The sequence below is a fragment of the Brachypodium distachyon genome, chromosome 1, assembly GCF_000005505.3.
Source record: "Brachypodium distachyon strain Bd21 chromosome 1, Brachypodium_distachyon_v3.0, whole genome shotgun sequence".
NCBI lineage: Eukaryota > Viridiplantae > Streptophyta > Magnoliopsida > Poales > Poaceae > Brachypodium > Brachypodium distachyon.
In genome coordinates, this window is record NC_016131.3 from 59,184,520 (window position 1) to 59,328,698 (window position 144,179).

Here is a 144,179-nt window from a genome sequence, read left to right on the forward strand (position 1 = left end):
GAATCGCCCCAACTAGACGAATCTCCGGCTCGTTCGTATGACCAGACTGAGGTCTCGAACCCGGCCCAATCAGACCACGGACCACATGGCACGGGAACGAGATCGATCCACCATCGTAGTGAAACCTGTCAATAACCGGTCGACGACGTGACCAGTCACCTCACGAAGGATGAGATGCCTCTCAGCGGGGAGAAACTCGAGGGATCTGCCGTGGATCAGTGGCCGCGAAGTGGAGATGGTGGTGGAGTAGGTCACCGGCCAATGCGACATCCTTCTTAGCGTTGGAGCTTTCAAAGAGAAGATGCGCACGATCTGGAGTTGTGCGCAGGAGCCAGAGAGCTGTGAGGCGGGTGATAATCTCTTTCTTGTCAAGTTTACTTGTCTTGGAGATTGGAAGAAGGTCATGTATCAAGGCCCATGGTTGTTCAGGGGATACATGGTCGTGATGGCTGACTATGATGGGAAAGCGGACAAGGCCTCGATCCCTATGAACCGGGTGGCAGTATGGGTGCAGATCCATGAGATTCCAGAATTATACAGGAGGCAGTCGGTGGTTGATCAGCTTGCTCGAAGGATTGGAAAAGTACTTAACATTGAGACGAAGCCTCCAAAGTATTATGAAGGCGACTATGTTCGGGTTCGAGCAAGTATCGATGTGAGGGAGCCGCTGATACGGGTTGTCCCTCTAAACTTACCTACTGAGCGGTTGCTATTGGAGGTTAAATATGAGAAGCTTGGCTTTTTTTGTGATGTGTGTGGTCTCTTTGGCCATAACCGGGAAGAGTGTGGGGATGGAGTGCATGATGAGAAGGAGTTGCAGTATGGCAAATGGCTTCTAGCCACGCGACGTGTTGCGGCCACAACATTTTCTTTTGGTGACCGAGCCCCCTTTGGGGGCCGTCGGGGAGGTCGCACAGGAGGCCGTGGAAGGGAGACTGTGTCGCTGAAGCGTTCATCGCAAGAGGCGGATTTGCCTATGGAGGAAGATCTGAAGGATACGGCATCGAGTCCGGCAAAAACCCCAGGTGTCAGGACGAACGGGGAGGTGGAACATGTGTCTGCGTCTAAGAAGCTGGACATGGACAGAGATACGGTCTTTGGGCCTAGCAATGAAGTTGCTGACATGGGGGATGGCAAGTCTGGTGATAGCCGGGAGGAGCTTCCCGAAATTCCCTCTCCACCTCCTAAATACACCAAACCGAAAGATCACAAACGGGTGAAGCAGGGTTTGCATGGCTCAATGGCGCAAGATGACAAAACAGGACGGCCTCCTCGGGGGGGGGGGGGGGGACGCCGGGAGCAATGAGTACATATTATGAGCTGGAACTGCCGTGGCAACAACGCGACAGTTTGAGAGCTGCGCCGGTTTGCCCCCTCGGTGTTGTGTCTTCAGGAAACTCAAGTCACAAGTATGAGGGCCATGAATCTTGCTTTTACTTTGGGTTTTAATAATAGTTTTGCAGTTAGTAGTGGTGGTAGAAGTGGTGGTTTGGCAATGTACTGGAATAACGAATGGACTTGATTCACTATTCTTAGTATCATATTGATATGAAAGTTCAGGTGGCAGAAGATGATCCTTGGAGACTCACATGTATTTATGGCGAGGCAAACGTCCGTGAAAGACATATGACCTGGGAGCTCCTCCGGTTTCTCCGAAGTGAGTCGGATCTCCCGTGGGTTTGCATTGGTGATTTCAATGAAGTTCTAGATCAAGGAGAACACTTTGGCGTGGGGGAACGGAGCTCTGAGAAGATGCGAGGCTTCCATGATACTGTTGACTTATGTGGCCTTTGTGATCTCGGTTTCAATGGGAATGTTTGGACTTTTGAGAAGCGAGTCCGAGGAGGATCTTTCACCCGCGTCCGTCTGGATAGGGCGTTGGCATCGACTACATGGTGGTCTAGATTTCCCTTTGCTGCCTTGTTTCATCTCACTGCAGCTAAATCGGATCACTGCCCCTATTCTCCTCAAAACTACAGAGCCTCCCCGGTGCAGCAGGGAGCAGACAGCCCGTGGTTTCCGCTATGAAAAGATGTGGGAGTCTCCTGAGGATTTTGCTTCGTTTGTAGCCAGTAGATGGAAGGATGCTGGCCGAAGTCGGACGATGGGGGACCTGCATGTCAAACTAAGTATCTTTGGGGGGCTTCTCCAAAAGTGGAACGATGAAGTCTTTGGGAGGGTCCGCAAAAAAACAAAGGAGCTGCTGGACGAGCAAGAAAGATAGCGTGGGCTTCCTGACCGTGTTGGGCCATCTGATGAGGAGATAGCTGTTATTGCAAAGCTCACGGAATGGAACCAGAGGGAAGAAGTGATGTGGCGTCAGAGATCCCGGGTTCAGTGGCTTGCGGAAGGTGATCAAAACATGCGTTTTTTTCACCAGAAGGCGAGTAGGTGCCGGAAGAAGAATAGAATCGAGCGTCTTTGCCTACCTGATGGCACCATGTTGGACGATTATCAAGCTATGGCTTCACACACGGAGAATTTCTACCGAGAATTATATTCCACTGAAGGTGTTGCCAGCATGAACGCTGTGCTTGATTGTGTTCTGACGAAGGTCACTGGTGCATTGCGGGAGCGTCTGGACAGACAATATAAGGCAGATGAAGTTAAATCAGCTCTTTTCCAGATGTTTCCCACTAAGGCACCTGGCCCGGACGGTTTTTCGGCGCATTTTTTTCTGCGACACTGGGATTTATGTGGTGACGAGGTGACTGAGGTGGTTCTTAATATTCTGAATGGTGTGGAGGATCCTGCTGACATGAACCAGACTCTAATTGTGTTAATTCCTAAAGTCCCAGGTGCATCATCTCTTTCCCAATTTCGTCCAATAAGCTTATGTAACATTGTGTTTAAAATTGTGTCAAAAGTGCAAGCGAATCGGCTTAAGGAGATTTTATCGGAAATCATCTCGGAGGAACAATCGGCCTCTGTCCCAGGTCGGTTGATTACTGACAACATCATCACGGCTTATGAGTTCCTACATTTTATGAAGAAGAAGAGAGCATGGGGGTCTCAATTTTGTGCACTTAAATTGGACATGACGAAAGCTTATGACCGTGTCAAGTGGTCTTATCTGCAAGCTATCATGTTGAAACTGGGTTTTTCGGATCGCTGGGTCTCATCTGTTATGAGGATGGTGTCTTCTGTATCGTTTTCAGTGCTTTTTAATGGTGACCGCACACATGTGTTTCAACCTACTAGGGGCATCCGTCAAGGTAATCCAATCTCTCCATATTTGTTTTTGCTAGCGGCTGAAGGTCTGTCTTGCCTGTTAAGGAGCAGGGGGAATTCTGAAAATTTGTCGGGCATCGTCGTGGCGCCCACAGCTCCCCCGGTCAATCATCTCTTATTTGCATATGACAGCTTGCTTTTTGTCAAGGCAAGTATGGAAGGTGCGGCTGAGATCACGGATGTTCTGGAGATTTATTGCAATGCTTCGGGCCAACGTATTAACCGTCAGAAGAGTTTGATCCACTTCAGCAAGGGATGCTCTGAGGAGAATCGCCATGCTTCATGGAGGTTCTGCAAGTACCGAATGAAACTTTGAATACCAAGTACCTCGGTATGCCTACTGATGTGGGGAATTCAAAGAACAGGGCTTTCAAATATCTGAAGGACTGGGTGTGGGGTAAAGTGCAAGGCTGGATGGAACAAGTGCTTTCTGCAGGCGGGAAAGAGGTATTGATCAAGTTTGTTTCTCAGGCGGTACCTACTTATTCGATGGCATGTTTTAAACTTCCCCGCGGGCTTTGCATAAAGATTAACTCCATGATTCGGAGCTTCTGGTGGGGGAGTAAGCGTGGCAAAAGGAAGACCCACTGGGTCTCTTGGGATACCATGTGTATGCCGAAGTACATGGGACGCTTGGATTTCGTGACACTGAGCTTCTTAATCTATCTTTGCTTGCCCGGCAAGCTTGGCGAGGTCTGGCCTTTCCTAGCACCTTGAGCGCCCGTGTTTTACGTGCTGTCTACTATCCACAAGCTTCTTTGATGAGTGCTTGCCTTGGTCCCTGTCCCTCTCAAATTTGGCGTTCCATTATTGAAGGACGCGTTGTTCTTAAACTCGGCATCATCCGGCGAATTGGTAATGGTAAAACTACGTGTATATGGAGAGACAATTGGATCCCGTGGGACGAACGCCGTTTACCTTACACTGCTGCTACGGCTGACTCCCCTGACAAAGTTTCAGAACTGATCAATCCTACTGAAGCTTGCTGGGTGTTGCCAAGTTACAACCGTATTTCTTGCCGATGGACTACCAAGCTATTCTTGCTATACCTTTGAGTACAGTTGATTATGGTGACTTCTGGGCCTGGCATTTTGAAAATCCGATGTCTTTTCTGTTCGATCGTGCTATCGATTGTTGGTTTCTACCAAGAAGGTTAGGGAAGATTGGTTGGAGAACAGACCTGCCTCTAGCTCGGTTAAATCTGAAAAATCATGGTCCAAGCTTTGGAAAACTAAGGTGCCCTCGAAGGTCTGTGTATTCGCTCGAAGACTCGCACAACGATCGCTTCCCACAGGTGACACCTTACATCATCGTAATATGGCAGATTCTGGGGTTTGTGTGATTTGCCACTTGGAGAATGATTCTTGGCGACACTCTTTGCTGGACTGTACGATGGCGAGATGCGTTTGGGCATTATGTGATGAGCAGCTTGTGGAACATATTTGTGTATCGACTTGCCCAGATGCGAAGGAGTGGTTGTTTCATCTTATTGATACCACATCGCATGCAGAATTCACTCAGATTTTGCTGACCCTTTGGGCCATCTCGTCTGCGCGGAGGAAGGCAATCCATGAAGCTATATATCAAAGTCCTGCGACGGTCCACGGTTTTGTTCGGAAGCTCTTATCTGAAGATTAACCCTTGTTGGGTTCCTCCACCCCCTGGAATGTTCAAGATTAATGTGGATGGCGGTGTTGCTAAGACCAAGAACAAAGGCGCTGCTGCTGCTGTTTGCCGAGATGAGTCAGGTCGGTATATATCTTTATGGTGAGGAAGGTGAGATGTGATCATAACCTTGCGTATATATCTGCAGGTAAGATTGTGACCATAACTAAAATCAGTTTTCAGGAATATCTTTTGTTTTTATGTTTACTCATCTTTTTTTTCCGAGAAAACGCAAAGCTTGCGTCTCGATGCATTGATGGAAAGAATGTATTTACAAGCACAAGAACAGGCCAACACAACCGATCACTCAAAGAAAGAACACGACCAACGACCGCTAAACTAGCATTACAACCAACGCCACCAAACAACCGCTGGCCTAAATGCCAAAAACACAAAAGTACAGGATAGCGAAGGCGCTGTGGCCCGCCAGCCTCGCAGACTCGAAGACAAGCCCGTGAGGCGTGTCGTCAAATGCAGCAGCCACGGGCCGCCGATCACCGCGCTCGTCCCGAACATTGCGCCACCATATCTCACCGCTCCCTTGTTGGTCATAACAAACGTCCAGCTTCGTCGGTCGATACCTGTCGAGTGCACCCATGCGACCAAGATGCCGCAGCACAGGATCCTCCGCAAACCACTACCCGTGTCGTCCAAGGTAGCGTATTTGCACGATGGTAGTGTGCCCAAGACCTGCTCGCTAGAGCCAAGGCATATGCCACGGGAACAAACTCCAACCAAGGGTTATCCTCGAAGAACAACGCCTCCAACAAGGGAGTGACGTCAACAACGTCGCCGTTGTCCGATTCGGCTCGCCAAATCTGGTTTTCACCCGAAGGATTTGTAACATCCCAAAATTTCAAACCTTTACATGTGCATTGCATCCATGAGCATCATGCCACAATTGCATGTTTGAATTCAAATTTGAATCACAAAAGGCTTTAAAAGATTTTGTTTACACCTATTTGAGCTTTGGATCTTCAAACCATTAAAGTTTATATATAAAAGGGGTTTATTGCACATATGAGCTATCCCATAATTTTTGGATAATTATTTGGAGTTGAAAAAGTATTTTATTTAAATAGATATATGGCCCTAAAGGCATTTATAGGGCAAATGTATTTTTACATATTTTATTTTGAAGAGAAACTACTTCCAAAAGTTGTATCTTGGTAGAACATGATTTTACAAATTTTCTGGAATTTATTTGGACCAATTTGGAGTTCAAACTCAAAAGATATCAAAGAAATGAGAAAAACAGAAAAAAAAGAAAAGGTCTAAAAGAAAAAAAAAAGGGTAAACCGGACCGGCCCGGCCGCTTTGGGCCGAACTGGCCCCGTCCGACCGCGCCTGCCCGGCCCCGCCCGCCCGGCCGCCCGCGCGCGCCCGCACCCGCTGACAGGTGGGGCCCACCTGTCAGGGGCTTCTTCACCGGAAGGAAAGCGGCCGCCGTCCCCGCGCGCCCGCCGCCGCAATCTCCTCCTCCGGCCTTCCTTTTTCACGCCCGAGCACGTATTTATAATCCCCGCGCCCCCCTCTCCTTTCCCCCCCGTTTGCCCTCGCTCGCACGCCGCCAGGCCGCCGGAATCCCTCGCCGAAGCCGCCCCGCGCCGCCGCGTCTTCTTCGACCTAGGCGACGACCCGAGCCCACGCTGACCGCGCCCCCGTCTCCGCCGTGCCGCGCCGCGCCGTCCCCGGCCACCCCCGCGTTGCCGGCCCCGCCGGAGCACCCCGCGCCGCCACGCACGTGCCCGCGCCGCCGTCTCCTCCAACTCCGGCCGCCCGCGCTGCCCGTTAAAACCCTAGAACTCCCCTCGTCCGTCCGATCCGGATCCGAGGGCTAGGATTAGATCCCGTTTTAATTTTTAACCGAACCGGTACGCACCAATTAGATGCTGACACGTGGCACCCGGTTTTGTAAAATAAAAATTTAATTTTAATCCCCGGAATTAATAAAAGGCACTTTTGCAGATAGGCCCCTGTAATTTCAAATGATCCTAACTTTAAATCTGTTTGGCCAAATTTAGTCATCCACACCTTTTTGGAATCCTTAGGAAATGTAGAATCTTTTGGCACTGTCCAATTTCAATTTTGAATATTTGATTCACATTCAAATTTCAGATTAGGGTTTTATGCCTTTTAAATCATAACTAATTATGATTTCAATCCTTAGGGTTTTATGCTTTTTAAATCATAACTAATTATTTAGAAGCCCTTTTTGAATGAAACCAGTGCCCAAAATTTTGTTTTAATGTCCTCTGTCCAATGGGACAGAGAAATAAATGTTTTGAATTAATCTATTTGGCTGATGCTAATAAAACCTCATTTTAGGGTTTAAAGCCTAACCATTGCAATTTATTTAAAAACCCTAATTGCATGTGCTTAATTATCAATGCCTTGGATCAATAGATCACCCAAATAAAAGCAACCCACTCATGTCACATGTTTTGCATCGCATCATGGCATACATATTCTTTTGTCATGTTTGTATTGTGTGTTTATGTGTGTGTGTATGTTTGTTGTTTGTATAGTATTCTCGGAGAGCGAACCTTGCGATTGTGACGAGTGTTTGAACTCCAACTATTATCAAGGCAAGTTCACTTTGAGCATCATCCCATTATTTTATTATGCACTAGATTTTATTAGTTGCATTGTTAGGATTATTATTGTATCTATGCTATGCTATGATTCCCCTAGTAGTATAGGATACCTTTGCCATGATCTTACCACCAATTGCCATCGTAGTAGTAAATTGCTATGCTATGCTAATATACGAGGGTGGTATTATTACAATGTGATACTATTGAATTACAATATGATTTTCCTAGTGTATGGCAAAACAAGTAATTCAATGAATCGTCCTGGGTGGGCTGCTTTGAGTTTTCGGATGTCGTGACGTTAGGTCCATTTCTATGGGGCCCGCTGAGTCGTCTCTCCGTGTGATTCGGGAGCGTCCATGGTCGTCTCCCCGTGCGATTCGGGGAGCGCCTGCGTCACAATGTGGGATGCCACCCGGGGTAACCAGAGACTGGACTAGTTTCCTGTTTAGTAGCTTCAAGTACAACCACATGGTATTATGGGCTCTGCCAGGATGGACGTAAGAAATATAAACCTGGATCCGAGGTGACATCGGTATGTAGCAGTGTAGGTTGGAACGCGTCCCTCAGGTGGTTTGGGGGAACATGTTCTGAAAATTCCTGTAATCGATGCCGTTGCTACTCTACCCTGAGGACAGCAAGGGATTAACACGTCGATTTCTTGTGGGTAGAGTGTACCACCTCTCGAGAGTGTCAAACTAAGTACTTAGCCGTGTCCCCGGTTACGGACAATTATGAGCAACTAGACATCGGAGCTGTAAGGAAAGTCTCACTCATTCAAATTTCCTAATAAAATGAATGGTTTGAACTGGGTAGGAGCATTGATGTTTCTACTCAATGTGCCTAGGTTAATAGGAGCATTGGTGTTTCTACCCCGTGTCCAATAGAATTCAAAACTATTTGTCTAAAAATGATAGGATTTGAATAATAATGTTTTTATGCAAAATAGCCAAACCCCACTTAGCCAAACTATGCATGTACTTGGTAGGTTCTTGTGAGATCGAGATAGGCAATCAGAGGGGGGTTAATGATTGCGCGGAAGCAATTTAAAACTTTTCCCGAAAGTTCAAACCCTAAATCACCTTTCTGTCCGTGATAGTAAAACAGCCGTAACTTTTGATTGGATGAACCAAAAAATACGTATGAGTATGGAAAATAAAGGTATTAAAATTATCTAACCAACGCAACAAGAATCAGCTCAATAGGACTTACCAATCAAAAGATATGATCAAAATAGTAACAGCTGACAGAAAGTTACGAGGATTAATCTAAAACCAATTTCGAGGAATAACAAGAAAGATGAATTAATCGCAATCTTCTCTTGATCTCGTGATAAACCTGCAGAAAAGTATTATGAACTTGTGATGAATCTGCACCAAAGTATTAGAAAGATCTAGCACGAAGATTTCACGAAGATCCGAGAAGAACAGAGATGACACCGCTAACGAATTTCTTTATTGCAACGATGTCGATCGATTACAAAAGATGCAACCATGCATCCAAGAACTCTCCAAGAATTGATCTAGATCCAAAGCTTTGAGTTCTCTCACGTCCTTGCTAAAACCCTAGCTAGGATGCCCTCTATTTATAAGGGAAAATTCGCAACCCTAGACCGAATCCGAATCCAACACGGACTCCTCTGTCCCGGTCAGTATTTTGCCCGTGGGACCCGCATACGACCTCGGATTGAGATGACTCCAAAAGCAAAGTTGTTTGTCTCGACGACGCGCACAACTTTCATGTGGATCACTTTTCCATCCGACGCCATCTTGATGATGCTACTCTTTAATCTTTAAATAGCTCTCATCCAGCCACGGCTGGACCTACATATCTTCACCTCGATGTCACTTCATGCCATCAACTCTTCTTGTGATGTCTTCAAAACTCGACCATCACGTATCGAATATCTCCAATACCGTACATCTCCGGTATAAACAACATACGACAAACCGGTGCCCTCCCGGATCATCGTAGCCTTCACTTCCATTGTTCCTTCGCACGAACGTCCCGCATGACCTTGATCCTCGACCTCAGCTTCTCCCAAGCTTTGTCTCTCGATCCCGTCATCGACCACGTTCTTCTAGCTCCGGCAACACCTGAAAGCGAACACACAAATAACCAGTACGAGCACAAGTCCACGACTTGACTCAGGGTAAGTTTCACACAACTCACGCCATGTTTTCACATAAGAAACTAATGGATCAGCACACCACTAGCAAAGCACTAAGTCCAAACAAGATACATGTCATCACTTAAATATCCATATTATCCAAAGTATCCACATCAATGTTTCATCTAAAACACTTGCCAATGTTACACATCACATATGATTTCACAATCTCCCCCTTGATGAAAACATTGGCAACCTCTCGTTAACAACACTAGACATTGAACATTGATTGGCATACACATTCACTTAACTCTCAGATTTTCAAGGTTTTGAAAAGAAAATGAAAAACATCAAAAAGTTGGAGAAACACCAATAAAAGAACACCAATAAAAGGTAAAATATGGTATGTATATGTGTTGAAATCTCTCCCCCTTTGACAATGAATTTCATCAAAACCACACAAAAATATTTCCCCCGCTTCAATTTTTTTTTAAAACTGAAAGCGATTTTTTTTCTTGTAATGAGCATTGTGAAGCATCATGAACATGATAATTGTGCATCCAAGTCATGTAAAAAGTAGTTGTACTCGACATGTATATAAGTATGATGTAATCTACACATGACTAACAATCAAGTATTGTTACGATTTATTGCAAGACATGGTCTCCCCTTGTCAACTACATCAATACTTGAATACAAAATAGCTTGCAACACATTACATTAAACATAGCACTTTATAAAAGCATAATATTTATTTTCATTGAATTTATATACCAAGTCAATTCAACCTTGTCAAGCCTATATTTAAAACACCATGCCAAGCCTATGTCCAAAGTGCAATGATTAACAATCAGAAGCTTAAGGCAAATGGTAAGCAATCAGAAGCTTAAGACACAGGTTTCAATAACCACATCAACTTCCAAGTTCATACCAAAGTGCAATGGTAAGCAGTCTCGTGAAGATGTAATGCGACATTGACATATTTATTTAGTAAAAATTGCTTGACACCACGTGTCTTTGTATATTTGGAACCTTGATACCATTATATTTTCATCATTGCTAGTAATTAAGTATCCAAGACCAAAATAGCTAACAAAGTTTAACCATGACAAGATTTAGTTCAAGTTATCATTCGTATTAGAAATCATGTGATAGACTATTTCATACGAGGATACATATAAAATGACAATGTCCTCAAAACATAAACGTGGTTGCAAAAATGTCATTTCAGGATGGAATACAATGCTCATTACTTTTTCAGATTTTTTATTTATTAAAGATAAAAGAACGAAAAAGAAGCAAGTATCGTACACGAAGAACAAACTCCCCCTCAAACCATCCCGTATGGTTTGATTACTCCAAGTTCACCTCGAAGAAAAGCAAACCGAGAAGAATCCAATGGTTTAGTAAAAATGTCTGCCAATTGACGTTCGGTATCTATAAAGTTGAGCACAACATTTTCTTTTTCAACATGATCTCTAAGAAAATGATATCTTATATCTATGTGCTTAGTTCTAGAATGTTGCACTGGGTTTTTAGCAATACATATAGCACTAGTGTTAGCACTGGGGCAAAAGTTTCATCAAAATCAAGACCCTCAATTTGAGTAAAACCTTGAGCAACCAATCTAGCCTTGTTGCGAACAATAACACCATCCTCACTTTGTTTGTTTTTAAAAACCCAACGTGTACCAATAAGGGTATGACCTGGAGGTGGTGAAACAAGAGTCCAAACTTGGTTACGCTCAAAATTTTCTAATTCCTCATGCATGGCATTGATCCACGATTCATCAGTAAATGCATGAGATATATCCTTGGGCTCAAAAGAAGCAACAAATGCAGAATGATTGTGAGAGTTAGAATCGATAAACCTTGACCGTGTGACTCTCTCAGTCATGCTTCCAATAATCTGTTCAGGAGGGTGCCTCTTTTGAATGTGTCGGGGTGCTGAAATATTTGACTCAGCAGCTTGCTCAACCCCAGCTTGAGTAGTCGAGGTAGTCTTCTGAGGGTGATCAATTGTAGCAGCAGTAGTAGTAGGTGTAGGAACAGCTACAGATGGTGCATGGACAGCAGGGGGCACGCCATCCTCCTCATCATCTTCATCATCTAAAAATATTCCCTCCCCCTGAGCATGTGTTCCTGCATTAGAAACAAGAGGACTAGAGCCAGAACTAGCCTCATCAAAAGTCACTTCACTGGTTTCCATTAGTCGGTTAGTCTCGTAAACATAAACACGGTAACCACGTGAATGAGCAGGATATCCAAGAAACATGCCATCATATGATCTAGACTCAAACTTATCTAAATTGCCAGATTTAAGAACAAAGCATTTGCATCCAAAAACTCTTAGGTGAGATATAACAGGTTTACGTCCAAATCGTAGTTCATATGGCGTTTTACCAATTTTGGATCTCAAGAACACACGATTTGAAACATAACAAGCAGTAGATATAGCTTCAGCCCAAAACTTTCTAGGAGTAGAAAATTCATCAAGCATAGTACGAGCCATCTCAACTAGAGTTCGATTCTTACGCTCCACTACACCATTTTGTTGCGGTACATAAGGTGCAGAAAATTGATGTTCAATGACAAGTTCATCGCAAAACTGATTAAAATATGAATTCTTAAATTCAGTTCCATTATCACTCCTGATAGTTTTCAAAGATCCTGGGTGCTCAACACTTAATCTATTCACAAGACTCTTAAAATGACTAAAAGCCTCATCCTTAGATGCCATAAAATAAACCCAAGAATATCTTGAATAATCATCAACAATCACCAGAACATACCACTTACCACCAAAAGATTGTACTCTTGATGGACCAACTGTATCAAGGTGTAGAAGCTGTCCTGGGGCATCAGTCATGACACCAGTAATGCGTGCATGAGAACCTGCAACCATCTTACCATGTCTACAAGGAGAGCATACAACATGTTTTTCTCCCTTAAGTTTAGGCAAACCATTTAAGACATTCATACCACTAATGCGAGTAAGATGATCAAAACCAATATGCCCAAGTCTACGATGCCAAAATAATAAATCTGTAGATGTGTTGGCAACTAGACACCTAAATTTTGCATTTGAAGCAGCATGAAAATCAGCCTTAAAAACTTTCCCAAAGCGTGATATATCAAAAACAAGATCACCCGAAGCATCTAAAACTTTGCAAGCACTCTTCTTGAAAGATACTTCAAGATCCTCATCAATCATTTGTGAAACCGACAATAAGTTGTATTTTAGATTTTCAACCAAAGCAACATCTTTGAACACAAAATTGTCGGTTACCTTTACTGTACCTTTCCCAACAACACTAGAGGTAGAAGCATCTCCATAGGTTACACTTTCAGCCCGAGATGCACGTTTCAGGAAGGAGAACCAATTTTTATCACCGGTCATGTGACGAGAACAACCGGAGTCCACTAGCCATATGTTCTCCTTCCTCACGCCAAGTGCCTACAAACAAACACATGCCGAGATCTCAGTACTGGGGTTAGATAAAAAGCTTTTAGGTATCCAGTACTGAGATACACGACGAGTAGGCAGAGCACGAGTTTCTTTATACATTGGGACAGATTGTATGTATCTCGTGCAAGTTGAAACGGAAGGTGAAACATTCACCCTAGGCACATAACGGGGAGTAGTAGTTTTATCATGAGCATAATGTGCCTTGAAGGAATTAGATCTAGCTTGTTTTCTTTCCTTTTTAATTACTCTAGCTAGTCTAAAACAAGAACCTACACCATGTCCAGGTTTATTACAATAAGTGCAAGTGTACCTACTTCCAGGTTTAGCATGTGATATATGACCTACATTTGCAATTGTTGAAGTATCATTAGACATGATGCCGGCAGATTTAAAAATCACATTGGTTGGCTTGTTAGATGTTTCAAAAATTCCATTACCAAGTGACTTAACAATAGTGGGTGGATTAGCCTTAAAATGAGCATGTGTATTAAAACCGAGGCCGGTCTTGTTTTTACTCACTTTAGACTTATCTAAAATCATATTCAGATTTTTGTGCCTACTAGAAAATTTCTGCAAAGATGCGTGTAAATAATTAACTTGATGAGACAAGGCAATACAATTATCACAAACACCATGAATGATTTGTTTTCCACTTTTACAATTAGCGCACAAAGAAACCTCTTGGATATGTAAAGCATTTTCAACATGGGAAACCCTAGCATTTGCATCTTTCAACTTCAATTCAAGAGTATGACAATTATTACAAGAAGTTGAATCTGTCAAATCAGAAGTATCCATGCTAGCATCATTAATATGTTTACGTTTATACACAATAGGTTTCTCATTGTTTTCTAATGCAACTCTAAGCTTATCAAGAGTATCATCATGAATAGAACGCAAAAAGGTAAACTCAGAATATATAGAATCACAAGACTTGCAGGAATCATCATCAGGAATCATAGACTTAAGTGTAGTAATTTCAGAATTCAAGGATGCAATTTTCAAGTCATATTTCTTAATTCTTTTAGTAGCATGATCAAGCAAAGAACTCAATTTACTAGCACTTTTAAGTAATTCATCATAAGAGAGTTCTACCTCATTGTTGTTGTCACTGTCGTAGTCGTCACGGGAGGTAGCACTCTTATTGCTAGCCATAAGACACATCCCATTAATGTCGCGCTTTCCTTTGGATGCATCATCTTCATCAGACTCGATATCCACATCACTCAAGCATGGTTCACCATATTCATTGATTACAGAGAAAATACTGTGAGCCACCGCTCGAGCAAAGTCGCCCCTCTTTTTATTCTTGATGTTGAAGGGGCGCTTCTTCTTCTTGTCCTCCCCATTTTCTTCTTTCGCCATCTTGGATAAGAATTTAGGACAATTTTGGCGAAAGTGATTTGGATCACCACATTTAAAGCACCTTGGAGCATTGTTCCCACCTCTCTTCCTTGAACGAACATTTTGCAGGGCACGTGTAAAACGAGAGGTGAGGAGTGCCAATTCTTCCTCTGGGTATTGCTCTAGCTGTTCATCAGTTAGTTGAGACAAAGAAGACAGAGAATAACAATATGTAGAAGTACCATCATTAGATCTGCCAGGGTTAGTAACAAGTGCAATTGATTTGGAACCGGTTCTCCTAGCAAGAATATCTAATTCATGAGTTTTCAATTTTGAGTACAGAATATCAAGTGTAAGTGTGCTCATGACAGTAGATTCTCTAATAGATGTAACTTTCATCTCCCATCTGGACATATCTAATGCACTCAAAAGTTGCCTAGAAGCCTCAGCATCAGTATAAGTAACACCTAATGCACGTAAGTTGCTGAGAATTTTATTAAAGCGTGCAAAGAATTCATCCAAAGATTCACCTGTATTCATCTCAAATCTCATGTACTCCTTTTTGTACATGTCTTGACGCACCTCCTTAACAGAGTTTGATCCTTCATGATAACTACAAAGTGCGTTCCATACCTCATGAGCGGATGCAAGGTGAGCGACACGGTCGAAGTCACTTCGTTGTAGACCTTGGATGATGTAGTTCCTCGCCTTGTAGTTGTTCTCCACGTGGACCAAGTTTGTTGGTGTGATCGCATTGTCCGCGGGAAGCTCATAGGACTTGGCGATCTTCTCCCATATGGCGTAACTTTGTGCCATGATGTATGCCTTCATCTTCGCCTTCCAAAACTGAAAATCAACACCATCGAACACACAGGGTTTGGTAGAATACCTATCCATATCTAGCAAGTCTAATCAAACGGTTAAGATAGATCAGAGAGACCTTGCTCTGATACCAATTGTGAGATCGAGATAGGCAATCAGAGGGGGGGTGAATGATTGCGCGGAAGCAATTTAAAACTTCTCCCGAAAGTTCAAACCCTAAATCACCTTTCTGTCCGTGATAGTAAAACAGCCGTAACTTTTGATTGGATGAACCAAAAAATACGTATGAGTATGGAAAAGAAAGGTATTAAAATTATCTAACCAACGCAACAAGAATCAGCTCAATAGAACTTACCAATCAAAAGATATGATCAAAATAGTAACAGCTGACAGAAAGTTACGAGGATTAATCTAAAACCAATTTCGAGGAATAACAAGAAAGATGAATTAATCGCAATCTTCTCTTGATCTCGTGATAAACCTGCAGAAAAGTATTATGAACTTGTGATGAATCTGCACCAAAGTATTAGAAAGATCTAGCACGAAGATTTCACGAAGATCCGAGAAGAACAGAGATGACATCGCCAACGAATTTCTTTATTGCAACGATGTTGATCGATTACAAAAGATGCAACCATGCATCCAAGAACTCTCCAAGAATTGATCTAGATCCAAAGCTTTGAGTTCCCTCATGTCCTTGCTAAAACCCTAACTAGGATGCCCTCTATTTATAAGGGAAAATTCGCAACCCTAAACCGAATCCGAATCCAACACGGACTCCTCTGTCCCGGTCAGTATTTTGCCCGTGGGGCCCGCATACGACCTCGGATTGAGATGACTCTAAAAGAAAAGTTGTTCGCCTCGACGACGCGCACAACTTTCATGTGGATCACTTTTCCATCCGACTCCATCTTGATGATGCTACTGTTTAATCTTTAAATAGCTCTCATCCAGCCACGGCTGGACCTACATATCTTCACCTCGATGTCACTTCATGCCATCAACTCTTCTTGTGATGTCTTCAAAACTCGACCATCACGTATCGAATATCTCCAATATCGTACATCTCCGGTATAAACAACATACGACAAACCGGTGCCCTCCCGGATCATCGTAGCCTTCACTTCCATTGTTCCTTCGCACGAACGTCCCGCATGACCTTGATCCTCGACCTCAGCTTCTCCCAAGCTTCGTCTCTCGATCCCGTCATCGACCACATTCTTCTAGCTCCGGCAACACCTGAAAGCGAACACACAAATAACCAGTACGAGCACAAGTCCACGACTTGACTCAGGGTAAGTTTCACACAACTCACGCCATGTTTTCACATAAGAAACTAATGGATCAGCACACCACTAGCAAAGCACTAAGTCCAAACAAGATACATGTCATCACTTAAATATCCATATTATCCAAAGTATCCACATCAATGTTTCATCTAAAACACTTGCCAATGTTACACATCACATATGATTTCACAGTTCTTTATAACTCTAGTGAGCTTGCCAATACATTCAAATGTATTGATCCCGTAGTGGCTGCAATTAACAATGCAGGTGGATCCGACGATGAGTGAGGTCCGTCGTTTTGTCATGGGTCATGTGCTTACATTCCAACATGCTCTCACCTTGGAGTAGTGTGGCCCTTATGTTCTATCCTTTTCCGCTGCAGTATTTTGAAATATTGTTTTATGATGTTGAAACAGTATTTGTTTTATGCTGGCCCCAAAGGTCATGCGAGGTTGTAAGTACTATTAAATTCTGGATGATGCGATGTAATAAAGTACTTTGACCTTTGCTTCTGTATATTTCATCATGAAACTGTGTGTGCTAGTGAGTCGATCCAGGGACTAGCACAGTAAGTACAGAGATCGAACCCTAGTAAAGGGGAGGATCGCTTCAGGATTGGACCATAGGGGATGGAGGTTGGTCGAGGCTCCTCGACGCCACCACCAAGGAGGGAACGACGCCTGAGAGCGCCGCCGTCGTCGGCACCGAAGAAGATCAGGCAAGGCTTTCGCCCGGAGCGCCATGACAAAACAGATGTAGCCGCGGCAACCCGCAAAGGAACAACAACAAAGTCTAAGCAGCACCAACAACTGCACTAGTGCAAGAACCTGTATGGCCCACCGTCCCACCATCAGAGGCCACCACACGTTGTGTCGTACCAGTGGCTCACGGGGTCCCACTGAAGCTAACGAGATCTCGCTAGGATGACTCCCCGGGATGGGCAAACCCGGGAAGCTCACCCCGAGGAAGTAGCTAAGGGGTGTTGTGGAATGACGCTCACTGGCAAGACCATCACACGGGAGGTTAAAAGCTCTGACATCGTTGACAAAGTCAAGGCCAAGATCCAGAACAGAAGAGATACCCGCCTCAGCGGCTACTCGGGAACCTTGGTCCCGGCAAGGTAATAGCACGCTGTCCCCGCAATGGATTGGGCGCCTGTACTAGGGTGCTCCCGGCAACTCGCGCTCGGGCCCACAATTGGGACAGCAGGACAGTGGAACAGTGGAGACAGCAGAGGCAGTGCATTTAATGCACCAGCAGGAGTCACATCGGCAGGGCTAGTCTTGCTCAGCAAGGCTAGAGCGGCTACCCTACGGTTCATTTTATTTACTGAGTACAGTGGCATGGGCACTGCATGAAGCCCAACGTGGATCAACAGTAGTGTAAGCTTTGTGGCGAGGACACGCGGATGGCTAACGTGTCACGCTGCATGCATAGGCATCTGTGGTATCCCCTTAGCTATAAAAGGAGGACCAATGCCACAGGTCAAAGGGTTCCAGTCTTAGTGGAAAATATAACATAGCTTAGCATTCACCCAAGTAGCGAAGTTCCTTAGAGGGACAAGTAGCAAGCCCGGGTACTCCCCAGCAACCTGTACACATCCATATTCGTGAATACAACACTAAGCAGGACGTAGGGTGTTACACCTCCGGGTGGCCCGAACCTGGGTAAATTCACGCATCGACACTTCGTGTCTCTCGTCACGCCGGCGATCGCCGGAGCCATCCCCTCACCCTCCACCAAACCAAAAAGGGGGTGTCCAACATCCTCGGTGCCGGAGTTCCATGCTCCAACATCTGGCGCGCCAGGTAGGGGGGCACGGAAAGAGCTCCGTGTGACCGCCGGCATCATCATCGTCGTCATCGTCGACGTCGTCCTCGTCGGCATCATCTTCATCAGCTTGCTATGCCGCCCAAGAAGGAAGACGAGCCTTGGGTCGACTTCAGCGACACACTTGCCATGTGCACTCGGTCCCATGATGCCGCCTGGGCGTCTCAAGGTCACGGAGACCAGGGGTCCCCCAGCGGCAACAACTCTAGCAACAGCCGCGGCTGCCACCGCCAGCCCCTCGGGTGTCGACGTACAACTGTCCGAGGGGGCCTGCGGCGCCTAGCGCCGGAGCCAGCCGCATGGGCAACGTCAACGCCGCACGTGCCAGCCAGCAAGGTCGTGTTGGGAATATGCCCTAGAGGCAATCATGTATGATGTAATTCGCAATGTATTCATAAATATTATTAAGTTGTGCTTGTTTGAACAATCTGATATGTATCATTGAATATGTGATTTGATTGTGGAACTATGTATTCATGTTGTTCATACTAAATTGTCCTTAGTCATTGAGGTTGTGCTGGACACATAACCTAGACTAATGTGAAAGTTGGCTGATGACTCGGTTCCACTTGTCATGGGCATGGTGATGTCATTCCAGCTTACACGGACTCGGCTAAAGAGTTTAGCGAGTCGGACTGACCCATATTGAGATGCAACGAGTAGGTCGTCATTTGCATGTCTCAATCAATGTAATCCTTAGACCTGAGGTTATCGCTACCAATTGATCGATTGAGAGTCGGACTCCAATCGTGTCCAAGTCGCCATGAGCTTGCGGGGTCACACACTTAAGAGCGGGAGCAAGTATTTGGTCGGCTTGGACCCGAACCGGAAATGGACTGACAATGCGAGTTGGACTCGCAGAGTGGATGGGCCACAAGTGCTGGAGCCCACTTCCACTCGGTATATAAGCAGGGGCGTAGGATGCCCAAGGGGCACGGTTCGCCACTCTCATGCATTGAGAACCCTAGCCCCATTCAGTCCTACCGTCGCACCGGACCTAGCAGTCCGCCGCCGGAGCTCCTCCTCGCACGTGTGGATACCGGCAGAGGTGCTGTACGTTCAGCACTTCGACGATCGCGGGAGTGGATCGGCTGGATCGGATCGAGAGACTACACTGCATCAAGGCGCCGCATCAATAATCCGCAACTGCGCGTCTAGTGGTAATCCTCGTGGCCTTCTACCTCGGCTAGATCTTGGGAGTTCGCGTAGGAAAAGTTTTTTGTTTATCTCTACACGCCCCTTCAGTGGTATCAGAGCGGTAGCTTCTGGTATTAGGCCCTTGATCACGCATATGTGATATGCAGTAGGCATTAGATTGGATCTAGTTGCTATTTTGGTGGTCGGTCTATGAGATAGATCGGTTTTGTACAAGGTTGATTGGATCAATCATACTCGGGGACCGCTGGCTTCGCCCTGTCGTAGCGCCTTAGATGTCGTTGCGAGATTCACAACGCCGATAGATATCGTTTCTATGCATAACTTGTTTTGCAGGATGTTGTGAATGGTATGGCTTATGTGCATGTGATGTGTGTAATCCATACGTGATCTGCGTGTCACGTTTTTTTGTCAGCCGGCTGGAGCCTAGGTGCTGTCATTTATTGTATAACGACCTGCGTGTCGAATTTTCCATGTAATTTCCGTTCACTAGCTAGTGTAGCTACTTGGAGAACCTGGAGGACATGCAATCCGATGTACAAGTCGGCGACATGGAGTAAGGCGGCACGTGACAAGAATTGGCACGAGTCTACTTACAAGCTTTGTGGAGATGGAGATCACCATGAAGAGAGCCATACCATTTCACATTATAATTGCTTTATTTGTGTTATTGTTATGTCTCAGTTTTACCTCTATTAGATAGTTGGCAGTTTAAATCTCTCAAAGAAGGTCTAGTCGGTCGCCCCGCCAAGTGCTGCACCATCACAAGTTGGACATTCTTGGTAGTGGGCTCATGAAATTGAGGTGCTACCAATTCTTTCCAACTAGGTGGGTTTGAGTCGGACTCTTACAGCGGAAGCACTTGGTAAGCTAGACGAGTCCATCACAACGGTTGTGGGGCTCGGGGCGAGGTAGGTCGGGAGCCGGGGCATGTGATGCCACCCGACTAACAGGAGTCGTATGAGATGCGATTGGCAAGGTGTTGCCTACCTAGATCACTTGGCGGCTAGCGGTGATGCTAAAGCTCACTAGTCGTTTTGCTTATTTAGGATCCTGAATCACTTAGTAACCATCGGAGAGATGTTGGTTCTAGTGGGAGCATAAGTATTAAAGCGTTTAATATTCCTGCTCTTTTATGAATACATGTCTCAAGTGTTTTGCATATTTTCTGTTGTAGATCAATGGCACCTAGCAACCTTCCTCATTTGTCCACTTTTGCGTTGAGGTCGATCCTAGAGAAAGATAAACTTAATGGAACTAATTTCACCAACTGGTATCGTAATCTGAGGATAGTCCTCAAGCAAGAAAAGAAGGACCATGTTCTAGACACTCCACTCCCAGATGAGCCTGATGAAGATGCGACAGTCGCTGTCATGAATGCCCACCGTAAGGCTAGAGATGAGTCTACGGAAATTAGCTGTCTTATGCTTGCACACATGGAACCGGACTTGCAGCAGCAGTTCGAGAATGTTGAGGCCTACGATATGATCGAAAGCCTCAAAAGTATGTTCCAGGCTCAGGCAAAGACCGAGAGGTATCAAGTCTCTCAAGCTTTGCTTGGCTGTAAGCTCAAAGACGGCGATCCACTGAGTCCGCACATGATCAAGATGACTGGTTACGTGCAGTCTTTGGATAGGCTGGGTTTTCCCATAAGCGATGAGTTCGCTACAGATATAGTTCTGAACTCTCTTCCTAGTGCATATGCTCCGTTCATCTCGAACTATCACATGCATGGTATGGATAAGAAGCTCACTGAACTACATGGGATGCTCAAGACAGCAGAGGCTGACCTCAAGAAAGGCACCAGTCAAGTGTTGATGGTGCAGAATAAGGCTAAGTTCAAGAAGGGTTCTTGGACTAAGAAGAAGAAGGCTAAGTCAGGAGGCAAAACTCAGGACTCTGTCCCGAGCGCTGCCTCAGGGACTAAGCCATCTCCTGCAGCTGGATCCACTTGCTTCTATTGCAAGACGGATGGGCACTGGAAGAGGAACTGCAGCAAGTTTTTGGCTGACAAAGCCAAGAGTGGAAGTGGGACTTCTAACTCAGGTACGCTTGTTTGTAATGTTATAGACATTTATCTTGCTGATGCACCTAACAGTTCATGGGTATATGATACCGGATCAGTAATTCACATCTGCAACTCGTTGCAGGGGCTGGTAAGAACTAGGAGCGTGGCAAGAGGCGAGGTTGATATGCGAGTCGGCAACAAAGCGAGAGTCGCTGCGTTGGAAGTCGGCACGATGCAACTTCATTTACCTTCAGGATTCTTAATGGAGCTGAATAATTGTTATTATGTTCCAGTGCTTAGTCGAAACATTATTTCTGCCTCATGTTTAATGAGACAAGGTTATGAGTCGAATATTAAGAATAATGGTTGTTCTTTATATTTGAAAGATATGTTTCACGGCTTTGCACCCGTCCTGGACGGGTTATTTATTTTGAATCTTGATAGTGAATCAGTCTATAACATAAATGTGAAAAGGTTAAAACCAAATGATCTGAATATGACTTACTTTTGGCACTGTCGGCTTGGTCATATAAGTTGGAAGCGCATGAAGAAGCTCCATGATGATGGACTTTTAACTTCGTTCGACTTGGAGTCGTTCGAGACATGCGAGTCATGCCTACTCGGCAAAATGACCAAGACGCCTTTTGCAAGGAGTTGTGAAAGGGCGTCCGACTTGTTGGATCTAATACATAGTGATGTATGTGGCCCAATGAGCACGACAGCCAGAGGTGGTTATGAGTACTTCATTACCTTCACTGATGATTTGAGTAGATATGGATATGTCTATTTAATGAAACACAAGTCGGAAGCCTTTGAGAAATTCAAGGAATTCCAGAGTGAGGTACAAAATCAACTCGGCAAGAAAATAAAGTTTCTATGGTCGGACCGTGGAGGCGAGTACATGAGCCATGAGTTTGATGACCATCTAAAGAGTTGTGGAATAGTTCCTCAGCTCACTCCACCGGGTACGCCACAGAGGAACGGTGTATCAGAACGGCGGAATCGGACCTTGTTGGACATGGTACGATCAATGATGAGTCGAACAGATCTACCTTTGTCATTTTGGGGATATTGTCTAGAAACTGCAGCGTTCACACTAAACAGAGTACCATCGAAATCGGTAGAGAAGACACCGCATGAGATGTGGACTGGCAAAAGGCCGAGTTTGTCTTTTCTTAAGATTTGGGGCTGTGAAGCATTCGTCAAGCGACTTCAGTCGGACAAGCTCACGGCCAAGTCGGATAAGTGTATTTTCGTGGGGTATCCAAGGGAAACCTTAGGGTACTACTTCTACAACCGAGAAGAGGGCAAAGTGTTTGTCGCTCGGAACGGTGTCTTCCTTGAGAAAGAGTTTCTCAGTCGGGGAGTCAGTGGGAGCACGGTGCAACTCGAAGAAATTCGGGAGGAACCTGCTAGAGGCGAGTCAGCTACAGTCTTAGAGGCTGAGCCGGTCGTGGTATCTATGCCGGTAAAAGCACCAGAACCACGGAGATCTGCTAGATTGCAAAGTGCTCGTGAAGTATTACTGTTAGATAGTGATGAGCCGACAACTTATTCGGAAGCGATGGTGGGATCTGATTCTGAGTCATGGCTTGGAGCCATGAGATCTGAGTTAAAGTCCATGGATGAAAATCAAGTTTGGACCTTGGTTGATCTGCCAGACGGTGCAAGACCCGTCGAGAGCAAATGGGTCTTTAAGAAGAAAACTGACATGGATGGAAATGTTTCTGTCTATAAAGCACGGCTTGTCGCGAAGGGGTTCCGACAGGTTCAAGGAGTTGACTACGACGAGACCTTCTCGCCCGTAGCGATGCTTAAGTCGGTTCGGATCATGTTAGTTATAGCAGCCTATTTCGACTATGAGATATGGCAGATGGATGTCAAGACGGCTTTCCTCAATGGAAATTTAACTGAGGATGTGTATATGATACGGCCCGAAGGTTTTGTCGATCCGGCTAACGCTGACAAGGTATGCAAACTTCAGAAATCCATTTATGGACTGAAGCAAGCATCTCGGAGTTGGAACATTCGCTTTGATGAGGTAGTCAAATCGTTTGGCTTCATCAAGAGCGATCATGATTCTTGTTTGTACAAGAAGTTTAGTGGGAGCAAAGTAAATTTTCTAATCTTATATGTGGACGACATATTATTGATGGGAAATGATGTCCTGATGTTGCAAGAAACCAAAGAATCATTAGAAAGGAGTTTCGCAATGAAAGATTTGGGTGAGGCAACTTACATACTGGGAATCAGGATCTATAGAGATAGATCTAGGCGGCTCATTGGATTGAGTCAAAGTACATATTTGGACAAAGTGTTGAAGAAATTCAACATGGAATCGTCTAAGAAGGGATTCTTACCGATGTCCCATGGTGTAAAGCTTAGCAAGACTCAGTGTCCTTCGACAACTGATGAGCGAAATCGGATGAGTGCGATCCCATATGCTTCGGCAGTCGGATCCATCATGTATGCCATGATTTGTACTAGGCCTGATGTTTCCTATGCTCTAAGTGCAACAAGCAGATACCAGGCTGACCCTAGCGAAAGCCACTGGGTAGCAGTTAAAAACATCCTTAAGTACTTGAGAAGGACTAAGGACATGTTCCTAGTTTATGGAGGTGAGGATGAACTCAGTGTAAAGGGTTACACGGATGCGAGTTATCTCACCGACTCAGATGATTCTCGTTCGCAATCTGGATATGTGTTCGTGATGAACGGAGGGGCTGTGAGCTGGAAGAGTTCCAAGCAAGATACTGTGTCTGCGTCTACAACAGAGGCTGAGTATATTGCTGCCTCAGAGGCAGCAAAGGAAGCCGTTTGGATCAGGAATCTCCTGATTGATCTTGGTGTGGTTCAGGGCGCGTCCAATTCATTGGACGTATATTGTGACAACAATGGTGCTATCGCACAAGCTAAGGAACCTAGACAACACCAGAAGAACAAACATATACTCATGCGTTACCACCTCATTCGCCAGTTCGTCGAACAAGGTGATATCAAGTTATGCAAGGTACACACGGATGCAAACATTGCAGATCCGTTGACACAGGCGCTACCACAGCCTAAGCATGAGGCGCACATGAGAGGTATGGGCATTAGATGTCTAGACATATGATGTCAAGATGATTGACTCTAGTGCAAGTGGGAGACTGTTGGGAATATGCCCTAGAGGCAATCATGTATGATGTAATTCCCAATGTATTCATAAATATTATTAAGTTGTCCTTGTTTGAACAATCTGATATGTATCATTGAATATGTGATTTGATTGTGGAACTATGTATTCATGTTGTTCATACTAAATTGTCCTTAGTCATTGAGGTTGTGCTGGACACATAACTTAAACTAATGTGAAAGTTGGCTGATGACTCGGTTCCACTTGTCATGTGCATGGTGATGTCATTCCAGCTTACACGGACTCGGCTAAAGAGTTTAGCGAGTCGGACTGACCCATATTAAGATGCAACGAGTAGGTCGTCATTTGCATGTCTCAATCAATGTAATCCTTAGACCTGAGGTTATCGCACAATCCGAGTTGTGGATCACCAACTTAGGTTCTGTCAAACGTTGTTCCGTAACAGGGCAGTTATAAAGGCAGAGTTCGGGTTGACTGAGAATCAAGCTGTGTGATGTGGATAACCAAGATGGGATTTTGCCCCTCCGACTGGAGAGATATTCTCTGGGCCCTCTCGAGTGATATGATTCGGGAAGCATGGCCATGCGCGACTTGGTTAACTGTTAACCGGGTCGATCGACTAAGAGTTAGTCGGATGAATCATATATCACAGATCGAGAAGAGAGTTGAACTATTAAAGGTATGACGATTAATCGCCTATAGTTCGACAAGGTATATCGTGAGGCAAAAGGGACTAAGACGTATGTCACATTGGAAGGTACGTCGTCATGACTCGATGGTACTTGGGAGTCGGCACGTTCTGCTAGGAACCGCTACCGATTGATCGATTGTGAGTCGGACTCCAATCGTGTCCAAGTCGCCATGAGCCTGTGGGGTCACACACTTAAGAGCGGGAGCAAGTATTTGGTCGGGTTTGACCCGAACTGGAATTGGCTAACAATGCGAGTTGGACTCGCAGGGTGGATGGGCCACAAGGCTTGGAGCCCACTTCCACTCGATATATAAGCAGGGGCGTGGGATGCCTAAGGGGCAACGGTTTTTCCACTCTCATGCGTTGAGAACCCTAGCCCGATTCAGTTCAACCGTCGCACCGGACCTAGCAGTCCGCCGCCGGAGCTCCTCCTCGCACGTGTGGATACCGGCAGAGGTGCTGTACGTTCAGCACTTCGACGATCGCAGGATTGGATCGGCTGGATCGGATCGAGGGACTGCACTGCATCAAGGCGCCGCATCAATAATCCGCAACTGCGCGTCTAGTGGTAATCCTCGTGGCCTTCTACCTCGGCTAGATCTTGGGAGTTCGCGTAGGAAAAGTTTTTTGTTTATCTCTACACGCCCCTTCAGGTCGCTCGCGGGCTGCCGCGTCACAACTAGAGTGCGTCGCGTACAACGCCAATGGATTCTCGGCCCTCTCAACCGAGGGCTCTGGGTGAACGAGGGGATGGCAGCAGGTCGGAGAACCGGCAGCCTCCCGCCCAGACCCCGGCAGAGGCTATCATCACTGCGTGTGTCATGGTGGGCTACGAGCCACCGCAGGGCACGCCGGCACGTGACGTGTGGAGTGCGGAGTTGGTCGCGCTCCTCGCGCTCGTCGCCCAACAACCGCAAGGTGAGGGTGGCTCGGCCGGTTCAGGCTGAGGCCAGAACCTAGGACGCAGGGATCCTCCCCGTGCCTCAGGACAAGGACAGCGTCCTCCACCTGCTGAGGGACAAGATGGTGATGATCCCAGGGATTACTAGGATTTGTCATCGACCGTCACGCTAGGTGACGCGTGCGACGTCTTGAACGCCCGCCAGCAGGAAGATCTTCGCCAGCGCGAGATAGAGCGCCGGCGTTCCGAGGGGCAGGAAGAGGCTCCTTTGGGCGCCGATGACAGCTGCGTCGCATTTACCCGTGAGCTGCGTCGGGTGACATGGCCCCGCAAGTTCTGAGCACCGGCGCTCGGGACGTACGACGGGACCGTGAATCCCAAGGATTTCCTCTTGACCTACACGTTGGGCATGCATGCTATTGGTTCCAACGACAAGGTTAGGGCCAACTGGTTCCCGATGGTCCTGAAAGGATCAGCGAGAACTTGGTTGCTAAACCTGCCCGCGGGGTCCATCGCCTCCTGGGCAGACCTGCGCGAGCAGTTCGTGAACGCGTTCCAGGGCGGCTACAAGCGCCCGGGAACCATGGCAGAGCTGCACACGGTGGTGCAGAAGCCGGGGGAGACGTTGCAGGACTTCACCAACAGGTTCTCCAACCTCTCCTACTCCATTCCAGAGGCGGAAGCGGCCGCCATCATCAACACCTACGCCATCAACGTCCGTGATCCGAAGATGCGTGAGAAGCTGAACACGCACCGGATCAGGACCACCAGGAACCTGTACGCCCTCGCGCATAAGTGCGCGATGGCCGAGGAAAGGCGCCTGGCACTTGAACTTGCCACCAAGGCGGCGGCAAACCCACCCGAGGGCTCCGGGAAGAAGGGCTCCCGAAAGTGCGGTGGGAAGCAAGTGCTCGCCGCAAACCGGGGGCTCCCTAGAGGCCCACCAAGAAGGCTGCGTCGGCAAGCGCATCGGGTAGCAAGCCAGTGTCAGCCGCTCGCTGCCCCATCCACGCCAACGCCACCCACGATGCGCAGGACTGCCGCACTCTCCAAACCATCAAGGATAAGCGCGAGCAGCGCCACGAGGAACGCTATTTCGCCGGAGCCTACTTCAACCGTGGGGATATCGGGCACCTCTCCCGCGACTGCCCGAACAACCCCCGCAACGGAGCGGGCCGCAACGCGGCCAACAGCGGTGACAAGGGAGAGCCTGCAGGAGGTCACGGTCAAGGGCGTGGCGGCAAAGACCGGCCTCCCCGGGGACGCGACAAGCCTCGTGCTGATTAGCGCGAGGACGACTGCAGTGACTACGTCGACGAGCCCGGCTTCTAGGATCCTCGCGACGTTGCCTGCATCCACGGGGGAGCATACGCTCTCATGTTTCACGCCGCCATGAAGCGGCTCACCCGTGAAGTGTGCGCCCTCCACCCCAGCGTGGAGGCACAACAGCCGTGGAGGTGGGCACACATGCCGATCACCTTCAACTCGTACGATCACGCAATCCGTCCCTTGGGATCATCAACAACGTGATGGTGACCAAGGTTCTGGTGGAGAACGGAGCAAGCCTTAACCCCCTGTCCGCCAAGTTGGTGGAGAAGCTTTAGCTGTCCCTAGAGCAGATGAAGCCCACCAACCCGTTCTGGGGGATTAACTCCGGAGTGGTGCAGCCCATGGGGCGAATCACGCTCCCGGTGACTTTCGGGTCCTAGGAAGCGTTCCGGACTGAGCATGTTGTCTTTGACGTGGCTCACACCCCGTTGCCATATAACGGGATCATTGGTCGGCCTGCGCTGATCAAGTTCATGGCGGCGACTCATTGCGCCTACGACGTGAGGAAGATGCCGTCAACATATGGGATAGTCTCCATCAAGTGCGACCTGAAGGCGCCGCTTGGTGCGTGCGCGAGGTCATGAAGACCTCTGCAGTGACGGATTCAGGCGACTTCGACATTGTCGAGAACAAGGATCCACTTGCGGGCGAACAGCCTGACGAAGATGTGACTTCGACAATGTCCATATTGATGGACTTGTATCTAGGAAAGATTTCGAGATTGTGTTGGCAAACTCGTCGGCTAACAAGGACACAGGGGGCACGATTTACCCAGGTTCAGGGCCCTCGATGAGGTAATACCCCTACGTCCTGCTTGTCGGATCTGTATTGCTGAGTCGATTACAATGGGGTGCCGCAGAGTCTAGATGCACAGAGTTGATGAGTGCTTCTAGGCGACTTCTATCTAAGTTGGGACTGTCCTCTTGGCCCCCCCTCCTGGTCCTTTATATATACAGGAACCCAGGTCTAAGGTAAAGTCCAAGTCGGTTACAATGAGAAGATTCATTCTAATTAATCTTCCTAATCTTGAGTCGCAAGATTTGGCATGTAGACTCCTGGAGTCGTAGTAGGCTTCCTTGTGGGCCCCCATGAAGCGACCGCCCCCGTACACGGGTTCGATCTCTGTGCTTTAGTGCTAGTCCCTGGATCGACTCACTAGCACACACAGTTTCAAGATGTAATATCATAGAACAAAGGTCTTAATATTACAACGAATCATCTAGAATTTAAAAGATACTTACAACTCGCATAACCCCACGGGTTAGCTACAAATAAAACAACTGTTTAGCAGCGGAAAGCGAAAGATACAAGGGCACATCAACACCACGGTGAGAGCGTGTTGGAATGTAGGCCCGTACCCAAACAAGCAGAACGTACATCTTACTCGACGTCGGAGCTTCCTGCATCATTAAACGATGCAGCCACTAGGGTCAATACATTGAATGTATTGGCAAGATTCACCAAGGGTTATAACAGACCTAACAAGTATATGCAGTATTTGGCAAGGTGGAGTTCAGGCTGTTTGCGTGGAAGCAGAACATAAACTACCCTACTACAAAGGAATGTTATAATAATATTAACTATTGGACACGGGGTAGACACACCCATGCTCCTCTTAACCTAGAGCACATTGAAGTGGGTTCATCAAGTGCTCCTACCCTGTCCAAACCATTCATTTTATTTAAGAAATTGGAATGAGTGAGACTTTCCTTACAGCTCCGCATCTAGTTGCTCAAATTGTCCGTTGCCGGGGACACGGCTAAGTACTTAGTTTTGACGCTCTCGAGAGTTTGTACACATTCCCCACAAGAAACCGATGTGTTAATCCCTTGCTGTCCTCAGGGTAGAGTAGCAACGGCATTGATTACGAGATTTTCAGAGGTAATTCCCTAAACCACGAGAGAATCACGCTCGCCCTACACATTCTACCTCAGTACAATTTCTCAGGTCTAGGTTCATACAACTTACTCTTGTCTCGCCAGAGCCCATATAGCATTGTGGTTGTACTGGAAGCTGCTAAATAGGAAACTAGTCCAGTCTCGGTTATCCTAAGTGGCATTCCACATTTGCAACGTAGGCGCTCTCCGAATCCACAGAAGAGACGTCCATGGACGATCCATTCCCGAATCCACAGGAACTCGACTCAGAGGGACCCATAAAAATGGACCTGACAGCGCTAATCCTCAAAATTCTCAAAGCAGCCCACCCAGGATGGTTCATTGAATTAGTTGTTTTGCCTTACATCTAACAAAACATTTCATATAGCCAACGGCATAACAATATCATAATGTAGTTATTTCCCCCACGATACTACCATAGCCTAGCATTCAACTACAATCGATGGCAATTTGGTGGCAAGGTAATGGCGAGGGTAAACTATACTACCTGGGATATATATCTAGCATAGAGGTACGAGTAATAGTCCTATCAATGCATCTCTACCAATAACACTAATGCATAAGTATTTTAAAACAACAATAATAATGGGATATGATCAAAGTGAACTTGCCTTGTCCAAGGTTGTGATAGTTCTCGCACTCTTCGCAACAACAAGGATTACACTCCACACAATCTAAAATAAAAGAAAGCATACACACAATAAACACAACATTCCACTCAAAATCATGATATGATGCATATGCTATGTTAATGCACACTTGGTTACTTTTAACGTAACAAGTTTTGTTTCTGTTTTGAAAAGTTTTTCAAATGATTTGGACAGATTATACAATACCAAAGAGGTAATTAATATGCATGAAACAAGGATAGGGTTTAAGTTAAAATATTGTGTGGATTTTGCAACATAGAACAAGATTCAAACTTGTATGCCACTATTATTCATAAAATATTTTCTCTTCTGGTCCTAATGGACAGAGAACAAGCTTAAATAATTTTACAGCAGGTTAACATGCTCAAAACTATTTTGAAACAATTCATTTGAAATTTAAACCATATTCAACCATTCTGTAAATAGCTCATGTCTAAGTTGTTCAAAATTGAAATTAAACAGTGCCAAAATATTCTACACGTTGTGACGATTCCAGAAAGGTGTGGATCACAATTTTTGGACAAACGGTTTAAGAGATATGAGGCTTTAAGTTGTAGGGGCCTTTCTGCAAAAATGCATTATCTAATTCGGCCGAAATAAAATAAAAAAATGACTCTGCCACGTGGCAGCGCACGATAGGCCGGGACCTAGGGTGCCGGCCAGCGGCGCGGACGGTGCAGGCAGGCAGCGCGGCGGCGGGCGGCACAGGCTGCGCGGGCGGCGTGGAGGCAGAGCGGCCTGAGGCGGCGCGCAGCGCGGTCGGGTCGCGCGGGCGGCGCGGGCACAACGCGGGCGGCCGGAGGCGGAGCGGCTCGGGGCGGCGCGCGAGCGGAGCACGGCCGGCGGCTGGCGGCGAGGAAGAAGGCCGGCGCGGTCGGCGGAGCTCCAAAAGCTAAAGCGCGCGCGTCACGGGGTTCGCGTTGGGGAGAGGAGGAAGGAGATGGGGTCGGCGCGGAGAGAACCTCACCGGAACGACAGCGAATCGCGAAGAACGGCGACGGCAGCAACGAACTTCGGCGAGCAATTAATCTCTAACCGATGCGAAATTGGACGTGGTGTTTGGGGGAAGGGGAAGAGGAGTTCGGGGGCTTCAATATGACGCGCGGGGTTTCGGATTTGGAGTCGTGTGCGCGGAGGAATCGAAGTGGAGGCATGGGTGACTCGGACTGTGCGTGGCCGGGAAAATCGGACGGAGGTTGAAGAAGACGTGGGGCCCACCGGTCAGTGGCTGCGGGCGGTCCGGGCGGGGCGGAGCCGGTCGGTCCGGTTCGGCCGGGTTTTCTTCGGTTTTTCCTTTTCTTTTATCTATTTTCTGTTTTTGAACCTCAAAATTGATTCGAAGCTCCAAATCACTCCAAATAAAATGCCACAAAATTTGTAAAATCATATTTTCATATGATCTAACTTTTGGAACAAGAATTTCCTCAAAATAAAATATTTAAAAATACATTTGCCTATAAAATGGCTTTTAGGGCCCTTAGGCTATCAAAATAAATTATTTTTCAAAATAGTTTCAAAAGCCAACTTATGGGATAGCTTTATATATGCATTAAATCTCTTTTTATATCAATACCCCCATGGGTTAAAATGCATATACTCAAAAGCAAGATCAAAGCCCAAAATCAAATAAAAGCATTTTTTGCAAAAGGGTTTTCTGGGCAAGTTTTAGGGTTTTCAAATGTGGTTAAATGCAGAGTGACATGATGCTCATGATATGCAATGCATATGAAGGGTTTTGAAATTGCAATGCATATGTGGTTAAAGGCATTTATAGGGAAAATGTAATTTTATATATTTTATTTTGAGGGGAAACTACTCCCAAAAGTTGTATCATGGTAGAACATGATTTTACAAATTTTCTGGAGTTTATTTGGACCAATTTGGTCGTTCAAAATCAAAAGATATCAAAGAAATGAGAAAAGGAGAAAAAAAAAGGCTAAAAGAAAAAAAAAGAATAAACGGACCGGCCCGGCCGAATTGGGCCGAACCGGCCCAACTTCTCGTGCGCGCCCACCGCCCAGCGCCCGCACGCGCGTGCCCGCACCCGCTGACAGGTGGGGCCCACCTGTCAGGGGCTTCGTCCTCGCGGGGACTGCTCCCGCAATCCCCGCGCCGCCTGCCATGTACGCCGCCGCGCGCAATCTCCACCGCCCCGTCTGCTCCGACCTTCCCAGAGCTCCGAGCCCGCGTCCCTATCAAGCTCTCCCCCTCCTCTTGTCTTTCCCCCTTCTCGCCCCCGCTCGCACACGCCCACGCCTCCGCGATTTTAATCTGTTTGGCCAAATTTATTGATCCACACGTTTTTGGAATCCTTACGAAATGTAGAATCGTTTAGCACTGTCCATTTTCAAATTTGAATTTTTGAATCACATTCAAATTGCAGAATAGGGTTTAATGCCATTTAAATCATAACTAATTATTTAGGAGTCCTTTTTGAATGAAACCAGTGCCCAAATTTTTTTTTTATTATCCACTGTCTAATGGGACAGAGAAATAAATATTTTGAATTAATTTATTTGACTGATGCAAATAAAACCTTATTTTAGTGGATTAAACCCTAGCTTTTGCTTTTTGTTTAAAAAAAAACCTAATGCATTTGTCTTAATTATTTATGCTTAGGATCAGTAGATCACCCAAATAAAATAAACCAAGCTCATGTCACATGTATTACACTGCATCATGGCATACATATTCTTTTGTTTGTATGTTGTGTTTATGTATGTATTGTTTGTATTGTTTAGTTTTCTCGGAGAGCGAACTATGTGATTGCGAAGAGTATTTGAATACCAACTACTATCAAGGCAAGTTCACTTTGACCATTGTCCCATTATTTTATTATGCACTAGATTTTATTAGTTGCGTTGTCAGGATTATTATTGTATCTATGCTAGCTATGATCTCTGCTAGTAGTATAGGATACCCTTGTCATGCCCTTACCACCAATTGCCGTCGTAGTAGTAAAATGCTATGCTATGATAAATATACGAGGGTGGTATTATTACAATGTGAGGTTATTGAATTATAGTATGGTTTTCCTAGTGTATGGCAAAACAAGTAATTCAATGAACTGTCCTGGGTGGGCTGCTTTGAGGAAGTGGAGATGTATGCGACGTCAGGTCCATTTCTATGGGTCCATTTCTATGAGTCGTCTCGCCATTTCTATGGGAGCGCCCGCGTTGCAACCTGTAACATCCCAAAATTTCAAACCTTTACATGTGCATTGCATCCATGAGCATCATGCCACAATTGCATGTTTGAATTCAAATTTGAATCACAAAAGGCTTTAAAAGAATTTGTTTACACCTATTTGAACTTTGGATCTTCAAACCATTAAGGTTTATATATAAAAGGGGTTTAATGCATATATAAGCTATCCCATAATTTTTGGACAATTATTTAGAGTTGAAAAAGTATTTTATTTAAATAGATATATGGCCTTGAAGGCATTTATAGGGCAAATGTATTTTTATATATTTTATTTTGAAGAGAAACTACTTCCAAAAGTGTATCATGGTAGAATATGATTTTAGAAATTTTCTGGGATTTATTTGGACCAATTTGGAGTTCAAACTCAAAAGATATCAAATAAATGAGAAAAACAGAAAAAGAAAAGGTCTAAAAGAAAAAAAAAGGTAAACCGGACCGGCCCGGCCACTTTGGGCCGAACCGGCCCAGTCCGACCGCGCCCAATCGGCCCCGCCAGCCCGGCCGCCCGCGCGCGCCCGCACCCGCTGACAGGTGGGGCCCACCTGTCAGGGGCTTCTTCCCCAGAAGGAAACCCTCGCGCCGCCGCCGCGATTTCCGGCCGCCGTCCGCGCGCGCCCGCCGCCGCAATCTCCTCCTTCGGCCTTCCATTTTCACGCCCGAGCACGTCTTTATAACCCCCGCGACCCCCTCTCCTTTTCCCCCCCGTTTGCCCTCGCTCGCACGCCGCCAGGCCGCCGGAATCCTTCGCCGGAGCTGTGCCCGCGCCGCCGCCCGTCTTCGTCCTAGGCGCCGACCGCGCCGTCCCCGAGCGTCGCCGACCGCACCCCCGTCTCCGCCGTGCCGCGCCGTGCCTCCCCGTGTCTTTCCCGTCGCGCCCACGTCGCCGGAGCACCCCCGCGCCGCCACGCCCGTGCCGCGCCGCCGCCGGACGCCGCCCGCCGAAACCCTAACCCGCCGGTGAGCTTTCCCGATCGACCTCGTCCGTCCGATCGTTGATCTACGGTGTAGATTAGATCGTCCTTATATCACTTAAACCGAACCGGTACCAACGAATAGGAATGCGCCACGTGGCACCTGAGTTATAAAATAAAAATGTAATTTTATTTCCCCGGATTAATTAAAAGGCATTTTTGCAGATAGGCCCCTGTAACTTCAAATGATCATAACTTTAAATCTGTTTGCCAAATTTAGTGATCCACACCTTTTTGGAATCCTTAGGAAGTGTAGAATCTTTTGGCACTGTCCAATTTCAAATTTTAATATTTGAATCACATTCAAATTACAGATTAGGGTTTTATACCATTTAAATCATAACTAATTAACTAGAAGTCCTTTTTGAATGAAACCAGTGCCCAAAATTTTGTTTTATTGTCCTCTGTCCAATGGGACAGATAAAACCTCATTTTAGGATTTAAACCCTAGCTTTTGCTTTTGTTTAAAAACCCTAATCGCATGTGCTTAATTATCAATGCCTTGGATCAATAGATCACCCAAATAAAACCAACCCACTCATGTCACATGATTTGCATCGCATCATGGCATACATATTCTTTTGTCATGTTTGTATTGTGTGTTTATGTGTGTGTATATGTTTGTTGATTGTAAAGTATTCTCGGAGAGCGAACCTTGCGATTGTGACGAGTGTTTGAACTCCAACTACTATCAAGGCAAGTTCACTTTGACCATCATCCCATTATTTTATTATGCACTAGATTTTATTAGTTGCATTGTTAGGATTATTATTGTATCTATGCTATGCTATGATTCCCCTAGTAGTATAGGATACCTTTGCCATGATCTTACCACCAATTGCCATCGTAGTAGTAAATTGCTATGCTATGCTAATATACGAGGGTGGTATTATTACAATGTGATACTATTGAATTACAATATGATTTTCCTAGTGTATGGCAAAACAAGTAATACAATGAATCGTCCTGGGTGGGCTGCTTTGAGTTTTCGGATGTCGTGACGTTAGGTCCATTTCTATGGGGCCCGCTGAGTCGTCTCTCCGTGTGATTCGGGAGCGTCCATGGTCGTCTCCCCGTGCGATTCAGGGAGCGCCTGCGTCACAATGTGGGATGCCACCCGGGGTAACCAGAGACTGGACTAATTTCCTGTTTAGTAGCTTCCAGTACAACCACATGGTATTATGGGCTCTGCCAGGACGGACGTAAGAAATATGAACCTGGATCCGAGGTGACATCGGTATGTAGCAGCGTAGGTTGGAACGCGTCCCTCAGGTGGTTTGTTCTGAAAATTCCTGTAATTGATGTCGTTGCTACTCTACCCTGAGGACAGCAAGGGATTAACACGTCGATTTCTTGTGGGTAAAGTGTACCACCTCTCGAGAGTGTCAAACTAAGTACTTAGCCGTGTCCCTGGTTACGGCCAATTATGAGCAACTAGATATGGGAGCTGTAAGGAAAGTCTCACTCATTCAAATTTCCTAATAAAATGAATGGTTTGAACTGGGTAGGTGCATTGATGTTTCTACTCAATGTGCCTAGGTTAATAGGAGCATGGGTGTTTTTACCCCGTGTCCAATAGAATTCAAAACTATTTGTCTAAAAATGATAGAATTTGAATAATGATGCTTTTATGCAAATTAGCCAAACCCACCTAGCCAAACTATGCATGTACTTGGTAGTTCCTTTATAACTCTAGTGAGCTTGCCAATACATTCAAATGTATTGATCCCGTAGTGGCTGCAATTAACAATGCAGGTGGATCCGACGATGAGTGAGGTTCGTCGTTATGTTGTGGGTCATGTGTTTACATTCCAACATGCTCTCACCGTGGAGTAGTTGAGGCCCTTTTGTTCTACCCTTTTTCGCTGCAGTTTTGAAACATTGTTTTATGATGATGAAACAGTATTGGTTTTATGCTGGCCCAAGAGATCATGCGAGGTTGTAAGTACTATTTAAATTCTGGATGATGCGATGCAATAAAGTACTTGACCTTTGTTTCTGTATATTTCATCATGAAACTGTGTGAGCTAGTGAGTCGATCCAGGGACTAGCACAGTAAACACAGAGATCGAACCCTAGTAAGGGGGAGGATCGCTTCAGCTCGAGTCGAGTACGTGGTTAGTCTAACCACGTCAGTAGCCCCCAAGTGCCTGGTTGAGTCGAAGACTTGGCTAGGGACTTTTCCCGTAAAGAATGAACCCAGTTTGCTGTTGAGCCATCTGCATAGTGCTGCAGACTTAAAGTTTCATCGACTTGTACTTCGAATGAGAAGTATTTTCGACTCAAAGAATGTCTGAGCTGATGCTTTAGTGTTTGTATGTTAAGTAACAGTTTCACAATATGATTTTGATAGCGGATCAATGCGATGAGTAGGAGTCATTGGGATATATGCTTAATGTGCCCAGATACTCGAGAAGTCGAGTCCAGTTAATCGCTCTAGAGCGAAGACAACACTAGTTTTCATCAGCATTCGAGTCCCCGGGCTCGAACCTGGCGACTGGCAAATTTCGACTTAGCCTGCTAGGGTCTTATAGAGTCGAATTCTAGTTTTTAAATACTCGACTCGTTTGTCAAGATTATATGTACTGGAAATACGCAGCTGGTACGTTTCCAGGCCCCATAAGAAGCCTACGGATCTTGTCTTCATGTAATGAACATGGTTGTAGGGAGCGACCCTTAAGTAAGAATATTTACTGGAGGGATGCAGTCGATGCATATCCATGCCTAATTTTTAGGACTTACCTTCATACAGTGAGTATGGATTGGACTGGAATAACGTAGCTGGTACGATTCCAGGCCCGATAAAGAACTTTCGGGTCTTATCTTCATGCAATGAGCATGGGTTTGCTGAAATAACGCAGCTGGTACGATTTCAGGCTCGATGGAATGATCCATGAGGCTTATCTTCATGCAATGAGCATGGGTTTATTAGAGCAGCACAGTTGGTGCGGCTCCAGGCTCTTTGGACGAAATCCAAGAGGCTTACTGTTATGCGAATGAGCATAAACAACCGAGTTGACACAGCTGGTGCGACTCAATTGATTCGACTATATGAAATCGACTGTTTTGTGTTAGGGTCATTACCCTGTTTTTACCATTGTAAGTAAAGAATAAACAATAGCTGACTGTATGAAGTTTTTAGCCAGTATAAAGCAACAGCTGGTTAGTTAGCGACTTGAATGAGAGTCCTAGTATTCATAATCGAGACTCAAGACGAGTCTCAACATTTTTATGGTGAACTGCACCACCCTGTATGAAAGATAGTTTCGAGTCATGATATTTGAGTCAGACTTCGTCATTGATGACGTACCTGTTGGAGGTGAAGAGCCGTTTGGTAGCCGATGTGACTGGGTGCACAGCCTAGCCTGACAGCTAGGCACACTGTAGGCGTGCGTCAGTGGAGAAACGATCACACTTCGTGCAGTAAACGAGACACAATGATGATCTCATTGGTTCTCGCGCCCACGAAGTAAGAAGTTATTTTCATCCTTGCCGATTCATATTCCGGGTGATGCGGAACACGTGGCCATGAACGAGATCATGCGTCCCGGATTTTTTGCCAAAGTAAACATAAAAACGGAGGTAGGGTAAATTAGTTTAACCCTTCTTCCTCCCCGCAACCAGAGCTCAGACGCCCCAGGTTTTAGCTTCCATAGCCAAAAACCCTTCGTGTTCCCTGACAAGAACATCTTTCGACCCAGTAAAATGGGGAAGAGCAAGAAGAGCGCAGAAGCTTGGTTGTTGTCCTCCGTGGATCGCGAGAGGGTTGCCGGCATGCAAGAAGAAGGGTTGTTGTCCCCGTGGCCTGGGCATGTGCGTTTTCCCAGTGAAGAGGTAATCCCTCGCCCCATGCATGGAGAGCGAGTAGTGCATTACGATTTCATCACCCGCGGCTTAGCATTCCCGGTCCATCATTTCCTTCGTAGCCTGCTTTTGGCCTATGGGCTCCAACTTCATAATCTTTCCCCAAACTCCTATCTTCACATCGCGTGCTTTGTGACGCCATGTGAATGCTTTTTTGGTATAAACCCACACCTGGGTCTTTGGAAGAGGATCTTCATAATCCAACGCCAGGGCAAGGACGTGATTGGATGTGTGGACATCAAAACTCAGGCAGATGCCAAATTCTTCAACCTCCGAGCGAGGGAATCACTTTCTCGATGGAAATCAAGGTTGTTTTATGTCATGGATGTGCCGGCCAAAGGGCGTGGCTTCAGTCTCCCTGAATTCTCTGCGACAACTTCGGTGAAGAAGACGACGGCCTGGAGTCATAAGTTGGGTGGAACAGAGGGCGAATAGGCCGAGACTGATGGCCCAAGTCTTGTCTCTCATGGAGACTCCTCAGCTGAAGGTGACAGGAATTCACCTTATTGCTGCTTTTATCTGGAGAAGAATCCAACCTCTGCAAGCTCGTGCTCATCCCATGTGGGCATATCAAGGGGTTCGTGACCCGACCCGGATTAGTACCGTGGAATTTCGTTCTACTGAAGTGTGTCGACGAGTTCGGCGGCTCACTCACTTGGGTGAGTTAGAGCCATGCGAGATTGACCCTCCAGTGGCTCCCTATGGACCCGACAGGCCCCGGGAAAAGGTAATCATCGAGGCTTCTGACAAACCTTGTCGTCTTGACATGAATTGTTTCTGATTATACTTTTGATTCCAGGGACCCGACAATGAGCCAAGCAGCGTTTCTCCACCGGCAAAGAAGCGCTGCAGAGAAGATGATAACCCGCCGGTACAGACCCGACCAACAGGCACGAGGGACCTGAATATCGAGCCATCGGTGTCCGCACCTGCGTTTAAAAGAACTAAGTCCGACGGGCCTGTTGCGGCTCGTCATTTTGGCCTTCTTGCTCGATTCGACCATCGCAGGTGAGCACTTTGGGGATCCTATTGCAGTATTCTAGAGATTTTATTGAACCTCTAAAAATTCTTGTTCAGCCATACTGGTGGCTCAGTCGAGGGCAAAAAGGCTCCCGAGACCGAATCGACTGGTCAGGACTCGAGAGGGCCAGACCAGCCGACTAAGGAAAAGGCGGCTCAGCCTAAAGGAGCCGCAAAAACTAATCCTCCAGAAGCAGGCAGAGGGAGTCGACCAGATGAGTCGACTATTCCTTAGGCGACGACTCCTGCTCCGAGTCAGCATGTGAGTAAATTTGTCTTCTGTTGTTGTTTTTGCCTCCCGGTGGGAGTGATGCTCAAGAAATAACTTGAGACTGCGATTTTTATTTCTGTTTTAGGGATTTTTATTTCTGTGCCCCTCATCCCTTGAGCCGTAGGGTAGCCGTTGTAGCCTTGCTGAGCAAGATTAGACTCGCCGATGTGACTCCTGGAGGTGCGTTGTAGCCTTGCTGAGCAAGATTAGACTCGCCGACGTGACTCCTGGCGGTGCATTAAATGCACTGCCTCTGCTGTCTTCATTATTCCGCTGGCCCTACCTACAAGCCCAAGATCCGGTAACCGGGAAGCACCCCAGTACCGTTGCCGGGCCGCTTGCAGGGGCAGCGAGCTGTTACCTTGCCGGGACGAGGCTTCCCGGGTAGCTATTGCGTTGGTTGTCCTTCTTATCCTGAATCTTGGCCTTGACGTTATCAATGGTGTCAGAGCTCTCGATCTCTCATCTAATGGTCTTGTCAATGAGTGTCTTCTCGTAACTACCTTGACTATTGTCTCGGGGGTAGGAGGCTTCTCAGGTTCGCCCTTCCCGGGGAGTCATCCTTGATGAAAAACCGCTTTCATAAAAAATATGGTTGTATTTCAAATAAAATCTCTTTTATGCAAAAGAACCATATAGCCTTCCTTTGAAGCCATACAATGCTCTGATACCATCTGAAGCGACCATCCCCTTATAGGGTATGATCTCTGTGCTTACAGTGCTAGTCCCTGCATCGACTCACTAGCACACACGGTTTCATGATGAAATATCAAGATGCAAAGGTCATACAAACTTTATTACAACGTCTTAATCCAGTACTCATAGTACTTACAACTTGCATAACCCCTCGGGTTAGCTCAAAAATAACTTAAAGTTTGGCAGCGGAAAGCAAATAGAAAAGCGAGGGCCACATCAACATCGCAGCGAGAGCATGTTGGAATGTAGGCTCGTGACCCTAAAACAACGACGAACCTCACTCATCGTCTGACCGACCTGCATTGTTTAATTGCAGCCCCTACGTGGTCAATACATTGAATGTATTGGCAAGTTTCACCAGTTAATTATAACAGACCTAACAAGGTACATGCAGTATATGGCAAGGTGGAGCTCAGGCATTTTGCGTGGAAGCATAACATAATTTACCCTACTACAATTGAATGTTACCATAATGTTAACTAATGGACACCGGGTAGAAACACCGATGCTCCTATTAATCTATGGACATTGAGTAGACACATCAATGCTCCTATTCCAAGTTCAAACCATTCATTTTATTAAAAAATTAGAATGAGTGAGACCTTCCTTACAGCCCCCAAATCTAGTTGCTCATAATTGTCCGTAACCGGGGACACGGCTAAGTCCTTAGTTTGACACTCTCGAGAGATTGTACACATTCCCGACAAGAAACCGATGTGTTAATCTCTTGCTGTCCTCAGGGTAGAGTAGCAACGTCATCGATTACAAGACTTTCAGAACATAATCCCCTAGACCACCTGAGGGACCCGCGCTCCCACCTACACATTCTACATCATCACAATCCCTCGGATCCGGGTTCATTCGACTTACTCAATCTTGGTAGAGCCCATATTACCATGTGGCTGTAGTGGAAGCTACTAAACAGAAAACTAGTCCAGTCTCTGGATACCCCGGGTGGCATTCCACATTTGCGACGCAAGCGCTCCCCGAATCCACAGAGAGACGACTCAGAGGGACCCATAGAAATGGACCTGACGCCGCATAACATCTCAAAAGCTCAAAGCAGCCCACCCAAGATAATTCCTTAAAGTTGTTTTTGCCAGGTTTCCAAAATACTCCACAGTATCAGTTTCATGGTAATTTGTGATTCCTTCCCACGTATACTAACATAGCATAGCTTTCAGCTACTTACGATGGCAATTGGTGGAAAGGTAATGGCACAGGTACCCTACTCTAGGACAAAATATAGCTAGCATAGATATGAATAATATCCCTGTCAATGCAAACTACACAACACTAGTGCATAAGTATTTAAAATAAGAAATGTAATGGGTATTTATGATCAAAGTGAAACTTGCCTTGATAGTTGTTGGCGTTGGTAGGTTCGCTCTCCATTAAATTAAACGTAGCAATAAAAACATACATAAACAAACCACAAATAAGCAAAACATCTGCCATGATGCAATGCAAAAGGGATTTCAGTTTTGCATGACTCACATGTTTTTAGTCTCTGATCTGAAACGATTTAGCAATAAAAGTTTCTTACACGAGTTTAAAAAAACAAGGTTCTAAAATAAGGTTTTAAAAGCATAGAACCAGGTTTTATAAGAAACCAACAATAAAATAATTTGAAATATTACTCCTCTGGTCCTACTGGACAGAGGACATCAAAACATAATTTTGAGAGTTGGTTCCATGCAAAAAGGATTTTTAAAACAAAAGATATGAATTAAATGGCATCAAAAGCCTTTCTGCAATTTGAATGGGTTTAGATTATTCAAATTTAAATTTAAACTATGCCAAAAGATTCTGCAAGCCGAGCGGATTTCAAAAAGGTGTAGAACACTAAATTTGGCCAAACGGTTTGAAAGATATGAGTGTTTGAAATTCTAGGGATTTTTCTGCAAAACTACCAAATAATTCGGCCGTGGAAAAGTTTTATTAAAAAGGGCGTGACATGTGGCGGCCTGTGATTGGCTGGTACCGGTTCGGGTTAAGTTAAAACGCGAGCCGGCGGATCTAAACTTAAAACAAATGGACGGCCCAGATCGAAGGATACCCCTTCTATCGGGTTGATCTAATCTCGACCATTGGCCGAGATCTAACGGTCAGGGGGGCTTCGGGCTCACCTCCGGCGGCTAGGGTTCCGGCGAGCGGCGGCGACGGCTCGGGGGTGGCGGCGCTGGCGCTTCGGGGGTCCTCAGGCTCGGGGTAACTTGGGGAAGTTGCAGCTCCGCGAGACGAAGACGAGGGTGGCGGCGGTTCTCCTCGAGGGCGACTGTGGCGACGCCTAGGAAGAAGAGAAGACGATGGCGGCGGCGGTGCTTCGGGTCGTCGACGACGGGGAGGCTGCGGTGTTCAAAACGAGAAAAGGAGCGCGTCGAAATGTGCGCAAAGAAGAGGGGAAGTGAAAGCGCGAAGTAGGGGCGATTAGCACCCATCAGCTTGAGGGCGGTGACCAAAAAAGAGCGGCGACGTGGCGGACTCCAGCGAGCAAATTGGGCACCGTGGGCATGGAAAGAGTCGGGCGAGAGGGGGGAAATGCCGAGGGGAGTTCAGCCTTTATAATGACGCGGATGGAAAGCTTCGGGGAGGACGGAGGAGACGGCGCGCGGAGATGGCGTGCGGGATCGACGACCGGGACGCGCGGGCAAGATTCGGGGGGGGAGCTTTCCTTCGGGGAAGAAGGATCTAACAGGTGGGCCCTGCCTGTCAGCCTCAGGCACGCGCGTGGGGGCTGGGCTGCGGCCTGGCTCGGGTGCGCGGGGGAGGTAAGTTGGGCCGGTTCGGCCCATTTGGCCGGGCCGGTTTGGTTTCTTCTTTTCTTCTTCTTCTTCTTCTTCTTCTTCTTCTTCTTCGTCTTTTTCTTTTTCTGTTTTCTTTTATAACTTTTTATTTTGAACTCCAAATCAAACCAAATAAATTCCAGAAAATTTGTATAATTAAATCCTCAAATGCTTTAGCCTCTGGGACTTGATTTACTCCAAAATAAACTATTTAAAAATAAGTTTGCTTGTATAATTGCCTTTAGGGCTTTATAACAAATAAAGTAAATTAGTTTTTCAACTCCAATTTAAATACTAAAAATTATGGGGTAGCTCATTTATGCAATAAACCCTTTTATGATCAAAACCCTGTTGGGTTGAAAATCCAATTTGCAAAAGGGAGATGAAAATCAAGATTTTAAAATAAGGAAGACTTTGAAAAGGGATTCAAAATTCGAAAACAAAGTTTTGAAAATGGCTAAAAATGCATAGGTGGCATGATGCTTATGAATGCAAATGCATGATGAAAAGTTTGTAAAAATTGGGATGTTACGGCAACTGGCCCTTTATATAGGCAAATGCGGCCAAGGGAAACGCGTACGCGAGATCAACGCGGAAAGAGCACGAGGCTGCCCCCAGGCACGCGAAAGAATGGGCAAACCAAGAATCGGAGGGCCTCCCCGGGCAAGGACAATGACAGCGGGCCACCCCAAAAAACGTGCACTGTTGAGAAAATACAAAATACATGGGCAGCTGCTGAAGTGGCACGCTGTTAGGGCGAGAAATCTTTCCCCTTTCGGATTGAAAGTTATTTAGTATTAGTGAAATACTAAGTAGTAAAAGAATATACATTGATATTGGCTAAAAGCTGAACAAACCAAGTATGATTTGAACAAACCAAGTAAGATACCTTCAAATCAGTATCTTTCCCTGGTCCCTGCGCAAATATAAAGGTACTTAGATTTCTTCAGAAGGAAAAAAAAAGTTGGCATCATGAGCCTTGCCTCAACCACGTAATACAGTAAGCAGATTACAAATTATGCATCTCTGTAAAGCACCGTAAAGAAGGCATGGTAAACAGATTAAATTATCCATTGTGAGAAGCCTTTTATCAAACACATGATGTGCTAATGAAATAGATTACGGAGGAGAGAGGAGATACCTGGGCGGCTAGGAGGGGAGGAAGATTCCATCGTTTGAGTTGAGTTCAAGCGCACTGCCATGGCTTCAGCAGATGGGCTTCCCCTAATATTTAGTGGCGAAAGCGTCAGCCGGACAACTTGGAGGCGGCACGGTGAGAGGCGGCGGCGGCGGCGGGCTGGGCGACAGTACCAACGGGAGCACTTGGCGCCACGCGGGCCGAGAGGAAGGCAGCAGCGCAGTAGGGAAGGATTTCGACGGGCACAAGGAGTCCGGGTCAAGGGGCGTCGGCGCGAGACACTGCGGCCAAAGATGGAGGAAGGGTAAACAAAGAGCAGGTCCGGCTCAAGGGTCGGGGCTGAAAGATTTTCCTGCCAGGCGGACTATCAGCCTGGACGGCTGGACGCCTGGACGGATTGAGCGCACACGATGAGAAAATAATTGTTGTTTACAAATAGAAACGAGATAACCGAGCTGCGGCGAATTTGGTGAATTTGACGTCTGCATTTAAAGACGGACTTTCGTTCTTCGTTAATAGAAAAATACTAAGTATAACACAAGGGACAAGCACATCAAAACAGAAGCATTCTATGCAAAATCATCATGTTTGTTTATGCACACGAACTGCAAATGTGTCGACAGGAACCAAGTATGCATTAACAAACCAGTGTAGCAACACCACGCCAAAATTGCCGCATACATTTGATTGCTGGTTTGGGAAACAAAAACCCAAGAACTCAACACGACTTAAGCCCTTGCAGCCTTTTTCCTACCAGTCTTCGATTTTTTTGCTTTGCTTTTTCAGCCTCTTGTATTCCTTGTACAGGTTAATGGATGACAACGTATGGTTCAAGTCAATCCTCAACCTCTCGTTCTTTGAGATGCCTCGTAGTACCGCAAAATGACTCCGTAACTTCTCTTTGAGTTCTCCATCGCTCAATGAGCAATCTGCCTTCTCAAGCACATCGGGGCTTAGAGCAACGAACTCCTTGGCCCGTCGCTTCCTTCTGCACTTCAGCGATGACACCTTGTTAGCTGGTTTTGATAATTCCTGAAGTACAGACAATTCATTGTATGCTTCCAGAGGATTTGCACTAGAGAGTTGAACTGGGTTCTGGGTAGCATGCAGATTCGCCATGCTCAGGATGTTTGAAGCCATCGCAGAAACTGTTTTATCATGATGCTTCTGCAGAAGGCTAAGCTCCCAAAGCACTGAAGCTAGTGCACCACTCAGATAAGGATCTTTAGCCTCCGGCTCATATTTCTAAGCAAAAGACAAGAATCGACATCAATACTCAGATAAATTCAAACTTTACATGATGAAAAACAGAAAAATAGGGTAGATATATACCGCAACTAAACTAGACAGGGAACCACCGCCAGCATCATTTTCCAGCATGTTTCGGCACTTGCTATTCTTCTGGAGAAGATGCTTCAGTGTGATCAATGCTGAAACAATAGTTACATGTAAATCATTACACCAATAGAACAAATGACCCTTTGGAAACAAGTGCTTCTAACTAGGATGCAAGTGGGATCCCACATATGTCCTGCTTTTAAAGATTTGGAAATTGAAATAGAAGCAGGGCATATGCGGGATGCCGCTTGCATCCTTAGTTGTAACAACTATCCACGAAGAACCACGGATGCTTTACTTAGTGTGGATTTCTCATGTTGTAAAACATCTTTATTATCTGCTAAATTACAACTGGTGGTGATGACGGACGCCCGTAGTGTGATATGATATGATATGATTGTTGATATCGTGGAATACCAATTAGGCTTACAATCTCATCTTTCCACACATAGGTCTTTTCAGCAAAATTACACCGATGCCACCGCACTGCACCGGCGCGAAAAAAACACATCTCTCCCCGATTGGTTTCCCACCTCCTCAGGCCAATACGTCATCCCTACCTCACGCGAGCAACCCCAGCGCCTCCAATCGCAGCACCACCACCATTCTCCGCCGTACCCCAGGATACCGGCGTCGACGAGCAAGCCCCGAATCCCCGCGCCGCCATGGCCGCTCCGTGCACCGACACCATCTCCTGATCCACCACACCAAGACCAAGCACTGTCCTAGGGGGGCCATGATAACGCCGGCATGGGGCCACAGGGTAGCCTGCAGTCCGGCCTCAATCCCTTGCGCTACTCGAGTGAATCTGGCGCTTGCGTGGTCCCAGCAGAGCTGGCACCGACCAGCCACACTCTGGCAACTGCTTAATGGCCTCAACAATCTATATTGTATTGGCGTTATAATAAGATGGGCTTCCGCTAAATCTCTTGCAGAAGCAATCTATCGGTGCTGCTGACAATGGGCCTCCGTAGTTAGATGTAAGACTAACAATTCGAGTTCAAAAATAAATAAATAGATGTACTAGCAATTTAATTAGAATGAACTTTTATGACTTTGAGCTACAGCCATTTGCAAGTCATGGTGAACCAATACGTGAAGTCGTTTAAGCTAGAATGAAACCTATGCAAGTCTACTGATTCACTCTGTTCCTATTGAGTTCTCGCATATAGCCACTGACATGGATAACTGGTGAACTTTTAGGGGCCCTTTGATTCACAGGATTCGGAAAACGCAGGAACAGGAAAAATATAGGAATTGGATAGGAAAGCATGTGTAAAACATAGGATTCAAAAACACAGGAATTTTGTAAACATGGGTGTTTGATTCACAGGAATAGGAAAAACACAAGAATTCTACTAAACAAAGTCAAATTAAAGTCAAACCAAATAGATTAGTATAATTAGAATGTTATTATACCAATGAACACTCTTGTCTTGTTTTGTGTGCGTAGGAATTAAAAAACGAGGTATGAGTGGATTGTTAAATTTCTACTGCCTCTGGCCAAAATTACTTGTCTCAGATTTAGCACAAAGTTTTACTCCCTCCAATCCTAAATTGTTGTCGAAATATTACACGTATCTAGACGCTTTTAAGAATAGATACATCCATATTTGGGCAAATTTGAGTCAAGAATTTAGGATCAGAGGGAGTACTAAATAGGTAACAAGTAATTCCGGCCGGAGGGAGTACGTTTTTCCTTTGAAACAAAGATCAGAGGAATTTTTCCTCCAATTTCCCTTTACCCAATTCCTTTGAATCAAATGAGTGAATTGTGCCACCAAAGGAAAATTTCCCATCCCTATACTTTTCCTCCACATTTCCTATGAATCCAAGAGGGCCTTATGCTAGGTTTGTATTAGATGGCGAGTCATCTGATGTGAAGAAACAGAAAGGCTAAAATATTAACTTTAGATTCTTGTTTGTATACTAAATTAAATTGTTTGTACGATTCGATTCTTCACCACCAGGTCCCGACATATGTTTGCTATTTTCAGAAGGAAAGAAATACTTTGAGAGATCTTTGTAAGACTGTCACTCTTGCTCCAGACAGTTCTATAGACAACACAAATGTTAACTTCAAGGTACTCATCCTAGAGTTCATACTTCAAGGTGTATAATAAATTTTCTGTACTGTGTAATAATTTCATTCGTCAATAATGTTAATTGTGAGTATATAGACAGCACAAATGCAGTGCAAACATGGCTGCAACAAAGATGGATCAGTCGTATACTTGTGTAGAAGTACCACAAAGTATGATGCTGGACAGGGAAACTAAAGGAGCATCCATAAGCTGGTCCTGCTTTTAAAACAAGAGAACGGACCTTTACATTCCATCTGAGTTGATAATTACAAGCAGCAGAAAGGCTATGTGACAAAAACTTTTACAAAGAAATATTTGATGATCCAAGCATGACCGTAGCCTTCATGGAATGCGCGGAGCAATACTTTTGAGATGATACTGAGGATCTTCGTTCTGTGGTCAATGTGGAGGAAGGCAAGTACGAAAGTATGTAAGGACCTTTCAAGAAGAAGCTTGCAACTTCATGTCAAAGGGAGGACTGCAATGCTGGTAAGCTGCTGCTGCTCCTTGCTGTTTTCTAATTGTTCATTTGGTCTATTTCTCAGTTGGATGGTGGAAGCTCTATGGAACAGAGGTTCCTTTGTTGCAACTGATGGCTATCAGGATCTTATCATTGAGTTCTAGCTCTTCCGGTTGTGAAAGAAATTGGAGCATCTATGAAATGGTAAACTACTTAATAACCCACCCTACTCTCTCAAATTGCATTCTTACTTCATACTCTCTCAACTTCTAACTATTTCTTTTTTACTTGTAGATTCACACCAAAAGAAGAAATAGACTAACAACGGATCGCCTCAACAACATGGTCTACATACAATTCAATACAAGGATGCTGTCCAAGAGACAAAGGTTGAAGGATAAGAAGAAAGCAGATTCTCTTCTAAGCACTGATGCTGTACAATTCAATACAAGGATGGCTCTTTGAAGGAGGAGATGATCATGCATTGTTGTCTTTAGAGATAAGGAGGATGGAGATCAAGGTGTGCATCCTGCTACGAGGATACCTTATGATGTGCTGGGAGAAGCAATGGGTGCACAAGAGCAACTCCAACCTCGTAGAAGCGCAAGAGTGAGAGATCTTGAGGAAGAGGAGTTCGAGTCCGAGGAAGAGGAGATGGTTGATGATGACATTGAGTATGAGGATGATGATGACTATTGAGCATAGAGAGATGATGGCATAATGCTATTTGTTATGTCACGTGTGTTTTGTTATGTTGCGTGGGAGTTTGGGACTTTGCGCCTTTGCCACATTGCCACTATGGAACTTTGAACCTTTTATGTCTTGTAATGTTGTGTGAGACTATGACTTGTTAAGTTGTTATGTTATGTAATATGTTGTGTGGGTCTTATAATTCATATTTGCAAAGCTAGTTATTTCGGTATTTACTACTTTGCTTGCTAATATTTCTGCTCTATGTGCATGTACACTTGGAGATCAAGAAAAAGGAGCAAAACCGACACATATCAAGGTATTGATCCACATTCTTTCTTCCTGGATTACATGCTTAGGATGTATGATAGAAAAACACACAGAATTTTGGCTTATGTGCGCCAGAAATTCTACATTTTGAGCTGTCCGTACAAACGCTTAAGCATCACTTAATCACACTTAAGCGTGAGTTCCTCTAATCGGAGCCTCACCGATCGGTTAACGCTTACCGCTTCTGGAACCATGACAAAAAAAGGTGAGTAGGCATTATTGATACATCTCACTGGAATTCTCTATGGTGTCTCATTGATTTTTTTTCAAAACATCTTTATGAAAGAATGTAATGCTTAAGTTGTTGGACCTATATCGAGGTTACTATGGGAAATGATACAAAAGAGCTGCTACAATTACCACCCACATTGAACAAATCCTTGCTAAACTGATTGTTAACTTTATTTCATCAGTAGTAAGATATATATAGTTACTGACAACTTTCACATGTTAATTTTGGTGGCATTGGCTTTTTTCTTATACCATCATCTAACAATATCAAGTCCAAAGCCAAAGCCAAAAGCACATAAATAGGTGAGTAAAGCCTAACCAAACAAGGAATATATGGGTTGCTTACTATCTTATCATGAATTACTCCATGATGCTGATACACAAGATTGCATACTCAACACATGGATCGCTGCAAAATAGTATCCCAAAATCAGATTGCAGAATGATAAATCCAAACCTGCAATGGCTTCGGCCGAGCCAAATGACAGAGCAAATGTGGCCAGGCGTTTAATGAAAGCAGCTGCTCTTAGCATATCCTGCTGCTTGCCTTCCCACAGCAGAGTTTTCAGAGCATCGGCCAATACCTCACCATTATCTCTGGATGCAATACATCAAGTCATATACTTCTCATGGCATGGACAGTTCAAAATATTGCTACCTTTAAAATACAATAATAAATTTACTTGTTCAAAATTTATTAAATTTAAATCATTTTGAAGTAGCACAACAGAGATGAATGGAGGAAGCAAAACAAACTATACACCTACAATTTATATATGATATAACTGCGTCCACGTTAAATAAATAAAAACTATTACTCCCTAGTCTACAATCAGTTTTAGGAAGAAAACACATGATAAAATCCAGTGTTTTTCCTTTCTTTTATGCTTTCTTTCTACGATAAAATGCATTGTTACCATGATTGATACCACTGGTCGAAAGAAGTGTAAAGTAGACATAATGATAGTGTACTGTCATTTACCCCAGACGATCATGTTTAACTAAATGACTTCTGAAGTTATCTAAAGGTACAGAACAAAGAACAAGAGAAGATATTTCTTCATCACAACCATCTACCATATGAATAGTCCAAACCTGTCAGGTCGATACTCCAGTATAAGGTTATAAAGCTGCACAAAGAAATCCTGCAGGTCTACATTCAAAGCCTCAAGATTGCTCCTCCAGACTTTAAAAGCAACTATGCAGCATTGTAGACGTTCTGACACAGAGAGTCCATTATCCTGGGAAATTTCATCTTGTTGATCTGTATACCCAGAAAGCTTCTTAAGGCAAGTAATAAGTTCACTCATGAAATCCAAATCAATTAAATGTGAGAATTTTCCTAAGCCCTCCAAGCATGGAGCAAGTAAAGGGTGCGAGCCACCAGGGGAAACACTTGTGGCCTTGTACCTGAAATCATTGACATGACAATCATCATCAACAGGAGTGTAACTTCATGCCAAAATAAAAGTGAGATTTCAGGACTAAGTGAATTCAGACAACAAGACCAGCTACAGATTCTTTGTGGTCAATAAACTCAGGGACATAATGCACAGACCTTGAATTTGAAGTGCTCAAGCTATGCTTCAAAATCCGAAAATAAGTTTCAAAAAGAGCCGACAGTGTTTCCCTTTGTATCATTTTCCTCTCCTTTGGATCAAGAGTAAAAGAAACAGCTCTAAGATCTGCATGAACCTGTAAAAAGATAATTCCACCCTTTATACGAACCCATGGTCATGCTACAAGATATTATGCAACATCTGGCGTTACCTCTTCTCTAGCCTTGGAAAGTAGTTCCTTTCTGATTTTCTTCTTATCACTCGGTTTTGTGACATCCCGATTCTGATATCGTTTATTCTTCTTTGGTTTTACTCTTTCTTGCTTGCTCTCATCTTTTCCAAGATCTTCATCGAACTTCAAAGACAGGCAGACCTAACAGAAAAATGTAGCCATGGCCAACAAGTGGTTTGAATCCATAAAAGGCACACACTGCCAATCCAATTCGATCACGTACAAGGAAGATGGTACTTAGACATACCTCAATGCTATCAGGATGGAGCTGGCAATCATTGAGCTTGACATGAGCTGCTATCAATCTTACTGCTTCAATAGTTGCCTCACCACGATGTTTTCCCTCAGTTCTAAACAGAGATCTTATCGCTTCACAACATAGTTTCCTACAGGTTAGTAGGAAAATTATTCATGTTAGGCGTTGACGAAGTTTTAATGGAATGTGTGACATTGGATCTATGAAATTTTTTTAACATACTTTTTTCTGATCTGGTAAATTAGTACTATACGAGTCACAAGTCATATGTATTGTAGACACCAGAATACAAGATGAAGCAATGGTTTATCCAACTTCAAAAACAATAATATACTTCTAATCCGTTTGTGAGAAAGCGTGCAAAGAGCCAGGACACTTGAATTTTGGACTTCAAAAATCAATAAATTGACTGTACTACATGAATTGACTTGAATTCAAATTCATATGCTCATTTGCACATGAACTACTTCAATTTACTCACCATTACTAAAAAAATCAGTAAAATGAGTAAGCAATAAGTACTGAGAAAATTAGTTTTCTCAACTTTTTTCAGTTTTAAGAAAATGATCAAACTGCAAATGAAATTTGGGCCATTGGAGGACCATGCTACTCTGCTCCCCAGTTACATGGTGCAATCGTTTAACGCGTTATCAGCAAAGCAAGGTAACAGTTCGATGAGCCAGTGACAATTTGTCCTGTTGACTTGAATTCAGATTCATATGCTCCTTTGGACATGAACTGCAGTAAATGAGTCAGAATACATACTGACCGAATTAGTTTCCGCAACTCTTTTCAGTTCCGAAGGAAATGATCAAATTGCAACGAAATTAGGGCCAATGGAGGACCAGAGTATTTTACTCCACTTCCCCAGTTCTGTGGTCCAATTGTTTGATGCATTATCAACAAAGAATAGATAGTTCAATGCAGCAGTGACAATTGGGCCCCGTCCCATGGAAACTCATTTTACTAGGGTTTGGTTGTAGGAGAAGTTGTCACCACCCTATATGGATACAGGATGCCTCCCTTACTCAAATATACCCACAATATTTACTTATGAATTATGATGGTGCAAATTGGTAGATCAAATTGTATTAAACATGGGTGTTTTTTTTGGGCCTTCAGTCGTGTATATTTGCATCAAACCTTAAGAATATCTCCTTTAGTGTTGTGCTAAAGTCTTATGTATAAATAAGATTTACATGTTTATATTTATCATTCGATAAACTTACGAAATGGATTAAATGGAATTCAAGGATAGCTATGGTCCCCTATGCCCTGTGAGGACGGGGTGGAACTAACATAGGAAAGTTGCATTTGTTCACTAAATAGTGTGCGAAGTCATCCCATGTGGGGAATAGCCAGTTGCCATCAGTAATGGAGATGTTGTAACTTATACAGAACTCAGCTACATAGTTGAATCATTATAACATTATATAATGGACAGATATGATTTGACATAAGTAAATACAGATGAAGGATATATCTACCTTGCTACATTATTCGAGGAGCTTAAATTTTTTATCACACTAGCCAGTAAACTTTCACGGAAGTTAAAGTGTGGAGCAGCATCTAATAAACTACACATGCAACGAACAGCCACATGATAAAAATAGGGTTGCTTCTCCAATGATATCAATTTCTGAAGGTATGCCTGAAAATGCACAGAAATGGAAAGGAAAACCAACTTCAGCAATCAGAAATATCTTGACCATCAAATTAAAGGTTACAGAGTCACAGGCAAATAAGTATCAGCATGAGAAAATTAAACCATCTAATAGAGCCACAGAAACTTTGTTCATTATCAAATTACATGATCATGACTTTTTGACACTTGGTATGAAGGGTATGAAGCAGAGATTCACAATAACCTTGTATGAGCGAATAAGTGTGTATTCATAATATCTTGTCTTCTTCACTTCTTTGGAAACTTCTACGGCAAGTTCTTTTTCTGTCAGCTGCCTAATCCGATAACTGCAGAAGAAGATCATTAGATAAAACACTTTGGAATACTGTAGCTGTGGGTAACAGTAAAAATGAACTGAAATGTACCTTGGAATTATGTCCCTAAAGACAGCAAGCAAGGACATTAGACCAAGTTTAACAACCTTTTGGTCTGCATCGTTGCACATAATTAGCAAATCATTCAGAGATCTAATGTTTGATTCAGGATCTTCAAGCATGGCCATCCCTATTTCAGCAAGCTTAGCCTTCTTTTTCTCAAACAATTCCTCAGCAGAAAGTTCTTCCTTCACCTCTTCCTGCCAATCAGAATTTAGGAAATATCACCATTTGCTACGGAAAAATATAACCATTTTACATACAATCTAAAAGGTTGCTTAAGAAAAACGAGCTGAATGTGAGTAAAATTCCATTTTAAATGATCTCGTATTTGACAATCAATAATTTAACTTCTCAGTCATCATTATTCTGGTGTGTATAGACTATAAATATGAATATTCACACCTATATTCTGTGCAGAATTGCTGATTCTGCATTGGTTTTCATATGGCTCAACATTTCTCACTTAATCGTGTTCTAGCATTCAGTCTGTTATGTCAAAACGAAGTCAATGCGCCATGAAATTAGCACGGTCATGAGACTATTACTTTAGCTATCCTCCCATATGTTGACACTTTCTATAACAATTAGATATATACAATCAAACATGGCCAGCCAAGTAATTTGCATCCATGCATTTTAACAACGTACTGCCAACAGTAGCACGGACTAAAATGCACCAAAGGTCATTTGAGAAAATGATTTTCAGACATGTAAAAAGAACAGAAGTAATACCAGCACTACGGTGTGCAGTTTTTCCTTCGCAACTTTAACTGGAGGTTGCACATGCTGCATTTTACCATCTTCCTTTTTGTTGGATCTCCCCTTACGTTCTTTTTGGAACCTTTGCTTGGGATCAGCACCATTGTCTTCAGATTTGGATTCAACACCATTATCTTTATCTTCAGACCTTACTCTCTTGGCTGCATGTCATCAGATGAATATTAAGCAAGTAGGGTACTAATAGTAATTCATAATTACATCTAAACATAGATGACGGCAATGCTAGCCATATTTGCAGATAACTTCTTCACACCTGTGACTCTATCTGTTCCGTTACATTGCACAAACTTTCTTTATGTTTTTTACTTGCTTTCTGTCTTAATGGACAAGGTTTTATCACAATCTTTTACTTCTAGGGTAATAGTTGGAGGTATCCAAAAATCAGCAGTTCCAGTATCATACAGACTCCTGTCTTCACTCCTTTAACAAGATAATATCTGGATAAAAATAACCACAATATTATAAAGATTTAGCTCTTTCCTATCAAATCAGCGGATTCTGAATTGTTCTGACCCCTTCCACCGTGACTAATGCAATTTGCATGAAGAACTTTAATCCCTACCTGACTATTTTGGTCAGCACCATGCATTGAATCCATGCTCTGTAAATGGAAACACCGGAACACAGAAAGACCTTTACGGTGCATGTAGAGATTTTATACACTGCCCCTCCCGTATGGAAAGCACGCAAACCCTACCAAAAAGGCAAACTAGACCCTACCAGTGGAGAAGTTGATTGTGAGTGCACAACATCTTTAGTACTTTAGGCGATGCCAAAAAATGACCCAGAGTTCACAGGTTGAGGTAAAGACCTTATTGCCATGGACCCATAACAATATGATTATGATCACATATAAAACCTTATTAAGTCATGGACCAAGAACAATGGGAATAATACTACTGTAGTTGCTTGGCACAACCTATATAAGCAGAGGAAGAAAATAATGCAAGTCATCAATGGTACATTTCTAGGGAACTCGTTATTTTCTTCCTCTGCTTATATAGGTTGTGCCAAGCAACTACAGTAGTATGTTCCTACCGACTGTGAAAATCAAACTTAGGACTAGCAACTACAAACGAAAAAGATTTGTCATTTGCTATGCGGTTCAGCATTTTCTCCAAAGCCTTGTGCAGCTAGCAGTGCTCCTACTGTCCTACACCGGATTCAGAATTAGACTAAGTCAATCGGCTCTCGTCGTTCTCTAGCCGAAAATGAAATAGAAGTCGAGTGAGAGTCGTGCAATGTTTTACCGGTTTTGTAAACTAGCTCCCCCTGCAGCGTCTTGACAGGGAGCGCGTCGACGCGGTCCACCTCCAGATCATCGTCGTTCCTGGGTTTCAGGGCTTCGGCCGCCTTCCTCTTTCGTTCGCGCTCCTCGTAGAGGCGCTCGAGCTTGTCCTCCTCGCGGGCGGCGGCGAGCTTGTTGACGACTTCGTTGAGGGAGTTCTTGTCGATCCCCGTGATCAAGTGGATGTGGTCCCTATTTTCCTCGACGAAATCGACATCCTCGTCAGAGACCAGGACCTCATCGTCGTCGACTTCAGGCGGCAGCGGCGGCGCGGGGATGACCTTGTTCTTCTTCTTCCCCCCCATGGAATACGACGCTAAACTAGACTGGGCTGTGCTTCCTGCAGCCTAGACCAACCTCCTATGTTTCGCAGTAGAGGGAGGAGGGGCTCGTTGAAGGTCGTTGGAGTTGGAGGGAGGCTGCTGGGGTTGGGGCGTTGGGCGACGGCGGCGGTGGAAGAAAGGGTTTATGGGGTCAGCTATTGATGGTTCTAGGTTTAGGTGCTGGACTGCGCACGCCGAGCACTCCAGGCCCGAACAAGCCCATCTTCTTACTTGTACTACCTCTCCTGTCCGGGAAAAGCCCATCTCCCTGGCGCGTGCAAAGCTTGTTCTGGGAAGACGGTTACGTTGTGACGCCAGAAGATTTGCCGGTTCCCCTCGCCTCGGCCCCTATTTTGGTGCTGCGAGGTGGGGGAACATCAGATCCAATTAGACGCATCAAGAATGGTATAGTTTTTTAAGTGTGTGTTCTTCGTCGATAATGCTATGGTGGAGGATGCGGCGTCGTTGAGAATAAATGACCGTTTATACGGATCTGATGAGTTTTCATTACTGTGCTCTACTATTCTTATTGGCACGATCTTTTGTGGCTCTGGAGTTCTTTTTGGTGTTTCGATGAAGATTTTATGGTTCGACGACCTATACCTTCAAGGGATCATTCCTGCTCCAAGTACGTTCAATGTTCATGACTTCTCATCTTTTTTTATGGATGACTCAAGGGCCTTTCTGAGTTCGTGCAAGTGTTCAAGTAGCAATGTGGCTGCTCCAATTTGATTGCAATATCTTTACTGAAACCTTTCCAGTACTTCATGTTGTAAAGATTTATACCATGGAGAAGATTTCTTTGAAAGACTTCAATACAATCCTTAGTTATAGAGTTACTTTGTAATTTTGTGGATTTTTAATCCAAAGCAATGTACCTGTAGGTCGAGTTTGAATAAAATTACACGTGGTTCTAAAAAAACATAAGGGCGTGTGTTTTTTCTGATCCCTAGCCACAGATGTTTGATTAATCTTCTGAAGAACCTGAAGCTTCATGAGGCTGAACTGGACGACGTGGTGTTGTGGAAAGAAGATCGGCGCAGCCTTCCATCGGTCAAGTGGATGGCTGTGGCGAAGGTGCTCGCAAGGAAATCATTAGCAAGTCTACGTTCGTCTCTACCATGTATCCTGCAGGGGGGACGGCATGTGAAGTTTCTATGCGCGAGTTGGAGCCGAACCTATTCATCCTGTAGGCTTTCTGCTTGGGTGACTGGAAGCTGATCATGGAGGAAGGGTGGTGGCTGTTCCGAAAGCGTGCACTCATGATGAAACCCTATGATGGTGCAATGATTGTTCCAGCAACGATCCTGAACCATGTGGTGGTCTGGATCCAGATTCATATGATTATGCCCTTGTATGCGGACACTCAAGGCTGCCCGGGAAGCTAACTCGGCCCTCCAGAGTGAACTAGACGGGCGCGGGGCGAACTTCAGCAGATTGACGAGGACAACATGGAGAAGGCGTCCAAGATCACTCAGCTGAAGGACAAGTGTCGCGGGTACAAGCTTGAGTCCCAGGAAGCTCGGTCGAAGAGCAACGACTTGCGGTCTCATGAGGAGGGCGAGACGGCAAGGTTGAAGAAGCTGGCCGACTCGGCAGTCGAAGCGCTTCTGCCGCTCAACGTCCCGGCAGCGTCATTTGACGGGGCAAACTTCAGCAGCTTTACCTCGTTCTTTGCAGATTTCGTTGGTCTGCTACACGGCCTTGAGAGCTGCGTCCGAGCCGTTGGTGACCGGCAAGTGGGCGTCGCCGCCCAACAAGTTGCCAGACAGATTCTCCCCCGAGTCCACCTCGCCCACCCCGACTTCCCCTTCGAGTCTGTCTTTGACACCTGGTCAGACGAAGAAGAAGCACAGACCCACAGGGAGGCAGTTCATGGTGTTTTGGACGAGATGGTGATGTGGATGCAGGGCAAGGCCCAAGCGATGAGCCAGTTGCCGAGGATTAAGACGCCGGGGATGAAGACGTCAGGGATGCTCCAGCTACGCCCCTCCCGCTAAGTTATCTTGCTCCCTCCGTTTGTTTTACTTTCCTGCAAGTGGCGCGTGGTGCCTTTTAAGCAGTTGTAATTCCACTTGTTAGCCCGTGAACTCGCATGTCATACAACTATTTGTTTGCTTGATCCAGTTTTATCCATTTTTCGCTTATAGACGGCTTTTGTCTTTCCGGGAGACTTGTGACCGTTCTCTCCTCCCTTGGGCCCGGGGCCAAAAGGCGCCGGGCGGGGTGCCTGGTCTGGCACCCGGGGAGGGAATGCGTCACTACTTACCTCAGCCGGTCCTGAGCGGCTACTTTGGCGCCCACGAGTCTGGGCTGGTACGAATCTTCCCGTTTAAAGGGCGTCCTCGAGACTGTGCGACTTCGGTGTGACGATCGCAGGCGAGGACGGCAGGCGGGCGTAGCAGGTCCCCTTTTACCTTTTGACCGGCCAGCTTCCACGCTGCGCCAAGACTATCACCGTTTCGGCCCAAACAGGGCCGAAAGCTTATATGTGCCCTCGGCAGGGTGCAGATCACTTTGCAGATGAGCCACAGTGCAGGCGGACAGCTTCATATTCGTCTTGTAGCGGAGATGTTCCCCTGTAGCAGCACGCATGTCGTGTGCCCTAAGTTCACCACTATGGTGACCCCTTGAACTATAAAAGGAGGCCCAAGGCTTCCACTCAAGGGAGGTTGGAATCAGGAAAAACCAGGCATAGCTGTTCGGGTTGGAGAAGAGTTGGTATTCCGACCGCCGGAGACGAGCAGCGTCTGCTTCTCCCTCCTCCCCGGGCCGCTGTAGTTTAGGTACGAGCTTGCCGCTCCAGCCACTCATTGTAACCTCTCCTTGTGCCAACCACCACCATCTATACACTCAAAGCAGGACATAGGGTATTACACCTTCGGGTGGCCCGAACCTGGGAAATTGCTGGAGTCGAAGTCCTTACCGATGAGGCTCGGAGCACTCTCCCCACGCCCACTCTACCTAAACGAAAAGGGGGCGTTCGCACTCCCAGTGTCCACGAACGCACACATGACAGTAGGAGTTTATTTTAAATGGAGTTGTTGGCTTTGGTTGAGGATTCGTTTGGTTTCGTTCGAATTTCGGCCTAAACATTGGAGGTGAAGTGCATGAGCTTACATACATGATCATGTGGGCATGCATACATGAGTTGTTCTCTTGTTTGGGCGTTCCGTTTTTGATGAAATTCTGAAATGTTTGTGCAGAGTAAGGTAAACCGAGAGAATTACAATAACGGTGTTGTCCAAAGTGCGGTGGACAGCTGTTTTGCAGCGAAATGCAGGCATGAAAGGGGGGCCCATGTGGCCAATGGGTGCGCAGCTCGCCAACCAGGGCCAAGCTCCCTCGGAAGCCAGGCGGTGGTTTACTGAGCCTACACGTCCCCGAGGATGTAGTTGACGCGTTGCGCCCGGGGGCTGATGTCGCACCACCGGTACCTGGGGTACCGGTTGATGCTTGCTCCCGCGAGGGTTAGCCAAGTTGCACCCGGGGGAAGAACGACCCCCGGGAGAGATAGGCAGCAGGGGGAGGGGAGCCTCTATTGGCCTCCAACTGCTGCTGGAGAGACAAGATACGACCCGGTGGTACCGCACCCCACCATGGCATAGTTCCTCCGAGGTTTGGGTGGGCCTGCGTGACGCCACAGGGAGTCGAACCCCAACGAGGCTAGAGGTTTGTGCCCCAGGGGCTTCCCTCCCGAGGGGTTGTGTGTAGGAGCGGCCAAGCCCAGGGTACCACCTGCTCCCGCGGGCTCACCCCCGGAGGCTTGATGTACCCTCTCGGGGGCTCGCCCCGAGGAGGAGAGTTGCGTGTGTGCAGGGTGAAGATGACGCGTGGCACCTCCTGCCTGCGTCCGAGCAGCAGCTTTGCAGGAGTAGATGCCACGCCAAGCGCATACAGACAAGGAATCTTCCTGTTCATTGACAAGACAAGACCCGCACTGACCGCTCAAGGCTGACTGGGCGGGAGAACCAGTCCCATTGGCGTAGAGTGAAGGAGGGCACGTGGAGGAAAGGCTCCGACGACTGCACTGCCCACCGTCTCGCTTGAGACATGTTGAGGTAGCATGCCCAAGCTGTGGTATCCCCTTTGCAGTATAAAAGGAGGACCGATGGCTTTGTATAATAGATAGCTTAGGTTGGCTGGAGGCCATAGCTCGGACAGTAGGAAGAAGGAGAACATAATACAGTAGTTAGGAGCCCCCGGGGACAGTGTAGCCACTTCAAACCAAGAAAGAATCCATACAAGCGGGACGTAGGGTATTACGCTTCGGCGGCCCGAACCTGGGTAAAATCCTCTATGTGCTTGAGATCTAGTATGGTTCCTCGTCGACCGACGGCGCAGCTCTGTGACATCCCAAAATTTTCCCATTTTCAAATGTTAATTAATATTAATTATTTTATCTAATTTGTTTGATTTGAACATATTCTGGTTGAGAATTTTTGAGGATTTTAAATTTTTTGGGACTTGTTTGAATTTTTCTCACCATGTTTGAATTTTATAACAAAAGAGTGGATTAATATGACTATCCAAATTATATCACATGGTTGAAAGATTTTTACCAATTCAAAAGTATTTAAGTTGGATCCATTTTTGCATCTTATGTTGTTGTATGGATTTCAAGAACCGAAATGAATCCTATTCCTTTTTGGGATTCCTATAAAGGATTTATGGTATCACAAATTTCCAATTTGAATGCCATGACCATTCGAGAGCATCATTGGAATTTTCGAATCAGTTCAGAAGTTTCCTCAACATTTATTAAATGATAAATGAGGGAATAATATGACTTTTCCAAGTATGTAGTTGGAAAACAAATTTAATAGTTCACCTATGATAGATAATTATTTTGGTTTACTCTTTTCATTTCCTAATGAAATGATCAAATAAAGAGAAGAGGGTAACATGACATCCTCGCGTGAAGATGATTTTCCGACATTTATTCAACAGTGGGAATAACGTGACTTTCCTAATCCTATAGTTGAGAAACCATTTTCAAAAGTATGCATGTTCTTGGTATAGCGTTAAACTCTATTAAATGGTTTTTCCAACACTTGCGCTTTATTTTGTGTTACATACCCATTTGGTAATTTATTGGAACGTAGATATATTTTTCTGGATTTATTTGGAATTTATTTGACGTTCATATGCACTAAAAACTTATTTGAAATATTTTATTCCATGAGAAAATTACTTTTCTTGCGTTCTAAACAGTTAATAAAAAGCATTCCTGGAATTTTTTGGAATTTTTTCGATGCCGTTTGATATTTTATTTGCCTTATTTGATTTTCTGGCGATTTAGAAACCCAAAAAAGCAATTTCTTTATTTGTTTTTTTTTTCTTCCGCGGAGTACGTTTTCTCTACATGGAGGCGTATTTGAAAGGGCATTTCTCTCGTAGTTAATTTTGGTGGTGATGACAACGTGTGTTGTGGACTAATCGTGCGTTAAGTATTTCAGATTTGATATCAAATGGTGCAAAACGATTCGATGTCCTCAAGTTGGAAAATGAAGAGTAGTGGAGTTTTAGCGGCTTTTTCGGTTATTGAGTCATAGGAACTCCGTACTATTAAGAGGGAGTCCACATGGAAAGGTAATGGGTGAATCGCTTTTCACATACACAAAAAAACATCTTACATCCACATAAAGCCTACCCAAAAAGTGAGAGAGAACCAACTCTAGAGCCTAACTGGTGTGCATTTGTGTAACGTCCCAAAATTTCAAACCTTTACATGAGCATTGCATTCATAAACATCATGCCACAATTTCATATTTTAATTCAAATTTTGAATCTCAAAAGGCTTTGGAAAGATTCTTTATTTCATTTTAAACCCTAGGGTTTACACCCATTTGAGCTTTGGATCTTCAAACCATTAAAGTTTATATATAAAAGGGGTTTAGTGCACATATGAGCTATCCCATAATTTTTGGATAATTGTTTGGAGTTGAAAAAGTATTTTATTTAAACAGATATATGGCCCTAAAGGCATTTATAGGGCAAATGTATTTTTACATATTTTATTTTGAAGAGAAACTACTTCTAAAAGTTGTATCTTGGTAGAACATGATTTTACAAATTTTCTGGAATTTGTTTGGACCAATTTGGAGTTCAAACACAAAAGATATCAAAGAAATGGGAAAAACAGAAAAAGAAAAGGCCTAAAAGAAAAAAAAAAGGTAAACCGGACCGGCCCGGCCAAAATGGGGCGAACCGGCCCAGTCCAACCGCGCCCGACCGGCCCAGACCGCCCGGTCCGCGCGCGCGCGCCCGCAGTCGCTGACAGGTGGGGTCCACCTGTCAGCTGCGTCTTCCCCGAAGGAAAGCGCCGTCGGTCACGCGCGCGATTTCTGGCCGCCGTCCCCGCGCGCCCGCCGCCGCAATCTCCTCCTCCGGCCTTCCATTTTCACGCCCGAGCACGTCTATATAACCCCCCGTGACCCCCTCTTCTTTTCCCCCCCGTTTTCCCTCGCTCGCACGCCGCCAGGCCGCCGGAATCCTTCGCCGGAGCCGCGCCCCCGAAGGAAAGCGCCGCCGCCCGTCTTCGTCCTAGGCGCCGACCGCGCCGTCCCCGAGCGCCGCCGACCGCACCCCCGTCTCTGCCGTGCCGCGCCGCGCCTCCCCGTGTCTTCCCCGTCGCGCCCACGTCACCGGAGCGCCCCCGCGCGGCCCCGCCCGTGCCCGCGCCGCCGTCTCCTCCAACTCCGGCAGCCGGCGCCGCCCGGTAAGACACCCTAGCCCCTCGTCCGTCCGATCGTGATCAATGGTCCAGATTAGATCCCGATTTTTTTTTCATTTAACCGAACCGGTATGCACCAATGAGATTGCGACACGTGGCGCCCGGTTTTATAAAATAAAAATGTAATTTTAATCCCCCCGGAAATAATAAAAGGCACTTTTGCTGATAGGCCCCTGTAACTTCAAATGGTCATAACTTTAAGTCTCTTTGGCCAAATTTAATGATCCACACCTTTTTGGAATTCTTAGAAAGTGTAGAATCTTTTGGCACTGTCCAAATTCAAATTTGAATATTTGAATCACATTCAAATTACAGATTAGGGTTTGTACCATTTAAATCATAACTAATTATTTAGAAGTCCTTTTTGAATGAAACCTGTGCCCAAAATTTTGTTTTAATGTCCTCTGTCCAATGGGACAGAGAAATAAATGTTTTGAATTAATCTATTTGGCCGATGCTAATAAAACCTCATTTTAGGGTTTAAACCGTAGGCATTGCAATTTATTTAAAAACCCTAATTGCATATGCTTAATTTATTTTATGCTTTGGTTCAGTAGATCACCCAAATAAAATAAACCAAAACTCATGTCACATGATTGCATTGCATCATAGCATACATATTTTTTGCTTGTGTGGTGTGTTTTATGTATGTGTATGTTGCTTGATTGTATAGTTTTCTCGGAGAGCGAACTGTGTGACTGTGAAGAGTGTCTGAATACCAACTACTATCAAGGCAAGTTCACTTTGATCATTCACCTATTACTTTATTATGCACTAGATTTTATTAGTTGCATTGTTAGGATTATTATTGTATCTATGCTAGCCATGATTTGTCCTACTAGTATAGGATACCTTTGTCATGACCCTCACCACCAATTGCCATCGTAGTAGTAAAATGCTATGCTATGATAATATACGAGGGTGGTATTATTACAAATGTGATACTATTGAATTACAATATGATTTTCCTAGTATATGGCAAAACAAGTAATTCAATGAATCGTCCTGGGTGGGCTGCTTTGAGATTTTGGATGTCGTGACGTTAGGTCCATCTCTATGGGGCCCGCTGAGTCGTCTCTCCGTGTGATTCGAGAGCGTCCATGGTCGTCTCCCCGTGCGATTCGGGGAGCGCCTGCGTCACAATGTGGGATGCCACCCGGGATAACCAGAGACTGGACTAGTTTCCTATTTAGTAGCTTCCAGTACAACCACATGGTATTATGGGCTCTGCCAGGATGGATGTAAGAAATATGAACCTGGATCCGAGGTGACATCGGTATGTAGCAGTGTAGGTTGGAACGCGTCCCTCAGGTGGTTTGGGAGAATATGTTCTGAAAATTCCTGTAATCGATGCCGTTGCTACTCTACTCTGAGGACAGCAAGGGATTAACACGTCGATTTCTTGTGGGTAAAGTGTACCACCTCTCGAGAGTGTCAAACTAAGTACTTAGCCGTGTCCCCGGTTACGGACAATTATGAGCAACTAGATATTGAAGCTGTAAGGAAAGTCTCACTCATTCAAATTTCCTAATAAAATGAATGGTTTGAACTGGGTAGGAGCATTGATGTTTCTACTCAATGTGCCTAGGTTAATAGGAGCATGGGTGTTTCTACCCCGTGCCCAATAGAATTCAAAACTATTTGTCTAAAAATGATAGGATTTGAATAATGATGCTTTTATGCAAAATAGCCAAACCCCACCTAGCCAAACTATGCATGTACTTGGTAGGTTCTATATAACTCTAGTGAGCTTGCCAATACATTCAAATGTATTGACCACGTAGTGGCTGCAATTAACAATGCAGGTGGATCCGACGATGAGTGAGGTTCGTCGTTTTGTCATGGGTCATGTGTTTACATTCCAACATGCTCTCTCCTTTGGGAGTAGATGAGGCCCTTTTACTCTACCTTTCCGCTGCAGCTTCATGATACATTGTTGTCATGGTTTTGAACATTATTTGTTTATGCTGGCCTAAGAGGTCATGCAAGTTTGTAAGTACAATTTAAGTTCTGGATGATACGATGTAATAAAGTACTATTGACCTTTGTATCTTGGTATTACATCTTGAACTGTGTGTGCTAGTGAGTCGATCCAGGGACTAGCACAAGTAAGCACAGAGATCAAACCCTTGGTGAAGGGGGATCGTTTCAATTTGCCGGCCCAGGTCTGGAAGTTCCGGTGGGGTTCCAGAACACCGGAACTTCTGCCCAACCTCGCGCATCTTCTAACGCGCTCTTTCTTCTCTCTTGTGCACCGTAGACCGCAGTCGCTGACAACCCGGAGCTCCGCCGTCGGTCGCCACCGTCCTGTCGTCTTAGGCGTCGACCCCGACGTCCCCGAGCGAAGCCGCCGCCGCCATTTTCTTCCCTGTGTCGAGAGGAAGCCGTAGATGACTTCCCCGAGCCCGAGGATCACCAGAGACGCCCGCGCCGCCACTTCCCGAGCCGCCGCCGACGTCACGCCCTCGCCGGAGCCCAAAACCCTAGCCACCGGTAAGCCCGACCTCCCTCGTCCGTCCGATCTAAATCAACGCCCACGATTTGATCCCGTTTAATTCGAACCGGTACGCAGATCTAGCCGTCCGATCTCACTTAAGTTAGATCCGACGGTCCTCTTTTAATTTAATCCCGAACCGGTATGCGCCAATAGGAAGCCGCCACGTGTCACGGGTTTTTAATAAAAACTTAATTCCCGGTTAGATTAAATGGCAATCTTATAGAAAAAAACCCTTGAACTTCAAATACTCATATCTTTTAAACCATTTGGCCAAATTTGATGTTCTACACCTTTTTGGAAAGCTCTCGGCCTGTAGAATCTTTTGGCATAGTTTAATTTTATTTTTTATGTAACATCCCAAAATTTCAAACCTTTACATGAGCGTTGCATTCATAAGCATCATGCCACAATTGCATATTTGAATTCAAATTTGAATCTCAATGTGTGCGTTCCTCGACCTGCCACCTCCCAGTTTCAGAGGCCGAGTCGAGCCCGCCGTGCCAGAAGGATGCCAGCCACGGTGGGAGATTGAGGCGAAGATCCGCGGGCGTGAGATTGCGCCAGCGACTCCGGATATCACTTTCATCGCCCGCTACCCCACCTTCGAGCAGGGCCTTCAGTTCGCCATGCAGTGCGCCTTCGCGCAGGTGTGCCGAGACTATCGGCATGAGTTTCCCGAGGACTCCCCCTTCCGACTCTTTGGAAGGCGGAACCACACGTGCCAGGCCGTGCCAGCAGCCGACGACCAGGAGGTGTCCGAGGTGGCCGCCCGGTTTGAGAGCATGGAGAAGAACACCGAGAATCTGGAGACCTGCCTCGGTGAGGAAATGATCAGGGCCGACCTAGCCGAGGAACAGGCCGGTAATCTACTGGGGGAGAATGCCCAGCTACAGGAGGACAAGATCGTGTTGGAGAACGCTGTCCTCAACATGGGAGGAGCCATAGAGCAACTGATGTATGAGAGGGACCAAGCCCGTTACTACTGCGAGCAGTTTAAGGCTTTCATCGAAGCCACCGCCGCCACAGCCGCACCCGCAGCCGCACCAGCTACCGCACCAGCACTTGTTCAGACCCCACCTCCACCGCAGGATCAGGAGGTGGAACCTCAGGAGGGAGTGCCAACCGAGGAGGAACCCCAGGAGGTCCACGAGATGGACACACCTGCCACCCGCACCCGTTCCAAGGCGAGGAACTCCGGGAACACCAACTTCCTCTCACTTCCTTAGTTTCAGCTTAGAGCCCGCCAGACTATTTATTATACTATATCGTTATCGTGTTGGTCATTGACCATGCCGTCGTTGTGGTATGGCAATGTAGATTCATGTGTTTACTTGCAACTCTTTACTTGTGTCTTAGGCTGTTATGCCTTGTGAACTGTTTGTTTTGGATGTTAAAATCCTAGTGAATGTTTTTGCTTGCTTTATAGTTGACTTGTTCATGATTGAATTGTCATGCTTGTGTTATAATTGTGTTTGAACTGTTGTTTTGCCTGTGTTGTGGGGCTTAGTTTTCCCTTAGACCCTGTCTATCTATTTCTCATCTATGCTATCCTAAAAAGAGTCCCCAACAACAATAGCCATGCCATCAACAACAGTGACTACCATGAGGGAGAGAACGACAATGCAGTGACCGTGCAGACTCTGTCGGCAGCTCAGACTCAACTTTTCCAAATGGTAACCTGGCAGATAACCAACAACCAGAACATTAATCAGAATAACCAGTACCAGCATCATCACCAGCGTCAAAGGATCAACAACAACAAGGGCAGTGGCCAGAACAATGGAGGCAACTCAGGGCAGAACCGCACCACTGGCAGAGATCTGAGTCAAGTGCAATGCTTTAAGTGTCACAAGATGGGACACAACTCTAATGATTGTCCCGAGAAGTTCAATGAGGCTGAGCAAAGCCAAACCCATTTCAGAAGGGCAATGTGAACCACGTCAACGTGGAAGAAATCACAGAGGAGCAAGGTATCGTAATCGGCACCTTCCGTCTAAATTCTTTTGAAGCACTCGTACTGTTTGATACCGGTGCATCGCATTCTTTTATCTCAAGGAGTTTTGTGCATGAGAATGGATTAAACACTAGTACCTTAGTGAACCCTATGAAGGTGAAGTCACCTGGGGGAGAGATGATAACGGCTTGTGAATGCCGAATGCTGACATTAGAAATTGGAAAACACAATTTCCCCACAAACCTGATAGTGTTAAGGTCAAAAGGCTTGGACGTGATCCTAGGAATGGATTGGTTAGCCAAGTATGAAGGACTTATAGATTGTGTCAAGAGGACTATTACACTCACAACCCCGGAGGAAAAGCGAATCCGCTTCAAGTCAAACTATGAGCTTGAGTTACCCAAGGTAAATTCTCTTAAGGGGGTTAGCCTAGAGGATGTACCGATAGTGAAGGAATATCCGGATGTATTTCCAGAAGAATTACCAGGCATGCCACTAGACCGAGATGTGGAATTTCTTATTGAATTATTGCCAGGAAGTGGACCTATAGCCAAGAGACCGTATAAGATGGCCGTAGATGAATTAAAGGAACTGAAGAAGCAACTTGCAGAACAGTTGGCCAAAGGATTTATTCGCCCTAGCTCATCACCATGGGGAGCACCTGTTCTATTCGTGGAAAAGAAGGACAAGAGCCAAAGAATGTGCATAGACTATCGTTCACTAAATGAGGTGACGATAAAGAACAAGTACCCACTACCCATAATCAATGATCTATTTGATCAATTGAAGGGAGCCTGTGTTTTCTCAAAGACCGATCTTCGATCAGGTTATTTTCAGTTAAAGATCCGAGAAGCGGATATACCCAAGACAGCGTTTACCACTAGGTATGGCCTGTATGAGTACACAGTGATGCCTTTTGGATTAACCAATGCCCCGGCTTACTTCATGAATATGATGAACAAGGTATTCATGGAATATTTGGATAAGTTTGTCGTAGTATTCATCGATGACATTTTGATCTACTCGAAGAGCAAAGAAGAACATGAAGAACATTTGCGTCTGATCATGGAAAAGCTTAGAGAGCACAAGCTTTATGCAAAATTCAGCAAGTGTGAATTTTGGTTGTCTGAAGTTGGTTTCTTGGGACACATTGTGTCAGGAAATGGAATTGCCGTCGACCCCGCTAAAGTAGCAGCGGTGACTGAATGGGAAGTCCCTAAGAACGTCGGACATGTTCGCAGCTTTTTAGGACTTGCTGGATATTACAGGAGGTTCATAGAGAATTTCTCCAAGATTGCCAAGCCTATGACTGAACTTTTGAAGAAAGAAAAGAAGTTTGAATGGACTGATAAATGTGAGGAAAGTTTTCAGGATTTGAAGAAGAGGCTAGTATCAGCACCCATCCTCGTTTTACCCAACCTACTGGAAGACTTTCAAGTGTACTGTGACGCTTCGCGTTTAGGATTGGGCTGTGTTTTGATGCAAGGAGGAAGAGTCGTAGCATACGCCTCAAGACAACTTAAGAATCATGAAGGAAATTACCCCACTCATGATCTGGAACTAGCATCGATAGTGCACGCACTGAAGACTTGGAGGCACTATCTCATGGGAAAGCAATGTGAGTTATTCACCGATCATAAAAGCTTGAAGTATATATTACACAGAAGGAATTGAACTTGAGACAAAGAAGATGGTTAGAGTTAATCAAGGATTATAATCTGAATCTTCAATATCATCCGGGCAAGGCTAACGTAGTAGCTGACGCTTTGAGCCGCAAGGAATATGTTAATGGACTTACAGCTGGAGAGTTACCTGCTGAATTGTGTGAGCAATTCAAGGACCTCAGATTGGAGTTAGTTCAAGAAGGTTACTTAGCCAACATGGAAGTACAACCCACTCTGCTAGACAGAATTAGAGAAGCCCAGAAAGAAGACTCAGAAATAAGAACGATAAAGGATAATATGGCTGTTGAGAAAGCAAAAGGATTCGTTGAGGACGATCAAGGTACCGTATGGTTTGAGAAGCGTATTTGTGTACCACAGGACCCCGGGATCAGAAAGCTAATACTACAGGAAGCTCATGATTCACCGTACTCAATCCACCCCGGTAATACAAAGATGTACATGGACTTGAAAGAAAAGTTTTGGTGGACGGGATTGAAGCGAGACATCGCTGAGTATATCGCTCTGTGTGATGTTTGTAGCAGAGTCAAGGCTGAACATCAGAAACCAGCTGGATTACTACGACCATTGCCAGTGCCAGACTGGAAATGGGATAAGGTAGGCATGGACTTCATCACCGGCTTACCAAGGACGAGATCAGGATATGATTCAATATGGGTAGTAGTCGACCGTTTGACCAAAGTTGTTCATTTCATACCAGTAAAGACTACCTATACAAGTGCACAGTTGGCCAAACGATACATGTCTAGGATTGTATGCCTACATGGAGTCCCTAAAGAGATCGTTTCAGATAGAGGTACCCAATTTACCTCAAGATTTTGGGGGCAATTGCACGAGTCTCTAGGCACAAGACTAGAGTTTAGCACAGCGTTTCATCCACAGACAGATGGACAAACAGAAAGAGTGAACCAAATTCTTGAAGATATGTTAAGAGCTTGCGCTCTGGACTATGGTTCTAGCTGGGACGAGAATCTACCATATGCAGAGTTCTCATACAACAATAGTTTCCAAGCGAGTATTGGAATGGCACCGTTCGAAGCGTTGTATGGCAAGAAGTGTAGGACACCATTGCTATGGGATGGTGTAGGAGACCGCAGTCTATTCGGACCCGACATGATAAAGGATGCTGAAGAGAAGGTCAGACTGATTCGAGACAGGCTCAAGATAGCTCAATCCAGACAAAAGAGTTATGCCATTTCCAAACGAAGGGAGGTCACCTGTAAGGTTGGTGACAGAGCGTATCTCAGAGTTTCTCCGATACGCCGAGTTAAGAGATTTGGGATTAAAGGAAAAACTAGCGCCACGCTATATTGGACCCTACAAGGTTTTAGCACGCCAAGGAGAGGTTGCTTACAAGTTGGAGTTACCTGAAAAGTTGACAAGTGTCCACGACGTATTCCATGTGTCGCAATTAAAGAAGTGCCACCCAGATATGGCCGATACGCTACTAAGGGATACAGTTTCACTTGACAAAGTTGAGATTCAAAGCGATCTCACATATGAAGAGAAACCAACCAGGATCTTGGAAACAGCTGAAAGACATACCCGTTCCAAGACAATCAAGTTTTGCAAGGTTCAGTGGAATCACCACACCGAAGAAGAAGCTACGTGGGAACGTGAGGATGATCTTCGAGAAGACCACCCACACCTTTTTGCTAACCAACAGGAATCTCGAGGACGAGATTCATCTTAAGGGGGTTAGTTCTGTAACATCCCAATTTTCAAAATTCTTCATATGCATTGCATATCATAAGCATCATGTCACCCTTGCATTTGATCACTTTCAAAACCCTAAAGTTTGCCCAGAAAACCCTTTTGCAAAAAATGCTTTTATCTGATTTTGGGCTTTGATCTTGCTTTTGAGTATTTGCATTTTAACCCAATAGGGTATTGTGGTAAAAAGGGATTTAATGCATATATAAAGCTATCCCATAGATTGGCTTTTGAAAGTATTTTGAAAGATAATTTGTTTCGATAGCCTAAGAGGCCTAAAAGCCATTTTATAGGCAAATGTATTTTTAAATATTTTATTTTGAGGAAATTCTTGTTCCAAAAGTTAGATCATATGAAAATATGATTTTACAAATTTTGTTGCATTTTATTTGGAGTGATTTGAAGCTTCGAATCAATTTTGAGGTTCAAAAACAGAAAATAGATAAAAGAAAAGGAAAAACCGGGGAAAACCGGCCGAACCAGACCGACCAGGTCAAACCGGACCGGACCGGACCGAACCGGACCGGCTCCGCCCAGCCCGAGCCGCCCGCTCTCACTGACCGGTGGGACCCACGCGTCATCTTCAACCTCCGTCCGAGAAATCCGGCCACGCACGCCCGCGAACTGCCTACGACTTCACCTCCGTTTTCTCCGCGCTCGGGCCGTTTTCTCCAAATCCTTGCGCGTCATCCCGAAGCCCTCGCTTTTTTCCTTCACTTCCCCTAAACCGCTCGCCCCATTTCGCACCGGTTAGAAAGTAATTGCTCGCCGGAGTTCGTTGCTGCCGTCGACCTTCGTCGCGTTTCGCCGTCGTTCCGGTGAGTCTCCGCTTGCTCCGACCACCCTTCCGTGCTCCTCTCTCCTTTTCGCAACTTTTGACGCGGACCGATTTAGTTTTGGAGCGCCGCCCGGGCCCTGCCCGCCGTCTTCCCCGGCGCCGGCCATCGCCCGCCGCCCGCGCGCCCCGTGCGCCGCCGCTCCGCCTCCGGTCGCCTCCCGCGGTTTGCCCCGCGCTGCCCGCGTCCTCCGCCGCGCCGCCCGCCTGCACTGCCTGCCGCGCCGCTCCGCCTCCGGCCGCCCGCCCGCGCCGCCGCCGGCGAGCAAGCCCCGTCGGCCGGAACCCTAGGCTCCGGCCACGCGCGTTCTGCCACGTGGCAGGTTTTTCTTTTTATTTTAATTCGGCCGAACTGGATAATGCACTTTTGCAGAAAAGACCCTACAACTTCAAACCTTTATATCTTTCAAACCGTTTGTCCAAAATTTGTGTTCCGCACCTTTCTGGAATCGTCGCAACATGTAGAATATTTTGGCACTGTTTAATTTCAGTTTTGAACAACTTAGTCAGAAGCAATTTACAGATTGGTTGAATAGAGTTTAAATTTCAAATGAATTGTTTCAAAATAGTTTTGAGCATGTTATCTTGCTGTAAAATTATTTAAAGTTGTTCTCTATCCATTAGGACCAGAGAAGAAATTATTTTGTGTATAATCATGGCATACAAGTTAAATAATGCTCTATGTTGCAAAAGTCGCACAATCTTTTGTTTTAAACCCTATCCATGTTTCATGCATATTTGTTAACTCCTTATTGGTGTATAATCTGTCCAAATCATTTGAAAAACTTTTCAAAACAGAAACAAAACTTTTTACTTTAGAAGTAACCTTCGTTGTGCATCATCATAGCATATGCATCATGGCATGATTTTGTATTGAGTGTTGTGTTTATTGTGTGCATGTTTCTTTTATTTTTAGATTGTGTGGAGTGTATTCCTTGTTGTTGCGAAGAGTGCGAGAACTATCACAACCTTGGACAAGGCAAGTTCACTTTGATCATATCCCATTATTATTGTTGTTTTAAAAGACTTATGCATTAGTGTTGTTGGTAGAGATGCATTGATAGGACTATTACTCGTACCTCTATGCTAGCTATAAATCCCAGGTAGTATAGTTTACCCTCGCCATTACCTTGCTACCAAATTGCCAGCGATTGTAGTTGAATGCTAAGCTATGGTAGTATCGTGGGGGAAATAACTACATTATGATATTGTTATGCCTTTGGCTATATGAAATGTTTTTGTTAGATGTAAGGCGAAACAACTAATTAAATGAACCATCCTGGGTGGGCTGCTTTGAGGATTTTGAGGATTAGCGGCGTCAGGTCCATTTCTTTGGGTCCCTCTGAGTCGAGTTCCTGTGGATTCAGGAATAGATCGTCCATGGACGTCTCTCCCGTGGATTCGGGGAGCGCCTACGTTGCAAATGTGGAATGCCACCTGGGGTAACTGAGACTGGACTAGTTTCCTATTTAGAAGCTTCTAGTACAACCACAATGCTATATGGGCTCTGGCGAGACAAGAGTAAGTTGTATGAACCTAGACCCGAGGAATTGTATTGAGGTAGCCGTGTAGGGGGAGCGTGATTCTCTCGTGGTTTAGGGAATTACCTCTGAAAATCTCGTAATCGATGCCGTTGCTACTCTACCCTGAGGACAGCAAGGGATTAACACGTCGGTTTCTTGTGGGGAATGTGTACAAACTCTCGAGAGCGTCAAAACTAAGTACTTAGCCGTGTCCCCGGCAACGGACAATTTGAGCAACCAGATGTGGAGCTGTAAGGAAAGTCTCACTCATTCCAACTTCTTAAATAAAATGAATGGTTTGAACAGGGTAGGAGCACTTGAAGAATCCACTTCAATGTACTCTAGGTTAATAGGAGCATGGGTGTGTCTACCCCGTGTCCATTAGTTAACATTATTATAACATTCCTTTGTAGTAGGGTAATTTATGTTCTGCTTCCACGCAAACAGCCTGAACTCTACCTTGCCAAATACTGCATATACTTGGTAGGTTCTGATATAACTCCTAGTGAATCTTGCCAATACATTCAATGTATTGACCCTAGTGGCTGCATCTTTTAATGATGCAGGAAGCTCCGACGACGAGTAAGATGTACGTTCTACTTGTTTGGGTTACGGGCCTACATTCCAACACGCTCTCACCGTGGTGTTGATGTGCCCTTGTATCTTTCGCTTTCTGCTGCTAAACAGTTGTTTTATTTCCAGCTAACCCGTGAGGTTATGCGAGTTGTAAGTACCCTCTTATATTCTGGATGAAACGTTGTAATATTGAGACCTTTGTTCTATGATATTACATCTTGAAACTGTGTGTGCTAGTGAGTCGATCCAGGGACTAGCACTAAAGCACAGAGATCGAACCCTTGTATGGGGGCGGTCGCTTCAGGGGACATCTGACACCTCTCCCGTGACTGCCCGAACAACCCCCACAACGGAGCGGCCCGTGGCACAGCCAACAGCGGCAACAAGGGAGAACCCGCAGGGGGTCGCGGTCAAGGCCGTGGCGGCAAGGACCGGCCTCCCCGGAGACGCGACAAGCCTTGTGCCGATCAGCATGAAGACGACTGCAGCGATAACATCGACGAGACCGGCTTCCAGGAGCCCCACGACGTTGCCTGCATCCACGGGGGAGCATACGCTCTCACGTCTCACGCCGCCGTGAAGCGGCTTACCCGTGAGGTGTGCGCCCTCCACCCTAGCGTGGAGGCACAACAGCCGTTGAGGTGGTCGCATGTGCCGATCATCTTCAACTCGGACGACCATCCGATTCATCCCTTGGGATCAGGGGTTCTGCCCCTCGTGGTCTCACCGATCATCAACAACGTGACGGTGACCAAGGTTCTGGTGGACAACGGAGCAACCCTTAACCTCCTGTCCGCCAAGTTGGTGAAGAAGCTTCAGCTGCCTCTGGAACAGATGAAGCCCACCGACCCGTTCCGGTGGATTAACCCCGGAGTCGTGCAGCCCATGGGGCGAATCACTCTCCCGGTAACTTTCAGGTGCAGGAAAGCGTTCCGGACTGAGCACGTCGTCCTAGATGTGGCTCACACCCCGTTGCCGTACAACGGGATCATTGGTCGGCCGCCGCTGATCAAGTTCATCGCGACGACTCATTGCGCCTATGGCGTGATGAAGATGCCGTCAACATACGGTGTACTCTCCATCAAGTGCGACCTCAAGGATGCTGCTTGGTGCGTGCGCGAGGTCGTGAAGACCTCCGCAGTGGCGGATTCTGGTGACTACGACGTTGCCGGGAACGAGGATCCACTTGTGGGCGAGCAGCCCGCACAGAAGAAGGCACGAGCCACCCCCGGGCAGGATACCGGGGGCCGTACTAGCTCTAGCACGCGCATCAGCAAGAGCGTGAAGCTGAAGGAGGAGGGTGCCAAGGTCAAGAAGGTACCCCTGCAAGCCGGAAACAAGGCGCGCATCTTTTCTATGGGTGCGAGCCTCGGCGACAAATAGGAAAGCTCCCTCATCGCCTTCCTCCGGGGAAATTCTGACGTGTTTGCTTGGGAGCCGTCGGATCTTCCCGGAGTCCCTAGGGAGGTGATCGAGCATCGGCTGGCGGTGCAGCCGGACGCACGCCTCGTGAAGCAGAAGGTTCGCCGGCAAGCATAGGAACGCAAGGACTTCATCTAGCAAGAAGTCCAAAAGCCCAAGAACGCTGGGGCAATCAGGGAAGTGTTGTACCCTACTTGGTTAGCAAATCCTGTTGTAGTCCCTAAGATTGGAAATTAATTGCGCACGTGTGTAGATTTTACTGATCTTAATCGTGCATGCCCTAAGGACCCCTTCCCTGTACCCCGTATTGATCAAATAGTAGATTCCACGGCGGGTTGTGAGTCGTTGTGCTTTTTAGATGCCTTCTCCGGCTACCATCAGAACAAGATGGCAGTCGAAGATGAGGAGAAAACAGTGTTTATCACCTCGGTTGGCTGCTACTGTTATACATGCATGCCTTTCAGGCTGAAGAACGCGGGCTCGACATTTTGCGTGCTTTGCTGTAACATCCCAAAAATTCAAAACCTTTCATATGCATTGCATCCATAAGCATCATGCCACAATTGCATATTTGAATTCAAATTTGAATCTCAAAAGGCTATGGAAAGATTTTTATTTCATTTTAATCCCTAGGGTTTACACCTATTTGAGCTTTGGATCTTCAAACCATTAAGGTTTATATATAAAAGGGGTTTATTGCATATATGAGCTATCCCATAATTTTTGGGTAATTAATTCGGAGTTGAAAAAGTATTTTATTTAAATAGTTATATAGCCCTAAAGGCATATATAGGGCAAAAGTATTTTTATATATTTTATTTTGAGGGGAAACTACTCCCAAAAGTTGTATCATGATAGAACATGATTTTACAAATTTTCTAGAATTTATTTGGACCAATTTGGAGTTCAAAATCAAAAGATATCAAAGAAATGAGAAAAACAGAAAAAGAAAAGGCAAAAAGAAAAAAAAAAGGGTAACCGGACCGGCCCGGCCGTTTTGGGCCGAACCGGCCCGCTTACCGCGCGCGCGCCGCCGCCCCGCAGCCGGCCCCGCCGCGCCCGCGCCAGCCCCTACGACCGACAGGCGGGACTCACCCGTCTGGGGGGGGGGGCTTCTTCCCCAACGGGCAGGCGCCCAAAATCGCGCCGGCCACCGCGCGCCGCCGCCATCCGCGCCACCCCGTCCGCTCTGTGTTCCCCGCGACATTCCCCGCACGTCGGTTTAAAGCCCCGATCCCCCTCTCTCATTCCCCCTTTTCCCCCCGCTCGATTACGCGTCGGTTAGCCACCAATTCCTCACCGGAGAGAGCCTCGGTCGCCGCCGTTTTTCCGCCGTCACCGCCCCTCCGGTGAGCCCCCGTTGCCACCGACCCCCTTTTCCTCTTCCTCTCACTCTTGCGCAGATTTTGACGCGGGCACTTTTCGTTTTGGAGCGCTGCAGCACCGAGCCCCGTCGCCGCCGTCCGCCGCCCTGCACCCGCTCGCCGCGCCGTCTTCTCCATCGCCAGCGACCGTCCCTGCCGCCTCCGCACCGTGGCCCGCGCCGCCAATTCGCACCGCCTCCCCTTCTGGCCGTGCGCCGCCCGCGAACTGCCTCCGCCCCGCGCGCCCCGCGCCGCCGCCCGCCGTCCCCGCGTGCCGCACCGCACTGCGCCGCCGTCCCCGCATGCCGCCCCGCACCGCGCCGGCCGCTCGCGCACTGCCCTGCGCCCCGCCCCAAGCCGCCTCCACCCCGCGCCGGTTGCGCCGCCGTCCGGCGAGCCCGCGCCGCCCGGGTAAAACCCTAGGCGCCCGCCAGTGCCCGGCCGCCACGTGGCAGGTTCATTTTTTTTTACTTTTTGTTTTATTTTTTTCGTCCGAAATAAAAGTGCAGTTTTGCAGAAAAGCCCCCAGTGTTTCAAACCGTCATAACTTTTAAACCACTTGTCCAAAATTCACGATCCACACCTTTTTGGAATCCTTAGGAAATATAGAATATTTTGGCACTGTCCAATTTCAAATTTGAATATCTTAATCACATTCAAATTACAGATTAGAGTTTTATGCCATTTAAATCATAACTATTTATTTAGAAATCCTTTTTTAATTGAAACCAGTGCCTAAAATTTTGTTTAATCATTCTCTGTCCTTTGGGATAGAGAAATAAATATTTTGAACTAAATTATTTGGGTGATGCCAATAAAACTATAATTTAGGGTTTAATCAATTGTTTTTGCCTTTTGTTTAAAACCCTAATGCATTACTTTTAAGTACCAATGCTTTGGATCAGTTGATCACCCAAATAAAATAAAACAAATCATGTCACATGTTGCATTGCATCATAGCATATCTTAATTTGTCGTGATGTGAATTGTGTGTTTATGTATGTGTATGTTTGTTTGTCTCGTATAGTTTTCTCGGAGAGCGAACCTTGTGAGTGTGACGAGTGTTTGAACTCAAACTACTGTGACAAAGGCAAGTTCACTTTGATCATTTCACCTATTATTTTCTATGCATTAGATGTTTTATCAGTTGCATTGTTAGGAATATTATTATACCTATGCTAGCTATGATCTGTCCTAGTAGTATAGGATACCCTTGTCATGACCTTACCACCAATTGCCATCGGAGTAGTAAAATGCTATGCTATGAGAATATACGAGGGTGGTGTTATTACAATGTGATACTATTGAATTACAATATGATTTTCCTATTGTATGGCAAAACAACTAATTCAATGAACCGTCCTGGGTGGGCTGCTTTGAGTATTCGGATGTCGTGACGTTAGGTCCATTTCTATGGGGCCCGCTGAGTCGTCTCTCCGTGTGATTCGGGAGCGTCCATGGTCGTCTCCCCGTGCGATTCGGGGAGTGCCTGCGTCACAATGTGGGATGCCACCCGGGATAACCAGAGACTGGACTAGTTTCCTATTTAGTAGCTTCCAGTACAACCACATGGTAATATGGTCTCTACCAGGATGGATGTAAGACATGATCCTGGATCCGAGGGATTGTGCAGATGTAGCCGTGTAGGTGGGAACGTAGGTCCCTCAGGTGGTCTGGGTGATTATGGTCTGAAAATTCCTGTAATCGATGCCGTTGCTACTCTACCCTGAGGACAGCAAGGGTTTAACACGTCGATTTCTGTGGGGATTGTGTACAACCTCTCGAGAGTGTCAAACTAAGTACTTAGTCATGTCTCCGGTTACGGACAAATATGAGCAACTAGATATTGGGGTTGTAAGGAAGGTCTCACTCATTCCTTTTTCTTAAATAAAACGAATGGGTTGAACAGGGTAGGTGCACTTGATGTTTCTACTCAACGTGCTCTAGGTTAATAGGAGCATGGGTGTTTCTACCCCGTGTCCAATAGAATTCAAAACTAATTGTTTAAAACTGATAGGATGAAACAATGGTGCTTTTATGCAAATAGCCAAACCCCACCTACCCAATACTGCATGTACTTGATAGGATCTGTTATAACCCTTTGGTGAACTTGCCAATACATTCAATGTATTGACCCCCTAGTGGCTGCAACGTTTAAATGTTGCAGGTGAACCAGGTGAAGAGTGAGGTACGAATTGTTAGGGTTGCGAGTTTACATTCCAACATGTTTCGACTGTGGAGTTGTTATGGGACTCCTGTATCTTCTGCCTTCCGCTGCAAGATTTTATTTTCTCTTGAGCTAACCCATGAGGTTATGCAATATGTAAGGTACTATTTAATTCTGGATCAATACGATGTAATATACTTTTGACCTTTGTATCTTGATATTACATCTTGAAACTGTGTGTGCTAGCGAGTCGATCCAGGGACTAGCACAATAAGCACAGAGATCGAACCCTGTAAGGGGGAGGATCACTTCCTTTGTGCGAGTGTCTGGGACCACAGCTAGGTCGCAACATTGAGCCCTACATGGACGATATCGTCATCAAGTCGCGGCGTGGGGAATCGCTCGTCGGCGACCTACTGAAGACATTCGATAATCTCCGCAGAATCAAGCTCAAGCTTAACCCCGAGAAGTGCACGTTCGGCGTGGACTCGGGGCACTTGGTGGGCTTCTTGGTATCTCACCGGGGAATCAAGGCCAGCCCACAGAAGATTAAAGCGATCGAGAAAATGGAGGCACCCCGCAAGGTCAGAGATGTCCACGCCTCAATGGTTGCGTTGCGGCGCTCGGGCGTTTCATCTCAAGGTTGGGCGAGCGAGCCTTACCTTTCTTCAAGATGATGAAGAAGAAGGGCCCAGTCAACTGGACCCCCGAGGCGGAAGCGGCGTTCTAGGACTTGAATCAGTACCTCAAGTCGCCGCTGATCCTCGTTGCCCCTAAGCCGGGCGAGCCGTTGCTTCTTTACTTAGCAGCGACATCTCAGGTAGTGAGCTCTGTGCTCGTTGCTGAGAGAGAAGAGGAAATCCCGGGGGCTGACACAGTGGGACAGAGGGCACCCGAAAACCCGCAAGGACCCCCGGCTACCGCCTCTGCCCCGGGAACCAAGGGGTAGCACACTCAGGCTGTCCCCCGCAAGCAGCTAGTGCAGCACCCCGTGTACTTCGTCAGCACGATGTTGCGCGATATCCGGGTACGGTATCCACAGGTCCAGAATCTTTTGCTTGGGATCCTGCTCGCTTCACGGAAGCTCCGCCACTACTTTCAGGCGCACAGCATCACGGTGGTGTCGGGGTTCTGCCAGGAGCAGCCCCTCATCAACCGTGAAGCCACAAGGAGGGTGGCCGAATGGAGGATGGAGCTAGCGGAGTTCGGGCTGCGTTTCGCGAATACCAAGAGCATCAAGAGCGCCGCTCTCGCCGATTTCATCGTGGAGTGGACGTCTATGGGAATAGAAGAGGAAGAGCCGGAAGCAAGCCTACCTGGCAAGCTAGATGAAGGGTACTGGGTAATGTACTTCGACGGCGCCTTCAGCCTGCAGGTTGCCGGTGCCGGAGTAGTGATCGTTCGCCCACTGGAGATCAACTCAAGTTCGTGATCCAACTTGACTTCGCCAACTCCACCAACAACATAGCAGAGTTCGAGGGGCTGCTAGCCAGGCTACGCGCGGCGATCGCCCTCGACATAAAGCACTTGGTTGTTTTCGGGGATTCTCAACTCGTGATCAGTCAAGTGAACAAGGACTACGACTGCCCCCAGATGGCAGCGTACGTGGAAGAAGTGTGAAAGCTGGAGTCCAACTTCAAGGGGCTCCAGTTTGAGCACGTGAAGCGCAAGGATAACTTTGTTGCGGATGAACTATCCAAGTGGGCAACGGAATGCAGCAAGGTGCCTCCTGGGGTATTCGTACGGAGGCAGTCAAAGCCCTCTGTCGATCCCAAGTTGGTAGTCGGGGAAGTCCCTCCGGCAACTCAAGGAGACCCCGTAGCTGCGGGGCACCATGCTACTGAACTTGTGGCATGCTTGAGTCGGGTACCGCCACCTTGGGCCACGGATATCATTCGCTACCTCAAGGACGGGACCCTCCTGGGAGAAGACATTGCCGCGGAACAAGTAGCCCGACAAACGAAGATGTATGCTCTGGTGGATGGGGATCTCTACTAGAGGCGTCTAAACGGAGTTATGCTCCTCTGCGTGCCCCAGGAGGAAGGGCACACGCTGCTGGAGGATATCCATCGAGGCACATGTTCGCACCATGTGGCCTCCAGGGCGCTAGCTACGGCTTCTACTGGCCAACAGCCTTAGCCGATGTTGAGAAAATAGTCAAGACCTGTGAAGCATGCCAGTTGAGGTGGAGCCTATGCGAGCTGTCGAAGCACAGGCAGCCATCAAGTTCTTCAAGGGCATTGTGTGCCGGTTCGGTGTGCCTAACAGCATCATCACCGACAATGGCACACAATTCACTAGTGCGGTGTTCCGAGCTTACTACGAGAACATGGGCACTAAGATCCACTTTGCCTCTGTCGCTCATCCAAGGAACAACGGGCAGGTGGAGCGTGCCAACATAGAAGTGATGCGGGGCCTCAAGACGAGAACCTTTGACAAGCTCAAGAGCCAAGGGAAGCACTGGGTCGAAGAACTCCAGCCCGTGCTGTGATCGATTCGGACCACACCAAGTCGGGCGACAAGCCAAACTCCGTTTGCCCTCATCTACGGGGTAGAAGCTGTGCTGCCCCTCGAGCTCAAGTATGGGTCACCTCGGGTACGCGCATACGGCGACAATAGCCAACACGCGCAGAGGATTGACGACCTCAGCTTCATCGAGGAGATTCGATGCCAGGCTACCGTGCGAGCTGCAGGCTACCATCAAGGGCTCCGTCATTATCACGACAGGAGAGTCCGTCCCCGGAGGCTCGAGGTTGGAGACCTCGTCCTGCGCCGGATACATGGAACGAAGGCCGGGAACAAGTTGACTCCAAACTAGGAAGGCCCTTTCTGGGTAGTGCAGGTGACCAAGCCGTGGGCTGTCCGGCTGGAAACCGAAGAAGGCTTGCCGGTGCCCAATAGTTGGAATATTGAGCACCTACGCAAGTTCTACCCGTGAAACGGTGGCGCCTTACCCACGGGTGACGCTGCAGCAGCGTGCCTCTTTAAGCTAGTGTAGTCGGGTAAGGCCCGATTGTAATCCACTAGCACAAAGATGAATAAAGATGAGTGTTGTTTCAATGAATATTGTGTTTCCTGTTAATGCTTGCCTCTGTCTCCTGCTCTAGGTGCACAGAATTTTCTCTTCATCCTTGGCTGTGAGCAGGAGGCTGCTGGAACCTTGAAGACCAAGCTCGTTGCCAGGACACCCCGAAACAAGGCCTAGCAGTTGCAGAACCCGTTCGCAACGTGCTACGTGCCAGCAAGGCACCATGGAGTAATGAAAGTGCTCACAACCAAGTCTGAGGTTGACTCTCTGTGCCCAGGGGATGGGAGGCAGGAGGTTATCCAGTTTGTGCTGTTTTTCGTGCATTTCAAAAAAAATTCTATGCACCTTGGGCACTGCAAGAATCTGATATGCAGGGTAAAGATGGGGACGAAGGCACATTGTGATGCTCGTGGGACAGTCACGGGTGTCGTCGTCTTGCGAGTAAGTTGTACATATATGCCAATTACTTCGGGGCTTGATGCAGGAAACTGAGCAAGGGCTAGTGCCTCCACATGTCCGCTGGTGGTTCCGCGTGCGTGGTGGCAAGGGCAGCGCTTCGGCTATTTAAAGACCGGGGCAAGCGCGATACCAACAACGGGCAAGAAGGCAAGTGATCTCACAGAGAGGCGGTGGTGGTGCATCCCTCTGCGCTTGTCGCCGAGGGTGTTCCCACCACCGTGGCCCTGCCACATCACTTAGAAGAGAACACCAGAGATGGAAACACCAAAGCCGAGAGGCGTAGCGAAGGCATGGTGGTGGTGCATCCCACGGCGCATACCGCGGTAGGATGCATTGCCGCCGTGTCCTTGCCGCGACTCTCAAGTGGGTGCTCAAAAACGCTGAGAGCACAGAAAGCTAAGTACCTCACCTTGAGTCCTTAGTTCTTCCTTTGCTGGCATTGGTCAACCGGGGTGAGCTCAGTTCCCGTGTAGCCGGAGTGTAGGAAGGACGCTTGCGGGGGGAGGACGCTCCCCACACGTGACTCGCGGGTCCGTCCCGGAGGCGTGTGTGCTGGGGTAGTTAACCCGCAGGTGGAGTGACTGGCCGTTGCTGTCTGGCCCCAGGTCGGCACTGCGGGTCCGTCCCAGGTCCCTGGTCCGGCTAGACACGCGATTGGCGAGTCCCCGGGTACACAAGGTATAACACGTGAAGGACCGAGCCCCTCCCTGGCAAGCCAATTATAGGCAAAGAACAAGTAGATGGACATTGGATGAAACGGAACTGAAACAAACAAGTTCGTGATAAGCATTTAAAATGATTGGGGCTAACACAAAGTAAGTTGTAAGGCGCCTTGCGCCACTTGCAGGAAAGTAAATAAAAAGGAACAAGCAAACAACTATGCAGGAGGTGCTCTCGGAGCAGCAGCATCGGCGTCAGGTGCCTCCTCGACGTCGGGGCCTCCTCCGGCAGCTTCTTCGTCAGCAGCTTCAGCTTCATCGGCCTAATTCTGCATCCACACCACCATCTCGTCCACCACGCCTTGTACCGCTTCCCGGTTGGTCTTGGCCTCTTCTTCGTCTAACCAGGCGTCGAAGACCGACTCGAACTGGAAGTCGGGGTGGGCGGAGTGGACCCGGGTAAGGATTTTCCCGGTGACTTGCTCGGCTGCGAGGCCAACCTGCCGATCCCCGAAAGCCGTGACGCAATTCTCTAGGCCGTGTAGTCAACCAACAAAATCTGCGAAGAAGGAGGTGAAGCTGTCGATGTTCGCCCCGTCGAAGGAAGTCACCGGGATGTCGAACCCCTATAGTGCCTCCACCGCCGAGTCCGCCAGCTTCTTCAGCCTGGCTACGTCCTCCGTCCTGCGGGCCCGCAGCTCGGTGCATGCACCACGAGCCTCTTGGGCCTGCAGCTTGTGCTCGCGGCATTCGGACTTCAGCTTACCGCTCGGACGCCTTCTTGGTGTTGTCCTCATCGATAAGGCGGAGCTCTTGTCGCGCCATGTCGAGCTCACCCTGAAGGGATGAGCCCGCATCCTGGGCCGCCTTGAGCTGCCCCGCAAGCTCGTGCTCTCGGGAGCGAGCCTGGTCTTGAAGCTCCTTCTGCCGGCGCGCCGAGGCTTTGGCTGCCGCCGTAGCCGCCGTCTCCCGCTCTCCGACCTCGCGCCGGAGGCGTTGGATCTCCAGAGAGTAGTTGGACAGCAAGTCCGTCTTTTCCCGGAGACGCTCCTGGAACGAATCCAGGGCCGCCTGGAGCTCTTCCTCACCCTTGGCGTGCATGGCCTTCAGCAGTTCGAGCTCCCGTAGGTGCTCCTGCTGCAGGTCCCACAGTTGCCGGAGTACCTCGGCCTCCGGAACTCCTTGCACGGCGGGCGCCGCCCTTGCTTGCTACGCCTGCTGAAGCTCCTCCCGGAGCCATTGTAGCTCTATGCGCTGCTCCTCCACCTCCCGGCGCGCGATGCCTAGCTCTGCCACCACGCGAGCATGGTGCTGCTGCGCGTTGTTGAAGAAGTCGACGAACATCCGCTGTTGCTGCTGGATGTTGTCGATTACCCGGTGCCCTTGTACGAACACATTGGGGTCGAAGGTGATCCGACCCCATGATCGCCAGGCGAGCTCCCCTGCTCCCGGGCTAAAGGCGGCTTCGGCGGAGGAGGAGGACCCCGCTGTGATCGTCTGCGACTCTGAGGCTGCGTCAGGGTTTGGTCACGCACCTCCCGCTTGTCCGAGTCCCGCTGCTCCTTGTCCGCCCGAAGGGGCCGGCAGGGGGCTCTGGGGCTTCTCCAATGTGCCGCTGCTTGCCTCGGCTGGCCGGGCTGCCCCATGTCACCCACCGCAGGCGGCACCGTCTGCGTGGCGTCACCTGCGGTAGCCATTGCGTCTCCGGCAAGCTCCGGGGCAGTTTGTTGAAGGGCTCCGGCAGAGGCAACCTCCTCCGGAGCGTTGTCATCGGCCTCGCCGGTGAGGTCGATCACCCGCACCTCGGTGGGCGCGGGTGCAGCTGGGGCATCCCTGGCGACTGCACGTAAACACCTGCATCGGCCTAGAAGATGCAGATGGATGAAAGAAACACTACGAGGAACGAAATAGTACCTTGCCGCGTCTCGTCATCGGCCTGGTGTGCGGCTCCATCAGCCGCATCCCCGCAAGTTGTCAGGACACTCCCGCCGGCTATCGTGGATCCTGCGGGGAACACGGTGTTAGAAGGCAGTAGAGAAAATCAGTTAGAATAGGTGGTACTCGAGCCTGAGCATACCTACTGCCGGGTCAGTACCCTGCAAGCTTGGGTCGGGGACTCATGTGTCCCCAGCGGCAGCCGCCGCCGATGTATCAGCCGCATCAGCGGCATCCTTGTCGCCACCGCCTGATGCCGGGTGAGGTTTCTTGGCCGGGGCCGCCGACGAAGTGCTGGGCTGCCCCCTCTTCCTCGAAGATCTGGGAAATGTAGAAGTAAATTAGCAGAATATGTAAAATTAGCGGAAATTGGAATGGTTAAAGCAACATCAAACTTACCCCAGCGGGTTGAGCTTGAGCACCCTGTCCGCCAACATGCTCCTCGCCGGGGGGGCTTCGTGCGGAGGGAACTAGCGGAGCCGCTGGGGAAGCAGGGACGGCTGCCGCAGCTGCCTCGCTGCCGGCGGAGGCCACAGTCCCCGCTTCAACGTGAGGCGCCTGAGGCTGCGGGCTGGCTTCCCGCCTGCTCGCCCGCTCTGCGGCAGACCGCCTCACCAGGGGGGCGTCGTCGTCGTTGTCCTCCTCCGGCGCTACCCCGCCATCTTCCGGGGGAGCGTCATTGCTGTCGTCGTCATCATCGTCGGAGTCTCCTCCGACACCTAGTGAGGAGTCGTCGGAGTCTGAGTCCTCTGGCCTGGCGGAGCCCCGGTCCTGGCCACCCTTCCCCGACTTGGTAGCCGGCTCCTTGCCGGTGCGAGACCTGGGTTGCGGATGATCTTAATACATTGTATGACCTATTTACATGTGGTTAAACTTGTTGCAGAACGGCATGGTATAAATTTGTCTTTCACATGCTTAATTGATGTTCATTGCTATCAATTGTTTCATATGCTGCCCAAAAATTTCAGAACTGTTGGGAGTTGAACCTAGGTGGTTTTACAAGTTATTATGATGTCTTTTAGCAGGGAAACCATGATGGTTTGGGTGCTGGACCGTTTGGTTCAGATCCGGACTTTTGCTTGTCTAAGAGACCTCACTTGCAATCTTTTGCTACTCTTTAATCTTGACTAATGAGCATGTTGTGGAACAAATTAAAATGAACGAAAGTAGACTTGCTGAGTACCCTAAGTACTCACCCTTGCTGTTGACACATTTTTGCAGAGGAAACCCCACTGGAGAGCGATAACGATCTCGACCGTGACGAGTAGTTGCTTGGTTCTTCCCTACACACGGCCAGCCCCTTGGGTTGATTTTGTTGGGCTACCGAAGGTGTTCTTTGCAGCCATCTTATGGCACTACTTGAACCTTATTCCGTTGTGTTTTATTCGACTTTCGATGTGGTTGTATCACCTACGAACTCAAGTTAAAATCTGAACTATGTGTTATATCTTTTGTATGTGTGTGTTTGAGTTGTGATGTATCAATCTTAGGATATGTATGCATGTTTGGCATCTTGGGAAACATGTGAATCATATCCCGCCGTGTCGATTATGTGTTGTGCTATATCATGTTGTATCATGTTCATTGCTGAACTGAATATTGCTATGATCTATCCTTTATGTCGATAGAGAGCAAGTTTGGATTTTTATTGCAGCAATGAGCTTAATCCTGCGTGTGTTAGCTATAAGCGTAATCGAGGCCGCAACATGCATGGTGTTCGTATGCCTTTATGCCTTCGATGGCTCAGAACGCTTTTTTAATTTTTAGCACGGCAACGATTCTTTTTCTGTGGTGCCGTCAGTGTGCATCGATCAAATGCAGTAAATTTATGAAAACTTCTCCAGGTCTGCCACACTTCACTTGAAACCACCGTGCACGCCGTGCCGAGATTCGGGTAATCGAGTGCACAGCTATCTCTATTTAGCCGTGACAGTGACACATGTTTCACAAGATGAATTATCTCATATCATCAAGGTACATGATTTAAAAACCTGTCAATTTGAAGGAGCAGCGATCCAAATTTTGTCTACAGTAGTTCGGCCACGAATTATTTTCTTTACATGAATCTTCTCTTGTATATACCCAGTAGAATGGAACTACGTAGTTCGCTACATGCGGAACACTCGCAGGCACAGTGCCGCGCCGCAAACGAACAGTACATTGGTAGACATTGCTGCGTTAGTACAGCCAGCCCAGCGGTGTCAGAGAAAGACTGTGCTAGTACAAAGAGGTCATCCTGAAAAGAGGTGCGTCACATTCAGAGCAAGGCCTATCGATCTCTCGAGGTGACAAGAAAATCTGAATCCAGACCCTCTTTCCTTTTAAATAATGTATTGTACTAGCACTACTGTACATCTCCCCCACCCCCTATCCCGCAGTCAATGTAGAGTGTCCACCTCTCTCTCGTCCTCTTTAGTGAACCCCCTGCAGCAAGGCTCATATCATTAACGCTGCGCGCTCTGGCAGTGGTGCTGTCTGTAGACCAAAACTTTGGATATCCTCCGCATGGTGTATATCTTTATGCCTTGGATGGCTCAGAACGATTTGACTTCACAGCCGCGCACCTAAATAACGGCGCGACATCGTCTCTTTTTCTGTGGTGCCGGTGTGTATCGATCAAATGCAGTAATCTCTGCAGGTCTGTTAGACTGTACTGTCTTGATTCGAGCGCGTACGCCACGGTTCGCGTAATCGAGTACACTGCTATCTCTCTTTCGGCGTGATAGTGGTACTGTTTGTGGTTCTCGGTCAAATGCAGTAAATTTTGCAGAATGTGTTTTTGATTCGATGGCACGGTTTGACAGGCGGGCAGAGCTACTGGTAGCTGCTAGCTTTGAAGAGAGTGCTATACAGGGTACGGTAGTAGTACTTCAGGGCATCTAGAGTATCTAGAGTTAGTTTTACCTGGACCCAAACTTATCTCTTATCTTGTCACCAAACACTGAGGTAATTTTACCTCTAAGATGTACTCCACATCCGACGATAAAGTATTTGGAATCTCTCTCATGATTTATAGTCTCTCTTTTATTTTCGTGGGTGACGTTGGCGTGAATGGGGCAACGAGCGGCTGTCGCCGGCTTGCTCCTCGATGCCCTGCCGATGCAGCCTTCTTGGTGGGTCTCTGGGGAGCCTCCGGTTCCGCGGCAAGCACCTACTTCCCACCGCGTTTTCGGGAGCCCTTCTTCCCGGAGCCCTCGGGTGGGTTTGCCGCCGCCTTGGCGGCAAGTTCAGGCGCTAGGCGCCCTTCCTCGGCCATCGCGCACTTGTGCGCGAGGGCGTAGGTCCTGATCCGGTGCGTGTTCAGCGTCTCACGCATCTTCGGGTCACAGACATTGATGGCGTAGGTGTTGATGATGGCGGCCGCTTCCGCCTCTGGAATGGAGTAGGAAATGTTGGAGAACCTATTGGTGAAGTACCGCAACGTCTCCCTCGTCTTCTGCACCACCGTGTGCAACTCTGCCATGGTTCCCGGCCGCTTGTAACCACCTTGGAACGAGTTCACAAACTGCTCGCGCAGGTCTGCCCAGGAGGCGATGGACCCGGCAGGCAGGTTCAGCAACCAAGTTCTCGTTGATTCTTTCAGGACCATCGGGAACCAGTTGACCCTAACCTTGTCGTCGGCACCAATAGCATGCATGCCCAACGTGTAGGTCAGGAGGAAATCTTGGGATGCATTGTCCTGTCGTACGTCCCGAGTGCCGGCGTTCGGAACTTGCGGAGCCATGTCACCCGCCGCAGCTCGCGGGTAAACGCGGCGTAGCCATCATCGGTGCCCCAAGGAGCATCTTCCTGCTCCTCGGGACGATGGCGCTCTCTCTCGCGCTCGCGCCGGCGCTGCCAGCGCTGACGAAGATCTTCCTGCTGGCGGGCGTTCAGGACACCACGTGTGTCACCTGGCGTGATGGTCGGTGATGAATCCGAGTAATCCCCGGGACCATCACCATCTTGTCCCTCAGCGGGTTGAGGACGCTGTCCTTATCATGAGGCCCAGGGAGGATCCCCGCGTCCCGGGTTCTGGCCTCGGCCTAAACCAGCTGGGCCACCCTCACCTTGCGGTTGTTGGGCGGCGAGTAAGAGGAGCGCGTCCAACTCTGCACTCCACACGTCATGTGCTGGCGTGCCCTTTCACCGCTATTTGGGTTACCTCTTGTGCTGCCCGCACCTCTCCAACGGTGATTAGCTTCCTAGAAAGTGAACATCGAGATAAATCATCTTCTCTACGTGCCTCCTGTGTTCCTAAACTGAGTTCATTCACTTGTGCTTTAATTTGTAGTAGCCATCGTTCTTGAAGCCATATTATCTTATATGGGATTTGTGCTATCTCACTTATATATATCTTGTGCTATTTTGTTTAATATAAGTGCTCATCTTGTTATAGCTTAAGTTGTTGGTGTACTATAGTTGAACCTAGCATATTTCGGATTTGTGCTTGAAAATATCTGACTAGTTTAATTTCGCATTGACGATATATAGAGCCAAATCTGTAAAAGTATTGAAATGACTATTCACCCCCCCCCCTTCTAGGAGACATCGAGGTGTTTTCACCAATATTTACTTGGCATATAATATTTCTTAAAATTAGTTGCAACTTGGCCTTTTTTAAACTCATACTTTCTCTCACATATTGCACATGTCTAAAATGAGTATATTGTGCTGAAATTTATGTTAATCTTTGGTCAGATAAATGATGTTAGAGCATCTCCAACAAATGATGTAAAATAGCGCTTGTGCCTAAAAAACCGTTTTTAGGGCATAGGCAGCAAAAAATACCTTTCCAACAGATGATCTATAGCTAGCATGTGCCCAAAAATTTTTTAGGACATGCCCCTAAAAATGAACCCAAGTGATATATATTTGGGGCACTCGATAAAGCATGCCCAAAAACAAACCGTGTGCTTCCTCCTCTTCCGTGCACGCCATCCTCCTTCCTCCTCTCCCGCTTGCGCCATTTCCTTCCGCCGCCGGCCCTAGATGGCACCGCCCCGACTTCCCCGCCACCGCCTGCCTCGACCGGCCCCTCCTCCGCCGCCGCCCCAGCCCCGACCTCCACCGCAGCCTGGAGCGCGCACTGGCAAAGGCGGGCGCCGCCATGGCACGTGGAGCTACCGGCGGCCACACCGACGCCAGCGAAGCCCCGGTCGCAGCTCAGCAACAAGAGCAAACGGGATGCGACGCCGGCGGCCGACCCACCGGGGAAGAAGAGGAAGGCGGGCGTGGGTCGCGGTACCCATCTCACGGTGACCGACGACGACTCATCGCCGCAATTCATGCCACCACCCGTGCTGCCTACTGCTCCACCGCCACCCGCGCTGCCGGCAAGCGAAGAATTGCCCCGAGCCCCGGTGACGCCGACGGCCACATTCAATGTGTTTGATGTAATGTCTGGAAGGTAAGAACATTTTTTTGTTTGTTGTTTCCCATTTATGGTTTCAATGTTGTGTCGATTTGTGTAGTGTGGGCGGTGATGAGTGTCATTTTGATATTGTAGCTTGGACGATGATGAGTTCATGGCAAATATGAACATTGGTTCATATGATTATATGTCTCAATCACAAGATTATGACACTCAAGTGGGTGACACTCAACTTGATGGTGGCTTAGATGATGAGGGTTTCATCGATGAGATGCCGAAGGGGAGAAGGGCCAACTACACCACCGCCGAAGACTTGTTGCTTGTAAAGGCATGGCAGAAGGTTGGCATGGATGCAGCCGTGGGTACCGACCAACCCAAAGCTCTCTATTGGGTGAGGATCAAAGGGTACTTCGATGAACACAACCAAAGTGGCAATGAGCGGACGACGACTTTTCTTCGGCACTGTTGGTCCACAGTATTTTTGAATTGCCAAAAGTGGTCGGGATGCTTGTCTTATGTGCAGAAATTGAACCCAAGTGGTACAAATGATTGTGATAGGGTAATATGTTCTCCACCTTGCCTTAAGTTCTCTTTTGCATGTTAAACTTGCATATGCTTAATTACTTCCTTGTCTCTTGATATACGTAGCACAATATTGCAATCAAGGCATTCAAAGGAAAGCCCAAGAAGAGCAAGAAGGGCAAGCTCATACAAGGCAAAGCTTTCACTTTATCTCATTGTTGGCAGAGCTTGAGCACGATGAGAAGTGGAGGAATCGTGATATGTATGAAGTGCCAATGAGAGCTACCAAGAGCTCGGTAGGAGATCCAACCATTGTTGATGATGATGATAATGAAGTACAAGTGAGGAAGGGAAAAGAAGCCCCACAACCAACTCGGTTGCAAAAACATCAAAAAGGCCTGAAGGGAGGAAGATGGCCAAGGATAAGGGCAAGAAGTCCGGTGAAGATGACATAAAGAAGTCATTGGATGCCATTTGCAATGCAAGGAAGGACTATGTCGAGGAGAGGAAGTTGATGAAGACCAAGGAAATGGAGGAGAGGAGCGCTGCCAAGGTGAGGTGCGCGGCAACCGAAGAGAGGAGGGTGTTGGTGGAGGAGAAGAAGATGGCTTTGAGAACACCATGCGGCTCATGGAGAAAGAGAAGGTATTCATGTTTATGGACACAAGCAATCTTAGTGAGAAGCAAAAAGAGTATGTTGAGTTGATGCGCGGACAAGTGTTATCACAAAAACGCATGATCGGAGGCTACATGATGAATGGATTCGTGGATGGCATGGGAACCATGGGTGGCATTGGATGTACCTTGGGTTTCATGGGAGCCATTGGAGGTACCATGGGTGCCATGGGTGGCATTGGATCCATGGGAGGGATTGAAGGTACCATGGGTGGCATTGGAGGTACCCATGGGTGGATTCATGGCATCCATGGTTGCTCCCATCTCTCCATTTCGAACTTCCACGAATGGATTCAATGGAGGTACCGTGGGTGATGGCAATGAAGGCAATGGAGCCGATGATGGCATGGAAGGGGAAACACAAAATGATGTTTGAACTATGTTTTGTGTTTAGGTGAACTATGTTTGTGCTTGTGTGAACTATGTTTGTGAGTTGACCTTTCATATGTGCTTGATGATGAAGATATGATCTTGAATTATATGCTATTCATAGGCTTGTGTGATTATTTGTTAAATATCTAGGTTCATATGTTCATCACATATATGTGAATTTGCAAAATGTCAAATGTTGCCAGATTTTTACATCATCTTGATTTTTGCTAGTGCCTTATTTTACATCATCTGAAATGGTTTTCCTATTTTAGGACACAGAAAACTGCAAAAGTGGTGTCCTATTATATACATCATCTGTTGGATATGCTCTTAGGTGTGATTTTCTCGCTGTTCTCTGTAGCACTCTACCAGCTAAGAAATATCTCTCCGATGTTTATATGATCAGCTAATGTCCCGTGTGTTCCTCATCATAGGTTTCAAGGTTGCTTGATATACATAAAAGAACTGATCTGTAACAAAGTTTGTAGATGTGCATCCGTTTGGGAACAAACATGATCCATCAAGAAAATGTATGTTGGTATTTCATTTTTCAGGAAGACGAAAGCTGGAGACATCGACATAGGAGATGCATGGCGACCTTACAACACACCGTACATTTCTTTCATGCATGATATATTTGTGAAATAGTATGTAGTGGTCAGTGTTGTCCATTGTTATCTATGTTGTTGTTTATATAAGCTTCTACTTAAACTTCCTTTCAAGTTCCAATATAGCACAATTGTATGGAAACATTGCATTAACAAAAAACGAGTACCAGGTCATGTTCCAATTCTTAATTTGCATATAGCACAAGTACCGTTCGTGACCTGTGTCGAACTATCCGAGTAATGAGCATAATGTGCTCACATCGCTATCATGACAACTATATAAGTAGCTTGGTGAGGAAATACTAATAAAATTCACTTAAAGAAAAATGAGGTTCAAAAGGCATGTTCACATTTTTATGATCTGCTTGTGCACACTTGCTAGTGTACGAAGGTTGAGAAACAGGGCACAAGAGACTAGACAAGTGGGGAAATGGACTGCGAGCGCAGAATCTTTGAGGCAAAGATGTCCCTTCCTGGGATAATTCCTCGGATCCGCTACGAAGGAGCACAGAAGCTCACGGGTGGCCTCGTTCCTTTTGAACCGGGCTGATCTTTCCCTTTCTTTCTTGCCCACTGTTCTTTGGCTTGGGCAGCTGTTTTGTTCTCCATTTTGGAGCACTGTAATCTTTACCGCTAGCATAGTTAGCTCTTGTACTCTGGCCTCGGCCCCTTCTTCTTAATGGAATTTTAGCAGCTCTCCTGCTAACTTTCAAAAAAGAGAATGGAATTAACAGTGGAGTGCCATTGAGCAAATCCGGTAACGTCAATCCATATGATCTTCGCTTCTTTCAAGGGAAAAGAAAACAGAAGTGAAAAAAATGCAATGAACTGAAGTTTGCCTATGGACGTTTCAGGTAAAACTAACAGTGAAGCACACGCAGCTGATACTGTCGTTTAGTTCCTGTTCTTCCAAATCTGCAGTAATAAAATCAGACCCGTATCGCACTCACGGGTATACCGTACACCAAAACAGGGTCATATATCAAGAAGTTACAGCACAAAGACCTGTAATAATAATGTTACAACAAGATTAAGAAAAAACACATTTTTTCTCTAGGTACAGTTTTGGGGAGCTTACATGAATGCCGACGGCGAGGGGTTAACAACAATATGCCGAAGCGGATTAGAGACGTCACCCCCACCAGCGTGTTTCACAAACTCCGCAGGGGTCAGGAAGTTACCATGGCAGACGCAGACTATCCTGACGCCCTCGCCGCCTTTCCTGTACCTGTAGAGGAAGCCGTCAATCTTCTTCCCGTCGGGCCCTTCCACCTTGGAAGAGACCATTGGCATGTCCTCCATCATGCTCTTCCTCATGTCGCTGCTGCTGTTCGTCCTCATTGTCAAGGACCCAAGCGTCCTCAACGGAGGCTGCTGCTCTGCCCCTGCCCTCTCGGCTGCTCTTGTCACAGAAAGAGGAAGTACATTGTTTTGATCGGTATACTCAGAGGTTGAACTCCTAGCGTCTGTGAACTGGGCACCTGACAACACAAGAGGAAATATTTGAGTTTCCTTGATGCAAACACAAACTAGAGCACCAATTTGTTCCTCACTAGATTGATACTCTTTTTGCTTCTCTATGCACAATCCTGGCATTGGCTGCAACACATTCTTGTGTGCAAGTACCAAGAACAGATTGGAAATTGAATCGCAGGACATAACTACCAATTGTTTCGCAAAATGGTTGGGCCCCCAACTGGTTTGCAGCCAATGTGCTCGCCAACTGCCAAGTTTTCAATAACTCAGACTACAACAATATGTAGGAGATAAAAGAGCACTTGCTCATACGTCAAGAGAACATGAGCCTGTAAATTTCAGGAACTAAATAAGCACGGATTGAAGTATGAGACTAGTTTCTTGTGCAGTTAACTAAAATTAAGATCTGGCAAATACTTAAAGCAACTATGTCTCCACCAAAATGGTCGAACAAATGGAGTTAAGTCACGGATCTGAACAACTGACTGAGATAGGGTTGTGGCAAACTAAAAGACCTTTTACGTGTTTTGATTTGCTTGAAAGGATGAGAGATTATAGGGCAATGGATGGCACCATACCCGTGTGCAGCAGCATTCTTTGCTTGATTTCCTTGATCTAGTGGTGCCAAAAGAGAAGAAGATGGAGAGAAGTGCAGAAGGGATTTGGCAGCCAAAATTTTGACGCAGGAGTTTGCATAAAAAACACTGGCACTCACGGATTGGGCTGGGCAAGCCAAATTTTTCGTGCCCATCCAAATTTTTGGGTATGGCCAGCTTTAGCGCAAAACTATATGTACCCATAAGTCGAAATGAGTGTAAAAAATTCTAGGTCTGCACTTTTGCGGTCCTGGCAATTCAAATATATAGATGCCGATATACAGGTTAAGGTTTTACTGATTTAAATGAATGGAGCAAAGTATCAATCGCTGTGGATACACATTAGCTTGCTGCAGGAAAAAAGTGCTGGTCTAACATAGTAAACATTAGCCATCACTTGGAAACTCAGGTAGATCACACCATGTAGTGAATTACCTTCAATGAGTTTTAAGCAGCAAAGTTTGTTTGAGTATTTTTTTTCGTTAATCAATCACACGAATCTATTATGTTAGTATACTCTTCACGGACCAAACATAAAAGCACCTCATATGTTTACTCTGCTAAATCAAGTTAAAGCACCATATAAACTTAAAAATTGTCACCCCTTGTCAATATTAGCTCAGATATACCTATCCTAGGACTCAGTGGTACCCATCGCAAGGTAATCAGAAATGGCACCTGATTTTATTGACAAAGGAAAATCCTGCCACAGTTAAGAACTACCTGTTGAATTAAACCTGTCGGAGTATAAACAAGGAATAATAGGATAGCTCACATAGATGTCATTTGGGTTGCATTTGCACTACATAACTTAGCCTCAGTCACATTTTTGTCCATCTTATTACAAACCTGATCTGAATCAACATCATGGACATTGCCCATGTGTTTTATCTCAAAATGCATGGTAATGAATTAATTTATCACGTCTTCAAAACTCATCAGTCCAGATTTCTTTAGTTCCTCAGTTGGTGAATTCTTTACTCTTATAAAGATCTGAGTAGGCAGCAGTCGATACATCCTTACCTAGATTACCTCTTAAACTGCGAGGATGTTATTGCTATCGTATCATGTTAAGAGTTGATTGGATTGATGTATACTTTGCAATATTTCCTTATTTTGCACAGGGACAGACAAGGACGTTTGGGTCCCGTGATCTAGGTAGATGGTATCTGGGAACATTCGTTTGCTTCATCTGGGGTCGGAGTGGTGGGCCACTGGATTCTATTCTGGCCCAACATCATGTATACAACAGTGCTAATGCTGGGCCACTTCGCGTGCGGTTGCTGGACGAACTCAAATTTTTTGGGATGGTACACGGTCCCCCCGCTCACCCTAAATATCCCCTGGTTTCCCCTCCCGCCGCACCACAACCATGGCCGCTCCTCCTCCGCCTCCTCGAAAATCTATTCGCCAACAGCGAACGCCAGAGCCGTCGACATGCCATGAAGATCCGTGACCGCCGCCATGGAATTTATCTCCAGCCGCCATTGTCTCAAGTTGCAGCGGTGCAGCCTCCTAACATCGGCAACCCTCTCCAGATCCAACGTTGACCAGCGCGGTGGCAACGTGCGGCTCCACCACCAGTCTCCACCGTCGTGGCCGTTGCTGTTCTCGGGCCCCGGGTAGAGCACCGCTGGGAGGGACTAGAAGTGCTCCTCAGGCCCATCGAAGTGCGCCATTGTCATCGTTGTCGTCGCAGGCGCCGGGTAACTGTTCTTGGGCGTGAAGCGCCAGTGGATGGAGGCAACGGCCGGCGGGATGGACACAGCGAGGTGGCTGCACAGCAGGCGCAGAAGTGGAGCGGTCCATCTGCCTCCTCCAGATCCGGCAGGCGGGGCAGCAGCGGGCCTTGCGTCGAGCTCCAGTTTCTCCCTACCCTTCTCGCAGCGACAGCCGCGCGACCCATGTCTTCCAGGATGCCGCGCCCACAACGCTGGCACATCGAGAAGTTGTTGCGAGGGAGAGGGAATGTAGCAACTCGAGGCGGAGAAGCCCATGGCCGATCTTGCCACAGAAGCCGAAGCTGTCGAGGGAGAGCCCGGAAGCACGGATGGTTCGTGGGTCGCAGGTGACGCAGGCCCATGCGCACGCACGCTCGTCGTCCTCGCTCCACGTAGCAAGCCGCTCCTTCGTGTCCAGCACGTCGACCTTGAACAGGATGTCGGCCATCACCTCTCGCTGCTCATGAGCAATCACCCTTAGTTGCCGCTGACGCTGCTCATGAGTAATCTCAATTTTCAGGTTGATCCGGTCCTTGACCCATTTACCCGGTTTACCTCCTTTCTGATCTATTTTCTGGCATATCCATTTTCTGGTTGATTTGTTGTCAATGCTGAATTTGTGATGAGTCAAGATGTTGCTAGTCAGTACAGATCTTGTTGTCGATTGGAAAATTCGTGATGATTGGAAATTTGATCAGATTAGAATTGATGAATATGCTTTGAAATTTGCAAGAATTCAAATATCCCCAACAAGGGAATTTGGTGTTCGCTAATATGTGCAGTGTTTTGGTCCATGTCAGTATCGCTGGTCCATGACCAAAGTCCGGCAAAGACATGGGCCATATCAGGTCTGTGGTAATAAATAGCATGTCCCTTGTGGGCCAACATGGGGACGTACGGGTCCATATACGAAAAGGCTGGCGTGTGCATACTAACAGCTCTGAGCTCATTGCAGCGCTCCGATCGACGGAGGTAAGGCTGGGATGCCGAGACACCTAGCACATGAGCACTGAAAGGGATCTCCACTGATGATTAAACTACTCGTGCAATAAAAAAAACTTCTATAGCGAGTACAAGATAAATATTTCAATAAATTCAATCCATATAGTGACATGTGTCCGATTATTCCCAAAAATTTCCTGTGCGCCTTGTTTGCACTATGCTAGGAAGCTGGAACTCATGAGGTTTGTAAGCTAAATTTCTAAGGTAAGCGAGGGAGAAGTAAATGAAACAAAAGTTGTAAGGCCATTCTACCTCCAACTTGTGATGCATGACTCCCATGACGTCTCAAGGGGCGACCGGGAGAGCCAAACCCTAGCCGCCACCATGCTCCTTCCATCCCCTTCCTCATTGCCATCGCCTGAGAAGCATACCGGGCAAAGCCCACGTGGCCAACGATGAAGGTGGTGGCAAGTTCTTCCATCTGGTGGTTCTCTCATGGTGGAGATTGGCTCATTCGTCAATGACCTTGCGGGGAGACGACACGGTTGTCGGCATGGTGCTTATGGGTAAGGCATGCCTATGCGCTCAATTGACCGGATCTAGGCTGCACGCTCCTCGGGCGTGGTGACCCAACCAGATGGCGAAGATGAGGGTTGGGCCGATGACACATTCTGGCGGCGTGGCAAATAGTGATTGGTCCAGGGCGAGCGGGGACTGCAGTGATGGCTGTCCATGTTCACATAGATCTAGGGACGAGTGCTTAAGATCAAGACATTATCCGCCACAACGCCAGTCCCTTCCATCATGTTTTCCCACATCATGAGTAGGCCGAGGCCACCCTGTGTCAGGAGCTGGCTAGCATGAGTGCAGGCGCCAACCGGTAGAGATGTCGATGATGGCATGGCGGATTCGACAATAAGTGCACTTAATTTCTCCAGGTGAAAATCCATGATCTCACCTTTTCGCTAGATTAGATAGTGTCAACGTACGTGCGTCATGTCCTTGAAGGCATTTTCTTGGAGTAACATGCTTTGTGTTGATCCCATGTTTTTGCTGGTGGATTTGTTCCTTGGCGATTGGTTGTGGTACTGGTAAGTGATGGAGAAGATGGTTGACATGAGGCTACCATAAAGAAGATTGCCTCCAACTTTTTCTTGTTCTTTTTGTAAGGTGATGTGTTCAGCCTTGATACTTGGCATCTTTCTAACAATATATGGTTGTGTGCATCCGATGATGCAGAGGGCAGGAGGTTTTGTTTTTATTTTCAGAAGAAAAAAACTTGTGATGGGTCATGTGCCCATTCATGAACAGAGGAGTTGAACAAGAGCTCATGGAAGAGGGTGAATGGGTGGTGACAGCCAACAGGTATAACTGGTGTCTACCAGGGAGAGGGAGGGGTCCTCATTTTCATGAAAAAAGGATGGGGTCCATCTGCCAGATAATTAGCAGAACGAAAAAGGGCAGGTTTACTACCCATGCGTCCAGAAGATGGTTGTGTTTCGAGGGTGGTTAGAATCTTAGAGAAGTCCAGATTTAGCTTCTTCCTGTTTGTTTTCCTACCCAGGTATAACCTGGTAGTAATTATCTGTATAATGTAACTTCCACCAAAATCTGTGAACTTCGTTTTTTCCATAAAGTGGAGCACTGGGGACAAAATGCAAAAACTTACCCATGCCATTACCAGAAACATTGTGACAGCCTAACTCAAATTGGAGGTGGCACACATGGCCCATGTGCGGCAGTAATGGTTAAGTACTTAAGTCCCACACTATAATTGTAGATGGCATACAGACCTAATGGAAGCAAGCCTAGCAACTCAGGGTTAACCTTTTTTGGTGAAGTGAGTACACAGCGCATGTGAGTCTCTAGAATGTGTGTGCAAGGACACTGAGTACTTCGCAAATTTTGGGCCCATGGGCATTGCAAAAGTAACAATCCCCGATTCAGAATATTGTAAATGACCTAGGAGCCAGAATGCATACATAAAATGTTGCACTATCCATGCTTCTTATCACTTACCACTAACAGATTTTTGTCTTGTGTATCTCCTCCATGTGTACATGCAAAATGTAGCTTACAGGATATATGATCCAAATATGATGGTATGCACCAGGTTCTATTTAAGTGTTTACGCATGAGTGACATACAAATTGGTATTACTTTTTTGCGGGGAGACATACAAATTGGTATTGACATGGTTATCTCTGTTATTTGGAGTGCTAAGTTGATTACCCTGGTTCGGTTTTTTTCAATGGTGAGCACCAAGCCTAACATTCCCTAGACAGCTAGACTGGACATGGGGTGGTAGATCTTAGGGGGTGGGGATGAGACCAAATGTAAAATTATTAAAAGAGTTTGAAAACCGCCCAACCACAAGTGAAGACACACTAAATTTCATACTCAACAAACATGCATGGCATTAAATTTATCTCACTTATCAAATCTTTGCTGCTAGCGAATCACGGCCCAGTTATCCTTCTACATCTATGTGAACATTGGGGACAAAATCGAGGACCGCCGAGTTAGCAAGACAAAATACATCATCCGATAAAATACATCTAAAGTTGATATGAGGCAACATCATCCAAGTAACGAGACATGATCTTTTGATACTTCCCTACCTCTCTAGTCTTATTTTGGCATCCCAAATGTTGAGCAATCAATTTCAGTTCCCAGGAGAATTGTTGCAATGCGGGCATGTTCCTTGCTAAAATTACTAGTATGTTCAAGCTTCAGTTGCCAAAACAAGAGGCAATGCCCAAATCTGGTTACGATGAACAGTATTTACCATGTTGGAATTTCAAGATGAATCAACAGCAATTAAGAGAAACTAACTGAATAACAAAAGAGCAGTAAGAGGGAAGCATATGCATCCATCTGTTCATCTATTATACCTTGCTCCTGCGGGTTTGCAGAGCTGCTGCTCCCTTGCGATCCGGTTGACCTCTTCAACTGGAGCCCGTTAACGACGTCGTCGCCGTCCTCCTTGTCGGGCTTGCACGGCCCCGACGACGAGCCCATTGAGCTCCTCCGCCCGAGCATCTTCCGCCGGGCTTCAAGGCGCCGGCGGCTCTGCATCTCCCGCCGGCGCCACCGCTCCTCCTCGGTGTCCATGGGCAGCGAGCTCGTGCGCAGCAGCTGCAACGGCGACGCAGGGGAGGGGTCGCCGTCGCCGTCGCCGGCGGACACCGAGCAGGTGGACGCGATGGACGTCGAGCGTAAAAGCCGCGGGCGCTTGGCATCCGGGGAGCGATCCGTGCCAAACCGGCTGCCAAGGCACAGCCCCAAACCTAGCTCTATCTCGTCCGACTCGCCTTCCGCAGCGCTCCCTACTCCCTCAGGCTGTGCTTTCTCGCCGCCCCCGAAGACGCGCAAGAAGTCCCTCGACGCCATGGGGCGCAGCGCCACCAAGAAAACCCCACTTCTTTCCACAAATCCTTACCGGTTCTCACCCCCTTGCACGTTCCGAGCAAGAAGCTCCTGAACAAATGGGTACCTAAAACCAGAACCACCGTCAGAGCTTCCAAGAACTCGCACCCAAGCTTCCAAGCGAGCCAAACAGCCCAACGCGGTCGCTTAATTGTTGCAAAAGATAGTTCATGCCAGCAAGAGAATGGACAAGAAAAAGGAGTGGATTCGCTTTGCCCGGTGGACTAGAAAGATACAGTACTAGATGGGAAGAAAGAAGAAGATAAAGAACAGGAGCAATCAGACAGATCTCTGTGACTCTGTGTGATTGGTGGGAGGAGCGGCAGAGGAGAGGAACAGGAAGGACGTGTCCGTCTAATCTATCGCATTTCCTTTTCACTTGCTTGTTGATCAGCGATTGCTACTACCTTTCCTTACTAGCAGGTTAATTAAAGCAAGTGGGCGTAGATGGACGTGAAGGGTGACCACGTGTCGGACTAAGCCGACACGCGCTGCGCTGGGCCACCATGAGGCATGAGCGGAGCTAAGCCGAAGACAGGATTTCGTAAAAAGAGAAAAATAAATGCAATGCTGGCTTACAAAATTGAATCAAGCTTAACACAGATTCAGGCTTTAATGATGACACGAAAACGGGGTCAACAGGAGCAGTGCCGAAGGATTCCCATAATTCCCATAAATCAAGCTTAACACAGTATACCGTGGATCAGAGGGAGTATTAGAATTTCAGTTGCATTGAATTCCTTCAAGATTTGACACAGGGTTGTACCTGACAATTTGAGTCCCCCTGGCAGAATCCAAAATGAGACCTTAAATGATAACCAGAATATGTTTATGAAACCGAACCAAAACAAACGATATAACTTTGAGGTTTTTTTCTTCTTATTTCTCTTTCCATAACAAAAATCATGCTTTCTAATTCTAAAAGATGAGATGAGGACCAACGAAAAAACCGTCTTGATATTTAACAAAACCTATTTATTCAAGTATTGGCACGTGAATTATAGGTACTTAGCAAGACAAGATGTCAGTGCCTAACTCCGACACCGGGATGCCACGCACCTCCTTTTTGGTTCGGTGAGGGCGAGGAAGCTTGTGGCGACCCGGACCCGTAAGGATCTGGAATCTCTGTGTATTCTGTACTAGTCCCTGGATCAATAGATAGTACACACAGTCCAAGATGAAATGCCAAAAACACATGTCTTTTATTAACGATAAACAATAATCCAGAGTACATATTTTATTACACAGTGGAAAATCAAATTGAATACCAATGAGTCCATCAACGCCGCAGGCTTGTTGAGTATAGACCCGCGACCCTGCGTAACCTTTCTTCATACGTCAACATCTGCCCATGATCGGTGCAGGTCAGTACATTGAATGTACTTGCAAGTAGATACTTGTGTGGTTAGGAGAAATGCAAGTACATGCTTAAGGATAAGTCCTAAATAGGATTCTACGGTTTCTTTTGCAAAAAGCCAGTTTTGAATTTTGAAATACTCATAATACTTTTTCTTTGGAAAACTCTAACTCTAGAATTTTGTAGAAAATAGTTTTTGAAAACTAATATGTCAAGTGGAATCTGCACCACAAGACTTAACTCTGTGATCTGCCATCAGTGCTTCGATGACTCACAAAGCTTTCCCTTACTATGCATTCTGGGTCAAACTGACACTCACATAGTAACCCTGACTCATTCTGTGGATACTTCCATCGAGTAGAAACTCATTCTGTGGATACCATTGACTCAAAACAGTTTTTGAGTTTGAAAACAAAACTTAGAAGATCTCCTCTTGACCAGACTTAGTAGCTCAATTCGCCCGTAACCAAGGCCATGGCTAATCGATTAGATTGACACTCTCGAGAGGTTTGTACACTTTACCCATCAGACACAATCAGTCCAAAGTGTTGCCTAACGACAAGCGTGCACAACAGGTAAAGATTGTGACGAAGTCTTTCACTAGAAGCCCCCTATACTTAATCCTGGCACCGCCCGCCCCATATGAGCACATTGGCCCCTCTCCGGATGACGATACCTAAGTAAGGGTTTCCCGCTAGTTACTCGTCTAAGCCAGAGCCATAATAGCAGGTGGTTGTACAGGTAAGCTTTTGGGTTCCATTGGAAAAGACTTGAACTTTTTGATACTGGACGGCGGTCCCCACCGAAATCCTGAGCATCTGCAGAGCCGAACTGGATGCTACCCTTGTCGACAACCAAAAATGGTCTAAGACATACCACTCCGCCTAGTGGAAAACATTTTTGGGTTTTATTTCGAAAATATTTTTGCAAAACATATACCGGCTCAAACTGAGCACTTAATACTTCAAAAATAGTTTTGGGTCCCTCCCGATACAATAATGTAGTAAGCACTTTGTAAAATCATACAAGTATAACTTAGGATAATTGGTGGCATGACAAACAACCTGTAGGCATACTACATAGGTCATAGCTAATAAATTGCAAACGCATTTTGAAAATACTTTATAGAGAATAAGTCCTACACATGCATTCTTACAATTTGTAGAATAAATTAGCATATGCAAAAATATAGGATTCTAGATGATCAAAGGTATCACTTGCCTTGGCCTGTGTTGATACAAACTTCTTCTTCACGACACTCGGTACAATCGCACACCAAATCATCTATCGTGAAGAACAAATAACAACAATAACGACATTGTTCGATAACTCCAAATAAATCCAAATGAAGAACCAAAAGTGATAATCAACGATTATCTTTATTGCTAAAGCACAGGATAGGGTCCGGAAAAGATGGGAATACTTTGATAGGAATTATGACTAAAGAATTATACTATGCCCTTAATATCCACATGTTTTATTTATGAAAACATGAACAATACACATCTCATGATTCAACTAAATTATGGCAAGATATGCAACAATTTGACAAAGCTATCGTGCAAACTATGCATCTTAGGTGAACATGATAGATAATAAAAAAAGCATCAAGTTAATTGTTGTTCTAGCATGCTATGCTGCTGTTATTTAGTTAAAGTAATTAATATCAATGCATCAAATTCATTTATGCAATGCAAACACAACTATACATTTAATTTATCAATGCAAATTGATTAAGCTATATGAGAGTTAATTTTATTAGTTGTTGCTTATTAACATGCAAAGGCTAACTATGACATAAACCTCATGATGCAATTTATAGTTATCAAAATATATTTATACAAATACTTTAGTGATGCCCAAACCTAGAAAAGATAGATAAAGAACCTAGAGTTTAAGATATCAAGATTTGAAAAGAATCTCTAAGTTGTTGGGCCAAAATAGAGAAAGAAAACTAATCTAAATGAGTTGTAGACATGGGACATGTTTGATCAGCTCATAACATGTGATAGATGCAATGGAAACTTGGATTAGAAATCAATAGAAAAGGTTAGGGTTGAATTGGAGTTGAAACGGTGAAGTTCTGTCTGTTAACAGATACAAACTTCTATGGATCACGGGCTACTGAAGATGAACAAGAAGAGGTGTGAGAAAAGTTCTATATTGTAGAGTTGGATGGATTATTGTCAAAACAGAAAGAATCATCTAATTTGGAGCAATGGATCAAAAGATAGGGACTTCGGAATACAACTAATCAATGTTTCAACACAGATAGCAACTTTGGTTGAGGATGCACTAGTGTAGATGATACAGAACTTGTGCAAGAAGTGCACTGACGTGTAGAACATGATGTAGTAGATGATGTGAAGAAGGTTCGTGACCAAATGGATCTATGGAATAGTCTACAAGAATTTCCAAAAGATGGCTAATCCAGAAGCAACATGCTGTGAATAGCAACTTCAGATAAAGATTAAGTACTGAAGATAATCCAGACGGGGCATGCAAACTGATGTAATCTGTATACCACGACGTGATCTAAGCATAGCAGAAGGAATCGGCTAAATAGGATGTACGGTTGATAATCTACAAGCTACAAAAGTAGGCTAATCAAAACAGACTGCAGCTCGAAAAACAGAACAAGAAGCTCACCGAAGAAGATGGAGTTCGCCGGAGTTGATGGGATTCGGCGAAAAAGAGGTTTCCGAAGGCGAGGCTGTGGTGGATGGTGTTCTAGGGTTCGAGAGGGATCTAGTGGTGGTGATGGCTCGGGCTAATTTGCGGAGAGGTGGTACGAATTGCTCGGCGGAGTTCGCATGGAAACGGCGACGAAAACTCGAAATTGGATGCGGGATTGACAACGGCTTCAAGTTAGGTTTCGAGGGATAGGTTGGGGCTCTCGAGGGCGTCCGAGGGGAGGTATTTATAGGACGCGGGGCGCTCGGGATAAGGCCGGCGGCAGGTGAGATTTGAACGGGATCAGTTTCGCATAAAATTTGGACGAGATAGAGTCCGGGATGGTTTGATTCTTGTTGGGATGGATTCCTTGCCGTGTGGGTCACGAATTAGAGCAGAAAACGCGGAGGAAAACGGTTCAGAATATGGAATTCGTGGTGGAGGCGGCCATGGCCGACTTGAACTCGAGCTCGACCTCGGCTCGGCTGTGGCGCGGCGCAGGCAGAGGCGGGAGGGCGGCGGGGCTGCGGGGCGAGCGGCGGAGCTTGGCGGCGGGAGGGGGGCCAGAAGCTGGGCGCGGCCGGAGCTTGGCTTGGCTTGGCCATGGCTGCAGCCAGGAACAGACGTGAGGAAGAAGAAGGAAGAAAGGAGAAAAGGAAAAAAAAGAAAAAGGAAAAAGAGAAGAAAAGGGAAGGGGAAGGATGGCCGTTGGATGGGGAATGGATGGACGAGATTAGAAGATACCCCTTCAGTACACTTAAGTGGAAATGGGTTTCACGGGAATACTGAAAGATCGGTATGGTCGGCTAGAGGGGGGGGGGTGAATAGGCGACTAACAAATTTTAATCTTTTTCCTTTTTTTCTTTTCTAGAAAGATACACACACTTAACCTAAGGTTTACTAAATTCTCTAAAGGTAATGCAACCCTAGGATGAAGTGCAATAGCCGAAGCAACTAGATAACAAGAATGTAAAGGGTAAGAATGGATACCACACGAGAGACGAAGATTTCACCGGAGTTCCACCTATTGGGGTAGGTGTACGTCTCCGTTTGGAGGAGTGCTCTACCACAAAGGTAGAGACGCCACAAAGGCTCACTCTATTCTCCTCTCACGGCACCACAAAGGTGAGTGAGCTCCACTAATGGCTTCCTTGAAGGCGAAGACCGAACCTTTACAAACTTGACCGGGGCTAGCTCCACAACTCAATTGGAGGCTCTCAATCCAATCCTCAAGCTCCACAATCCCCAAGGGAAGAGCTTAAGGCAACCACTTCCGTCTAGGGCTCCCAAATGCCCAAGAGAAATGAAATCCACAAGAGAAACAAGGGGAATCAACTTTGTGACTTGGTGAAACCCTAGATCTATGTCTTCTCCTCCAATCCTCAAAGAATCAATAAGGGGGAAGCTTTTTGGAGGGAGATCTAGTAGAATGAAGCTTAGGGAGTTCTAGGGAGAGAGGGGGCTGTTCTTTGCTTTGTGCTCGGGCAGAAAAACCGTTGGGGACGAAGGGGTATATATTTGGACTCCCCAAAATCTAACCGTTATGCACTGCGAATTCCAGGGCGGAACTTCTGCTGGTCACCGGAAGTTCCGGATGACCGGAAGTTCCGGTCATGTTCTGGCTCAACTTCCGAAAATCCACAATGAATTCCAGTAGCGTTGCGGACCTGGTCCGGAGGTTGGGCGGAAGTTCCGGTATTCCGGAACCCCACCGGAACTTCCGGACCTGGGCAGACAAATGCACACTAGCTAGACTTTAGAGTTGGTTCTCTCTCACTTTTTGGGTAGGCTTTATGTTGATGTAAGATCTTTGTTTGTGTACGTGAAAAGCGATTCACCCATTACCTTCCCATGTGGACTCCCTCTTAATAGTACGGAGTTCCTATGAATCAATAACCGAAAAAGCCGCTAAAACTCCACTACTCTTCGTTTTCCAACTTGAGGGCATCGAATCGTTTTGCGCCATTTGATATCAAATCTGAAATACTTAACGCACGATTAGTCCACAACACACGTTGTCATCACCACCAAAAATAACTACGAGAGAAATGCCCTTTCAATCTCCCCCTTTTTGGTGAATGATGACAACACAGAGATTTGCATAAAGATAAGCAATAAACTAGATGCACGGAGGGATATAAAATATAGACGGGTTCCCCTAGGTGTATGCACCAAGTGAATTTGCTGTTGAAATGCAAAGTGCACATACAGTACGATCAACACTCCCCCTAGATTTTATAACCAACAACTCAATTGCAAAGGATTAGAGATATAGCAATAAGCTTTCCAATGAGTATATAGCTTCATTCATTCAAAGATTTAGAGCAATACCTCTAGATTTAGAGCAATACCTCATAGAGGCATAACACATGTGAATGAACCTACAAGGATTTATCCATAACACAAAGCAATGCTTCCAAGAAGCATATAAGATTAGATAAATCCCAACAATTGATTTTACCTTTTGCAATGAGTTCACATGAAGGAGCATATGCTACAAGGGCACAAACAAAAACTTCTCCACACATGATTAGTAAGACAAGATGTATATCAAATAAATCATCAACCATAGCAAATAGGCATTAGTCATAATTCCATACGACTTCGATACGACTAGCTATTACAACCCATCACTCAAAAAAAGTTATCAAGTCTTACACAAACCAAATATGTTCCACACACATAAAACTAAAAGAGTTCACAAGCATAAAGCCAAAAGCAACAAAATAGCAAGCTTGTGACTACCAAACCCATGCAAATCCAAATCCAACGCTCATATTCTCCCTTAACTACACTCTCCCCCTTCGGCATCAAGACACCAAAAAGGGAGGAACGTCCCAAGAGAGAGAAGCAAACATAATCACTCGGAGTTGTCTTCTTCTTCTTCTTCTTCTTCTTGTTCCGCGTCGGAAGCGACATCCTCTTCTTCTTCACTAGCAGCCGGTAACTCATCTTCAACCGGTGAAGGAATGTGACCATCATCTCTATCCCAATCCCCATGGGTGGACCTCCATGTCACAAAATCTTCGTCTTCAGACACAGACGAAACCTCCTCGGCACCAAGTTTCTCCAATATGGCATTTTGCTTGCGAAGGATGCGACGATTGTCCTTGTAGTTCTTGTACACCTTCTGCTCAACTGACTTCTGCATGCAAAAGATTTTGCGAATCTTGGCCATCCATCCTTCCTTCTTGCGAGGGCGAGAAGTACTAGAGGTGGGAGCATAGTCGAAATCAGCAGGGTCATCCTCCTCCTCATCATCAGTGTCAACTGTACTGTCGAACCGTGGTGCAAGGTGATGTTTCTTCTTCAATTTCTTGATGCGGTGAGGCTTGAACTCCAAATCAGTCATAGCCCGGGATTTAGCAAGGATCAACTTCATAAAGTATGGAGCATAGGGAGGCACTCTCCTCGAGACAATCGCAAAGTTCAACTCATTCCAAATATAGTCCATCACATCCAACTGTTCATCACCATGCTTTCTCAAATGGGATTGAATCATAAGATCCACCCCATAACCATGAATCTCATCAGAGTTGCCAGTCTTGCATGCAATGGTCGCACGATAGATACGCTGCAAGATGTCATAAGTGGGCTTCAAATACTTTGTAGACCCTGGGACGGCCCTACCTTCCATGTAGAGTGGCTTCAAAACCATCTTGTCCGCCGGTTTGTTGGCACCATGGACGCGAAAACCGGAGGGAGTGTAATGTCCAGCACCATCATACCCAAGGAGGGTAGCAAACTCTGCCCATGTGGCACTCAATTGACACTCAAGGGTCATCCATGTCAATCTCCTCACATTTGCTTCTTCATTCTCTTCTGTAACATCCCAAAATTTCAAACCTTTACATGAGCATTGCATTCATAAGCATCATGCCACAATTGCATATTTGAATTCAAATTTGAATCTCAAAAGGGCTTTGGAAAGATTTTCGTTTCATTTTAAACCCTAGGGTTTACACCCATTTGAGCTTTGGATCTTCAAACCATTAAGGTTCAAGTATAAAAGGGATTTATTTCATATATAAGCTATCCCATAATTTTTGGATAATTATTTGGAGTTGAAAAAGTATTTTATTTAAATGGATATATAGCCCTAAAGGCATTTATAGGGCAAATGTATTTTTATATATTTTATTTTGAGAGGAAACTACTTCCAAAATTTGTATCATGGTATAACATGATTTTACAAATTTTCTGGGATTTATTTGGACCAATTTGGAGTTCAAACTCAAAAGATATCAAAGAAATGAGAAAAACAGAAAAAGAAAAGGCCTAAAAGAAAAAAAAAAGGGTAAACGGACCGGCCCCGCCGAATTGGGGCGAAACCGGCCCAACTCCCTCGCGCGCGCGCCCGAGCCACTGACAGGTGGGGCTCACCTGTCGGGGTCGTCCCCTACCTCGGGCAAGCGCCCGAAATCGCGCCGCTGTCCCCGCGCGTGACCGCCGCGCGCCATCACCGGGATCCGCCCCTCTAGACTTTTCCAAACCAAGCCGAGCACGTCCTTATAAGCACCGCAGCCCCCTCCTCTTTTTCCCTCTGCTCCCCCTCGCTATCACGCCGCCAGGCTGCCCCGATTCCTCGCCGAAAAGCTCCGCCGCCGCCGCCGTTCACCGCGCCGTCCCGACCTCGCCGGTGAGCATTACCGCCCGAGCTCACAAATTTCTGGAGTGTCTTCCCCTTGCGCTTCGTTTGACGCGCGCCATCTTCACTCCCGTGCGCTGCAGCTCCCCGCCGACGACCGCCCGTGCCCGCGCCGCCGTCCGCCGTGCCGCGCTGCCCGCCCATCTCGTCCTAGGCGCCGACCCCGCCGTCCCCGAGCGCCGCCGACCGCGCCCCCGTCTCCGCCGTGCCGCGCCGCGCCTCCCCGTGTCCTCCCCGACGCCTGAGGTCCACCCGAACGCCGCCCGCCTCCGCGCCTGAGCCGCGCCGCCGCCGGTTTCCGTCGCCGGAACCCTAACCCCGCCGGTGAGCTTCCCCCCGATCGATCTCGTCCGTCCATCCATCTCCAACGGTGTAGATTAGATCGTCCTTATTCACTTAAACCGAACCGGTACCAACGAATAGGAATGCGCCACGTGGACCCGAGTTATAAAATAAAAATGTAATTATTTCCCCGGGTTAATTTAAAGGCACTTTTGCAGATAGGCTCCTGTAACTTCAAATGATCATAACTTTAAATCTGTTTGGCCAAATTTAGCCATCCACACCTTTTTGGAATCCTTAGGAAGTGTAGAATCTTTTGGCACTGTCCAATTTCAAATTTTAATATTTGAATCACATTCAAATTACCGATTAGGGTTTTTATACCATTTAAATCATAACTAATTAACTAGAAGTCCTTTTTGAATGAAACCAGTTCCCAAAATTTTGTTTTATTGTCCTCTGTCCAATGGGACAGATAAATAAATATTTTGAATTAAATTACTTTGCAGATGCAAATAAAACCTCATTTTAGGATTTAAACCCTAGCTTTTGCTTTTGTTTAAAAACCCTAATCGCATGTGCTTAATTATCAATGCTTTGGATCAATAGATCACCCAAATAAAACCAACCCACTCATGTCACATGATTTGCATCGCATCATGGCATACATATTCTTTTGTCATGTTTGTATTGTGTGTTTATGTGTGTGTATATGTTTGTTGATTGTATAGCATTCTCGGAGAGTGAACCTTGCGATTCTGACGAGTGTTTGAACTCCAACTACTATCAAGGCAAGTTCATTTTGATCATATCCTATTACTGTTTGTTTTTAAAATACTTATGCATTAGAGCTGTTTGTAGAAATGCATTGATAGGACTATTACTCGTACTTATGCTAACTATGCTTGACCTACTAGCTATAGGGTTACCTTTGCCATGAATCCTCCACCAATTGCCATCGTGATTAGAATTGCTTAGCCCTGCTATGTTAGTATATGTGGGAGGGAATCTCAATCAAATGAGAATTGCTGTTGTGGAGTATTTTGGAAACTTGGTAAAAACAACCCTAATGAACCGTCCTGGGTGGACTGCTTTGAGTTTTCGGATGTCATGACGTTAGGTCCATTTCTATGGGTCCCTCTGAGTCGAGTTCCTATGGATTCAGGAATGGATCGTCCATGGACGTCTCTTCCGTGGATTCGGAGAGCGCCTTCGTCACAATGTGGGATGCCACACGGGATAACCAGAGACTGGACTAGTTTCCTGTTTAGTAACTTCCAGTACAACCACATGGTAATATGGGCTCTGCCTGGATGGAGTAAGAAATGTTTACCCAGATCCGAGGGATTGTACTGAGATAGTCGTGTAGGTGGGAGCGCGGGTCCCTCAGGTGGTTTGGGTGAACATGTTCTAAAAATTCTTGAAGTCGATGCTGTTGCTACTCCACCCGGAGGACAGCAAGGGATTAACACGTCGAATTCTTGTGGGTAAAGTGTACCACCTCTCGAGAGTGTCAAACTAAGTACTTAGCCATGTCCCCGATTACGGACAATTATGAGCAACTAGATATTGGAGCTGTAAGGAAGGTCTCACTCATTCCAATTTTCTAATAAAATGAATGGTTTGAACTGGGTAGGAGCATTGATGGTTCTACTCAATGTGCCTAGGTTAATAGGAGCATGGGTGTTTCTACCCCGTGTCCAATAGAATTCAGAACTATTTGTCTAAAAATGATAAGATTTGAATAATGATGCTTTTATGCAAAATAGCCAAACCCCACTTAGCCAAACTATGCATGTACTTGGTAGGTCCTTTATAACTCTAGTGAGCTTGCCAATACATTCAAATGTATTGATCCCGTAGTGGCTGCAATTAACAATGCAGGTGGATCCGACGATGAGTGAGGTTCGTCGTTTTGTCATGGGTCATGTGCTTACATTCCAACATGCTCTCACCTTGGAGTAGTGTGGCGCTTATGTTCTACCCTTTTCCGCTGCAGTATTTTGAAACATTGTTTTTTGATGTTGAAACAGTACCGTTATTATGCTTGGTCCAGAGGTCATGCGAGGTTGTAAGTACTATTTAAATTCTGGATGATGCGATGTAATAAAGTACTTTTGACCTTTGTTTCTGTATACTTCATCATGAAACTGTGTGTGCTAGTGAGTCGATCCAGGGACTAGCACAGTAAGCACAGAGATCGAACCCTTGGAGAAGGGGGATCGCTTCATTTGACTAATATAAACCGAGCCAATTTACAGAAAGGCTTTGAATGCCATTTAATTCATATGTTTTGTTTAAAAAAATCCTTTTTACTTGAAACCAGTGCCCAAAAATTTTGTTTAATGTTCTCTGTTCGTTGGGACAGAGAAATAATTTTTTTGTTTTAATTAGTTGGTTGTTGCCAATAAAACCTTGTTTTATGTTTTTAATCTTTTGTTTTTGTAACTTGCAATTAACCTACTGTAATAAATCTTTATTGCTAATACTTTTGGACCAAAAATATAACCTTGTTATTTATCCAAATAAAACCAACCAAATCATGCCACATGTTTTGCATTGCATCATGGCGTATTTTTCTTTTGCTTGTGTTGTATGTTTATGTATGCATTGTTTGCTTGTTTATTTTTGTTTACTCGGAGAGCGATTGCGACGAGTGTTTGAACTCCAACTGCTATCAAGGCAAGTTCACTTTGATCATTATTCTATTATTGTTGTTTTTAAATACCTACGCATTAGTGTTGCTTATTAGAATGCATTGATATGATTATTACTCGTACTTATGCTAGCTATGACTTGACCTATTAGTGATAGGATTACCTTTGTCATGAAATCCTCCACCAATAGCCATCGTGACTAGTTGTTGCTTAGCCATGCTATGTCTAGTATACATGGGAGGGAATCTCAATTACCATGAAACTGATAATGTGGAACATTTTGGAAAACCTGGTAAAACCAACTTTAACGAATCATCTTGGGTGGGCGGCTTTGAGTTTTTGAGATGTTTTGCAACGTCAGGTCCATTTCTATGGATCCCTCTGAGTCGACTCCCCGTGGATTCGGGGAGGGATCGTCCATGGACGTCTCCTCGTGGATTCGGGAGTGCTTGCGTCGCAAATGTGGAATGCCACCCGGGGTAACCAGAGACTGGACTAGTTTCCTGTTTAGTACCTTCCAGTACAACCACATGCTAATATGGGCTCTGGCTGGATGGAGTAAGAAATATGAAGCCAGATCCGAGGGATTGTAATGAGGTAGCTGTGTAGGTGGGAGTGCGGGTCCCTCAGGTGGTTTGGGGGATTATGTTCTGAAAATTCTTGTAATCGATGCCGTTGCTACTCTACCCTGAGGACAGCAAGGGATTAGCACGTCGATTTCTTGTGGGGAATGTGTATAACCTCTCAAGAGTGCCAAACTAAGTACTTAGTCGTGTCCGCAGTTACGGACAATTTTGAGCAACTAGATTTGGGGCTGTAAGGAAGGTCTCACTCATTCTAATTTCTAAATAAAATGAATGGTTTGAACTTGGGTTAGGAGCATCGATGTGTCTACTCGATGTCCTTAGATTAATAGGAGCATCGGTGTTTCTACCCGGTGTCCATTAGATAACATTATTGTAACTTTCAATTGTAGTAAGGTAAACTATGTTCTGCTACCACGCCAAAAAGCTTGAACCCCACCTTGCCATATACTGCATGTACATTGTTAGGTCTGTTATAACTTTCAGGTGAACTTGCCAATACATTCAATGTATTGACCACATAGTGGCTGCAATTAACAATACAGGTGAATCAGACGAAGAGTGAGGTTCGTCGTTGTTTGTCTGGGTCACGTGCTTACATTCCAACATGCTCTCTCCTTGGAGTAGTTGTGGTTCATTTGCTTCCACCTTTCCGCTGCCTAGTTCTGAAACACTATTTTTTTATGCTGACCCAAGGGGTCATGCAAGGTTGTAAGTACTCTTAAATTCTGGATGAATGCAATGTAATAAAGTACTTTGACCTTTGTATCTCGATGTTTCATCTTGAAACTGTGTGTGCTAGTGAGTCGATCCAGGGACAAGCACTATAAGCACAGAAATCGAACCCTGTACGGGGGCGGTCGCTTCATCTCTCCCCACAGAGGGGGGGGGGGTAGTGCTCTATTTATAGGCCGCCCATGTCACACCGACATGTGGGCCGAGTACAAACGTCATCTTCCTTGAGCCTTGTCGGGCACGCGGCTTGGTTCTCTCCAGGTGGCACCGTAGGGGACAAGACAACTTTACTTTCCCTGGCACCCTGCAACAAGTACTGTCGACCTCTGCCGGCTCCCGTCAGAGATTCTCTTTCGGTGCTTCCTTTGCGCAATCGCCTGACAACGATACGTAAGCGGCGACTGCTTTTCCCGCAATAATGATGACGCTGATTTTCTTTGCGCAGCGTGGTCAGGATAAGACCGTTGAGGGATCTCGGCACGGGCCGAGATCTAGGGGCTCGTCCTTATCCTGCAAACTCAGAGGATAAGATAGTCATGCCAGCATATACTCGGTATGCTGGCTTAGTGTTAACTTGGCTTTACGATGCCGGCATACTTGACCATGCCGGCTTGGCCTTCATCATCTCGGCTAGAGCGTGTCGTCATGACCCTACCCAGGGTCATCCCCCTGACACTAGTCCCCGAAGCTGTTGCGGTCCGGCAGGGAAGAGTGTCAGGCCACGACAGTTTCCATAGACAAACCACCAAAGCCTACAAGGGTTTAGCTGAAGAGGATGCCGAGACAACCCCGAGTTTCGTTAGCCGAGATTGGGTTAACCCGACATACTGAGTCGGCCTAATCAGCCCTTGACCGAGATTCTTTTCTCCTCCATGGTCGACAGTAGGAAACTTCCTTCTGCCGAGATTGATGTCATCTGTTGCTTGTAGTCCGCGCTTCTCTTAAATAATGGGAGGATAAGACTCAAGTTACTGCCTGTCGTAGCCCGGGGCGTAGACACCGGGGGTGAGCGGCACCCCCTTTTAGGTTTGGAAGAGGGCGTCGGGGATCGCTCCAGCGATCGCCGGCGAAGCCAATGTCAAGCGTGAGGATGCACACAATCGTTTTTACCTAGGTTCGGGCCACCCTGAGGTGTAAAACCCTACGTCCTACTTCAGCGTTCTTATTAGCTAGTGAACAAGGGTTTACAGGTTGCAGGGGAGTTCTCGGACGTTCTCTCTTTTTCTGCTAAGAGCTACTTGCTATTTCTGGCCAAAACTAGTAAAAAAGAACCGAACCCCCCCCCCCCCCCCCGTTGGCCGGGGTCTTCCTTTTATACTCAAGGGGAATAACACAGGTGCCTCGGTGCATGGGTGACAAGTGGCGAGCAAAGAACTAGGGCAGCTTGCCCTCGGTGTGCTGGCTTGCATGCATGATGAGTAGCCCTGCAGCCCTGCAGCTAGGGCGCTACGTGCCTAGGATTCACACCGGGCCAGTCACTGTAGGCTGACTGGACGGGGAATCCCCTTTCTGTCGGAGCATTTAATGTTTGCTTGTGCTTCACTCCTCGCCTTGACGAGCCCTGCGCACAGGGAACCCGCCTAGCGGCCACGTGGCGTCGTTGTCCTGCCCGCTTGGTCCCGCTCCTGTAACGGGTGCCTGCACCCGGGAACGCCCTTCCCAGCGAGTGACCTCCCCGGGAAGCGCCCAGGCGAGAATTCTCTCGCTGCCCTCCATGGCAACCCCCGCATCCCGGCTAGCCCTGCCGGGCTGGTGACTTGCCGGGCAGCTTGTGCGGTGCTGCCCGAGGTGCGATCCTTCCGGGGAGCAAGTGAGGTGGCCCACGCGTCATGTGGCGGTGGTACCCCGGGTGCCACTGGTGCGACAGTAGCCCCCGAGCGTGGGCCGGCAACGCCTGTTCCCGGGTGAAATCTTCCCTGGTCGGTTGTCGGGCTACGCCCTTAACCGACGCGTGGGTCTCGAGCCATTTCGGGTCCCTATCTATGCGCTGCTCCAGGGACTCTGCCGTTATGGGCAGAGTAGTGGACGCGAGATTTCCGTCCTAACCTCCCCCTTTAACACGGGTGGTTAAGGCCACGCCCTGCACTACCCTCTTGAAGCGTAGTTATCCCCAGCGCACCCGTAGGGTGCGGATGTGACCGTTGCTTAGCGCCGGGGTGTTATAAGACCCCACCGCTGCGCTGAGGAGCAAACACTTAGCCCCCCAGCCCTTCCTCCTCATCCCCAAGCTTCCTTGCGCACCTGAATCCTACTAGCTTCCGCCCACGTTCCCCATGGCGCCCACCGCTCCCAGGAAAGGGAAAGGCTCCAAGAGTTCCGCGGCCGGTGCCCGTGGCACCCAGGGTACCACCGCTGCACGACGCGCGGGCCCCATTCTCGGGTTCCCGGGAAGGTCTCATCCCGGAGAGCGTCTACGAGCTCCCCAGCAAGCTACCAGCCCGAAAGGGGCTAGCGGGGCTTCGGGGAATATTCCCGCCTGGGCACCTCTCGGGAAGCTGCTTCCCGGGAGGGGGTTCCCAGGTACGTGGGGCCCGGGTGCTTCCTGGGGTCGACTTGATGGGACTGGGGGTTCCCGGGCGCATGCCCCCGCCTCGGACGCGGGGCCCAGTGGATAGCACCACGCGTGCGCGTGGCGGGCGCGGGACGCGCGGTCCCACCAAGGCAAGGAGCAAGGCGCGCGGCTCAGTAAACGAGCCGACCGACAGGTAGTTACCCGTCTGATCCAAGGAACAGTGGTTGTCTAATCCTGCCCTAGGGTCTTAGGCCCCTAGCAGCGGAGGTGGCACCCATGCACGCCACCAGCTAACGGGGGGGAGTTGCATGCCTCCCCGTTGGACACTTGTAGCTCATGCACCGTGGCACATGTGGCATCCCCTTGTGTATAAAAGGAGGACCCATGCCGCGGTCAAGGGGGTTGGTCAATTGGACAGTTGTTCAGTTCCACAAGTTCCCTTAGCTGGCTCACTAGATCAGGGATCAGTTGGTTCCAGTAGACAGCCAACAGAGAGCAGTAGAGAGTACTTAAACATTGAGAGGAAGCCCGGGAACCTGCCCGACAACTTGTAAACATTTGTTCCATAATCAATACCAGCTCAGACAGGCAGGACGTAGGGTTTTACACCTCCGGGTGGCCCGAACATGGGTAAAAAACGTGCGTGCACCTGTTCTTGGACCAGCACGCACCCTTAGCACTTCGTCTCACCGGCCCCGTAGGGCCTCATCGGCTATGCCGGCGATCACCGGGTCTCCGCCCCAGACGCCCCTACCGAACCTAAAAGGGGGACGTGGCCGCACGCCCCCGGTGTCGGAGCACCGAGCGACGACATTGGGCGCGCCAGGTAGGGGGCGCGGGAGTGAGCGACGCCGGAGATCGCCGGCAGCAGAAGTTTCCATCGGTGTCGGCTTCGCTCTTCTTCGCCGACGAGCCTAGTCACCATGGCCCCCAAGCGGGCTAGTGACTCCCGCATAGACCCGCATGAGGCTCCAGCGGCGCACACGCGGTCGCACGACGTGCAACCCGAGTCGGGGGCTCAAGAGAACCCCGAGCCCTTGAGGGTGCAGCAAACGCAGCTGCCTCCGCCGCCTCCTCGACCGTCGACCGACAATCGGCCAAGGGGACCGGCTGCCCCCAGTGCCGGGGGCAGTCGGGCGAGCACGCACAGCGTCGCCCGGGCTAGCCAGCGGGTTGAGTTGTGGCCCGAGGACGCCCCGCGGCAGCGACACCAGGAGCACGCCGTGTCACGGGAAACCCATGGGGGTTCGCACCCTGCACACCCGGAGGCGTCCGGGGCCAGGGCGGGAAGCAGCCGTTCAGGAAACCGGCTGCCCCCCGTGCGAACCCTGGCTGAAGCCATCGTCGCCGCGCGTGTAATGGTGCGGTACGAGCCGTAGCAGGGCACGCCGGCGCACGAGACGTGGGGCGAGGAGTTGGAAGCGCGTCTCGCCCTGGCCGCCCAGCGGCCGCAAGGCGAGGGCGCCCCGGTAGGCTCCGGCCACGGGCAGAACCCAGAGCGCGGAGATGCGACACCCGCCTCACGACAGGGGGAGAACCCTCCCCCTCCTCAGCGAGGCCAGGGAGACGGGGGCCCGGAGGGGTCCTCGAACTCATCGCCCACTGTTCCGGGGGGCGATGCGCGTGGCATATTGAATGCCCGCCAGCAGGAGGATCTGCGCCAGCGCCCACAGGAGCAGGAAGACGCTCCCATGGGCCCCAAGGATGGCTGCACCGTGTTCACGCGCGAGCTGCGGCGGGTGACGTGGCCCCGTAATTTCCGAGCGCCCGCGCTCGGTACGTACGACGGGATCGCTAACCCCAAAGATTTTCTCCTGACCTACACGTTGGGCATGCATGCCATCGACGCCGACGACAAGGTCAGGGCGAACTGGTTCCCGATGGTCTATAAGGATCAGCGCGAACCTGGTTGCTCAACCTGCCCGCCGGATCCGTCGCCACTTGGGCAGACTTGCGCGAGCAGTTCGTGAGCGCGTTCCAGGGCGGCTATAAGCGCCCGGGAACCATGGCGGAGCTGCACACTATCGTGCAAAAACCGGGAGAGACGTTGCGGGCCTTCGTCAACCGCTTCTCCAACCTCTCCTATTTCATCCCGGAGGCGGAGGCGGCCGCCATTATCAACACCTTTGCCATCAACGTCCGCGATCCCAAGATGCGCGAGAAGCTGAGCACGCATTGGATCCGGACGACGCAAGACTTATACGCATTGGCGCACAAATGCGCCATGCCCGAGGAAGGCGCCTAGTGCCCGAGCTGGCAGCCCAAGCTGCCGCGAGCCCTGGCGAGGGCTCGCAGAAGAAGGGTTCCCGCAAGCGCAGCGGGAAGCAAGTCCTCGCTGTGGACTCGGGCGCTCCTGCCGCGAGGCCCGCGAAGAAGGCCTCGCCGGGTGGGGAGTCTGGCGGGAAGCAGGGCGACGTGCCCCGCTGCCCCATCCACAGCAACTCCACCCACGACGCACAGAGTTGCCGCGTTCTGCAAGGGATCAAGCAGCGGCGAGAGCAGCGCCACGAGGAGCGCCGCGCCGCCGGCGCCTGCTTCAATTGCGGCGACATCGGGCATCTCTCCCGAGATCGGCGATGCCGGCAGGGGTGAACCCCAAGGGGGGCACGGTCAGCCCCGCGCTGGGCGGGAACGCCCTCCTCGGGGCATGACAAGGCCCGCGCTGAGGAGCAGCGCGAGTCTGATTATACCGGCGGTGACGAACCGGGCTTCCAGGACCCCCGTGGCATCGCCTGCATCCATGGGGGAGCTTACGCTCTCCCATCCCATGCCGCGGTGAAGCGTCTCACCCGCGATGTGTGCGCGCTGTTGCCGGACGCGGAGCCGCAACGGCCCCTGAGGTGGTCACACGTGCCGATCACCTTCAGCGCCGATGATCACCCGGCACGACAGCTGGGTTCCGGGGTAATACCCTTCGTCGTCTCGCCGATCATTAGCAATATGACGGTGACCAAGGTGCTAGTGGATAACAGAGCGGGGCTTAACCTCCTGTCCGCCCGGCTAGTGGAAAAGCTCCAGCTGCCGACGGAGCAGCTGAAGCCCACCGAGCCGTTCCGGGGGGTGAACCCTGGGAACGTGCGCCCGCTGGAACCCGGCGACTACGCATGACGCCTGTGGCGTGATGAAGATGCCGTCCGTCTATGGGGTCCTCTCCATCAGGTGCGACCTCAAAGACACGGCTTGGTGCGTTGGCGAGGTCGTCCGGGCCGCTGCTGCAGCTGACACGGGCGACGAGGATGTTGTCGAGGACGACGGCTTGCCGGGTGATGCCCCGGCAACGAAGAAGGCCCGCACCATCCCGCAAGCGCTTGCCGGGGGAGGTGCCGGCTCGAGCTCGTGCCCCGGCAAGGGACAGGGGTTCCGGGAGGAGGCCACCAAAGTGAAGAAGCTGCCCCTCCAAGCCGGCGATAAGGAGCGCACCGTGACTATCGGTGCGAACCTGGCCGCCGAATAGGAAAGCGCCCTCATCACCTTCCTCCGGGATAAACGTGATGTGTTCGCCTGGCAACCGTCGGACCTTCCCGGAGTCCCCAGGGAGGTGATTGAGCATCGGCTCGCGGTGCGCCTGGATGCGTACCCCGTCAAGCAGAAGATCCAGTGGCAAGCACAAGAGCGGAAAGATTTCATCAAGCAAGAGGTGGGCAAGCTTAGGGCTGCGGGGGCAATCAGGGAAGTTTTGTACCCCACTTGGCTGGCTAACCCTGTAGTAGTGCCTAAAGCAGGGAATAAGCTTCGCATGTGCGTAGATTTTACCGATCTTAATCGTGCATGCCCCAAGGATCCCTTTCCTGTGCCCCGTATCGACTAGATAGTTGATTCTACCGCTGGTTGTGATTTGCTGAGTTTTCTGGATGCTTTCTCCGGCTACCATCAAATCAAGATGGCGGTCAAGGATGAGGAAAAGACAGCGTTTATCACCCCGGTTGGCTGCTATTGCTATACATGCATGCCTTTCGGGTTGAAGAACGCGGGCTCCACATTCCAGCGCACCCTGCGCGAATGTTTGGGGCCCCAGCTAGGCCGCAACGCGGAGGCCTACATGGATGACATCGTCATCAAATCAAAGCGTAGGGACTAGCTGGTTGATGACCTGCGGGAGACGTTCGACAACCTCCGCAGGATCAAGCTCAAGCTGAACCCTGATAAGTGCACCTTCGGTGTCAACTCCGGGCAGCTTCTAGTTTCTTGGTTTCACATCAGGGGATACAGGCCAACCCGACCAAAATAGAAGCCATCGAGAAGATGGAGGCCCCCCACAAGGTGAAAGATGCCCAACGCCTCAACAGCTGTGTTGCCGCGCTGGGACGTTTCATCTCCAGGCTGGGCGAGCGTGCCTTGCCTTTCTTCTAGGTAATGAAGAAGAAGGGTCCAGTCGACTGGACTCCCGAGGCCGAGGCGGCGTTCCAGGAACTCAAGCAGTACCTGAAGTCGCCGCCCATCCTTGTCGCCCCCAAGCTGGGCGAGCCGCGGCTACTCTACCTAGCGGCGACTGACCAGGTGGTCAGCTCGGTGCTGATTGCCGATAGGGAGGAAGACGTCCCGGGGACTGGGGCCGCGGGGCAGGGGGTTGAGCTGAAGCGATCCTCCCCCTTACTAGGGTTCGATCTCTGTGCTTACTATGCTAGTCCCTTTTCTTCGGCATCTTTATCATGTCTAGGCCGAATAGGCTACGATCTCCTACACGATCCCATAACAATGGTGTTCTGCACTTTCTCCCATACAGAGCTTCAAATGGTGACATTCCTATGCTGGCTTGGAAGCTGTTGTTGTATGAGAATTCTGCATACGGCAGATTGTCATCCCAACCGGATCCATAATTTAAAGCGCAGGCTCTCAGCATATCTTCAAGGATCTGGTTTACTCTCTCGGTCTGTCCATCCGTCTGCGGATGAAAAGCTGTGCTGAACTCTAGTCTCGTCCCTAGAGACTCGTGTAGTTGTCCCCAAAATCTTGAGGTAAATTGGGTACCTCTGTCTGAAACTATTTCCTTGGGTACTCCGTGTAAACACACTATTCTAGACATGTAGCGTTTCGCTAACGGTGCGCTGGTGTATGTGGTCTTTACCGATATAAAGTGGGCAACCTTGGTCAAACGGTCAACTACTACCCAAATAGAATCATATCCTGATTTGGTCCTTGGTAAACCGGTGATAAAGTCCATGCCAACTTTATCCCATTTCCAGTCCGGTATAGGCAACGGTCTTAGCAATCCTGCTGGTTTCTGGTGTTCTGCCTTAACTCTGCTGCACACATCGCACAAGGCAATGAACTCTGCGATGTCACGCTTCAATCCGGACCACCAAAATGTTTCCTTGAGGTCCATGTACATCTTTGTGTTTCCAGGGTGGATTGAATACGGTGAGTCGTGGGCCTCTTGTAAAATCAGCTTTCTGATTTCCGGATCCTGCGGTACACAAATGCGTTTACCGAACCATATGGTTCCTTGGTCATCCTGACGAAAATCTTCTGCTTTCCCCATAAGCTTATTCTCTTTTATCGCATTTATTTCAGAGTCGCCCTCCTGTGCTTTTCTGATCCTGTCCAGTAAAGTGGGCTGTACTTCCAAAGTGGCCAGATGTCCTTCGGGAACAATCTCAAGTCTCAAGTCCGTGAACTATTTGCACAACTCTGGCGGTAATTCTCCAATTGCCAGTCCATTTATATAGCCCTTGCGGCTCAGTGCATCGGCTACCACGTTAGCCTTGCCGGGATGGTACTGCAGACTCAGATCATAATCCTTTATCAGTTCTAACCATCTCCGCTGTCTCAGATTCAACTCCTTCTGGGTGAATATATATTTCAGGCTCTTGTGATCCGTGAACAATTCACAATGTTTCCCCATCAGGTAGTGTCTCCAAGTCTTCAAGGCGTGCACTACTGATGCTAATTCCAAGTCATGAGTGGGGTAATTGCCCTCGTGGCTCTTCAATTGCCGCGAAGCGTAAGCTAAAACTTTCCCATTCTGCATCAATACTCCTCCCAAACCTTGACGTGAAGCGTCGCAATAAACTTGGAAATCTTCTTGTAGGTTGGGTAGTACTAGAATAGGTGCGGACACCAATCTCTTCTTTAACTCCTGGAAACTCTCCTCACATTTCTCGTTCCAGGCAAACTTCTTCTCTTTCTTTAAAAGTTCAGTCATGGGTTTAGCAATCTTGGAGAAGTTCTCTATGAATCTCCGATAATATCCACCGAGTCCTAGGAAACTGCGGATATCTCCCACATTCTTGGGTGACTCCCATTCCGTAACAGCGGTCACCTTAGCTGGGTCGACAGCTACTCCTGCTCCTGATACGATGTGTCCGAGGAAACTGACTTCCGACAGCCAAAAGTCACACTTGCTGAACTTGGCGTATAACTTGTGCGCTCTCAGCTTCTCTAAAACCATGCGCAGATGCTGCTCATGCTCTTCCTTGCTTTTGGAATAGATCAAAATGTCATCGATGAACACCACGACAAACTTGTCCAAGAATTCCATGAACACCTTGTTCATCATGTTCATGAAGTATGCTGGTGCGTTGGTCAATCCGAATGGCATCACGGTATACTCATAAAGTCCATACCTAGTGGTGAATGTCGTCTTGGGTATATCCATCTCTCGGATTTTCAGTTGAAAATACCCTGATCGCAGATCGATCTTTGAGAATACACAGGCTCCTTCCAACTAGTCGAAAAGGTCGTTGATGATTGGCAAGGGGTATTTATTCTTTATCATCACCTCATTTAGTGACCGATAATCAATACACATTCGTTCGCTCTTGTCCTTCTTTTCCACAAACAGGACAGGTGCTCCCCATGGTGATGAACTGGGGCGGATGAAACCTTTTGCTAACTGTTCCGCTAGCTACTTCTTCAATTCCTTCAACTCATCCACAGCCATCTTATAAGGTCTCTTGGCTACGCACGTCCAGGCATTAACTCAATAAGAAACTCCACATCACGGTCCGGTGGCATACCTGGCAACTCTTCTAGGAAAACATCCGGATACTCATTCACTACTGGAACCTCGTCCTGGCTAACCCCCTTAGGAGAATTGACCTTAGGTCTCTTAAGTTCGAAAACAGACTTGAAGCGGATTCTCTTATTCCCTGGGGTGGTGAGGATGATGGTTCTTCTGACACAGTCTATAAGTCCCTCATACTTAGCCAGCCAATCCATTCCTAGGATGACATCCAAACCCTTGGACCCTATTATTATTAGGTCCGTGGGGAAGGTGTGTTTCCCTATTTCCAAACTTAGCCCACGACAGTCATAGGCAGTTATCGATTCTCCCCCTGGTGAGTTTACTTTCATGGGGTTGGCTAATGTGCTGACAGGTAATCCATTTTGATGCACAAAACCTCTTGATATGAATGAATGGGATGCACCAGTATCAAACAGTACTAAAGCCTTACATGAATTAATGCTAAAGGTACCGATGACTATACCTTGCTCCTCGGTGATCTCTTCCACGTCGATGTGGTTCACATTGCCCTTCTGGAATGGGTTTGGTTTAACCACGTTCCCTCCAAATCTCTCCGGGCAATCGTTGGATTAGTGTCCCATCTTGTGGCACTTGAAACACTCCACCTGGCTCATGTCCCTGCCAGGGTTGCGGTTCTGTCCGGCTCCATTGCCGTTGGTGTGGCCCTTTCCATTGCCACCTTGGTTTCCACCTCCATTGTGGTTACCATTCCCGTTGTGGTGCCTTGGGCGTTGCTGCTGGTGCTGTTGATTCTGCTGCTGGTGCTAGTGCTTGTTGCTGCTGTTGTTCCCGGTATGGCGGTTCTGATGACCATAACCTCCAATGCGTCTGTCATTGTGGCCTCCGGCCCTATGCACAGATGAACTGCCGCTGCCGTCCTGAATGATGCGCGGCTTTTGATGTGGCCCCGCATGAGAGCCTCCCTAGTGGAGTCTCCTCTTGCGGTTCTCTATCTGATGGAGCTTGTTCTCCAACACAATCGCCTTGTCAATGAGCGATTGGTAGGTAGGTGTGTAAGCAATGGCCAACTGAACGGAGAGCTCATCGTTCAGCGCATCCAAGAACCTCTCTCGGCGCTTGGCATTCGTGTTCACCTCGTCCGGCGTATAGCGGGCGAGACTGTTGAACTGGTCGATGAACTCGACCATTGTACGGCTTCCCTGTCTGAGCCGCAGAAACTCTTTCTTCTTCAGATTAAGCACCCCCGCCGAGATGTGGGCGGTGCAGAAGGCTTCTTGGAACATATCCCATGTGGCATGCTCAATAGGGGTGGTGATCTGGTAGTTCTTCCACCAGGATGCTGCTGGTCCTTCCAACAGATGGGCTGCAAACCGAACCTTCTCTTCCTCGGTGCAATTTATGGTTACCAAGTCCTTGTTAACAGAGCGGAGCCAGTCGTCTGCCACGATTGGCTCGGGTGAGCTGGAGAAAGTGGGTGGGCGCAAACGTAAGAACCTGGTCAACATATCCACTTGTGGAGGGTGGTGTTGTTGGTTGTTGTGGTTCTGCTGATTGTTGTTGTTGGCTAACTGCTGAGTGATCATCTAAAAGAATTGGGTCTGTGCTGCCAACAGTTGCTGCATGGTTGCAGCATTTCCGTCAGCTTCGGCATTGTTAGCCTCGGCGTTGTTGGTGGGGTTCCGGCGTCTCGGAGGCATCTGTTTAGGGTAGGATAGATGAGGAAACAGATAGAATAGAGCTAAGGATAACTAAACCCCCAAACATGATATAACTCAAGCATATATCAATCATACACTCATCAATCATAAAAGGTTTTGAAAAAACATAACAAAACACACTTGTTTATGGTGGGACATTGCCCATAAAAAAAAGAGTACGAGGAAAAAGCAATCGACCTACATTGCCATACACATAGATTGTATGGTCAATGACTAACTCGCAACACTGATAATGAAAAGAAAAGATAAATCTGGTAGGCATCAACAGAACTAGGGGAGTGTGGTTGTCGGTGTGGTCCCGTTCGCCTTCATCTTGGAGCGGGTGTTGGTAGCAGGGGTGTCCATCTCGTGGACCTCCTGGGGCTCCTCCTCCTTAGTCGGCTCCTCCTCCTGAGGCTCCATCTCCTGATCCTGTGGTGGAGGTGGGAACTGGACAAGCGCCGGTGCTGCAGCTGGTGTGGCTGCGGCCGCGCCTGCGATGAACGCCTGGAAGTGCTCGCAGTAGTAGCGAGCCTGGTCCCTCTCATACTGCAGCTGCTCTATGGCGTCTCCCATGTTGAGGACAGTGTTCTCCAACATGGCCTTGTCCTCCAGCCACTGGGTCTTCTCTCCCATCAAGTTACCAACATGCTCCTCAGCTAGGTCGGCCCTTGTCATCTCGTGCTCAAGGCAAGACTCCAAGTCCACGGTGCTTATCTCCATGTTCTCGAAGTGGGTCGTCACTGGGGTTGCATCCTCGTCGTTGGTCGTAGCCACTGCCGAGCATGCATGGTTCCGCCTTCCAAAGAGGAGGAAGGGGGAGTCCTCTGGAAACTCATGCTGATAGTCCCGGCACACCTGTGCGAAAGCGCACTGCATGGCGAACTGAAGGCCTTGCTCGTAGGTGGGGTAGCGACTGATGAAGGTGATATCCGGCGTAGCCGGCGCGATCTCACGCCCGCGGATCTTCGCCTTGATCTCCCACCGTGGCTGCCATCCCTCGGGTGCGGCGGTCTCAACTCGGCCTCTGAACCTGGGTGGTGGCAGGTTGAGGAAAGCACACAGTGCCGCCAAAGGGGCACTGAACAGCTGGTCGTTGTCCGTGGAGGGGTAGTAGACTCTGGTGAACGGCGGTACGTTGCCGAACGGTGTTGGGCTTCCCATCTATAGAAAATAAAGAAGGAGATAAGGGAGTATCAGTGACATGATCAAATGGTCGAATGTAAGTAAAAATAAAATAAAAGTGGTAGAGTGGGAATCAAGTGACAAGCATTAATATCAATGGTGGAAATGTAAATATAAAATCGGATGCATATTAATATGTGATCAACATGGCAACATGATTATAGTGGTGTATGGTGTAAAAATCAAATATGCATCTGTGGTATAACATAATAAGCATGCATATGTGGTAATAAGCATAGTATTCGGTGTATATGTGGAATAAAACAATAAACATGTCATGCATATGTAAGATATAAATGCAAAGATTTAAATGAATAGGAATAAGGAATAAAATACATGTATATATATATATAGATCAGATAGGGATAAGAAATAATCCTAAGGTTTGGTCTTTGGTCTTGTCTTATCCTAATCCAAACTAGGGTCACGTTCCTACAGGCAACACATTGCTCTGATACCATCTGAAGCGATCCTCCCCCTTACTAGGGTTCGATCTCTGTGCTTACTGTGCTAGTCCCTGGATCGACTCACTAGCACACACAGTTTCATAATGAAGTATACAGAAACAAAGATCAAAAGTACTTTATTACATCGCATGATCCAGAATTTAAATAGTACTCACAACCTTGCATGACCTCTTGGGCCAGCATAAAACAAATACTGTTTCATCATCATAAAACAATGTTTCAAAACTATAGCGGAAAAGGGTAGAACATAAGGGCCACACTACTCCAAGGTGAGAGCATGTTGGAATGTAAGCACATGACCCATGACAAAACGACGAACCTCACTCATCGTCGGATCCACCTGCATTGTTAATTAATTGCAGCCACTACGTGGTCAATACATTTGAATGTATTGGCAAGCTCACTAGAGTTATAAAGGACCTACCAAGTACATGCATAGTTTGGCTAAGTGGGGTTTGGCTATTTTGCATAAAAGCATCATTATTCAAATCCTATCATTTTTAGACAAATAGTTTTGAATTCTATATGGACACGGGGTAGAAACACCCATGCTCCTATTAACCTAGGCACATTGAGTAGAAACATCAATGCTCCTACCCAGTTCAAACCATTCATTTTATTAGAAAATTGGAATGAGTGAGACCTTCCTTACAGCTCCAATATCTAGTTGCTCATAATTGTCCGTAATCGGGGACATGGCTAAGTACTTAGTTTGACACTCTCGAGAGGTGGTACACTTTACCCACAAGAATTCGACGTGTTAATCCCTTGCTGTCCTCCGGGTGGAGTAGCAATGGCATCAACTTCAAGAATTTTCAGAACATGTTCACCCAAACCACCTGAGGGACCCGCCCTCCCACCTACACAACTATCTCAGTACAATCCCTCGGATCTGGGTAAACATTTCTTACTCCATCCAGGCAGAGCCCATATTACCATGTGGTTGTACTGGAAGCTACTAAACAGGAAACTAGTCCAGTCTCTGGTTATCCCGGGTGGCATCCCACATTGTGACACAGGCGCTCCCCGAATCCACGGAAGCGACGTCCATGGACGATCCATTCCTGAATCCACAGGAACTCGACTCAGAGGGACCCATAGAAATGGACCTAACGTCACGACATCCGAAAACTCAAAGCAGCCCACCCCGGACGGTTCATTGAATTGCTTGTTTTGCCATACGCTAGGAAAAATCATATCGTAATTCAATAGTATCACATTGTAATAATACCACCCTCGTATAATCTCATAGCATAGCATTTTACTACTACGATGGCAATTGGTGGTAAGGTCATGACAAAAGGTATCCTATACTACTAGGACAGATCATAGCTAGCATAGATACAGAAATAAACCTAACAATGCAACTAATAAAATCTAGTGCATAATAAAATGATGGGTAAATAATCAAAGTGAACTTGCCTTGATAGTAGTTGGTATTCAGACACTCTTCACAGTCACACAGTTCGCTCTCCGAGAAAACTATACAATCAAGCAAACATACACATACATAAACACACCATACAAGCAAAAGATTATGTATGCCATGATGCAATGCAAAACATGTGACATGAGTTTGGCTTATTTTATCTGGTTGATCTACTGATTCAAAGCCTTGAGAATTAAGCACACGCAATTAGGGTGTTTAAGCAAAAGCAAAGGCTAGGGTTTAAACCCTAAAATGAGGTTTTATTTGCAACTGCAAAGCAATTTAATTCAAATATTTATTTATCTGTCCCATTGGACAGAGGAAAATCAAACAAAATTTTGGGCACTTGTTTCATTCAAAAAGGACTTCTAAATAATTAGTTATGATTTAAATGACATAAAACCCTAATCTGTACTTTGAATGTGATTGAAATATTCAAATTTGAAATCGGACAGTGCCAAAAGATTCTACATTTCCTAAGGATTCCAAAAAGGTGTGGATCATTAAATTTGGCCAAACAGGTTTAAAGTTATGATCATTTGAAGTTACAGGGGCTTTTTTTCAAAAGTGCCATTCATTAAATCCGGGGAATTAAAATTACATTTTTATTTTATAACCCGGGTGCCACGTGGCTTGTTCTTATTCGTCGGTACCGGTTCGTTTAAGTGAACAAGAACGATCTAATCTACACTGTTGATCAAAGATCGAACGGATGAGGAGCTAGGGTTTTTATCAGGCGGCGGCGGCGGTCACCGGAGACGGAGGGGATGGCGGCGCGGGCACGGGCTTGGCGGCGCGGGGTGCTCCGGCGAGGCTGGCGACGCGGGGAGTTCACGGGGAGGCGGTGCGGCACGGCGCGCTCGGTGACGGGGTCGGCGCGACTTCGGGAGGGCGGTCGGGGTTGGCGCCTAGGACGAAGACGGGCGGGCGGCGCGGTCGGCGGATGGCGACGCGGCCTCGGGCGTTCGTCGGCTGGGAGCTGCAGTGCACGAAAAAGAATAAGAAGCGCGTCATCTTGACCGCGAGGGAGAGAGAAGAAGAGAGAGAGGGACGGCTTCGAGGAAGGCTCACCGGACTTCGTCGGCGAGAGAGAAAACGGCGGCGCGGGCGGTTGGATTCCAGCGAGAAATCGGGGCGGCCTGGCGGCGTGATAGCGAGGGGGAGCAGAGGGGAAGAAGAGAGGGGGTCGCGGGGCTTAAAAGGACGTGCTCGGGCGTGCAAAAGGAAGGGCGGAGCAGGAGAATGCGGCGGCGAGCGCGCGGCGGCGAAAAAGGCAGGCGGCGCGGCGGGCGCGGGCGCTTTCCAAACGAGGAAGAAGCCCCCTGACAGGTGGGCCCCACCTGTCAGCGGGTGCAGGCGCGGCGCGGGTGAGCGGCTGGGCCGGCAGGGCTGCGGCATGCGCGAGGGAGTTGGGCCGGTTCGGCCCAATTCGGCCGGGCCAGTCCGTTTGCTCCTTGTTTTTTTCTTTTACCCTTTTCTTTTTCTGTTTTTCTTATTCCTTTGATATCTTTTGATTTTGAACTCCAAATTAGTCCAAATAAATCCTAGAAAATTTGTAAAATCATGTTCTACCATGATACAACTTTTGGAAGTAGTTTCTATTCAAAATAAAATATATAAAAATACATTTGCCCTATAAATGCCTTTAGGGCCATATATCTATTTAAATAAAATACTTTTTCAACTCCAAATAATTATCCAAAAATTATGGGATAGCTTATATATGCACTAAACACCTTTTATACATAAAACCTATTGGTTTGAAAATGCAAAACTCAAATGGGTGTAAACCCTAGGGTTCAAAATGAAACAAAGTCTTTTAAAGCCCTTTTGAGATTCAAAATTTGAATTCAAATATGCAATTGTGGCATGATGCTCATGGGTGTAATGCATGTGTAAAAGTTTGAAATTTTGGAATGTTACATGAGCGGCCTCCGGAAACCGCCTCAGACCCGAGGACCGCCCCCAAGTCGACAACCTTGGCACCACGAAAGCGGTTGGGGCAGCGCCCGGTGTACTTCGTTAGTACGGTGCTGCGCGACACGCGGACAAGGTACCCGCAAGTACAGAAGCTCCTTCTGGGGATTCTCCTTGCGTCACGCAAGCTGCGCCACTACTTCCAGGCGCACCGCGTCACGGTGGTGTCTGGGTTCTTCCTCGAGCGAGCCCTCACCAACCGTGAAGCCACCGGGAGGGTGGCCGAATGGAGGATGGAGCTGTCGGAGTTCGACCTCCGCTTCGCCAACTCCAAAGGCATTAAGAGCACGGCCCTGGCGAACTTCGTCGCAGAATGGACGTCCACGGGCATAGAAGAAAGTGAGCCGGAGACCAGCCTTCCCGGCAAGTTGGATGAGGACCACTGGGTCCTCTACTTCGACGGTGCGTTCAGTCTTCAGAGAGCGGGGGCCGGGGTCGTCATCGAGTCACCAACAGGGGACCAGTTGAGGTTCGCTATTCAACTCGACTTCACTAACTCCACCAACAACACGGCGGAGTACGAGGGCCTGCTTGCCGGGTTGCGGGCAGCGGTCGCCCTCGACATTAGGCGCCTGGTTGTTCGCGGCGATTCCCAGCTCGTGATCAACCAGGTGAACAAGGACTACGATTGCCCTCAAATGGCGCCGTACGTGGAGGAGGTCCGCAAGCTGGAATGAAAGTTCAAGGGTTTGCGCTTTGAGCACGTCAAGTGGAAGGATAACTTCGCTGCTGACGAGCTGGCCAAGATGGCAGCAGAGCGCCGGAAGCCTCCGGCGGGGGTGTTCTGTCAGAAGCAAGTGGCTCCTTTAGTCGCCCCCAAGCCGGCTGCCGAGGACGCCCCTCCGGCAACCGAAGGAACCCCTGCAATAGCAGGGGTCCATGCCGCTGATACGGCGACATGCGTTGGCAGGGAGATTCCCCCCTGGGCGGAAGAAATCGCCCGCTATTTGAAAGGGGAGGCTCTCCCGGAGGATGACGTCGCCACGGAGCGTGTAGCGCGGCAAGCCAAGATGTACACTGTGGTAGATGGTAACATCTACCGCAGGCGTGTGAACGATGTCAAACTCATCTGCGTGCCATAGGAAAAAGGGTGCGCACTGTTGGAAGACATACATCGAGGCACATGTTACCATGTGGCCTCACGGGCTCTAGCCGGCAAGGCGTTTCGGCATGGCTTCTACTGGCTCACAGCCCTGGCCGACGCGGAATGACTTGTGAAGATGTGCGAGGCGTGCCAGTTCCACTCAAAGAAGAGCAACCAACCGGCGCAGGCCCTGCATGTCATCCCGTCCTCATGGCCGTTCGCGGTCTGGGGGCTGGACATCGTCGGCAAGCTACCAAGGGCGGTTGGCGGTTACGAATATTTGTTCGTGGCCATCGACAAGTTCTCCAAATGGGTGGAGGTGGAACCAGTGCGGAAGGTGACCGCCCAGGCGGCCATCAAGTTCTTCAAGGGCATTGTGTGCCGGTTTGGTGTTCCTAACAGCATTATCACCGACAACGGCACACAATTCACGAGCGCGGCGTTTCAAGCCTACTGCGAAGACATGGGCACTAAGCTACGCTTCGCGTCCGTCGCTCACCCGAGGAGCAACGGACAGGCGGAGCGAGCCAACGCAGAGGTACTGCGGGGGCTCAAGACGAGAACCTTTGACAAACTCAAAGTCCACGGGAAGCACTGGATCGAAGAACTCCAGCCCGTGCTGTGGTTCATCCGGACCACACCTAGTCGGGCAATGGGCGAAACTCCTTTCGCCCTTGTCTACGGGGCAGAAGTGGTGCTGCCCCTCGAGCTCAAGTACAGATCTCCTCGAGTACACGCGTACGGCGACACCAGCCAACACGAGCAAAGGGTCGACGATCTAAACTTCATCGAAGAACTTCGATGCCGGGCTGCTGTGCGAGCCGCGCGCTACCAGCAGGGACTCCGTCGTTATCACGACAGGCGAGTCCGTCCTCGGGGGCTCGAGAACGGAGACCTTGTCCTGCGCCGGATACAAGGAACGAAGGCCGGGAGCAAGTTGACTCCGAAATGGGAGGGCCCCTTCCGGGTAGTGCAGGGGACCAGGCCGGGGGCTGTCCGCCTAGAAACCGAAGACGGCCTGCCGGTGCCCAATAGCTGGAATATCGAGCACTTGCGCAAGTTCTACCCGTGAAGTGGCGGAGCCCGACCCTCAGGTGATGCCTCCGATGCATACCTCTCGAACTAGTGTAACCGGGCAGCCCCCGTGTGTAAACCGCTAGTTAATCGTGAATAAACATAAGTGTTTTGCCCCTGAGCTTTGAGTTTGCCTTGTTTATTCACGTGTTTTTTCTTCTGTTTCCTGCTTTAAGTGCACAAGGGTGTCTTTCCATACTTGGTTGTGAGCAGGGGGCTGTTATGGCCTCGAAACGTAAACCCGTCGCCGGATCGCTCCGGCACGGGGCATGCCGTTGGCGGGCTTCCCGCAACGTGCATCACTGGACATGCCGTTGGCGGGGCTTCCCGCAACGTGCATGCCTGGACATGCCGTTGGCGGGCTTCCCGCAACGTGCATCACTGGGCGTGCAGTTGCTCGGCCTCCCGCGCAGTCGCTGTGCTGGGGAAAGGAAATGCTCACGTCCAAGTTTGGCATCGACCCATTTGTGCCCAGGGGCTGGGAAGCAGGAAGGATTTGTCTGTGTTGCTTGTTTTCGTAAGTTTCGAAAAGGATTTGTCTGTGTTGCTTGTTTTCGTAAGTTTCAAAAAAATTTGCAGCGCCTCAGGCCTGGTAAGAGTCTAACCTGCAGGAAAGGGTGGAATCTTGTACATTGTGGTGCCCGTGAGCTGCCCACGTGTCGCGCCATACACCGGTGCCTTGTGGTGCGGGAGGACCGCAACACAAGGGGCTCACCGCACTCCGAGGCTTCTGAGTTGACAGGTTGCCGCCACGTGTACCGCGGTTGCCTGGTAAACCTGGCGGCGGAAACGGCGCCGCGATTCGAAGGAAGGGCACCACGGTGCTGCACAGGTCCGTCGCGCGGGGCCGTTAAGGCGGGTGGAGCCACGGAGGCGCAGAGGGGGTGTTTCCCGCCGGCGCCTAGCGCGGGCGGGTGCACGGCCATCGCGCCCCTGCTGCATCACCCCATCGAACTCGCCCCGAGGGACGCCACAGAGGCACGATGGTAGTGCATGCCATCGGCGTCCTGCGCCGACGGGTGCACTACCGTGGTGCCGCTGCCCCGCTTCCTCAAGTGGGCGGCTCCTGGGCGAGGGTCGCCGCAGAGGCACTGTGGGGGTGCATCCCATCAGCGTCCGGCGCTCACGGGGTGCATTGCCACAGTGCCCTTGTCGCCACCCTCCATAGGACACCTCCGCAAGGAGTAGGGGCTGCCGCGGAGACTCTAGGGTAGTGCATGCCCTCCGTGCCTTGTGCCGACGGGTGCACTATCATAGAGACCCGGCCGCATTCCCTTTGGGAGAGCCTTTTGGGCGCGTGTCGTTGCGAGGACGCTGTGATGGCGCCGGTGCCGACGCCCATCGCCCGTTCCGGCCCATCACCACGTCCCTGCCGCGGCCCTCGAGCAGATTTGCTCCCGACAACAAGGGCTGTCACATCCCTTGGGACGTGCTCCCCAGAAAAAACCAGGTCTCCCCGGTTACGGGGGCTGTGCTAGGAGGAGATAACTTCCTCGCCACCCATTCCCACTGTTCGAGGTGGGGCGCAGCCAGCGGCGAGGACGTTATACCCGTCTTGCGGCTGCTCCCGGGGCGGAGTCCTCCTAAGCCAGGGTTCCTCCCTGAAAGCCAGGGCCCGTCCCTAAAGGCGAGGGTTGCCACATGGGCGTGGTGGTAGCATCGTTGTCGGCGGTTGCCGCGGGCGGCGATCCTGCCCCCGCGCTCCTGCCGCATCCCTTAGAAATCGTTTCCCTTGAACAGGTACCCAAGGTGGTTTCCTACCAAGGCAGTGCCTTGTCTGCACTCTACCGCCGAGCGTCACGAAGCATTGGACCAAACGGAAAAACTAAGTGTCCGAACTTGAACGCTGAATTCGCTAAGAACTGAACGAAACTGAGCACTGTCTCGCTGGGTGCAACCCCGGGTCCCGCGCGTAGCCGGAGTGTTAAAAGGGACGCTTGCTGGGGGAGTGCGCTCCCCGTGTGGCTTCGCGGGTCCGTCCCGGAGGGGCACGGCTTGGGGTAGTTACCCCGCAAGTGGAGTGGCTCCCCGCTACTGCTTCGCCCCAGGTCGGCACCACAGGTCCGTCCCGGGTCCCTGGTCTGGTCAAGGGTGAGGCGCGCGCGAGTCCCCCACAACACAAGGCAAAATACGCAAAGGGCTAAAAGGGGCCACCCCGCTAGACAGCATCAGGAACAACGAACTTGTCGAAAAAGTTTACTTAACTAAGAATTAACGCTGCTTTGCTAAGCGTGGTCCCGGAACCTGCGCGTGGCCGGGGTGTGAGGAGGACGCTTCCGGGGGGAGTGCGCTCCCCGTGTGGCTCCCGGGTCCGTCCCGGGAGGACATGGCTTGGAGTAGTTACCCCGCAAGCGGAGTGGCTCGCCGCCTACCGCTTGGCCCCAGGTCAGCACCACGGGTCCGTCCCGGGTCCCTGGTCTTGTCAAGGGTGGGGAGTGCGAGTCCCCAGCCACACAAGGCACAACACGCAAGGGCTAAGGGAACCATCCCGCGAGGCAGCCTCGGGAATAAGGGACAAAAATTGAGCAAATTAACAAGCTTGATTGACTAAGTGCCGAACGATTACATGGACTAATCAAAATGTGAGTGTTCCAACGGTGCTAAGCGCCATACTTGCAGGGAAAGCAAACAGAAGAAGGTACAGTGGAAGCAACGAGTATGGCTGGGGGCTGCGGCAACTAGTTGTCGTCGTCTTCGGCCGGGAGGTCGGCGGGGAGATCAGGCTCCGGCTTCATCTACATCCGCTCGACGACCTTGTCGACGAACTCGCGCACTGCTTGGGTGTGCGTGGGCTCGTCCTCGCTGTCGGACCAAGCGTCCAAAAGGGACTCAAAGGGGAACTCCTGGTCCCGGAGATGAATCCGCGGGAGGATTGTCCCAGCAACCTCCCGAGCGCAGTTGGCGACTTCATTGGCGCCATACTTGGCGATCCAGACGTCGAGCGCCCCGAGCTTCCCAACCAAGTCGGACAAGAAGGGGATCAGCGTCGTGACGTCCGTGCCGTCCACTTCCGCCGCCTGCAGCTTGAACTTGGGCCGCAGGTCGCGCAGTGACTGGGCGATCTTCATCAGCTTCTCCGTCTCAAGCTGCCGCTGCCCGATCAGCGTGCCGTGATGGAGTGGGGCATCTTGCGCGGCCTTGTTGGCCTTGCTGACGCGGCCCTCCAGCCTCGCAAGCTCTGCGGCCTTGGTCGCGTTGTCCACACTGGCCAGCGCGAGCTCTTCCCAGACGGCGGCCAACTCGTCCTCAAGCCGGCCGCTCTGTCTTTGGCGGAGTTGAGCTCGGCCTTGTGCCGGGCCGCCGCCCTCGCTGCATCCTCGGCAGCCTTGACCTGCACCTCCAGCAGGACGCGGAGGCCTTGGATTTCGCCGCGGTAATTGGCAATCGGCTCGCTCTTCTCGTCCAGCCCCGTCTGGGCCGTCGCGAGCACCTCGGCATGCTCCTTCCGGGCCGTTTCGAGCGTTGCCGCCATCGTGTCGAGCCTTTCTTGGAGCTCCACGTGCTGGACCTCCAGTTGCCGACGAAGCTCGGTCTCCGGGACTACCGGCTCCCGAGCGGCCTCCAGGGCTTGCCGGGCCAGCCGCGCCCCCTCTTCGGCGAGGCGCGCCTCCTCGCGCAGCCGGGAGAGTTCGCACCTCTCTATCTCCACGGCCTCCCGCACCTCGCCGAGTTGATTCTTGGCAGCGGTGTGGCGCTCCCTCACCTTGTTGTAGGAGGTGACGAAGGCGACTTGTTGGTCCCGGACGGCGTCCAGGAACCGGTGCCCCCGCTCAAAGACGCTCGGATCCCAGGTAAGGGGGTTCCAAACGACCCCGGCGAGGATGCCGAGGTCGGTGCCGGGGAGAGCCCCCAAGGATGATGAAGCCCCTGCTGCCGAAGTAGGGCTAGGCGTGGGGTCACCAACTCGCTCCCGGGGGTCTTGCCGTCCTTCCCCGACAACTTCTCCCGCGCCTGCGCTCAGGGACCCCGGGGTTGGAGAAGGCTCCCTGCCTCCGGCGGGGGTTGCCCCCTGTTGGACGACGGGTGAGCCCGTGCCGGCCACGACCGAGGCTTCGGGCGCGTCGCCAGGTGCCGGCACGGTGGCGGCGGTGTCCTCTGCTGCCGCTGTGTCCGTCGCGGCGAGGCCGAATGTGAGAGCTATTTCCGACTCCACCTCCTCCCCTACGGCCTCGACGACATGGTCAGGATCGACCACGGGTGCGCCCGTTCCAGGCAGGGGATGTTCAAGGACAATAACAATAACTCATGAATACATAGGAAATAACATCATCACATGATTGCCTCTAGGGCATATCTCCAATAGTCTCCCACTTGCACTAGAGTCAATCATCCAAGTATCGCATACCCATGGCTCGTGTGTGCGCCTCATGCTTTGGCTGCGGGAGAGGCTTTGTCAACGGATCGGCAATATTGAGATCCGTGTGTACCTTGCATATCTTAACGTCACCTCTCTCCACGAATTCCCGTATGAGATGGTAACGCCTGAGTATGTGTTTGGATTTTTGGTGATGTCGTGGTTCTTTGGCTTGTGCAATAGCACCACTGTTGTCACAGTAGAGGTCCATGGGATTGGACGCGCCCTGAACCACTCCATGCTCAGAAACAAACTTTCTGATCCAAACGCCTTCTTTCGCGGCTTCCGAAGCCGCGATATACTCAGCTTCTATTGTAGAGTCGGCCACCGTTTCTTGCTTAGAGCTCTTCCAGCTCACCGCACCTCCGTTCAAGACGAACACGTATCCAGATTGTGATCGATAATCGTCCTTGTCGGTTTGGAAACTAGCATCGGTGTAACCCTTTACAACGAGCTCATCCTCACCACCGTACACCAAAAACATATCCTTAGTCCTTCTCAACTACTTAAGGATATTCTTCACCGCTGTCCAGTGACTCTCACCGGGGTCAGCCTGATACCTGCTCGTAACACTTAGAGCATAGGAAACATCCGGTCGAGTACATAACATGGCGTACATGATGGATCCGACTGCCGAAGCATACGGAATCGCACTCATCCGACTTCGCTCATCAGAAGTCGAAGGACTCTGAGTCTTGCTTAGACTTATACCATGCGACATGGGCAAGAACCCTTTCTTTGCGTCATTCATGTTGAACCTCTTCAACACTTTGTCAACATATGTACTCTGGCTTAAACCAATAAGCCTCCTTGATCTATCTCTATAGATCCTGATTCCCAAAATATAAGCCGCTTCTCCCAAGTCCTTCATTGAAAAACTTTTCTTCAATGAGTCCTTGGCGGCTTTTAGCATCGGAATGTCATTTCCAATCAATAATATGTCATCCACATATAAGATTAGAAATACGACTGAGTTTGCACTAAACTTCTTGTATACACAAGGTTCTTCTTCATTTTTGATGAAGCCAAACCCTTTGACTACTTCATCAAAACGAATGTTCCAGCTCCAAGATGCTTGCTTCAATCCATAGATGGATTTCTGAAGTTTGCATATTTTTCCAGCATTCTTTGGATCGACAAAACCCTCGGGTTGTATCATATACACGTCCTCGGTTAAATTTCCGTTAAGGAAAGCCGTTTTGACATCCATTTGCCATATCTCGTAGTCGAAATATGCAGCAATAGCTAGAATGATCTGAACTGATTTAAGCATCGCTACCGGCGAGAAAGTCTCGTCGTAGTCAATTCCTTGAACTTGTCGAAAACCCTTTGCGACAAGTCGAGCTTTATGGATTTGAACATTTCCATCCATATCAGTTTTCCTTTTAAATATCCATTTGCACTCGATGGTTTTCACACCCTATGGCGGATCTACCAAGTTCCAAACTCGGTTTTCATCCATGGACTTTAATTCAGATCTCATGGCCTCAAGCCATAACTCGGACTCTGGACCCACCATCGCTTCTGCATAAGTAGTCGGCTCGTCATTGTCTAACAACAACACATTGCATACATTACGCAGTCTTTCCGACCTTCGTGGATATGGTGCTGTATTGGCCGTGGGTACGACGACTGGCTCAGTCACTCGGACATCACCTGTCGAGTTATCCCCTACTGGCTCATCTCGAACTTCTTCGAGTTGCACTGACCTCCCACTTGCCTCCCGACTGAGAAACTCTTTCTCAAGGAAGACACCGTTTCGAGCGACAAACACTTTGCCCTCTGCTCGGTTGTAGAAGTAATATCCTAAGGTTTCCCTTGGATATCCCACGAATATGCACTTGTGCGATTTGGGAGTGAGCTTGTCTGACTAAAGTCGTTTGACAAATACATCACAACCCCAAATCTTTAGAAAAGACAAACTGGGACGCTTTCTAGTCCATATCTCATATGGTGTCTTATCTACGGACTTGGATGGTACTCTGTTTAGTGTGAACGCTGCAGTTTCTAGAGCATAACCCCAAAATGACAAGGGAAGATCTGACTGACTCATCATCGACCGAACCATATCCAACAAGGTCCGGTTCCGCCTTTCCGACACACCGTTTCTCTGTGGTGTACCCGGCGGTGTGAGCTGTGGAACAATTCCACAACTCTTCAGATGATCGTCGAACTCGTGACTCAAGTACTCACCTCCATGATCAGATCGTAGAAGCTTTATTTTCTTGCCACGTTGGTTCTCTACTTCATTCTGGAACTCCTTAAACTTTTCAAAGGTTTCCGACTTATGTTTCATTAAGTAGACATATCCATATCTACTCAAATCATCAGTGAATGTTATGAAGTATTGATAAGCTCATCTAGCTGTCGTGCTCATTGGCCCACACACATCAGTATGTATGAGTTCCAACAAGTCGGTTGCCCTCTCGCAACTCTTTGCAAAAGGCGACTTGGTCATCTTGCCTAGTAGACAAGACTCGCATGTCTCGAATGATTCATAATCAAACGAAGTTAAAAGTCCATCTCCATGGAGCTTCTTCATGCGTTTGTCACTTATGTGACCCAAACGACAATGCCAAAAATAGGTTTGATTCAGATCATTAGGCTTGCGCCTCTTGACATTAATGTTATAGACAGATTCTCCTTCAAGATTAAGGATGAATAACCCGTTCGCAACAGGTGCAAGCCGTAAAACATATCCTTCAAATAAAAAGAACAACCCTTGCCCTTAATATTGAATTCATAACCATGACTCAACAACTTTGAGACAGATATAATGTTTCGACTTAAAGCAGGAACATAATAACAATTATTTAATTCCATAACAAATCCAGAAGGTAAATGAAGTTGCATAGTCCCGGCGGCCAACGCTGCAACTCTTGCTTTATTGCCAACCCTTATGTCAACCTCTCCACTTGCGACGCTCCTAGTCCTTGCCAGCCCCTGCATCGAGTTGCAAATGTGAATAACCGATCCGGTATCCAATACCCAAGAGCTGTTAGGTGCATCAGCAAGATAAATGTCTATAACACATACAACAACCGTACCTGAAGTAGAAGTCACACTTCCACCCTTCTTTGCCACGTGGGCCTGGTACTTGCTGCAGTTCCTCTTCCAATGACCGGTGCCTTTGCAGAAAAAGCATACGGTCTCTGAGTCCGGTCCAGCCTTAGGCGCAACAGGGGCAGGGGTCGGGATCACATCCTTAGCCTTTCCTTTCTTTGCCTTCTTCTTAGCCCAAGAATTCTTCTTGAACTTTGGCTTTCCCTGTAGCAGCAACACTTGCTTGGTATTTTTCTTGATATCCTCCTCAGCTTTTTTAAGCATCCCATGCAATTTAGTGACTTTCTTTTCCATGCCATGCATATGGTAGTTCTGAACGAACTGCGCATAGCTCGGCGGAAGAGATGCCAGAATTGTATCCGTGGCCAACTCTTGGCTCAGCGGAAAGCCCAGCTTCTCCAAGCTTTGCGTGTAACCAACCAACTTGATTACATGCGGGCTCAAGGGTTTGCCTTCTTTCAGCTTAGTCTCCAGGAAGGACCTCCAGACATTAAATCTTTCGGTCCTAGCCTGAGTCTGAAACATGCCTTTGAGAGTCTCGATCATATCGAAAGCCTCAACATTCTCAAACTGCTGCTGCAGTTTGGGCTCCATGTAGGCAAGCATCAGACAGCTGATCTCAATCGACTGATCACATGAGCGTTGATAGCCGTTTCTAACAGCAGCAGTGGCATTATCAGCCGGCTCCTCTGGAAGTGGGTTCTCTATGACATGTTCTTTCTTATCGTGCCTGAGAACGATTCTCAGGTTCCGATACCAATTGGTGAAGTTAGTTCCATTTAGTTTATCTTTCTCAAGAACAGATCTCAAAGCAAAACTGGACAATTGAGGTGGTGCCATTGATCTACAACAGAAAATGCAAAAACACTAAGACAAGTATTCATGAAGAGTAATTCATATTAAACACTTTAATAGAAATATACTCCCACTAAAATCAACATCCCTCCATTGATCATTAGTGATTCAAGATCCAAGATCAACCAATCGTCTAGTGAGCTTTAGCATCACTGCTAGCCGATTGAATCACTCGGTAGGCAACTCTTGCCAATCGTATCTCTATACGACTCTTGTTAGTCGGTAGGCAACACTTGCCCCGGCTCCGACTCCTTTCACCCCGAGGCCCAAAACCGTTTTGATAGCCCCGTCAAGTTAACCAAAGCTTCGCATGTAAGTGTCCGACACGAACATCACCAACGACAAGGAAAAATGGTGATACCCCAATTTCATGAGCCCATCACCAAATGTACTTGTCTTGTGGTGTTGCAGCTATTGGGGAGGTAAATAAACTTGACATTCTTTGAGGGATCATTCTACTCTAACACAATAACATGCATAGGAGTAAACAAAGCATTAACCATCACAGATAATCAAATTAACATGTGAAATAATATGGCTCTGTTCTTCATGGTGATCTCCATCTCCATGGACCTGTTCATCAAACCGCCATGGTGCTCACGTCCTCCAATTCATACTAAATGACTACACCTAGTATCTAGCAAAGAATTTACATGGAGAATGACATCAAATGTCGACACGCAGGTCGTTATACAATTATAAAGACAGCACCTTGGCTCCAGCCTGGCTGACAAACTCACCACACGCAGGTCATGCAAATATTACACACATGCATCACATACATATGAGCCATACTATTCACATCAATCCTGCAAAAACAAGTTAAGCGTAGAAACCTATTCTACCGAATTTGAAGCGATCCCCCTTCACCAAGGGTTCGATCTCTGTGCTTACTTGTGCTAGTCCCTGGATCGACTCAGTAGCACACACAGTTCAAGATGTAATACCAAGATACAATGGTCAAAAGTACTTTATTACATCGTATCATCCAGAACTTAAATTGTACTTACAAACTTGCATGACCTCCTAGGCCAGCATAAACAAATAATGTTCAAAATCAGATAACAAAGTATCACGAAGCTGCAGCGGAAAAGTAGAGAAAAAGGGCCTCATCTACTCCCAGAGGAGAGAGCATGTTGGAATGTAAGCACATGACCCAGAGAAATATCAACGAACCTCACTCTTCGTCAGTTTCACCTGCATTATTAATTGCAGCCACTACGTGGTCAATACATTTGAATGTATTGGCAAGCTCACTAGAGTTATAAACGACCTACCAAGTACATGCATAGTTTGGCTAGGTGGGGTTTGGTTATTTTGCATAAAAGCATCATTATTCAAATCCTATCATTTTTAGACAAATAGTTTTGAATTCTATTGGACACGGGGTAGAAACACCCATGCTCCTATTAACCTAAGCACATTGAGTAGAAACATCAATGCTCCTATCCAGTTCAAACCATTCATTTTATTAGGAAATTTGAATGAGTGAGACTTTCCTTACAGCTTCAACATCTAGTTGCTCATAATTGTCCGTAACCGGGGACACGGCCAAGTACTTAGTATGACACTCTCGAGAGGTGGTACACTTCACCCACAAAAAATCGACGTGTTAATCCCTTGCTGTCCTCAGGGTAGAGTAGCAACGGCATCGATTACAGGAATTTTCAGAACATATTCCCCCAAACCACCTGAGGGACGCGCCCCCACCTACACTGCTACATACCGATGTCACCTCGGATCCGGGTTCATATTTCTTACATCCATCCTAGCAGAGCCCATAATACCATGTGGTTGTACATGAAGCTACTAAACAGGAAACTAGTCTCGTCTCTGGTTACCCCGGGTGGCATCCCACAATGTGACGCAGGCGCTCCCCGAATCGCACGGGGAGACGACCATGGACGCTCCCGAATCACACGGAGAGACGACTCAGCGGGCCCCATAGAAATGGACCTAACGTCACTACATCCGAAAACTCAAAGCAGCCCACCCAGGACGGTTCATTGAATTACTTGTTTTGCCATACACTAGGAAAATCATATGGTAATTCAATAGTATCACATTGTTATAATACCACCCTCGTATATTATCATAGCATAGCATTTTACTACTACGATGGCAATTGGTGGTGAAGTCATGGACAAGGGTATCCTATACTACTAGGACGGATCATAGCTAGCATAGATACAATAATAATCCTAACCATGCAACTAATAAAATCTAGTGCATAATAAAGTAATAGGATGATGGTCAAAGTGAACTTGCCTTGATAGTAGTTGGTATTCAGACACTCTTCACAGTCACACAGTTCGCTCTTCGAGAAAACTATACAATCAAGCAAACATACACATACATAAAACACACCATACAAGCAAAGAATATGTATGCTATGATGCAATGCAAATCATGTGACATGAGTTTTGGTTTATTTTATTTGGGTGATCTACTGAACCAAAGCATAAAATAAATTAAATATATGCAATTAGGGTTTTAAACGAAAAGCAAAAGCTAGGGTTTAAACCCTAAAATGAGATTTTATTTGCATCTGCAGAATAATTTAATTCAAAAAATTTATTTATCTGTCCCATTGGACAGAGGACAATAAAACAAAATTTTGGGCACTGGTTTCATTCAAAAAGGACTTCTAGATAATTAGTTATGATTTAAATGGTATAAAACCCTAATCTGTAATTTGAATGTGATTCAAATATTCAAATTTGAATTTGGACAGTGCCAAAAGAGTCTACATTTCCTAAGGATTCCAAACAGGTGTGGATCACTAAATTTGGCCAACCAGGTTTAAAGTTGTGATCATTTGAAGTTACAGGGGCCTATCTGCAAAAATGCCTTTTATTAATCCGGGGAAATAAAATTACATTTTTATTTTATAACTCGGGTGCCACGTGGCGCATTCCTATTCGTTGGTACCGGTTCGGTTTAAATGAATAAGGACGATCTAATCTACACCGTTGGAGATGGATGAACGGACGAGATCGATCGGGGGAAGCTCACCGGCGGGTTAGGGTTCCGGCGACGGAAACCGGCGGCGGCGCGGCTCGGGCGTGGAGGCGGGCGGCGTTCGGGTGGACCTCGGGCGTCGGGGAGGACACGGGGAGACGCGGCGCGGCACGGCGGAGACGAGGGCGCGGTCGGTGGCGCTCGGGGACGGCGGGGTCGGCGCCTAGGACGAGACGGGCGGGCGGCGCGGCACGGCGGACGGCGGCGCGGGCACGGGCGGTCATCGGCGGGGAGCTGCAGCGCACGGGAGTGAAGATGGCGCGCGTCAAACGATGCGCAAGGGGAAGACGCTCCAGAAATTTGTGAGCTCGGGCGGTAATGCTCACCGGCGAGGTCGGGACGGCGCGGTGAACGGCGGCGGCGGCAAAGCTTTTCGGCGAGGAATCGGGGCAGCCTGGCGGCGTGATAGCGAGGGGGAGCAGAGGGAAAACGAGGAGGGGGCCGCGGTGCTTATAAGGACGCGCTCGGCTGTGAAAATGGAAGGCGAGTGCTTGTCATACAATGTGTCATATGCAACATTCCTTTTGCCTCACGATATGTGTGTCGAGCTCAAGGCGAGTGCTTGTCATCCTAGTGGATAGCTCGAGTCTCCTCTCGTTCCTGTGATACAGATTCCCGAACGGGTTAACACTTAACCCAGTCGCATGGCCATGCTTTCCGAATCTGATCACTCGAGAGGGCCCAGAGATATCTCTCCGAACAGGAGGGGCAAATCCCATCTTGATCAACCATGACTCGCAGCATGCTTCTCAGCAAACCCGAAAGCTACCTTTATAACCACCCAGTTACGGATTAGCGTTTGGCAACCCCTAAGTAGGCCGATTCACATCCCAAGCTCATGCGATGACCTCAGGTCTAGGACTGGCATATACATCGTACTTGAGACTAACAAATGACAATCATCTCGTTGTGTCTCAGTGCGGGTCTGTCCGACTCAACAATCTCATTGTCGAGTCCATGCTATCAGTCGGCAACACCTTGCCCTATGACTTGTGAAACATAGTCATCATACTGATTCACATTGCTAGTCTAGATTATGTGTCCGCATAACCTCAATGACTAGGGACCATTAGAACAACATCATAGAATACATAGTCTCACAAACAAATCACGTATTTATTGATACATATCAGTGATGATGTTCAAGGACAATAACAATAACTCATGAATACATAGGAAATAACATCATCACATGATTGCCTCTAGGGCATATCTCCAACAGGGGTGCTTGCGAGGGAGCGTGCGGGACCCGGGTGGGGGTGTCGCCCATCAGCCCCCACTCGTTGCAGGGCGGGAAGGCGCCGACGATGTCGCTGAGCGCCCTGACGCCGGCATGGAGAGCGGAGACCCCCGGTGGGAACTCCGTCGACTGGAAGATCTCGCCGGAGATCCCCCTCACCCATGTCCTGAGGGACTGCAAGTCCATGCCGTCCGCCTGGAGGCGTCTCCTGTCCCCGGAGCCCGTGTAAATCCACGCGGGCCGGGAACGTAGCTACAGCGGGGCTATGCGCCGATGGACGAAGGTGTGTGCCACGTCAACATCGGTGAGCCCCGCTAGCCGCAGCGCCTTGATCTTCTCCATGATTGGGAGGAGGTCGGCGTCGCGGTGGTACCTGTCCTGCGATTGGATGAACTCCTGGGGGTCCTCCA

At 47.7% G+C, this 144,179-nt stretch overlaps 3 protein-coding genes across 3 annotated transcripts; 1 reads left to right on the forward strand and 2 right to left on the reverse strand.

The window, feature by feature from the left end:
* Window positions 1-44,621: 44,621 nt before the first annotated feature.
* LOC100830549 (nucleolar complex protein 3 homolog) lies at window positions 44,622-55,907 on the reverse strand. The gene is given in 13 exon segments (XM_003557672.4): window positions 44,622-44,850; window positions 44,852-45,319; window positions 45,407-45,504; window positions 49,665-49,804; window positions 50,303-50,617; window positions 50,766-50,902; window positions 50,978-51,139; window positions 51,246-51,384; window positions 52,742-52,905; window positions 53,123-53,225; window positions 53,304-53,512; window positions 54,048-54,235; window positions 55,346-55,907. Coding segments are annotated over 13 exon segments (2,514 nt in total). The 5' UTR covers window positions 55,689-55,907; the 3' UTR covers window positions 44,622-44,802.
* A 33,240-nt stretch (window positions 55,908-89,147) lies between these two features.
* LOC104581761 lies at window positions 89,148-91,393 on the forward strand. The gene is made up of 3 exons (XM_010230202.3): window positions 89,148-89,645; window positions 89,745-90,168; window positions 90,258-91,393. Exons 1-3 carry the CDS (start codon window positions 89,524-89,526, stop codon window positions 90,408-90,410), a joined length of 699 nt encoding a protein of 232 aa, XP_010228504.1. The 5' UTR covers window positions 89,148-89,523; the 3' UTR covers window positions 90,411-91,393.
* A 1,217-nt stretch (window positions 91,394-92,610) lies between these two features.
* On the reverse strand, window positions 92,611-100,362 carry LOC100830859 (ninja-family protein Os03g0419100). Its single transcript, XM_024456937.1, has 2 exons — window positions 99,416-100,362; window positions 92,611-93,267 (listed from the first exon to the last, which is right to left on the reverse strand). The coding sequence occupies exons 1-2, from the start codon at window positions 99,912-99,914 to the stop codon at window positions 92,861-92,863; spliced, it is 906 nt and encodes a 301-aa protein (XP_024312705.1). The 5' UTR covers window positions 99,915-100,362; the 3' UTR covers window positions 92,611-92,860.
* Between the last annotated feature and the right edge of the window lie 43,817 nt (window positions 100,363-144,179).

Bases quoted from the DNA above. Each gene is read 5' to 3' on its own strand.
- LOC100830859 (XM_024456937.1), bottom strand. From the start codon at position 99,914: ATGGCGTCGAGGGACTTCTTGCGCGTCTTCGGGGGCGGCGAGAAAGCA. The intron at 93,268-99,415 runs GTATAATAGATG...TTGTGTTGTCAG, and splicing joins TGCAAACCCGCAGGAGCAAG to GTGCCCAGTTCACAGACGCT.
- LOC104581761 (XM_010230202.3), top strand. From the start codon at position 89,524: ATGCCACCACCCGTGCTGCCTACTGCTCCACCGCCACCCGCGCTGCCG. The intron at 89,646-89,744 runs GTAAGAACATTT...TTGATATTGTAG, and splicing joins TTTGATGTAATGTCTGGAAG to CTTGGACGATGATGAGTTCA. The intron at 90,169-90,257 runs GTAATATGTTCT...TGATATACGTAG, and splicing joins GTACAAATGATTGTGATAGG to CACAATATTGCAATCAAGGC.